Source organism: Pseudonaja textilis, chromosome 5, assembly GCF_049901715.1.
Source record: "Pseudonaja textilis isolate UNSWEBS1 chromosome 5, rPseTex1.2, whole genome shotgun sequence".
In the NCBI taxonomy this organism is placed as follows: Eukaryota; Metazoa; Chordata; class Lepidosauria; order Squamata; family Elapidae; genus Pseudonaja; species Pseudonaja textilis.
In genome coordinates this window covers 20,151,205-20,259,451 of record NC_141994.1, presented here as the reverse complement: position 1 = coordinate 20,259,451, position 108,247 = coordinate 20,151,205, and the positions used below count along the sequence as shown (strand labels likewise).

At 44.5% G+C, this 108,247-nt stretch overlaps 1 protein-coding gene across 3 annotated transcripts; it reads right to left on the bottom strand.

The window, feature by feature from the left end:
- Positions 1-34,601: 34,601 nt before the first annotated feature.
- LOC113437152 (fatty acyl-CoA reductase 2-like) lies at positions 34,602-102,516 on the bottom strand. 3 transcript variants are annotated; one of them, XM_087934243.1, is made up of 13 exons: positions 92,388-92,430; positions 92,208-92,294; positions 59,291-59,514; positions 56,560-56,735; positions 53,395-53,574; positions 51,057-51,234; positions 48,743-48,787; positions 47,612-47,730; positions 45,050-45,117; positions 42,847-43,018; positions 41,427-41,556; positions 37,405-37,532; positions 34,602-34,895 (listed from the first exon to the last, which is right to left on the bottom strand). In XM_087934243.1, exons 3-13 carry the CDS (start codon positions 59,489-59,491, stop codon positions 34,733-34,735), a joined length of 1,560 nt encoding a protein of 519 aa, XP_087790369.1. In that variant the 5' UTR covers positions 59,492-59,514; positions 92,208-92,294; positions 92,388-92,430; the 3' UTR covers positions 34,602-34,732. The 3 variants fall into 3 exon arrangements, with proteins under 3 accessions (XP_087790369.1, XP_026557808.2, XP_026557817.2); XM_026702023.2 differs by lacking the exons at positions 92,208-92,294; positions 92,388-92,430 and adding an exon at positions 102,399-102,516; XM_026702032.2 differs by lacking the exons at positions 92,208-92,294; positions 92,388-92,430 and adding an exon at positions 74,456-74,546.
- Between the last annotated feature and the right edge of the window lie 5,731 nt (positions 102,517-108,247).

Sequence of the window (108,247 nt, the reverse complement as noted above, 5' to 3'; positions counted from 1 at the left end):
GAACCCTTAAATATTGGAACACTGCTAGGTGTTCACTCCCCCAGGTGAACCAAGGGGGAAAGGGCAGCAGGGGAAGATTCTGTATTTTCATTGGGAAGGGGTGAATACAGAGATTCATCATCCATTCCTAGCCTCCACAAATGGTTGTGTGTGCACCTTCTGGACAGTGTTGGTTCCTGGCAGTTGGTGGGAGCAGTGTGCATCTTGCTTCATGCCTTCTATGGGTACATAGACTTGTGCCTCTTATTTGAGTATTGTCTATTGTTACCCTAATTTGAGCTGGTTGCTATTAAGAACCCCTTGAAATCCCAGAGCTGCATCTGAAAGTCGGAAATGGGTAAAGTGTCTCTAAATTAGATAACTGTAAGCTCCATCTGTCTGGGTTCAAGGAAGTGAAATGGATGCGTCACCATGCACCAAGTGGTTTCAGGCTAGATTAGCAAGCACAAACCTTGCACAACTAATTCATTGATGATGAACTGAAACTATATGTTTGATTGTAGTTGCTATAGACCAGTGGTGGCTAACCTTTTTGGGCTCCTGTGCCAAAAATTGTGCACGCACTTGCACGCTCGTGCTCGTGTACCAGCACCCAGAAGGCAATGCACCTCCCACGCCCCCTATGCATGCGTGCGCAATCCCCACTCACCCCCACTGCCCCCTTACCTGCACTGCATCTCACAGCTGATTTTTGGCGTCCCAGAGGCTTCAGAAAGGCTTCTGCAGGCTTCTGCAAGCTTTGTAGGCCGAAAGCTAGCCCCATTTTGTCACTTCTGGTATTTTCTGAAAAATAGGAAGTGATGAAACGGGGCTGGTTTTTGGCCTGCAAAGCCTGCAGAAGCCTGCAGAAGCCTCCCTCAAGCCTTTGGGAAGCCAAAAAAGGCCTCAAACCGGCCAAAAATCAGCTGTGAGGCACACACATGAGCAGTGAGGTAAGTTTGCCTGTAGCTTGCATGCCGGCACAAATGTCTTTGCGTGCCACCTGTGGCACGCATACCATAGGTTCATCATCACAGCTATGGACCATAAATCATATAGTATGTATGTTCACTTCCTCTTCATACCATGCACTGTCTCCTGGCAGCATCTTGATATAATTTGATTGTTTGATTATATACCATCAACCTAGAAATAATGTTAGCATATTGAAATATGTTGATTGATTATATGTCATTAACTCATTGTGGACTCTTTGTCAGAGTATATTCCTGAACCGGGATAGAGCTTGGTAACAAGGTCAGCCGATGAGAGCTGAATTGAGGGCTGAAACTTAAAGAGAGAATCTGGGTGTGGTTTATCTCTGTTCTGTGCTCAGCTCTAAGGTGAAAGAGAAACTAACTTGATTGCCATCTAAACGGAAAGTATTCTGTTCTGAGCCTTCTGACCTGTTGCTTGTTTTTTTTGCACATGTTACATTGAGTGGTGGAATTCAAAACTTTTTACTACCAGTTCTGTGGACGTGGCTTGGTGGGTGTGGCAGGGGAAAGTTACTGCAACATCCCCATTCTCTCCCCACCCCACTAACCTGCTTTCCAGCTCTGTTCTCCTCTGCAGGACAACAGAAGAAGATCCAGCCGATCAGCTGGGACTCAGGATGTTGTAGAGCGATGGAACAGATGAGGCTTAGACCAGAGCATACAAGTAACAGACTTTATTCAGGGGAATAAAGGGTTGTCGCGTCTGCCAGCTAACAAGGCAGACTGCAAGCGAACAACGGCTGGCTCTGCTCGACAGCCGGCTTTTATAGCCGACTGTCAAACGGAGCCAACCAATGGGAGCTGCTGCTGCTCCCGCTCAAACAACGGACCAGGTTGGGGACTTCAACCAGTCCTAAAGACATAACACCCCTCCCCCCTAGCTGTGAACATGCATAGTCCTTGAGATACGAGGGTGGACTGCGCTGGCGACCGGAACGTCGTAGTTCAGGGAGACTGCTGGTGTGCATCGAGTCCATGGAACGAGGCTCGGAGGTCGCAGGGGCATCCACTCAGCTCGGTGTGGGATCTCGGGAAAAGGACGACTCCCCTCGTTCGGGCTGGCTCGGGAGACCGTCTCGGTCTGGATGATTGGTGACCCTGCTGGGTGGATGTGGTGGAGATTCTGGTTGGCAGTCCGGGTCCCTTCTCGGTTCACTCTGTTCGATTGGAGCTGTCAGGTCTCTCAGGGAGCTTCCTTCTGGGATCTGGACGGGAATTCGAGGGCTGGCCGGTGGATTCGGTTCAGTGTCGGTCAGGCCGTTCTGCCACCTCCTTAGTTGGTCCAGGTGTCTCCGCCACACGCGACCATCCTCCAACTGGACCCGGTAGGATCTTGGACCCGTGACAGCCACGATCTGCCCTGGCACCCACAACGGATCCCCTGCGTAGTTCCTCGCAAAAACTGGGTCCTGCAGGGCGAAGTCTCTGACCTGGCTGTCAGATCCTAAAGGAGTGGCAGGGCAGTAATGGGGGTGCAATCTGTCTAGGGTAGTCCTTAAACGTCTCCCATTAAGAGTTCAGCCAGGGATTTGTTAGTGCTCGTGTCATATGCTGGCTAAGGAGAAAACGAGACAACTTGGAATGCCAGTTTTCCTGACCGAATCGGGCTAGCGCCTCCTTAGCTGTCCTTACTGCTCTCTCTGCCATCCCATTGCTGGCTGGGTGAAAGGGGGCCGTGAGGACGTGTTGGATGCCCAGATTCGCGACATACATACTAAATTCACAGGACGTGAACTGTGGCCCGTTGTCGGAGACTAGCGTGTCTGGAAGCCCATGAGTTACGAAAAGCCGGGTTAGGGCTTTAACGACTGCCTGTGTGGTGATTGTGGGAAGTAAGGCCACATCTATCCACTTAGAATAAGAATCCACAACCACCAAGAAGGTTTTGCCATGCACAGGCCCGGCTAGGTCGATGTGTACCCGCGACCATGGGTCATTGGCGCTCTCCCACTTGGTGGGTGAGGCGGTTGGTGGGGCTGCCCTGGATTCTTGACAGGGTTGGCACGAGCTTACCCACTTGGTGATCTGATTGTCCATCCCGGGCCACCATACGTAACTGCGAGCCAGTGCCTTCATTCACACGATCCCCGGATGGCCCTCGTGCAGCACCTTCAATATGGGTACGCGAAGAGAGGTTGGGATGATGACTCTGGTACCCCACAGCAGACAACCCTGGAGCTTGGATAATTCCTGTTGACGTGTTTTAAATGGGGTAAAGTCAACTGAACACTTTGTTTCCGGCCACCCCCTCCCCACCCAGTCCAGAACCTGGGCAATTATTTTATCTTTCTTGGAGTGGGCCGTGATGTCATCTGCAGTCACTGGTAATTTGAGTTCGTTGACTTCGAAGATTGCGTGCACCGGAGCTGGGTCCCCGACTGGGGTTGGCAAGGGGCAACGGCTGAGGGCATCTGCGTGGCTTAAAGTCTTACCGGGGCGATAGACCAATTTGAACGAGTAGGCCGCCAGGAACAGGGTCCATCTCGTCATCCTGGGGGACAGTATCTGTGGAGTTTGCCTGTCCCCCGATAAAAGTCCCAAAAGCGGCTTGTGATCAGTAATGAGTTCGAAATGGTGGCCGAAGAGAAATTCGTGGAATTTTTTAACTGCCGCTACTGCAGCCAGGGCCTCCTTATCAATCTGGCTGTAGTTTCTTTCAGTCATGGATAAAGTCCTGGAGAAGAAGGCAATTGGTGCCTCGGAGCCATTGGGGAGTCTGTGACTTAGAACAGCTCCTATCCCAAAAGGGGATGTGTCAGCGGCTAAGACCAACGGAAGGTGTTGGTTGAACTGAATTAAAACGGCTTCAGAGGTGAGTAGAGATTTGACCGCTTTAAATGCATGGGATTCTTTGGGTCCCCAGTGCCATGGAGTGTCTTTGTCTAATAACCTGTGCAGGGGTTCAGCGACTGAAGCTTTGTGTGGTAAGAATGAAGCGTAGAAATTTAATAAGCCCAGGAAGGCTTGTAGTTCCGTTTTATTGGTAGGTGTGGGTGCCTCGTGGATAGCTTTTACTTTTGACTCCACTGGGTGGATGCCTGAGGCGTCTAACGTATATCCTAGAAAGTCCACCTGTCTAGTGGCGATGGTGCATTTCTCCCGTTTGAGTCTGAGACCATGCTGTCTAAACTTCTCTAAAACTGCCCTGACCCTCTGGAGGAGCTGGGGCCTGTCCATAGCGGAGACCAAAATATCGTCAAAATAGGGAACTACTCCCGGAAGACCTTGGAGAATTCTCTCCATTAATGACTGAAAAATACCTGGGGCTACGCTAACGCCAAATTGGAGGCGTTTACACCTGAATGCCCCTCTATGTGTTACTATGGTTTGTAAGTCTGCTGTGTGGCTGTCGACAGGAAACTGTTGATATGCCTGTGACATGTCAAGTTTGGCGAAAATGGTGCCGGGTTCGAATGTGTGCAAAAGGTGCTGGATGACTGGAACAGGGTATGCGCTAACCTGAAGATAATGGTTGAGGGTCATCTTATAGTCAGCACAAATTCTCAGACTAGTCTATGGAGAAAGAGATGGGTGTGCCATTGTAGCAACCCAGCTCGCTACTGAAAACGTCGGAATAGTCCGAGAATAGTGTGTCTACATCAGAAGTTGATACAGCATGAATCCCTGTTAAGCTAAGGCCGAGAGAGGGGAACCAATCTAACCCCAAAAGAGTAGGGAGGGCACCATTAACCACCACTAGAGGCAGATGGCCTTTGAAGGTTTGGAATTTAACAAGGAACTTGCCTTTTCCAAGGACTGGGATGTTCCTCCCTTGGTAGTCCCTCAGGGTGAGGTGGCACCTTTGAAGCTGCTCCCTTGTCAGACTGGGCTGGATCTTCTTTAATGTCTCCCAGGAGATAATTGAGAGCGCTGACCCCGTGTCTACTTCCATGCGGCAAGGTTTACCTTCTAAAGAGACAGAAAGTGTAATTTTATTGGGGGTATGACAGGTGTGGTTAGCGTGGTAGCACGTGTAACAATCTTCTACTTGCCTTTGGAGACTGGGCGATGAAGAAGACTTCTGAGGAAAAACGCGTGCTGCCTGGCAAACTCTTGCAAGGTGACCTTTCTTGTGACAATTCAGGCAGCTGGCGTTTCTGAACCTACAAGATGCCCGGGAGTGGGAACCTCCACAGGTTAGGCACAAGGGAATTTGTTTTGGGCCACTGATGTTTCCCTGCCTCGCTCCTACCTGTGGCTGTTTCATCGGCTTGAGACGATGGATGTCAGAGACTTCTGCGGGGTCATCTTCGCCCATCACCTCTTCTGAGTGGATTGTGGAAGTACCCGGCTTGGGTATGGTACCCTGGATCTCAGCTGCCGAGTGGGTGGAGAGTTCAGCAGCCAGGGCTTCCTCCACGGCCTGGGAAAGATTTAAGTCTTTCCTGGCCAGTAAACGTCTCTGGAGCCTTAGATCTCTTACCCCGCAGACGAGTTGGTCGAGCAGCATGTCATCTACATAGTTCTTAAATTCACATTGTAGAGCTGCTGTCCTCAGGGCGGCCGTGTACTGGTTGATAGACTCCCCCTCGGCTTGCTTCCTCATCCTGAACGCGAAACGCCTTGCGATCTGTGAAGGTTTTGGGGAATAATGGTTAGAGAGTGTTTCCTGTATTTCGTTCCACGGAACGTTTCTGATCTCACGTGGTGCGAAGAGTGCCGTGGCGGTGTCAAAGACCTCAGCCCCACAGTAGCTTAGGAAGTATGACTTCTTCCTATGTTCCGCAGCATCAGCCAGACCAATGGCATCTAGGAAGTGATTGAAGCGGTTCTTATAGGAGTCCCATTTTTCCTCATTGGGTTTGAAAGGTGGGAATGCCGGATTGGCATTCATTTTGGGATCCTCAGTCTCTCAGCAGACTAGGCTGTCTCTCTGGGTGGTCGTGGCCCTTTGGATTTGCGCTTATTTCGAGCGCTGGCGGCTGCGGCTGCAGCGCCCAAGACTCACTCTGTGAGTATCAGCCTCATGAAGGCAGTTTAAATTTCGCGCTCTCTGCGCGCATTGGCGGCGGTGGCTAACAGTGCCGTACTAGCTTCAGTGATTTCAGCTCAGTGGCAACAGTTGAAATTCGTGCTCTCTGGGAGCGTTGGCGACTGTGGCTACAGCGCCGTGCTTCGCTTGAGTGATTTGAATTCAAACGACAGCGGTTTGAATTACGTGCTCTTCTGCGAGTGAGGCGGCTGAGGCTTTCAGCACCGTGACTTCCAGCTCAGATCGCAGTGGTTTGAGCTCAAGCTCTCTGTGAGCGAGGCGGCTACGATTCAGCGCCGTGGTTTTAGCTCTTTTGAATGTGGGTGCTTCTGGCTAGCCTGCAGACATATCCCACCCTCGTTGCCAGTGTTGTAGAGCGATGGAACAGATGAGGCTTAGACCAGAGCATACAAGTAACAGACTTTATTCAGGGGAATAAAGGGTTGTCGCGTCTGCCAGCTAACAAGGCAGACTGCAAGCGAACAACGGCTGGTTCTGCTCGACAGCCGGCTTTTATAGCCGACTGTCAAACGGAGCCAACCAATGGGAGCTGCTGCTGCTCCCGCTCAAACAACGGACCAGGTTGGGGACTTCAACCAGTCCTAAAGACATAACACAGGAGGCAGTGAATAGATGGGGATGGGCAGGGGTGGGATTCTACCGGTTCTGTCCACTTCTGTAGAACTGGTTGCTCTGAAAAGCAGCAAACAGAGAGCAGACATAGAATCGGTTCTAGGTCTGCTGCTGTTTTGGCCCACCCGCCTGCCTAGGCTCTTACCTGACCTTTATTTCCTGCTTTTTCAACTGCAGCTGCTTTGCGTGACACTGCTGCGGTTGAACAAGCAGGAAAAAAAGGGGCTTTTCCAGCCTCTGTGCACTCGCACGCAGCACTGCTCAGCTGTCCGGCCAGCTCAGCAGGTCGTAAATTGCACTTGCGCGATTTGCGTGCGCGACGCAGAGCAACAGAATAGGTAGTTATACCTGTTGGATCCCGTCCCTGGGGGTGGAGCCAGTCAGAGGTGGTATTTGCCAGTCTCTGAAGTACTCAAAATTTCCCTACCGGTTCTCCAGAACTGCTGAATACCAACTCTGCCAGGGATCTACATCCTTACTACATTCCAGCCACTGCAGAATCACCAAGGCAAGCTTTGCATATGGCAGACTACTGATCAACGTGTGGGACTGCCATGGAATAAGCCTTGTTACAAAGCTCGGAGTCTACCGAGAAGTAGTGCTAACTACCCGGATGTATGCCAGTGAGACTTGGACTGTATATAGGAGGCATGCTAAGCAACTGAACCACTTCCACATGACCTGCCTCCAAAGACTTCTGAGGATCCAGTGGCAGTACAAGGTGCTAGACGCATATGTCCTCTCCAGAGCAGGCCTGCCATCAGTCCACACCCTGGTGATGAAAGCCCAGACACTCTGGGCAGGCCATGTTGTAAGGATGCCAGACCACTGCCTCCGCAAACAGCTCCTTTATGGTTGTTGTGGTTCGCCGGCAGCAGCTGCGTATGGGTGAGGTCTCGGAGAGCGAGGACTCAGGTGAGGGCCCTGTGTGTGAGGCAGGGATGGGGCCAGGACCATTAGGGAGTGGAGTGCTGCCTTCAGAGATTGTGGAGGCTGGCAGCAGCGATGAAGAGATCCCCGAGGAGCCTGGGCCCAGCGCGCATGTGCGCAGGGCGGCTCGAAGGAAAGAGCAGCTGCAGCAGCACAGGTGACTCAGGAGTAAGGCTGCAAGGTAATGGCCCCTCCGTGAAGAGATAAAAGCCAGCTGAGAAACTGCAGTTCTTTTTTTTTTTTGCGAATGTTTTATTCAATTTTCAACTATTACAGGAAAATAAAATATTTTTTCAGTGAACAGCATGATTCCAGGTTAACAAATTTCCATTACAAACATGACTTTCATTTCCTATTCATCTTTCACATTTAATAACTTATCTTAATCTTACTTTATATATTTTATTTAATTTTAAATAAAATAATAAAATTATTTTATAATTGTAAAATATATAAAATTATTTTATAATTTTTCCAATACATTGCTTAATCTATTTCTTTAAATCCTTAATGCATCATTATATATCTTCATATACATTGTATTTTATCTTCTTTTCTGTCAGGTCTGCAATTTACTCATCTATATTTAATTCATCATTCCAAAAATTCACACATTTCCAACATAGAAAAAATAACAACAAAGCAACACTCCTATTATTGCCAATTTCAAGGTGCCGCCCCTGTGGTTAACATATCACATAATTAATCTCCCCTAAGATTCCTATAATTTAACTTTGAGTTGGCATGTTAAAGAAGAAGAAAAAAGATATAATAATAACTTTCTAATAGTTACTACATCACATATATCTCTTTTAAGCCTTGGTCTGCAAATTCCCTTTCATATTACATAAAAGATATATCTAAATTAAGAAAATTATAAATAAAATAGACATAATTAATCCCATCATTTCATAAGAAGTAATATTGTTTTCTCTTTAACATTACTCCTGCTCTGTTTGCCCTAGCTTATTAATTCATTTAATATTATTAATATCTTTATTCTGGTTAACTCTCTTAATTTCATATCATAAAGAAGAAAAAACAATCACTATAATAATAAAACAATATCAGTCCCCATCTCCTGTTTTAATAATCTATATTCCATGTGGGATCTATGATTCTTTGTTCTTTGTGTACGTGCTAGGACAACGGAGCCTTCTGGTGGTTGGCTGGAACACGGAGCAAGGAGCAAGGACAAATTGTTGACATTTCTGGCAACTGTAGCAAACTGTAGCAAACTTAAACTTTGCAGCCTTGTATGCTTTATGCGAATGATCAGTGCATGTTGTGTGATGTAATGCGTTTGTGATAGGACGTTAACAAAAATTGCTACGTTAACAAAGATTGCTTCTAATAAAAGAGGGTTTCAGAGTTTGCTCTGAGCTCTCATCCTGGGACAACCTTGTGTTGTGTCTTTTTTCCATGAGAGACCACCACAAGTGGTGACCCCGACGTGATCTGCTGCGAGCAGATACGGGTTCTGCTCTCCTGTACTTATCGCCTGGAAGAGGCAAAGGTGCGCACCATAATCAATAACTGTCGCAGGCGACGATTATCTTCGTAAGTATGGGAGGAAAACTGTCACAGCATCAGGAGAAGCATATTACAGAGTTGTTGAAGTTAGTCAGAACCAATTTCTTTATCTTTAGTTGTTCTGGTAGGGAAAAAAACTGTTTGTCACGATCTAATGTTAAATTGTTAATGCATACTGTATGGATGCAGTGTCCATGGTACCCTGAACGAGGTTCCTTAAAATTGGAAACGTGGAGACAGATTGGCAATGTTCTCCACAATGAGCCTCGGGCTGATTCAGAAGTTTTAACTTATTGGAAGATGGTTATTACTGCTTTAGAAGCCCAGGAACAACCATTATTGAAACCATTATTGGACCCACCTCCATATCAAAATAAGGTAGTCTTGCGTCCGCCTGTCTCGAGATTGGAAGATGTGGTATCTCCCCCGACAGCTCCTCAAAATCCATCAGGAGATGTCAAGGTGGGAACTCCTAAAATAAATACACCCCATGCTGGGAGAGTTCAAGCAGCTATGCAAACGGCTTTTCAAGCAGGACAGAGAGGGAGGAGATTGACTCCATGCAATTGTTTCCCCTTCAGAGGCAAGTTGATAATGCAGGAAATTTACAGGCTGTCTGGAATCCACTGCCTTTATCTCTTTTACGGGAGGTAAAGAAATCTGTGAAGGAGTTTGGCATACAAAGTCCGTATGTTCAGGGTTTGCTTCACAGTTTGGGGCAAGCTCAAAAGATGATTCTGCAAGATTGGAAAGACTTAATGAGAATGATTCTGAACGGGACACAATACGTGGTATTTGATGCAGAATATCAAAGAGAAGCAATTAACAAAGGAAATAATTCAGGGGGTTTGTATATTCCTGATAAAATCTATGGGGCTGGGCAATTTGCAACCGTGGAGCAACAGGCAACAAATCTGCCGGATCATTGCTTCCCCATTGTTATGGTCGCTGTTATGGGAGCGCTAAGGCGAGTGGAGGAGGCAGGAGTGCCTACTAAATCCTTTTCACAAATCAAACAAGCAGCTACAGAGCCATACGCAGATTTCCTTGAGAAGCTCCAAAATGCCATTCAGCGACAAATTTCTAATCCGGAAGCTGCGAAAGAACTCTTGATGAAATTGGCAGTGGAAAATATAAATACAGATTGTAAGCGGGTTTTGCAGCCTTTGGTCGCGCGGGGGGAGGCAACCTTGGCAGATTTGATTAAAGCTTGTGCAGTAGTAGGTTCGCAATCTTATAACATGGAGACCTTGGCTGTAGCTTTGCAAGAGGGTCTTAAACCTACTGGGAATTGTTTCAACTGCGGGAAGCCTGGGCATTTCAAAGCCCAATGCCGGGCCCCAGGGGGAGGTGCTGCTCTTTTTCGGAAGAAACTTCCACAGCAGAACTCAAATCCTGGGGCAAGTCCAAAAACAGTATGTCCCAAGTGTAAAAAGGGTTTCCACTGGGCGAATCAGTGCCGCTCTCAGGCTGCACCTTCGGGAAACCGATAAGGGGGTACGCAGCTAACCCTGCTCCAAAGGTTGCACCTGTGCTCAATGCATCATCAGCGACTACAGGAAGTGCTGGTCTGGACTTACGAATGTTAAAAGATATCATTATAACTTTTCCAAATCAAGTTTATATTGAGGACACCCATTTAAAGGGGCTCCCTTCCTCCGCAAACGGTAGGATTGGTCTTGCCTCGTTCCTCAGCTTCTAAGAAAGGGTTTTTTGTGATTCCAGGGGTTATTGATCAGGATTATACAGATATTATAAAAATTCAATTTTATTCAGATGTACCTGCTTAATCTTGCAGCTGGAGACTCCATTGCACAATTGATAGTGTTACCCTATACTCCAATTAATCCGTTGGTAGGGAAGCCTCAGATAGGGGGTTTTGGCTCTACGGAATGTTGTTCAGAGCTATTGGCCTTAGTGAAAAACATTAAGCCATCTCAGCCCAAGTTGAATTTTCTTATAGAAGGGAAATTGTTTTCTGGTGTTGTAGATTCCGGAGCAGATGTTTCGGTAATTCGGCAAGAAGAATGGCCCAAAGAGTGGCCTATGGAAGATTCTCCGGCTGTAAGCGGGGTAGGAGGTATGCAATTTGCTAAAAGTAGCGTTAAATGGCTTGTGGTTACCCATGAATACAGGGGCAATTCAGGCTGTAATTCAGCCACTGGTAATGCCTTTGCATGTCAATTTATGGGGCCGTGATTTGCTTTCTCAATTTGGAGCTACCATAACTTTGCAGGATTGAGATGCTAAAATTAACTTTATTGTCCGAGGTTCCTGTGTGGGTGGACCAATGGCCTTTAACCACTGAGAAATTGTCTGCTTTGCATGAATTAATACAGGAGCAGCTGGGTCTGGGTCGTATTGAGCCTACCACGCCCTTATCAAACAGTTTCGCCTTCCTGGGGAGGAGGCTGCAGCTATTATACAACAATGTCCTACATGCAGCTTACAAGCAGCTGCTCTCCCTCAGGGTGTCAACCCTAGAGGGACGCAATGCTGCCAGTTGTGGCAAATGGATGTCACCCAGTATCCTGGGTTTCCCCCCTGGAAATATTTACATGTCTCAATTGACACTTATTCAGGTTTCATAATGGCTACCCCTCAAAGGGGCGAAGCCACAAAGCATGCTATTAACCACTGTTTGCGTACCTTTAACTATTTTGGGCTCCCCTCAGGAGCTGAAGACTGATAATGGGTCTGCATACACTAGTTCGGCTTTTGCCACCTTTCGTTCCACCTGGAACATAGTGCATAAATTTGACATTCCTTACAATTCCACAGGTCAATAGCGCGCTAATCAGACTCTCAAGCGCGCATTGGACAATCAAAAAACAAAAATAGGGGACATGGGGCACGGATTGCCAGGGTTACAAAATACCTTAAATATTGCAATATATACTTTAACTTTTCTCAACTTGACTGGTACACCAGCCACTATGGCGGCCAGCAGGCATTTTTCTTCTTTTCCCTTCTGCAGGAGGCGCAAGGCCGCTGGTGTTATACAGAAAACTACCTGACCCCACTTGGAGGGGGCCAGCTTCCTTGATAACGTGGGGTCATGGCTATGCAGCAGTTGAAGACAAGAATGAAGTCGTTTGGGTTCCTGGTCGTCATGTCCGCCCTTATCACAAGCCAGAGGTGTAAAGGGAAGAACCATGGGATGTGGGGAAAAAAAGTCTTATATTAAGGATGTGTCTCGAATTGCTCAATTGGAGAACAAAACTGATTGCTGGGTATGTATGCATATGCCTACACATAAAACCGCAGGATTACCCTTGGTAGCTGTTCCTTTGAACGAGTTGCAATGGAAGAACATTGATTTTTCTAGTTATCATGTGTTACAAGCTGCGGGTGAGAACATGACCATGATTCCATTGGGCAGCCGTATACAAGAAACTGCTGGGGTATGTTGGACTCATAACATCAGCCATGGAAATTTAACAGATCTTGGTCGTTATATCCCCATTGTAATTACACATTGACAATACAGAATACAACACGCAATAACACATTTTTAAATAACACTCTTAATGTATTTGCGCACAACTTTACTGGATATGACTGTGCTGCGCTAGTTACTGGGAATTGCCCTCGGATACAGAATGACTCTCCGACAAGTGTAACCACGGGAGGCAAACCGTTTCTTTGCAACATGATTTCGGGACTTGCTCAGCTTATTTTCTCCCAGGACAACAAGACTGTAAATATCATCGGTCAGGATTTGTGGCTGCTGTGCGGGAGGAGGGCATATAATAGGCTTCAACCGCGATGGAAGGGGGTATGTACATTTGGATATGTAATTCCTTCTCACATCACCACGACATCTCTCGGAAAAGCTCGCATACGGAATGCTAGAGCTGCCGACCCGGTAATTTCACCATTAAATCATAACTATTGGACTATGATTTCTCGGGGAATAATTCCTCCCTTGGGAGTTATGATGAATTATAGGGATCTACATAACCTAAATAATTGGACAATTTCAATGTTTAATAATACAATAGAAGCCTTGAAACTTTTGGAAGCTGAACAGGCCAATATCAGGGAATTTGTGTTACAAACCCGGCATGCGGTGGATGTGGTTCTGGCTGTGCAAGGAGGGGTTTGTGCTGTGATACATGCGCACTGCTGCATGTATATTACTGATTCATCCCCTTAGCATCACGGCCACTGTACAACACATGGAGGAACCCATTAGAGAAAATCCTTTGCTGAATTATGGGGTCCCTTCTGATTTTGGGTCATTCTTTTGGTCCTGGCTTCCTAACTCTGCTTGGCTTCGATCTATGATTATAGGCATTATAATTGTTGCTGTATGTTTCATTTTCCTTTGTTGCTGTATTCAGTGTCTCCCTGGACTGCTAACGACATGTAGAAACGTGACAAAAGCCCTCAAGGGATCAGTTCCTATTGTCTGCAAAAACCTACCGAGGACTGCGTCGGTATGAAAAAACACAAACAGGGGAGATGTGGGATCTATGATTCTTTGTTCTTTGTGTACGTGCTAGGACAACGGAGCCTTCTGGTGGTTGGCTGGAACAGGGAGCAAGGAGCAAGGACAAATTGTTGCCATTTCTAACCAGAACTGTAGCGAACTTAAACTTTGCAGCCTTGTATGCTTTATGCGAATGATCAGTGCATGTTGTGTGATGTAATGCGTTTGTGATAGGACGTTAACAAAAATTGCTACGTTAACAAAGATTGCTTCTAATAAAAGAGGGTTTCGGAGTTTGCTCTGAGCTCTCATCCCGGGACAACCTTGCGTTGTGTCTTTTTTCCATGAGAGACCACCACAATTCCACTATTTTCTAGACAAACTTATCATTTCTTATTTATTTAAACTAGTCCTTATACACTTGCAGAATTTCCTTCTTTTAAATCTCAATCAACCGTTATCTCTGTGCCTTTTAATTAAGCAATTCCATTTCATTTTTGTGTGCTTGCCATATTCCTTTCTTTCTATGTCCTCTTTCATTCTTACCCTCTTTTTCTTCAATTTCTATCCCCCTTCTTTTCCATTACTCCCTTCTGAAATTTCCTTTCCTGCTGTTTTCTCTTGTTTTGTTGGTTTTTAAAATAAACCCCCTTTTAGTTACAATGTTAAACCTCTTATCATTAGTTCTCTTTCTATTCCTTCTTTGCTTAAGTTTCTGTTGAGAAACTGCAGTTCTTTGCAGGAAGCAAAGAAGTTTTTGCACTCAAGCCTTGTGGACGTTCGGACTCTCTTAGTTTGTGTTTGGAGACTCTTTGTGTTTGAAATAGTTCTTGGCAACTTTAGTGTTCTGGGCAGCCTTGCACAACCTTGGCAAGGCTCATTCTTATCAGAGACAATTAGCTTGAAACAGCCTTTGAACCGGGAAGGAACTGAATTTGTAAAGAATCATTAAAAGATTTTGCTGTTACCTCTGTTTAGTGTTTGTTTCCTTGGAACAAGGCTTGGGTCAGAACAATGGTGACTTGTATCAAGGAAAGCAATGGCATGGGGGACAAAGGAAGTGATACAAAGACACGTTGAAAGCCTCCTTCAAGTTCCTGGTCATCAACACCACCTCCTGGGAAACCTTGGTGCAAGATTGATCGACATGGCGCCCGCTAATCCACCAAGGCTGCCAGACATTTGAAGACAAAAGCACAAAAGAAGTGAGCACTCCGCAAATCCAGAGCTAAAGCAAATTCTGCAGCAATGGTGCCCATACATGTCTGCCTGACATGCGGTAGAACATTCCATGCCGATATACGCCTTACCAGCCACCTGCAAACACACTGTGGACAGCCCACAACCCATTAGATGTCAAGGTCTTCTTCGAACACGATGGACAAACATCCATCACATTCCATCAGATTTTTTTATATATATATAAAAACAAAATCTCTAGCCCTGTTGGATAAATACATATACATAATACAAATTGGTTCGTATTCAGTACTTCTAGGGTAGAAGATATCCAGTGCCAATTGTCATCCTTCAGCTGGGCACTGGGATTAAACAAAGCTGGAATTGAAGAATGTTACAGTGAAAAAGGCAGCTTCGTAGAGATGATGTGATGGATGTGGCCACAAAAGTCATTAGAGCAGTATTTCTTAGTAGCAGCAGCAGTAATTAGACAAGGCCTCTTGTGAGATTTGTTGAATGCTATAGTAGTTGTTTAAATTCAGGCACTAGTGGTTCCTTTGTGTAAGGGAAGGTTATTCCAGGATACAATGAACAATCCCCAAAAGTATAATCAATGCTGAAGGGGCTGAAAACGCTAAAACAGAAATGTCGAACTCGATTTCATTGAGGGCCAAATCAGTGTTGTGTTCAGGGGTGGGATCCAAAAATCCCAACAACTGGTTCTCTGCCTGGGTGCTCGGTGGGCTGGGTGTGGCCTACCAGAACTTCCAGGAGGGCTGTTTTCTGCCTTCCCCAGAGTCTGGAGACTTCTCTGGGGCCTCTGGGAGGGCAAAAATGGCCTCCCTCAGGGCTCCAAAGGCCCCCTGGAAGCCGGAAGCAGGCTTGTTTCCAGATTTCTGGAACTTCCCAGAGGGCCATTTTTCACCCTCCCAGAGCCCCCCTCTGGACCCTGCACTTACCTGCATCCAAAATGGGCTGTGTGGAGACTCCTGGGAGGAGAGGGGTGGGGAGGATGGGACCAGCTGGTCAGTTCAACTACTGGTTCAGCGAACCAGATGTAAAGGTAACTTCTGGTTCACCTGAACTGGCCTGAACCGGAAGGATCCCACCCCTAGTTGTGTTTGACTTTGGGGGGCTGGGGGGTTGGGTGTGGCCAGGCTGGGCATGCCAGGGCAGGTGTGGCCAATTCAAAGTCACTCATGTTGCGGGCACCTGTGGGGGTTGTGGTGGGCTTGGGGGGGAGTCCTCCTGCAGCTCTCTGCCTGCAAAAACAGAGCCCAGGAGGGCTGCACACATTTTTACTGGCAGAGGCGCCACGGGCCAGTCTTTCGCTATTTCCAGGATGGCCCCATGGGCCAAATCTAAGCACCCTGTGGGTTGAATCCAGCCCACGGGCCTCGAGTTTGACACCCCTGCTCTAAAGTAATTAAGAAACTGGGTAGCGCAGGTTTCCTACAAAATATACATTACAATGTGGCATCTTTGATGCTTTCTGAGCTGGCTTGTCTTCTTGCAGATGTTTCATTACCCTAACTAGGTAACATCATCAGTACACTGGAAGAAAACAAGCCATCTTGGAGAGCACCTAGGACCCCACATTTTAAGTCTTAGCTACAAATATTTGCCTTTGTTGATACATTGCAACGAATATACAGCAGATAAGCATCACCAGAATGGTCTTCACCATAAAGTGAAGGCAAATATACGTGCCCCAGGGCAGGATGTTGCAAGATCCAATCTGGATCAGTCCCTGGGACCAGTCTTCTCAGCTTTTGGACTTGTGCTGGAGTCCACCCTCAGGGAACTTCTCTCTGTGTGCTCTGGGCTAGTCTCTGTGTGTGATGGTTATATGGTGCCTGGTTGTGTGTGTGGCTTTTTAGTTGTTGATTTGGTCTTTGATGGAGGGCTGTTAAGCTGTTGGATATGGTTTCCTTGCATTGCCAAGTCCTCACCTGCTGAGTACTTAAAATCAGCAGTCCCAATAACTGACAAAGGGCCAGGCTTCAATCATATCAATCTGGCTGCTTTTGTGCCAAGCTAGAATTAACTGATTAACAGAGTTGGAAGAGTCCTTGTAGGTCATCTAGTCCAACCTCCCTGCCCAAGTGGGAGACCCTACACCATTTCTGACAGATGACAATCCAGTCTCTTCTTGAAAGCCTCCAGTGATGAAGCTCCCACAACTTCCGAGGCCAACTTCTGTTCCATCGGTTGATTGTTCTCACTGTCAGAAAGTTTCTCCTTATTTCCAAGTTGAATCTCCCCTTGATCAGTTTCCATCCATTGTTCCTTGTCTGGCCTTCAGGTGCTTTGGGAAATAGTTTGCCCCACTGTGGCAGCCCCTCAAATATTGGAAGACTGCTATCATGTCTCCCCTGGTCCTTCTCTTCCATAGAGTAGCCATGCTCAGTTCCTGCAACCGTTCATTGTATGTTTTAGCCTCCAGTCCCCTAATCATCCTGGTTGCTCTTCTCTGCATTTTTTTTTTTAGACTCTCTCTCTCAACATCTTTTTTTATCATGAGGTGACCAAAACGGGATGAAGTATTCTAGGTGTGGTCTTACTAAGGATTTATGGAGTCATATTAGTACTTCACTTGATCTGTAGCCTGACAAAACAGAGAAGTGGAGGGGAAGGATGTTAAATATAAGTGCCAGATGATTCACAACACAAAACAGAACAACCATCATTTGGAATTTGTAGAGTGGGATGAAATAGCCATCATACTGATAAGTAATTCCTTCTGTCCCATTTTGGACCCACAATGAAATAGTTCCATCCGTATCATCCCAGTCATTTAGGGAAATAGGAAATAGGAGGGTGGAGGACAGGGATAGGAGAGCCCGATACTTGGTGACCCAAATCTTAATCTTTCTTACAGGGATTCCTCATCCAATTTAAATAAGAGGCTTGCGAAGTCTAGCTCCAGATATCAATTTCTGTTTCCATCTGCTAGTTCCTGGTAACATTCAAACTGTGGTAAAACTGAATATGGTCAGAAGGTAAACCACGCCCATCCAACAGAACCAAACGTGATAAACGTAGCCTAAAAAGGGTTGTATTAGTCCCCAATACAACATTCCAAGCTATATGTGACTTTCAGACCAAAAGCATTTGACACCCCTGCTTTGGGTTGACCAAACACAATTTCATCCACTGAAAGCATCCCACTCCTAAGTGATAAAAGGTGACATAAAGGATTGTATATGCCTTATTTTCTGATATGCTAGTGTGTTTCCCCCCAAATAAGACCCTGTCCTATTTTATTTTTTTTTGCCACCAAAAAAGGCACCAGGTCTTATTTTCGGGGGATGTCATCCACTGACTAACCTCACTTGCGTGTGTCGGCCCCGGTCTCCTTTTTGCTGTCAGAGGCCTTCAGGAATTTCTTCTTCTGCGGCCGGCAAGGTTTTCCTGAAGGCCTCTGCAGCTGATAATAGAGATCCGGATTGATCCAGAGCTTTGTTATCAGAGGCCTTCAGGAAAGCCTTGCCAGCCTGGCTGGCTGCAGAAGAAATGGGCCAGCAAGGCAGGTGTTGGAGTGTAAAAGGCCTGGCTACAACTATCCAAAGGTAGGGCAATAGGGCAGCTCCAACCCACCCTAGCTTAATTTTTATCTGTGCACTTAAGAGGCCACAATCTTAATTAGGGCTTATTTTGAGAGAAGGGCTTATATTGGGTACACATGTAAAAACCAAGCTCGGACTTACTTTCAGGGTAGGTCGTATTTTCGGGGAAACAGGGTATCTGGCGGCAGAAGTTCCAGCTATGTCTTCTTTCATCAGCTACTCCTTAGCTACTAACAGTAATTTTTTCATGTGTTCTGACCAAATCAGTGGAATGACATTAAAATAGAATAGCCGGAATCAAATGGAGAGAAGAATGTTAAAGTTTGGCAGAGGGATTATTCCAGGATTATTTAATTCTTGATGTTACCTTGACTATTACACAAAATGGCTTCTGAATAATAAATGTAGCTTTGGAAGAAAATTCCTCATTCGACTAGGTGATTCCCCATTAACCAGAGCAGTTTTCTGGGTTTCTGAGAAACCTGTTCGTATCTGAGACTACTGATGTATTTGTCAAGTGAAGAATGGTCAGATGGACACTAAGAAGTCCGGTTCATGAATTATTTTCTTGACTTTCTTCTTTTAGACAATGAATTCTCTCAGGCAGGAGGGGCTGTAGATGGCTGTCACTTTCCTTAAACTGGCATTGCTTGTCCCCAAATCCTATCACCAATTCCCCAATTCCTGGAGAGCCCACAGAGAGTCCTGTTGTTCAAATGGGAAATAACTGTGTTTTATTTTGGAAGAAAATTCAGGGGCACCTTAAAACTTGGCCTGCATTCACTTAGCTGGGTCCTTTTGATGTACTTGTCTAAAAAAATATTGCATTCCTGCTTGCGTGCCTATGGAAAGCCTATGGAAAGCTATGGAAAGTCTGTTGGAGGGAAATAGTTGAGCACAGGTAGTCCTCAGCTTACGACCAGAGCCCAAAATTTATGTTGTTAAGTGAAACATTTGTTCAATGAGTTTTGCCCTGTTGTATCAACCTTTTTTGCCACAGCTGTTAAGCGAAACACTGCAGTGGATGAGTTAGAAAGACGGTTGTTAAGTGAATCTGGCTTCCCCATTGATTTTGCTTGTCAAAAGGTTGCAAAAGGGGATCATGTCACCTTGGGACGCAGCAACGGTCATAAGTATGAATCAGTTGCTAAGTGTCTGAATTTTGATTGCATGATCACGGGGATGCTGCAAAGGTAGTACATGTGAAAAACAGCCATAAGCCATTTTTTTCACTGCCATTGAAAGTTTGAATGGTCACTAAACGAACCATCATAAGTAGAGGACCACCTGTATGTGTTCCTCCCCTCCCTCTGAGGAACTAAAACAAATTCAAAATTCACCATCTTTATTTGTTCTTCTTCTTCCTTCTTCCTTCTTCCTTCTTCCTTCTTCCTCTTCCTCTTCCTCTTCCTCCTCCTCTTCCTCCCTCCCTCCCTCCTTTCCTTCCTTCCTTCCTTCCTTCCTTCCATATCCATCATCGGATGTTGGCGATCATGTTAGCAATTCTATTTTTATCAACAGCCGCACGAAAAAAGTGCTGCTGAGTTTTGTCCAAACCGTTCCCTTAGATTTTGAAGCCACAATGTTCTTCTTCTGCCTGAACCTCATTGGCCTTCAGTCTTTCCCTGGAGGATTAAATGAAGTAGGCCGTAATGCTTCCTTGCTAATTAATCAATCATTCAGAATAGAGCTGGAAGGGACCTTGGAGGTCTTCTAATCCAACTCCTTGTTGTATACTGCATGATTCAAAAAGAGGACTGTGAAAATATCTACAGATCCCTCACATCCCGGACACAAACTGTTTCAACTCCTTCCCTCAAAATGACGCTATAGAGCCCAACACACCAGAACTAGACACAAGGACAGTTTTTTCCTGAACGCCATCACTCTGCTAAACAAATAATTCCCTCAACCACTGTCCCACTATTACAAAGTCTGCACTACTATTACTGTTAAATCTTGTCATCACTCCTTCTCACCCATCCCCTCCCACTTGTGACTGTATGACTGTAGCTGTGTCGCTTGTATCCTTATGATTTATATTGACTGTTTCCTAGTATGATTTGATTGCTTATTGTACCCTATGACTATCATTAAGTGTTGTACCTTATGACTCTTGACAAATGTATCTTTTCTTTTATGTACACTGAGAGTATTTACACCAAGACAAATTCCTTGTGTGTCCAATCACACTTGGCCAATAAAGAATTCTATTCTATTCTATTCTATTCTATTCTATTCTATTCTATTCTATTCTAGCAGGAGATCCTGCACCATTTCAGAAAAGTATCTGTCCAGTCTCTTCTTAAAAACCTCCAGAGATGAAGCACCCACAACGTTAGTTGCTGAGTGCCACTGAAGTGGTGACCTGGGAGAACTGAAGGCCATCCCAATATTCATAAGGGAGAGCTTCCCAGTTACAAAAGAACAGTGTGGATTTCTCAAGTGGAAATCTTGTGAAGCCAATCTGATCTCATATGTCTTGGGATCCTGTTTTTACTAGTAGGTGTGCTGATACCACATTTGTAACCTGCCTTGATCTGAGCCAAACACCCTGCAATAAAATGATTAGCTAGTATGACATGGATGGAAGAACAATTATATGGGATTCCAGCTGGGTCAGAAATATTGGGGCTAGATTCATCTAGCAAAAGATTCTTAAAATGAATATAAATGAATATAAAATTGAAGCCAGTGGCTTTTCTTTTAAGACTATTAAAGAAGGGGCTTTGAAAATAAATCTGGTGGTGAAAATGGTGGAAAACTGATACTGTACCCATCATGCATTTTCAATTAGAACCATTAGAATCAGACAGGAGGTTGTACAACTTGCCTCATGGTGTAACCGGAACTGGAACTGAACACACTCAAAACTGTAGAAATGATGGTAGACTTTAGAAGAAACCCTTGTTGAGGTAATTCCCCGTTAGAAGAAATGGAGCAATGGCAATACTTTCCAACAGAAGGAAACAGAGATACTCACTCAGACACACTCTCTTCTGAGACTAAGACTAAGACAAACCAGGTTTCTGGCTCCATCTTATGGCTATTTGAAAAACCACACCCAATTGCAGTTTTTGCAATCTCTTAAAGACATAGTACTAAAATGTTTATCCTGGTTTATATATTTCTAACCCAAATACCTGTTAGGTGACTTATATTCCTAACAACCCTCCCATACTACCACCTCTTACAATACTAGACAACACGGTATCAACAGTAGAGACCTTCAAATTTCTAGGTTCTATCATATCACAAGACCTAAAATGGACACCTAACATCAAAAACATCATCAAAAAAGCACAACAAATAATGTTCTTTCTGCACCAACTCAGAAAGCTCAAACTGCCCAAGGAGTTGCTGATCCAGTTCTACAGAGGAATTATTGAGTCTGTCATCTGTACCCCTATAACTGTCTGGTTTGGCTCTGCAACCCAACAGGGCAGACACAGACTTCAGAGGATAATTAGGACTGCAGAAAAAACAATTGCTACTAACCTGCCTTCCATCGAGGATCTGTATATGGCACGAGTCAAAAAGAGGGCTGTGAAAATATTTACAGACCCCTCACATCCCGGACATAAACTGTTTCAACTCCTACCCTCAAATCGATGCTATAGAGCCCTGCACACCAGAACAACTTGACACAAGGACAGTTTTCCCCCGAACGCCATCACTCTGCTAAACAAATAATTCCCTCAACACTGTCCAACTATTTACAAAGTCTGCACTACTATTACTATTAATCTTCTCATCACTCCTTATCACCCATCCCCTCCCACTTGTGACTGTAAGATTGTAACTTTGTCGCTTGTATCCTTACAATTTTTATTGACTGTTTCCTAGTATGATTTGATTGCTTATTGTACCCTACGACTATTATTAAGTGTTGTACCTTATGATTCTGGACTCTTGACGAATGTATTTTATGTACCCCAAGAGCATTTGCACCCAGACAAATTCCTTGTGTGTCCAATCACACTTGGCCAATAAAGAATTCTATTCTATTCTATTCTATTCTATTCTATTCTATTCTATTCTATAATATTCTATTCTATTCTATTCTATTTCCATTGTCTGTAAGCTGTTGGGAGGATAATTATCTTGAAATATGTGGAGGAGTTTGTGGTATATAGGTATACAACAATGCTCAAAGCTACCAGTCAATCTGATTCTTTTCCTAATGAATCCCTGAAAATATCAAATGGATGAAAATGTTGGTCCTTCTCGGAAAAAAGGTTCTTCTGTATTCTTCAGAGTGCTTTTCCTAAAACTCCTATCTTGACTTTTTTGACTGCTTCTCACCAAGGCTTCTTTCTAATCAGTTTGTCAATACAGGTCACAGATCAGTGATGGAGAAACTTTTTGGCACCAAATGCCCAAACCAGAACACACGTGTGTGCTAGAAACCCAAAGACTAGCTGGCCGGTGTGCATGCATGCAGCCACCGCTAGCCTTCGGGTTTCCTTCTGTGGGCACATGCACTGTCGCCAGTTACTCTTTTGGTTTCCGGTGCATGCATGCATACTGGCCAGCTGGTTTTTGTACACACCAGAGTGCTGGAAACCTGAAGACTAGCTGGCTGGTGCAGATGCATGTGCTGGCCAGCTGGTCATTGGGTTTCTAGCGTATGTGAAGACCAGCTGGCTGGAGTGTGTACGACGGTGGAAACCTGAACAGTAGCTGGCAATGGCTCACGTGCCCACAGAGCGGGCTCTGTGTGCCACCTCTGGCATGCATGCCATAGGTTCATCATTACAGTCATAGACAAATACAGCAATAGCACTTAGACTTATATACCGCTTCACAGTGCTTTACAGCCCTCTGTGCTTTACAGAGGAATCTTCAGTGCTGATGGACAAAGTAGTTCAGGGTTATGGTGGCTTCAGGCTTCACCACTGGATATTTTTAGAAGGTATCTCTTACATACATTTCTTCACAATGGTGGGAAACCAAATACTGCATTCATTGAGAGAATCGCATGAAAAAGGGACAATTATTGGGAGAATTCCACACGGCGCTCTCTTAGCCGCAGTGGGAATATAGGGAATCAACCCTCAACGGACGATTTAAAGACCTTATGCAAGCTGTGAGAAATCACTTCCAACTTCCCCCGTCCTCCCCACATCTGGTGGGATTTTCTCATTGCCTTGCAAGAAAGGGCCAAATTGATTCCAGAATATTAAAAGCAGGTGCCAGGCCTGAGCATAGCCCAATCTGTGAGGACAATCAGCCACTAACTCCTGACACACTTTCCTGAAGTTATGCAGCCTGACTGTGTCTGACTCAACTCTTCCCATTCATACATATCCTCTCCCAAATTCTCTCCGCAGTAGGAAGTCTATTTTAGTGCCAGCAGAGTCCATCAAAGGTGTTTTTTTTTTCATGCTTTGAAATGCAAACTGAATCAAAGAAGAAGAATTAGCCCTTGTCTTTCTCTCCCCAGTAAAGATTTCTGCTCTTGACATTATTCATGGGTGTTGTAATGAGGGGGACCATGAGCTCTGTTCAGGTCCTCCACACAACATCGTGCAAAATGACAACGTTCAACTCTGTGGTGGGATTCAGCTGGTTCGGACCGGTTCACATGAACCGGTAGTTACAATTTTACACAGTTCAGAGAACTAGCAATTCCCACCACTGGCTGGCTCTGCCCTGCCCAGTCACTCCTCATCTCATCCGCTTGCCTGGCATCACTGCTGCTGCTCTCTGTCCAGCTCCCTTGCTTGCCTCAACCACACGGTCTCTGACGGCCAGCCACAATTCAATCTTCAAAGCTGATGGGGCAACCTTTGAAACTGTCCCTTTTGGACCTCAGGGACCACCAAACTCATAATTTTAAATTGCACGGACCAAGAGACCCTGGGAAAATCCCCCCAAAAAGTCTGCAGGAAAATTCCCCATCCTGTTTTCCTACCGATCGATCATTCTTTATTTGGGATCGCAGGATACCATCTCCAGCTGCGTTCTCAGGGGGAGAAAGAGAGAGAGAGACTTTTGGCTTCATGCAAGGAAAGCAGCAGAAGCAGCAGAAGTCTTTTTTTCTCTCCCCCAAACTCTGCCACAAACAAGTCTTTGTGAAACTTGTTGCACCAGTGCAGCCTCTTGGAGCAGGAGGCCTTGCAAGGTCCCATAGACTCATTTCTGGCAGAGTTTGGGGGAGAGAAAGAAAAACTTTTGCTGTTTTCCTTGTATGCAGCCAAAAGCAGAAGGAGTGCAAAGAAGCAGCCCAGTGGCCAGGCCAGGCATGTGGGGCTAATGGGGCAAGTTTCTCCCTCCACCCTTCCCCCTCTCCCCTCACTACCTCATATTGTTCACAATGCAAGCGATGGAAGTCTTGTGTTCCCACAGGCCATGTGGGCAACACAGCCTTGTGTTCCTGCACAGCCTGGATTAATTGCTTTGGGGGTGATATTTCTCTGAGGACCACCAAAATTTTCTTACAGACCACCAGTCGCCCACTGGTTGGCGACCACTGCTATGGACTGTAGTGCATCTGTATGCTCACGTTACTAAATTGAATGTGAAACAAAGGCCTAGTCTTTAGGGGCCTAACTTGTGTTCATCAGTTGTGCTTAACCCTTCTTGAACATCTACACCAGGGGTGTCAAATTCAATTTCATTGAGGGCTGCATCCAGGTTGTGTTTGACCTCGGAAGGCTGGGGTGGGCGTGGCCAGGTTGAGTGTGGCCATCTTGACATTACTCATGCTTTCCCAGCAAAATCGGGCTCCCGAGCTCTGTTTCTGGCTGCAGGGGACTCGTCAAACCCTCTGCCAAGGAAAACAGAGCCTGGGAGTGCCACACACAGCCCTCCCAAGCTCCATTTTCACTGCCTGAGGCACTGTGGGCCAGTCCTTCACTATTTCCAGGATGGCCCCTGCAGGCCAGATCTTAGCAGCCCATCGGCCATGAGTTTGACACCCCTGCTATACACATATATAAGGAGAGAGTCCTATCAGGTATCTAGTCAATCCTTTTCACGTAGATTGAAATAGCTAAGATTCTAAGCTCTTGGAGAACTGGGTTAGCCTTTTGTGCAAAGCGGCAGGCATGAATGCCTAACCACCACAGCCAGGAGGCCCCTTCACTTGTCAGACTACCTCCCACAATAGGATAAACTTACTGAATGGGGTAACAAAAGGATAAACTGCACTCACGTATTTGTTCATTGTGTGGATTATGTGCCTTTGATGACTTCTGAATCTGATTACGACTTTTTAAGGCAGGCCTCTTTTGCTGTAACCATCTTAGCCATGAAACTGCTCTGAAATGTAGCACAGGGAAAAAAAAACAGCCTTGCAAAAAACCCTCTTCATTGGCCTTCTTCCTGTTCATAACCCAGGAGGCGGCTGATTGCGTGAGTAGCACCCAATATCAATAACAAAAAAGGGAGCAGGGTTTGAAAAGAAAGGATGAAATGTAAAATAAATAAAAAAACTTCCTAGGTAAAAAGTGTATTCAGCCAGATTAATAGTGGGCCATCCAGTAGTTAACTACAGCCAGAAGATTGCACAGACTGTGATGAACCGGGGTATGGCACAAAAGCAACAAAGTCACAAAAGTAGGTAAAGTCCCTTTAATTCCTCCAACTTGGCCCCCAATGTCCAGTTATCATCGGCTGGAGAAAAATCTCTCCCAAGAACAGTTTTTAAAGGGAAGAAATTCAGTCAGAACCCAAAGTACGTATAAATTATAAATAAAAACCAACACAAACCACGCTGCAGCAATTAACAAGACAAGGCAGGATAAGGAATTAAAGACCACAAAAGATAATGAAACACTTGGTGGGAGGATGTCAGAACCCAGATATGCCTTGACAAATAAATATAATGCACGCTTTGCTTCCAGCAACTTTGCTATGCGTAGTTTGCCTTTTTAAACAGTTTTCCCAGCTGCAGCTAATGAAGGAGATCAGGGCCCTTGCCTCCCCCATAATCCACGTAACTCACATTGCTCCCTTCTCCATTCCTCCCTGTACCCTCTAGGATGAAGAGGGGGGTGGGCCTGGATCTTCCTCTGAATGCCCAGCCAGACTGTGCCCTTCTCCAGTTTCTTCCCTAGGCACCGGAGCCACACTCCCACTCCCTGTCAGCTGCTCAACCTCCCCCTCGGAATCAGATTCCAACAGAGGCATGACACAGACTGACTACAAACAGCGGCATGATAAAGAAACAGCAAGGGTGCATTGAAATATCTGCAATACTTTTAACACCATCTTCAGTGATGGGTTTCCAAATTTTTTCTTAACAGTTCTCAGAGCTCATGTCACATGTGTGTGCAGGATTCAAAGACTGCCCTCTGTATTAATGCTAGTTTTTTTTTTTTTTTTTTAGCATGGCAATCCACTCTGCTGTGCGTATAAGCTGAGGTAAAACACAAGGGAATAAAGGAGAGGTAATGGCAGAGGCAGATGGGCAGCCCAGTCAGAGGTGGTATTTGCTGGTTCTCCGAACTACTAAAAATTTCCACTACCGGCATGCCAGAATCAGTCTGAACCAGCTGAATACCACCTCTGACCATCTTTTACCTTTAATACCATCCCGATGTACTTTTAAAATGTATACTTTGAACACCATCAAACAATAACTTCTGCCCAGCCCAGATCCTTGGGAAGGACTGAATACAGAGGTTGTATTCAGCCAGTTCTGACAGATTCTGGAGAACTGGTGGTGGAAATTTTGAGTCATTTGGAGAACCGGCCAATCCCACCTCTGACTGGCCCTGCCCCCATCTCTTCTCTGCCTCCCATTGAGTCCCAGCTGATCGGCTGGCTCTTCTTTGGTTGCCCTGCACAGGAGAACGGAGCTGCAAAGCAGGTTAATGGGGTGGGGAGGGAATGGAGATTTTGCAGTATCCTTCCCCTGCTATACACACCAAGCCACATCACGTCCACCAAGCCACGCCCACAGAACTGGTAGCAAAAAATTTTGAATCCCACCACTGACTGAATAGGTGGATAAAAATTCAAATCTGGTCTAAACATTTGACTCACAGTGTGACCAAGCATAATGATAACAGTTCTCATTTGGTGATTGCTTCATACAGCATTTGTTTGCTGTTTCGACGGTAATGAAAAGGTAATTGCAACTAATAATTGCCTTGATGTCCTTCCTAGGTCTGTAAAGGATAGGAAAGCTGAAGTCAGATTGTAAGTAGAGTCTCATTTCACTTACCAAACACTTTGCTTAACAACCAAGTTATCTAGGGTGTGAACCACTCCTTTCCAGAAACTAAACTCATTCTTCACACCTCCAGTTCATAATGCTGATAGCCCAGATTCAATGGCCATTTGACGTTCTGCTGGTGAAAATTCCAAGTCAAACAAATACACAGCGGGGAGTCAGGGGAGTCTTTGGATCAGCTGGTATAAACAGACAGACAACATACAATGGTACACACATTGAACATGGGTGGAAACTCAAGCACACCATTGCAACTGCCATCTTTTAAAGGCATATATACTGCAGATGGCCTTGCTGTCAACTAAAAGTTAGGCATTCAGCTGTCTCCCCAGCAAGCCAAAGACTCGATCTCTTATACCCTTCTGCCTTTCAAGAAGGCAATGTCAAGCCATCCTGGTTTATTGATGTACAGCATTCTTCCTCATCTACCCAGCCTTCAAGACCAATGAAAGTTCCTTGCCCATTTAAACCCAAGAGGAAGGGCCTTTTCCCAGCCCTTTCATAGTGAAGCAATCCATACGTGTTTATTTCTTGGGCTGTTTCCATTTTCAGACCTCCTGATTCCTTAATGACTCAGTGTCTTACAAATAAAAGGAGAGAGAAAAAACCAAGACATATGAAAAATCACAACCAACTGGAAGATTAACTTAATAACTATTTTTTTAAAAAAAAAAACCCCAGCAACAACCATTACTTATTAGATATAAGTGAATCCCCTTAAGCTTATAGTATTACAATAAATCTTGCAAGACTGAGAGAGAATCTATAATGTGCTCTCCGCAATTCAATTTCAAAATCCTCATTTATATAGTAGGTGTGGCCAGAACAAGATCACCATGGGTACTATTAATCCAGTATTCTTGGTTATACAATCTTTGACATTTCAAAATGTAGAAGGCAAATAAAGCTGCTTTAATAGGCTAATTAATTGTGCCAGAAACGTTCATCAGCTATTTTCTCAAAGGCTACAACATTATTCTGAAGTGTCATCAGATCTCTATCATCCTAACAAGGACTGTTAGTAGGTCAAAGGAATCTTGCCACACTACTATGACCTTATAGTACATGATGAGTATGTGACAAGAATAGAAAACAAAAAAAAATAATAGAAAATAGAATAGAATAGAATAACAAAGTTGGAAGGGACCTTGGAGGTCTTCTAGTCCAACCCTCTGCTTAGGCAAGAAACCCTACACCACTTCAGACAAACGGTTATCCACATCTTTTTAAAAACTTCCAGTGTTGGAGCATTTACAACTTCTGGTGTCAAGTTGTTCCACTGGTTAATTATTCTCACTGTCAGGAAATTTCTCCTTAGTTCTAGGTTGCTTCTCTCCTTGATGAGTTTCCACCTGTTGCTTCTTGTCCTGCCCTCAGGTGCTTTGGAGAATAGCTGGACTCTCTCTTCTTTGGGGCAACCTCTGAGATATCAGAACACTGCTATCATATCACCCCTAGTCCTCCTTTTCATTAGACTAGACATACCCAATTCCTGCACCCATTCTTTATATGTTTTGGCTTCCAGTCCCCTAATCATCTTTGTTGCTCTTCTCTGCACTCTTTCTAGAGTCTTCTTTTTAAAAAATCATGGTGACCAAACCTGTAATGTCTTTTAGGAGATGAGCGCAGTCGTGGTCTCAACACAATACACTAAAAGCAATAATGAGGTCCATTCCATTTGTTTACAGTTTGAGATCTTTCATTAAAAATATATCAAATATAGTGACATATATGCCTCTCTCCCTGTGTATATAAGTGGGTGATAAAATTAAAAAGTTGCAAAACAGATCTGATTTTGTAAAGACATTTTAAAGACTTCTGTAAGTGAGAGCTATTGATTAAAATTGCAATCCATGAAGATTTCTGGAGGTCTATCTCATGGAATAAGAGTAGTGATCTGATGATCATCAGAGCCTGATGATCTATTAGCTGCTGAGTATATAATGGGCATTTTAGCAGTACATGTGATATGGATTCAATTTCTGTAGCCCAACATACACGAGTGTGATTTATTGCCCGTTAACATTGTATTGGGTAGTCCCAAAAGTGCTTTTCCAAAAGGCCACTGGACTTTCTTGAAAGAGAAAGAAAGAAGGAAGGAAGGAAGGAAGGAAGGAAGGAAGGAAGGAAGGAAGGAAGGAAGGAAGGAAGGAAGGAAGGAAGGAAGGAAGGAAGGAAGGAAGAGGGAGGGAGGGAAGAAGGAAGGAAGGATGGAAAGAAGGAAGGAAGGACTTAGTGTCTAAATAGATACATTTTGATTATTGGAATCTCTCCTCAGCCTGATACTTCAGGTCTTCTAACATTGCACCCATCTCCACCATAACTAAGTTCATCCATCTTGATTGTGGTCATCCTCTTCTCTTTCCTTCCACCTACAGTCTTTTCCAGAGAGATTTCACCTAATGTGTTCAAGGTATGGGTCATTTGAGCTTAGTTATTATGCCTCAAGGGAGGTTGATTTGTTTGATGTTCCATCAGCTTGTTTTCTTGGTTTCTACAATGTTCTCAGAAATCTTCTCCAACACAAAAGTTCAAGGGCATCAATACTTTCCCCCTCCTGCTTCTTTTCTTTTCTTCTTTCTTTCTTTCTTTCTTTCTTTCTTTCTTTCTTTCTTTCTTTCTTTCTTTCTTTCTTTCTTTCTTTCTTTCTTTCTTTCTTTCTTCCTTCCTTCCTTCCTTCCTTCCTTCCTTCCTTCCTTCCTTCCTTCCTTTCCCTCCTTCCTCTTTCTCTTCCTTCCTTTTATTTTTCTTTCTTCCTTCCTTCCTTCCTTCCTTCCTTCCTTCCTTCCTTCCTTCCTTCCTTCCTTCCTTCCTTCCTTCCTTCCTTCCTTCCTTCCTTCCCTCCTTCCTCTTTCTCTTCCTTCCTTTTATTTTTCTTTCTCTCTCCCCCCCTCATTTATTTATATATCACTTTTATTGTTTTTACAAATAATTCAAGGCGGAGAATGTAGTCAACACGCTTTGACTGGGAGGAGGTTTTGAAGTATTTATAGCAGGACAGCTAGATTTGTTCCTTCTGCCATCTGTCTTGTAAATTCACAGGATTCCTTCCCCCGCCCCCACCAGGTATATGTATACATTCAGACTAGACTCTGATGTTTCTCTGTGTCATAATTATGTAGGTGTGATATATGCATAAATGGTTATCTTTCAAGAACTGAATGCAACAAAATTTCATTTATTTCATTTATTTCGATTATTATACATTTAATGTGACAATAAAGTTTTATTCTACTCTACTCCTATTTCTATTTCTATTCTACTCTACTCTATTCCACTCCACTCCACTCTATTCTTTTCCCCTCATATTTTCTATTCTATTTTCCATTCCATTCCATTCTATTCCATTCCACTCCGCTCCATATTTTCTATTCTATTCTATTCTATTCTATTCTATTCTATTCTATTCTATTCTATTCTAGTCTAGTCTAGTCTAGTCTAGTCTAGTCTAGACTATAGTCTAGTCCTACTCTACTCTACTCTACTCTCTATTCTATTCTACTCTACTCCATTCTACTCTACTCTCATTCTTTTCCTCTCATATTTTCTATTCTATTTTCCATTCCATTCCATTCTATTCCATTCCACTCCACTCCATATTTTCTATTCTATTCTATTCTATTCTATTCTATTCTATTCTATTCTATTCTATTCTATTCTATTCTATTCTATTCTAGTCTAGTCTAGTCTAGTCTAGTCTAGTCTAGACTATAGTCTAGTCCTACTCTACTCTACTCTACTCTCTATTCTATTCTACTCTACTCCATTCTACTCTACTCTATTCTTTTCCTCTCATATTTTCTATTCTATTTTCTATTCCATTCCATTCTATTCCATTCCACTCCGCTCCATATTTTCTATTCTATTCTATTCTATTCTATTCTATTCTATTCTATTCTATTCTAGTCTAGTCTAGTCTAGTCTAGTCTAGACTATAGTCTAGTCCTACTCTACTCTACTCTACTCTACTCTCTATTCTATTCTACTCTACTCCATTCTACTCTACTCTATTCTTTTCCTCTCATATTTTCTATTCTATTTTCTATTCCATTCCATTCTATTCCATTCCACTCGCCTCCATATTTTCTATTCTATTCTATTCTATTCTATTCTATTCTATTCTATTCTATTCTATTCTATTCTATTCTATTCTATTCTAGTCTAGTCTAGTCTAGTTCAGTCTAGTCTAGACTATAGTCAGTCCTACTCTACTCTACTCTACTCTCTATTCTATTCTACTCTACTCCATTCTACTCTACTCTATTCTTTTTCTCTCATATTTTCTATTCTATTTTCCATTCCATTCCATTCTATTCCATTCCACTCCGCTCCATATTTTCTATTCTATTCTATTCTATTCTATTCTATTCTATTCTATTCTATTCTATTCTAGTCTAGACTATAGTCTAGTCCTACTCTACTCTACTCTACTCTCTATTCTATTCTACTCTACTCCATTCTACTCTACTCTATTCTTTTCCTCTCATATTTTCTATTCTATTTTCTATTCCATTCCATTCTATTCCATTCCACTCCACTCTGCTCCATATTTTCTATTGTATTGTATTGTATTGCATTGCATTGTATTGTATTGTACTGTACTGTACTGTACTGTACTGTACTGTACTCTATTCTATTCTATTCTATTCCGCCATGTTGTTCCTAATAAATCTTTTGGATTCTTTTGAAGCTTGGCTTGAGGCTCATGATTTAATTAGGGCAATGAACTGTTGTAAGTCGGGGACTATCTGTAATTGCCATGATATTTTGCAATCTCAGATATTTACAGTTGTCTTCTTCCAAATGCAGTGTTTGCCACTATAGGAATTTCGACCACAAGACACCAATAGCTTTTCAATTGTTGGGTTTTGTAAGTAGAGAATGATATCTAACGTCATGGTCTCAAACATCTGGAAGGTTTCCTGAAGTTTGGATATGTCCAATAATCCATTCACTTTATAAAATGAATATTGAAATGACGTCACTAAGAAATGGTTTTTGAAAAATCTTTTATTGAGAGTCAAGAAGATGACGGGTATTATCAAAGCAATAAAAATGAAACACATGTTAGTCCATAAGAGGCAGATAATATTTGAAAGAGTGCAGATAGAAATCTCCCTAATAAGCAGGAGCATTAGTGGAAGGAGGAAGTATAACACAACACAATCAGCTTGGGAATTCACTAGGGTCAGCCTCACTCTACCAAGACAAGGACTCCACAGGCAGGCTAATACTATATTTCATTCTGCTATTTTACAATAGCAGAATCTGGCAAGACTGATTCTTTACATCTGCTCCTTCTACTTAACAGTTTGGTGAACTGGAGAGATGTACATCTGAACCTAATTTTATTTGCCCACTGTGGGCTTCAGATACATTTCATCCTGCTTTGGTAACAAAGCTTGTGTTTCAATGTCTTTCTCTAGGAACAAAATTCACATCCACTCAGAAAAAAATATTGGAGGCAGCAAAATGGAATTGTAAATAACATACGCAATGACCAAGCAGATCTGAAAAGTTTGACCCTTATGTTCTTGGCAGTCCTTCTAACATTAGGGTGTCTGTAGGTAAAAGAGGTGTGGTCAGGTATATCCTTGTGGGCCCTCTGGAAGGCTGTGAAAACCAGTTCTTCTCCCAAGCACAGATGTTCATGGAGTTTGGATGTGAATGTGCTTTAATTTATTGCATGTGATCATGTGATTTTAGAGACCATGACCCAGGAATAGGATAATTTGGTTCATGTTTTTATTTCCATTTGTCAGTATTCCCTGGGTAGATGGGCAGCTAAATGAATGTGTTAAGTATGTAATAAGTATCATTTTCCCAGAAACTTTCCATTGCAGCTTGAGTTCTGGGAAAATAAATTGTTTTTCACCTAAAGAGCAACCACTGCGATTAACTGTCCTGGTTGTTGGATGCAGGACGGAGTGGTGTGGTGGCCTAGAAATGGCGCTCTCGCCTCACAGTCAGGAGGCTGGGAGTTCGATCGTAGGTAGAGGCAGATATTTCTCTCTCTGGACACACTGGGAATATATGTGCTGAACAAAACTCCATATTAGCAACAGGAAGGGCATCCGGCCATTAAAATACTCTGGTAGCTCCATTCGGTTGCTCAGACTTCACTCCACAAGGGATTATGGGAGTCGTTAAAAGATGATGATGGTTGTGGATGCAGGACAGGCCTGTCGTAGCATTCCCTTTAAGCCAACACAGCCTCTGCCCAAGATTCGTGGGAATGCTGTTTAAGGGTTTGGGGTCCTGTATAGTGAGGAAGTCCTTGAAGGGTCTCCTGCAAACAGGGCACAAGTATAAAGCCAATTTACATTGTGTGAACTGTATTTAAAGCTGCATTTCATCTCTGGAGGTTCAAAGTATTATATCATGAAAAGAATGGAAGAGAGGGGATATCCCAGGCCCCAAATCAGCTGCCCAAGCTTGGTTGATTTCACATTGGTTTCCATCTTCAATACGAGTGAAGGAGATCTCCGAACCTTAATTATACAAACTAAATATTTAACTGTCTTGGTTCGATGCAGTAGGAGTACATTGATTGATATACCGTACAAAGCAACTGTAAATTGATTCAGAGTGAATGGATTCATGTACAGTATGAAGTGCCTGAAAGTTACACCATTTAGTATTCCTGGGTAGAAGATAAAGGTAAAGATAAACGTTTCCAGCTTTAGAGGGTAGTGCTCATCTCCGTTACAAAGCCGTAGAGCCAGTGCTGTCTGAAGACGTCTCTGTGGTCATGTGGCCGGCATAACTAAACACTGAAGGAGCCCGGAACCTGTTACCTTCCCACCAAAGGGGTCCCTATCTTTTTCTACTTGCATTTTTACATGCTTTCAAACTGATAGGTTGGCAGAAGCTGGGACAAGTAACGGGAGCTCAATCCGTTAGGTGGTGCTAGGGATTCGAACCTCAGAACTGCTGACTTTTCTGATCGACAAGCTCAGCACCTTAGTCTCTGAGCCACCGCATCCCTCTGGGTAGAAGATATGAAGTGCCAATTTTCATGCTTCTGCTGGGCCACTGGGATGAAACCAAACTGGTAGATGTCATAGTGAAAAATGCAGCTTCATAGAGATGATGTAATGGATGTAGAAACAGGAAGTTGGCACTCACTGCAGCAGCAATATTTTAACTGTAGCAGTAGTAGCGGTAGGCGTAATTAGAGGAAGCCTCTTGTGATTTCTGCTGAACGCTTAAATAGTTGAATGGTATCTCCTTACTGTTGAAGCAGACAGATACCAGGAGTTGATTTAAGGACATGAAGGTTATTCCAGGACATAGGGAACAATCCCCAGAAAGCCACAGTCAAGGTCTAAGGGTGCTGGAAGCTCTAACGTAGCTAAGAAACTTGTAGCAGAGACTTAGTACAAAATACCAGACATTACGAGCCATCTGGGACCTTGCAATGAATACGCGCCAGACGATCACAAGCAGAGTGGCCTTCAGTGCACACTGGATGGTCTTTAGCCTGACGAAAAGAGAGAGAAGAAAAAAGAAGAAGAGCTGAACTTTCAGGGCCTGGGATGGTTCACAACACAGACCAGTTCGACCACCAGCTGCAGTGGTGGGATTCAGCCAGTTTGCACCAGTTCAGGAGGGCCAGTTGTTAATTTTCTGAGCAGTTAGGTGAACTGGTTGTTGGAATAAATCACTAGGGCAGAGAACTGGTTGTTAAATTGTTTGAATCCCACCACTGACCAGCTGGGAGAGTGAGATGCAGAGGTGGTATTCAGCGGGTTCTGACAAGTTCTGGAGAACTGATAGCGGAAATTTTGAGTAGTTCAGAGAACCGGCAAATCCCACCTCTGACCGGCCCCACCCCCATCTATTCTCCACCTCCCGAGTCTCAGCTGATTGGCTGGGTCTTCTTTGGTTGCCCTGCACAGAAGAACAGAGCTGGAAAGCAGGTTAGTGGGATGGGGAGGGAATGTGGATTTTGCACTTTCCTTTCCCCTGCCATGCCCACCAAGCCACGCCCACCAAGCCACGCCCACAGAACAAGTAGTAAAAAAATTTGAATCCCACCACTGGTGAGATGAACTCATCGTATTAAAAAAAAAAAAAAGGGATTTCCTTCTGTGCCGTCTTGGGCCAAAACGAAATCATAATTCCATCCGTCTGATCCCAGTCATTTAAGGAAACGGGAGGGAGGAGAGGGGACGTGATCAGAAGACTTGGTGACCCAGATCTCAAAGACTCCTGTTACGGGGTTTCCTTATCCAACTTAGATAGGAGATTTGAGCAGTCCAGCTTGAGATAGCAACGTCAGTTTCCAACCACCATTAACCACTCAGAAGGTTAACACCACATTTCATGGGAGCAGCAATCAGATTTAGGTCATTATGTAAGGATCAGACATGATATATGCGCCTGGACTACCTAACCTAAATAACTATTGCTATTGTTAAGTCTTCCTATTCAGGCCTTGGGAAACCTCCTCCAAGTTTCATGCTTATTCTGATAGGAATGAGAAATGCTTAAGTACAGAGAAGAATAGTGCCCAAGGAGCACTAAATTAACTTTACTTTTAGAATAACATAGAACCATGATGGCAAACCTATGGCACATGTGACACAGGTGACACGCAGAGCCATTTGTGCAGGCACGTGAGCCCCAGGCAAACTTACCTCAAGCACACGCCTCCCAGCTGATTTTCGGGCCTTTTTTGGCCTGCCAGAGGCTTGAGGGATGCCTCTGCAGGCTTCGAAGGCCAAAAAATAGGCTCATTTCATCACTTCCTGTATTTCTGGAAATACCGGAAGTGATGAAACAGGTCCATTTTTCGGCCTGCAAAGCCTGCAGAGGCCACCCTCAAGTCACTGGCAGGCCGAAAAAGGCCTCAAATGGGCCAAAAATCAGCTGGGAGGCGCAGTGCAGATAAGGGGGTGGTGGTGGGGATTGTGTGTGCATGCGTAGGGGGCGTGGTGATGCTGGGTACACTGCCTCCTGGGTGCTGGCACACACACACAATTTTTGGCACAGAAGCCCCAAAAGGTTAGTCACCACTGATATAGACCAACAAAGTTTGAAGGGATCTTGGAGGCCATCTATCCAAGCCTCTGCTCAAGCCGGAGACCCTATACACTTTCAGACAAATGTCTGTCCAATCTCTTCTTGAAAGTTTCCAGTATTTGGAGCACTCACAACAGTGGTGGGATTCAAAAAAATGTACTACCTGTTCTGTGGGTGTGGCTTGGTGAGTGTGGTGTGGCTTGGTGGGCATGGCAGGGAAAGTATACTGCAAAATTCCCATTCCCTCCCTACCCCACTAACCTGCTTTCCAGCTCCGTTCTCCTGTGCAGGGCAACCAAAGAAGAGTCAGCTGATCAGCTGGGACCCAATGTGAGGCAGAGAATAGATGGGGGTGGGGCCAGTCAGAGCTGGTATTTGCCGGTTACTCAAAATTTCCACTACTGGTTCTCCCGAACTGCTGAATACCACCTCTGACTCACAACTTCTAGTAGCAAGTTGTTCCACTGATTAATTGTTCTAATGGTCAAGAAATTTCTTCTTAGTTCTAGGTTGTTCCTCCCCTTGATTAGTTTCCATCCATTGGTTCTTGTCTCACCTTCAGGTGCTTTGGAGAATAGCTTGACCCCAGAATCAATCAATCAATCAATCAATCAATCAGAATAGAGCTGGAAGGGACCTTGGCGATCTTCTATACCCTATACAATTTGAGACAATTTGAAAGCTCCTCTTTTTTGTGGCAGTTTTAATTGTGTATACTTTCATATAGATACATTAATTATATATACCTATCAATCAGATCCAGTTCTTTTTCTCATGCTACCTACTTCTTTGATCTACTCTTTCTTTCTTGGAGGTAATATACCATTCCAGATATATGTGGCATTCAATCCAAACCCTGATTTGTGGTGACCAAACAATTTCATTCACCGAAAGCATTCTGCTCTCAGGCTGTGAAAGTTAACATAAAAGATTGTAACTTAACACAAAAGATAGCATGCTCTTACTTTCTGATGTGCTGTCGGGTTGCAGGAATTCCAGCCATGTCTTCTTTCAACAGATACTTCTTAGTTCCTAAGCAGTAATTTTTCACATATTCTGACCAAGTCAATTGGCAAATATCAAAGTAGAACAACTGGAATCAAGCAGAAAGAAGACTACTTAAAATGGAGGAAAAGGACTATTCCACTCTTGATTTTATGGTCAACATTATAAGAAATGTCTTTTTCTGGACAATACCTGTATTGATATACTGATGTACCATTCAAGCAATGGCAAAAGGATATTTCTAAATTTGTTTGGCAAGGCAAGGAACATAGAATTAAATACAAACTCCTGCAGGATGCTAAAGAAAAGGAGAAGGTTCAAATTACCAAATTTGAAATTGTATTTTGCAGCTTGTTATTTAGTTTGGATTAAGGAGTAGGTTGGCTTTAAGAATTAGGATTTTATTAGAATTGGATTCAAGATTTGGATGCCATGGTTATTTGTGGAATGACAAAGGTGAAATACAGATATCAAAAATCATTTTATTAGATGTACCATAGTAAAAATTAGGAATAGGCATACAACAAAATTGTCTCCTAAAATTCCATGCCATCGAAATCTTAAATCATGTGCTTCCAATTCTAATAAGATCCCAATTCTTAAAGTCACCTACTCTTTAATCCAAACTAAATAGCAAGCTGCAAAATACAATTTCAAATTTGGTAGTTTGAACCCTCTCCCTTTTCTTTAGCATCCTGCTGTATGGTTGCCACCCCAACAAGCCTTTTTTTTAGAAGGGAAATGATAGTTAAACAAAAATAATAATAATAACTAATTTGGCTAATTTGCCAAATCTTTCCCAAAATTTAACTTAATAACAAGACAAATGAGCTGTATACAAATGATGAACATAGAATTGTTAAGATGTAAACACTTTTATGGAAACCAGTTAGACAAGTTAATGATTATGTGATAAAATGGCCAAATTTTTTAGATATAACATACACCTGGATCAATGGAAGACTATGTGGAAGAAAGGGTTGAAATTTCAATTGAATTCTAACCTTAACGGGAATTTCTATAAAGTGATATATCCTTGGTAATAACAACAGATAATTTGTCAAAAAAAGTATAATATTCAAATATTGCTTGGAAATGCAATCAAACTGAGGGAAGATTTTTCATCTTTGGTAGACATGCAACAAAATGAGAAAATTTTGAGCTCAGGTATGTATTTTGATGCAGAAGATTTTAAGTGAACATATAATTGAAACCTGGGTTTTTCTCCTGGACTTGATCAGCAAACAAATAGAAAGATCTGATATAACTTTGAACAGTACAGAACATATTCTTATAGAATCGTATATTCAGTATAACAGCATATTCTTATAGAATAGTGTATTCAGTATATATTCTTATAGGAGACCTTCACATTTCTAGGGTCTATCATATCTCAAGACCTAAAATGGACACCTAACATCAAAAAAGTCATCCAAAAAGCACAACAAAGAATGTTCTTTCTGCACCAACTCAGAAAGCTCAAACTGCCCAAGGAGCTGCTGATCCAGTTCTACAGAGGAATGATTGAGTCTGTCATCTGCACCTCTATAACTGTTCTGACCCAAGCCTTGTTCCAAACAAACGAACACCAAACAGAGATAAAAGCAAAACCTTTTTAATGCTTCTTTGTGAATTCCGTTCATTCACAGTAAAATGCAATTAAAACTAATTGTCTTTGATAAGAACAAGCCTTGCCAAGGTTGTGCAAGGCTGCCAAGAACACTAGATTAAATTGCAAGGAAATATTCAAAACCAAAAGTCTCCAAACACAAACCAAGATAGTCCGGACTTCCACAAGGCTTGAAGTGCAAGAACTTCTTTGCTTCCTGCAAAGAATCTCAGTCTCTCAAGCTGGCTTTTATCTCTTAAGGGAGGAGCCATTACCTTGCAGCCTTACTCCTGAGTCGCCTGTGCTGCTGCAGCTGCTCTTTCCTTTGAGCAGCCCTGTGCGTACGCACATTGGACACAGGTTCCTCAGGGACCTCTTCCTCACTGCTGCCAGCCTCCACAATCTCCAAAGGCAACACTCCACTCTCTGACAGTCCTGGCCCCATCCCTGCATCACACGCAAGCCGAGGCCTCACTCTCTGAGGTCTCAGCCATCTGCATCTGCTGCCGGTGAACCACAACAATAACTGTCTGGTTTGGTTCTGCAACCAAACAAGGCAGACACAGACATCAACTGGGCAGTGGCACGCCAGAAAATGAGCCCCATCCGCGGGGTGTCCCATCCATGGAATGCAGGCAGCACACAAAATCATGCCCCTTCCGATCTGTGGAGAAGCCTCTCTCCACAGAACCAGTCCCGGGTTCCCAAAAGTTTGGGAGCCACTGCTATAGATAGTTGTCCATTTCCTTAAACCGGCATTGCTTGTTCCATGGTCCCATCACCAATTCTTGGGGAGCCCTTGAAAAATCCTGCTGTTCAGAGGGGAAAGAGTTGTGTTTTTATTCTGGAAGAAAATTCAGGGTCCTCTTGAAACTTTGACTGTAAATAGCCAGATTTTTATGCATTGAAAAGCTTGGGTAGGTTTCTAAACTGGCTGATCAAATTGCAAGTGATAAGACCTGTTCTTTGGACCCTTTTCATGAATGTGGTTTTCCAGGTTGAGATGGCAACCAAGATAAAGCCTGCTCTAAGAGCACTCCAGGTATCCTTAGAAGGAAAATTCATTAGTCAGCATTAGAAGGACTAGAAAAAGATATAACAGAGGGGGCAAAGCCTCCTGTAGCCCACCTGATGAGGTTTGTGAGAGAAACCTCCTTCTAGCCCTAAAATTCCCTGTTGTGTCATTGGTCCTGGTCTCTGCTAAAGGCAGGAATGGACCTGGGTGTAGGCTTGAACCCTTGATCTTGGCCTTGGTAATACCTGGATTCTGAAATCTGCATTGGAGAAGAAGCATGCTCTAGAGAAAGAGAGAAACCTAGACACCTGCCAGAGGTGTCACAGAGAGCCGTCACCCCAGCTCGGCTCTGCCACGCATGCGCACATATCTCCTGCCAGCTGGTGTTTGGGTCTCTGCCGTGCATGCTCGAAGGGTGGGGCTTGTGGGGGACATATGCGCATGTGCGGGGGTGGGGCGCATGCATGGAGAACACACACGGATGCACAGAGGCTGGGGCAGGTGCATTGGGGACAGGGCACGTGCATGGGGGCTGCATGTGCATATGCAGGGACACAAACACAGGTGTGCATGGTGGGGCACGTGCACATAGCATTTGGGGGGTTTACATGCGTGCCTTGGGCACTCGGTGCCGAAAAGGTTAGCCATCACTGACCTAGGCCCTTTATGGTGGGATCTGTTATTGGCTTGAGAGTTCTATAATTGGCAGAGAAACTAAAGAGGGTCCATTCTAAGCCTCTTGGCTCACCCACTTTCTAGGCTGCCTTTCGTCAGATCATTCCCTAAGCAACATCTCTTCAGCCCCGTCTCCCAAGGTCTTTCCCACACATCATTACAGGGACTGACCACTTGCATAGGGCCAGTGGTGGGATTAAAATAATTTAACAAGTGGTTGGCCCAGGGTCAGGTTGGCTGTCGTGGGAGGTGTGGCCATCTCTGCCCTCCAGCTCTGCTGCACTTGCAGGATGAGCTTCTTGATCCTGAGGGAACCAGTTGCTATAACCCACCCCATACAGTATCCAAGTGGATCCTGGCCCCTGCACTGTAATGGAGAAATGGGAAGCGGAGCGGCCAGCATGAGGGAAGGAGGAGGATTATGGAGAAGAAAGAGTAAAAGCGGCCTTCTCCTTCCCTTGCGCCAGCTGCGCCATTTGCCCGTTTTTCCAGTGCCTTTGATAGCAGGGGTGGATGGGTAATTTAACAACCGGTTCGCATGAACCGTTGCGAACCGTCTGAATCTCACTACTATGTAGGCCTCCGAGGAAGGAATCTGTCCTTTTCGAAATCGTTTGCACTCTAGCCCGAATACACTTTTTAATTATTTAATTTTGACTGATGGGGTTCAATAGGATGCTTACAGTTTTGTCTTTTGGACTGAGCTCTTTCAGTAACATGCTTGTATTTTCATAGCTCCAGTCCCAGGAATTGCTGGTAAAATATTCAAGAAGATTCAAAGTCTTGTCCAAGCGGGTGACAAGCTTCATCATCCTGAAAGACAGAATAGAAACATATCTATCTATGGATAGATAGGACTGTAGCATCTCTCCTCAAAAAGACTGAGCAGAGGGTGCTTTCCAAATCATCTTGGTGACACAATCCCCAAATATCTAAGGTGGGCTATTGTCAAGGCCTTTCCCAGAGACATCTACAGACACCTTTCTGATGGAAAGGCTGGGAAACCAAGGGAGTTGTGCATTTAAAGGCTGCCACAACCACTATTGGCTGTTACTGATTAATTTTGTTGATTGCATTTTTAATTAAAATCATTTCCATTGTCTGTAAGCTGTTGGGAGAATTATTACCCTGAAAGATATGGATGTTGTGGTCTGCCAGCAGAGCTGGCGGCAGACTTGGACAGTGAGGAGGTTGGGGAGGAACATGGGCCAGGCCTGGAGTCTGGGGAAGGCTCTGATAAGGGCTCTGCATCAGAGGCAGAGATGGGCCAGGCCTGGAGTCTGGGGAAGGCTCCGATAAGGGCTCTGCATCAGAGGCAGAGATGGGCCAGGCCTGGAGTCTGGGGAAGGCTCTGATAAGGGCTCTGCATTAGAGGCAGAGATGGAGCCAAGGCCATCTGACAGTTATCAGCTGCCTTTGGAGTCAGAGATCAGTGGGGTAGAAGAACAGCTGGAGCCTGTTCCCAGTGTACGCATGCACAGAGCTGCCAGGAGAAGGGAACAGTTAAGGAACAAAGGTTGATTTGGGAATAAAGGCACAGGTGGACAGTGAATGGCCCCTTCCATAAGGAATAAAGAGAAGCAAAAGAGGAGTGGTGTTTGCAGGAGACAATTAGTTCATTTAATTAGGGGGGAGATTTGTTCCTGATTCCTTGCCAAGTATTTTCTGCTTTAGCATTGCGTTTGGAATCTAATGGCCTGGCAACTTTCCAAGCCTGATAAGGTCTGTGGTTGTAAATCACCCTTGAAAGACTGTTTGCCGGGACTTTGCTGGATGTGAATGAGAGGAATTCACATTAGCTTAAATAAAAGGTGTTTTGTCAGGACGAGGAGTTTGCTTTGTGATTTTGTGAAGGCTAGGTCAGAACAATAGAAGAGTTGTTATTGTTGTTAGTGTATGTATGTGTGCGTTTGCGTGAACACACACGAACACATAATAACAATAAGCAAAGCCGCAAGTCAATCAGATCGTTTTTCTGATAAATCCTCCAATGCTGTGAAATTGGTGGAGAAATTCATCCTCCTTCGAAAAATGTCTTCTGTATTCTTAGGGGTGCTTTTTGGAACTGCCCCCTGCACCCCGCCAATGTAGATCCAATCTCACCATGGCTTCTTTCCTAGCAGCCGCAGATACCCATCACAGATAAAAGCAGGGATGGTGTGATAAACAAACGTCCAGTACTGATGGAGGACGTAGCTTGAGGTCATAGTGGCCTTTGGTACTCTGAAGGGTTTCTCCAGTGGAATTTTTTCATATACAGTTGCTGCATTCATTTCTGCAGAATGGTAGAAAAGAGATACTGCACCCATGGTGGTAATTGCATGAAAAAGAGACAATTATTGGAAATGTCCATTTAAGAAGGCAAAGTGGGACATAATATACAGCTGGGCCTGGGAAAATATCTGGAAAAAAATTATACAATAACAAAATCAGCGGCATATAAAGAAAACCAATATAAAATGTGCTACTAGTGGTATCTAGCCCCTCAAGATTGGCTAAAACGTATCCTAATTTAAGCCCAAATCGTTCGAAATGTAAGCAATCACAGGTTACGTTCTATCACATTTGGTGGCTGTGTCTGAAAATTAAGAAATATTGGACTAAAATACAAAAATTAAAGGAAATTAAAGGTTAAAGGAAATTGTGAAAGTCCCAATAGAATTTAAAGCAGAAATACTTGTGGGAATTATCAAAGGGAATTATACAAAAGAGATAAAATATCTAATCCTTCATATAATTACAGCAGCAAGATTAGCACTCACATAGTGTTGGAAAAGAGATTCGAGGCTGAAAGAAGATTCTAATTAAGATAGCTTAATTATCCAAAAAAAAAATTGATTGCGCTGAAATGGACAAACTTACATTAGAATTAAAAGAGAAGGAAGACTCAGATTATTATACAGTTTGGGAAAATTGGTATCATTAGATAAATAATAGAAACAAGCAATCAAATAAATAAGGAATGTATAGTTAGAAAAATAGAGGTATATATTGTATATAAGAACAATTAGGAGTATAAAATATACATTGGAATAACAATTGAAATGTAAGTATTGTCAAAATGGATTGTAATATACACAACATTTTCATTTTAAATATCTGTATTGTATTTTGTATTTTAATGTTTTAAATTTTCAATAAAGATTATTTATTTATTTAATAGTAAAAGTAAAAAGTAAAAACATAATTATGAATACATGGATACATGTAAGAAAAATAAAAGAAACAATAGGACAGGGATGGTAGGCACGTTGGTGCGCTTATGCATGCCCCCTACAGACCTCTTAGGAAAGGGGTGAGGTCAATAGTAGACAGTCTAAGATTAAAGTTTTGGGGGTTTGGGGAAGAAACCACAGAGTCAGGTAGAGTATTCCAGACATTGACCACTCTGTTGCTGAAGTCGTATTTCCTGCAATCAAGTTTGGTGTGATTAACCTTGAGTTTGTATCTATTGTTTGCTCTTGTATTGTTATGGTTGAAGCTGAAGTATTCATTGACAGGTAGGACATTGCAATGTATGATTTTATATACTATACTTTGAACATCAAAGAAAACAGATGTAATTTCCAATCATATGATCAGAGGTAGTATTCAACCGGTTCAGACCAGTTCTGGCATACCGATAGCAGAAATTTTAACTGGTTCTGAGAAATGGCAAATACCACCTCTGGCTGGCCACGCTGATTTGCGTGGCAGAGCAGATTGCCACGCCTCAACTGAGGTAAAAAACTGAGGTAAAAAATTGAGGCAAAAAACAGCACAGCTCATCAGCGTTGATACAGCGTTGAGCTCTTCACGCACACACACAGTGCTCTCTCTGAACCAGTAGAAAAAAATTGGAAACGCATCACTGCACATGAGGTAGATGAGCTGAAGAAAGAGGAATAATTCCCTGTCAGAAAAGAAAATGGCTCTTCCCCCAACCACCGGTCTTGTTAATTATTATTGTTATTATGATGTTACGAAAAATGTTTTGCCTCCCTTATTTTACTTGGTCGATGTCTAAGGCCACTGCTTTCCTATTAGGAAGAAAGTAGCCTTAGAGATTTACAAATAAAAATAAAATAAATCACTGGGCTACTTGCAAGGTATTTCTACACAGATAGACATTGTAACTTCACTGTAAGCTTATATTAACTGAATCTTGGGAAGAACACCACCCTGTGTTCTTTTATCCACAATGAGAATGGTGGCCCTTGAAATCTCAACGGTGAGACAAGCGGTTAAAGGATGACTTCCAACCAAAATAATCCGGTGGAATTTTCTTAATTCTTAATTCTTAAAATAAAATAAAAAAAATACTCACGCAATTCTCCCCATGACAATGGGTTGAGGCTACCTGAGGTACAGTTGTAAATCAATGGCGATTTGGGCCTGAAAAGGATAGAAATAAAAGGCCAAGAATTCACAAAATGCACCAAATGTATGAATACTCTATTTATTATAAGGATATATAAACGGGAGGATAGACATACAAAGTTATAGCAAAATGAGAGGTGTTTGAAAAGCATGTCAGAAAGGTCAGGATGAGGCTGTTGATTGAAGCTGCATTATACTATCTCTGGCAATCTCAATACTCAAAAAAAGGGGACAATTTTTTGATCTCAACCACTTGTGATTATTATTATTATTGTTGTTGTTGTTGTTGTTTAATCTTTAGTGAGATTCACAGCCTTTGGGGCTCAAGAGCTCGAGTCCTAACCAAGGACCTAGGAACTGTTCACGTAGCGTCGGAGGATATAAGCTGTTCCAAATAGGATGGTCTTTTTGTAGAATCAGGGTATTCAAGTCTGATAAATTTCCAAATAGCGAGGTAGCCCTTTAGGCATTGCTCCAAAGGCTCCAATTACAATTGGGATAACACAGGATTTCTTTTTCCAAAGTCGCTCAACTTCCATTTGTAAGTCCTGATACTTTGTGATTTTTTCTTGCTGTGTGTCTTCAATTCATGTACCACCAGGTATCACAATGTCAATGAACCAAACATCATCATCTTCATCATCATTATTATCATTGTTGTTGTTGTTGTTGTTGTTGTTGTTGTTGTTGTCTTTGAACCACAGGGCCCATTCCAAGGTGCTTTTTCAAAAGGTAGCTGGAAGGTCAGGTACTGATAGTTGAGACTGGATGGTGAGGAGATGTGGACACTGCCGTCTTCAAAAAGTGAAGAGTACTTTAGATACAGAGGATCATTGGTTTGTGAAACGAGGGGGAAAAGAGTCCATCTATGTTAGAACTGTGAGCTTAAATAAACTCCAGAGGATGGTAGAGGACAGGAAGGCCTGGAGGAATGTTGTCCATGGGGTCGCAATGGGTTGGACATGACTTTGCAACTAACAACAACATGTTAGAACTGAACAGCCCTCCCTCAATAGCTGAGGAGGAATATGGCAGCATCTATCTCTTGCCCACAATGCATTCCTTTCCAGCAGTTCCAGGAAGATTCCCCAACCATTTGCACTCTGATTCAGGTGACCCTGAGGGTACACATAAGCCCCCAAGTGGCCTCAACAGATCTCAGGCAGAGTGCTAATGACCAGATGGTTGCAAAGAAATACAATATTTACACACACACATACATACACACACACACCAATTTTATCAGAACCTATTCTTCTATCCCCACTACCATCCAGTTGTTGTTGCTCTTCTTCTTCTTCTTCTTCTTCTTCTTCTTCTTCTTCTTCTTCTTCTTCTTCTTCTTCTTCTTCTTCTTCTTCTTCTTCTTCTTCTTCTTCTTCTTCTTCTCCTCCTCCTCCTCCTCCTCCTCTTCTTTGTTCTCCTCCTTCCTCTTTCCTTTTCCTCTTCCTTCCTCCTCCTCCTCCACCACTTCTCCTTCTCTTCCTCCTACTTCTCCTCCTTTCACTTCCTCCTCCATCTCCTCCTCCCCCCTTTCCCTCCTCCTCCTTCTTCCTCAAGGGGGAAAAAACAGTCCAGTTGCCTTTTGAACAAAAACCATTGAGACATCCATGACCTGGATGACTAAGAACCTCCACAGACTCCCACTGTCCAATGTTCAGTCTATTATGAGTCATTTGTAGGTAAAATTGAAAGGCAGGTTAGGAGCAGGGAGGACTTTTATCATTAGATTCAGCTATAGAATTTTTAGTTTGGGTTACAATGGCTTGAACATTTTTGGACCAGAACTCTCTTCCCTGCAAGTCTCTTATAAAGCCATTAGAATCGACAAAAAGTGAGTTTGTTTGTTTGTTTTGCAGGCTTCAATATGCAGGCTTCAACATACAAACTAAGCCAAATCTTGTCTAGTGGTGATTTCTGCCCTTGACAGTATTACTGAGTTGTTGTAATGATGCTGTCTATGAGCTGTGTTTGAGTGCTCCCTATAACATTGTACAAAATGGCAGCATTCACCTGTTCCCAGGAAAGAAACCCCAGCAATGAAGATTGTGCCGGCTTCTCTCACAAGGCAGTGGCCAGAAGCCAACAATATGGATCTTGTGATGGAACGTATGGTTAGAGTGCGGTACTGCAGGCTACTTCTGCTGCCTGCTGCCTGCCTGCAATTTGGCAGTTCAAAGCTCACTGGGCTCAAGGTTGACTCAGCCTTTTGTCCTTCAGATGTCACTAAAATGATGACTCAGATTGTTGGGGCAATAGGCTGACTCTGTAAACCACTTAGAGAGGGCTGTAAAGCACTGCAAAGCAATATATAAGTCTAACTGCTATAGCTATTGCTTGTGAATGCACTACTGCCTGTAGGAGGCACTGTTGGGCTTTCAGAAAGCTTTAAAGACCTGGATGACAATATGGGGAATTGCAATTTTGGCAGCTCCTTACAGCCTGCAACCTTGAAAAAAAAAATATTCTACTTCAATGGCCTATCTCTTGATCAACAAAGAGGCCCCACCTGTGAACTGCAGTGTACCAGCCAGCGGCAATGGTTAAGTTGATAGCGAGATCTACTGGGATAATGTCAGCTATGGCAGCTGGATTGCATTTTACACTCCGTAAAATCCCTTTGCCACCCTAGAAATAAAGAAGTTCATTAACCTAGATAACTCGAATTCCTTGTTTAGTATAGAATTTAGGTAGTCTGGGAGCTGAATTCTGTAACTGTGGGATAAGTTCTCCTGAGCTAAACTGGGAAGAAAACTTTAGGGGCTTGTACAACACTTTCCACCTCTGCTGTCCCCAGAATCTGGCCATCCACAGCTGCGGTGTAACAATTCCAGAGCTTTTACTCTCATAAATGTCAGGAAAGCCAAAAGCTCTTAAATTCAGTCAGAAACACCAGGCCTGGTGAACCTCCTTCTTGATCAGCTAAGGCTAGGGATGTTAAATTATAGGCCTGTAGGCAGGATCCAGCCTGCAGGGTGCTTAAATCTGGCCCATGGGGCCGGCCTGGAAATATCAAAGGACTGGCTTGTGGCGCCTCTGCCGGCCAAAACAGGCTGTGTGGAGGTTTCACGAGGCCCTCACAAGACCCTTTTCAGCTGCCCTGGCCTCTAGAGGCACTCTGCTGGCCAAAAATGGGCCATGAGTAGGCCCTGTGAGCCCCACAAAGTCTGTTTTCAGCCTCCAGCAGCATTCTTTTGGCAAAAAAACGGCTGGGAGAGTACTGCAGGAGGCCATGGGGGCTGAAAACTAGGTGTGGGGAGATGCATGTGGCGCCCCATGCCCCGTTTTGGTTGGCAAATTGCTTCAGAAGTCTGTCCAGGCTGAAAACGGGATGCAGTGGAGCAGCTCATAGCTGCCCCATGCCCCATTTTGTCTGGCAGGGTGTTACAGTAGGCACCTGTCCCATCTCCCCGACTCCCTGCTCCCTCCCCCATGCCGGCCCACGGAGGAAAACTACAATGCTGATCTGGCCTTCGGAGAAATCCAGTTTGACACCCCTGGACTAGGCTATGCAGTGTCAGAATCACTAGATTCTGCCTTTATCTCTTTGGATAAGCTTCATGGTTTGGTTCTCATGGTTTCTTCTGGGCCTGTTTCACTGCTCCTAAGATTTAGAAGTCCTATTTTCATCTCTACTTACCGCGACAAGGAGGCCACTTGTACCGTTGAAGTTGTCAATCCAGCCCTGTAAAAATGAAACATAGAAAAAGTGGTTGTTGTGGAGTCTGCATGTTCATTAAGATTGTCCACAGGTCGGCAGTTCAGCAGTTCGAATCCCTAGCAGCATGTAATGGAGTGAGCTCCTGTTACTTGTCTCAGCTTCTGCTAACCTAGCAGTTTGAAAGCATGTAAAAATGGAAGTAGAAAAACAGGGACCACTTTGGTGGGAAGGTAACAGCGTTCCGTGCACCTTCGGTGTTTAGTCATGCCGGCCACATGACCATGGGGACATCTTCAGATAGTGCTGGCTCTTCGGCTTTGTAATAGTGATGAGAACCATCCCCTAGAGCCAGAAATGACTAGCACACATGTGCGAGGGGAACCTTTACCATTAACAGAGTCAAGCACCTTCAAGACCGAAAATTGAGACTCTCCTGCAGAGTTTTGCTCTTCACAGCTGCATTGAACAAATATTGTAAACAATACTAAACGCTTGCTCAGGCCTAGCCAGCAAGAAATAATGTAAAAGGGTAATAATAGCAAGATTTGAATACTACCCAAAATTTGAAAACTTTATATGGAAGTTACCAGTTTTATTTCTCTTTGAATTTTGACGAAGAGACACAAATCTGAAGCAAACTGCCGCAGAAGAGAAAAACAAACGCTTCGCGGTCAAAATCTGGATTTCTCAGACATTCAACCTGTTTATCCAGCATAAATTGTTCTGAGAAGCTGTTGATAGTCAGACTGGAAGATGGGAGAGTTATTTTGTCCTACTTCCCTGAATGAGGCTGCTCAAGGTCTTGCACAAGAATGTGTGGGCAGAGTTGCCTACCTATTTAAGCCTACCTATGACAGGAACTGGTTTACCAGACCTGAATGATTATATCATGCTTTGTTCTTGTTGATGAGAATGCTGGTGTTAATTAATCATCTTTTAGGTTGAGCGGTTGTGAACAAATATTTGGTTCAATCCAGGCCTGGTCTGCAACGATTTTAGCAACCGGTTCTCTGCCTGGTTCCTGGGTGGGCGTGGCCATGGTGGGCATGGCCTAGTCAGCCTCCTGCACTATGGTGTGGGGGAGGGCGTTTTTGCCCTCCCCAGACTCCAGAGGCTTTCCTCAAGCCTTCAGGATGGCGAAAACGGCCTCCCCGGTTTCCAGAGGCCCTCTGGAGGCTGGAAATGAGCTCGTTTCCGGCCTTCCGGAGCCTCTGGGAGGCCTGTTTTTTGCCCTCCCTGAGCTTCCATGTGGGCCCTGTACTTACCTGGCATTCAAAATGGGCCACAAGGAGACTCCTGGGAGGGACAGGGTGGGATGGGCGGGGCCAGCCAGGGGTGGGATTTACCGGTTCGCTGAACCGGTAATTAAAAATGATAAAATTAGCTACTGGTTCACCCGAACCTGCAAGAACTGGTAGCAGCCCACCCGTGATTCCATCTGAAGTCCATGAAATGGAAATACATTTGGTTGATATGGCTCCCTGTGTGTCAGAGTACCTTTAGCCATAAGCCATAAGCTGTAAATACTTTCTCTTCTGTATTTATTATTCATGTAATAGTCCATTTCTCTACTTAACAAAGTCCTTGAGGTACCTAACCAAATACTGTAGATCAGTGGTAGTCAACCTAGTCCCTACTGCCCACTAATAGGTATACAAGCTTTCATGGTGGGCGGTAGGGGTTTTGTCCCCTACTTTATAAATCACCATTACTGTGGAACCGGTGAGCGGTTAGAGAAAATTTTACTACTAACAGAGATACAAAAGTGGGAGGTAGGTATAAAAAGGTTGACTACCCCTGCTGTAGATCATTCTGGGAAATCTGTCTTTAGTTTGGGAAGTACAGTTTGAGAGGTGCTCAATATGGAGCCCCCGGTGTCAGTTATAATTAATTTAAAGGGCTTGGCTCTAAACAATGTTCCTTGTTCATCATGTTTTCTGGATGGAGATTAGACTCATCCCTTTGGGTTGTATGTTGGTTTTTCAATGTTATGGTTGTGTCCCTAAAATTAAGCCCTGAAAGTGAAGTCTATTTTGCTGGCATTCTTTTGGACATATCTCTCCTCCTGAGCTTCTGACCCTGAGATTCCATGAGAAATCCCATCCATGAATCCAGGTTCCACTCTCAGGAGGAAAGCCATAGTTTTAAAGCTCATGGATGATGGCTTCCCTCTCCTTCACCAAGAGCATGAGAAGGGCATTCATATTTAGAGCCATTAGGGAATGGCTCTACATCAACATTTTTTGCCAGACGTAGCATGTGAACCCAGCAACGGAAGAGCACGCATGCTTACCGGGAAGGGCTCCTGCCAACTAGCTCCCACGATGGAAGGTCGAACGATGGCAACATTTAAGTCTCCTTTCTCCTGCTGGATCAGATGTTCAGTCAGAGCTTTGGAGAAGGTGTAGGTGTTAGGCCAGTCTCCAATCAAAGTTGGGGTGATCGCGTCAATGAGGGACTCATCCATCCACCTAGCAGGATATTTTTTAAAAATAGAAATGAAATAAAATATCAATGGGAGAAAATTAAAGTTGAAGCATTGTCCTTATATATATTCATATACACGGCAGGTCTTCCTATAAGATAGCAACAGCAATAGCACCTAAGACTAATATACCCTTCACAGTGCTGTACAGCAAAACTTTAACCTGTTTACAGAGTTAGCATATTTCCCCCAACAATCTGAGTCTTCAATCCTTCCTTCTTTCCTTCTTTCCTTCCTTCTCTCTTTCTTTCCTTCCTCCCTCCCTTCCCTCCTTCCTCATGTGTCTTGCTCATCTCATTATTGTTTACCAAGAGGAAGCCAGATCTTGGGTCAAAAAGGATCACAAGATAGATTCTTCCCATGGTACATCTACTTTAGACAAGCCTTGCACATTTCTGGACCTTTCCTACCACTAATCCTCCCCCCTCTCCCTCCTCCCTCCCTCCCTCCTCCCTCCCTCTCTCTCTCTCTCTCTTGGAAGAAAGTGCATAGGACAAGGCCATAAGTATTCCTTCAAGCATTTTATTTGTTTATTTTATTTATTTAGTTTAGTTTGTCAAGCATGTATGAGAAAACAAGTATAGGAACAACATATAAACATATAAGTATAAATTGGTATAAATATATACATAATAAATGAGTATGAATAAATGGGAACCATAGGATAGGGACAGTAGGCACGCTGGTGTGCTTATGCACACCCCCTTTAAGGACCTCTTAGGAATGGAGTGAGGTCCACGGTAGACAGTTTAAGATTAAAAGTTTTGGGGGTTTGAGGATGTAACTACAGAGTCAGGTAGTGGGTTCCAGGCATTGACATACTTGGAAATACATTGCAACAGAGGAAGGATTGCTTTCATTACCTACAGCAGGGGTCCCCAACAGAGGTGGGTTTCAAATTTTTAACAACCGGTTCTGTGGGTGTGGCTTAGGTGGTGGGCGTAGCTTGGTGGTCATGTGACTGCGTGGACATGGCTTGGTGGTCATGTTATTGACTGGGCGTGGCCAGCTCAATATCACTCACATCGAGGCACCATCTCATCGCCTGGTTTCTCATGACTGTGGGGATGCTGCAACAGTCATAAGTGTGAAAAAGGGTCATAAGTCACTTTTTTCAGTGCCATTGTAACTTTGAATGGTCACTCCACACAAGCAAAGTACCAGCAAAGGAGGGGAAAAAATCTCCAGAGAAGTTCCTGAGACAGGAAGTCTGGTCTTGCTAAGAATGTAATAAGGGTTAACGGAGAGGCAGTTTCTCTAAGCAACACCAGAATGTTTCCTTCCTGCCTTCCTTACAGGATTAGGCCAGTAATTTCTTCTAACAACCGGTTCTCCGAACTGCTTAGAATGTTAACAACCAGTTCTAGCAAATAGGTGCGAACTGGTGGAATCCCAGCCCTGGTGCCCAACCCCGAGTCTGTGTACTGGCACCAGTCTGTTGCATGCCAGCAACCAGGCCACGCAAACAAGCAAAGCCCCATCCATAGAATACATGCAGCACAGGAAACCATTAGCGCTCCGGTCCATGGAAAAACCTCTCTCCACAGAACTGGTCCCTGGTACCCAAAAGATTGGAGGCCATTGACTTATGTCACCAAGTCCAAAGGCTTCTTTGTTCTTTGTCCTTCTCCGCAGGAACAATGATGGTTGATGTTCTTTTGTCAGAGTACGTGTGTTTCCTCCTTCTCCATTACTATTTACCAGGGCAAAGTTCATTATATAATATAACCATTATATTTATGGTTATGATCACGATTTATCACTTGTTGCTCACATGTGCACTGAGAGTTTATGCACCGGAGATAAATTCCTTGGGTGTCCAATCACTTTTGGCCAGTAAAGAATTCTATTCTACATTGTAACAATACTCTTTGCATGAAGCATCTACATAAATCTTGTCCATTTCTGGAACTTCATTACCACAAATCCTCTCTCTGTTTTTACTTCAGCTGAGGTGTGGCAATCCACTCTGCAGAGCAGATCAGCTGAGCTAAAAAAACAAGGGAATATAGGACAGGAAATGGCAGGGGTGGGTGCGTGGGGCCAGTCAGAGATGATATTTGCCAGTTCTCCAAACTACTCAAAATGTTTACTACCAGCATGCCAGAACTGGTCTGAACTGGCTGAATACACCTCCATTACTTACCCCACCAGGTCCAAGAGCTTCTTTGGTTCTATAGGAACAGGATAGAAGACCTCCTCTATGTTCTTCCGATTACAGTTTGAGTAGGCCGTTGAAACGTGGATGAGGGCTTCAAGATTCTTCATCTGGTGGGCCAGCCCCAGGAGCTGCTGGGTGCCCATGACATTCAGGAGAAGGGCATCCCTGCTCAGGAAAGCACAAAAAGATAAGATGAGGTCCACCTGGTTGGATACCAGGTCCAAACCAATCCTCTTGGCTCTTCTGAGAGACGCCTCAGGAGCTTCAGGACATCTTGATGGCAAGATATCTCAGGTAGTGTGGAGAAGACCACAAGTGTAGTCTACATCACCTTATGAGAGGTCTCTGCTAGTAGTGGAAATGACTTGGTACAAAATAGTTGACCAACACCAGGGGTGGGATTCAAATTTTTTAACAACCGGTTCTGTGGGCACGGCTTAGTTGGTGGGCGTGGCTTGGTGGTCATGTGACTGGGTGGACATGGCTTGGTGGTCATGTTATTGACTGGGCGTGGCCAACTCAACATCATTCACATTGAAGCACGCATCTCCTCACATGGCCTCTCGTGACTGTAGCGATGATGCAACAGTTGTGTGAAAAAGGGTCATAAGTCACTTTTTTCAGTGCCATTGTAACTTTGAATGGTCACTCCACACAAGCAAAGTACCAGCAAAGAAGGGGGAAAAAAAACTCCAGAGACGTTCCTGAGACAGGAAGTCTAGTCCTGCTAAGGATGTAATAAGGGTTAACAGAGAGGCAGTTTCTCTAAGCAACACCAGAATGTTTCCTCCCTGCCTTCCTTACAGGATTGGGCCAGTAATTCCTTCTAACAACCGGTTCTCCAAACTGCTTAGAATGTTAACAACCGGTTCTAGTGAATAGGTGCGAACTGATAGAATCCCACCCCTGACCAATAACGCCCCCCACCAATAAAGATAACAGCATAACAGCATCATCTACAGTAGAGACAAACTCCACCCAGTTCCTGGACCCTGATTTTTAAGGCCATTTGCTTTTTTGGCAATGGGAAAATCAGAGCCTCTCTCTCAGTTCCCAAAGAGCATATCTTTTATTTCTGTTTATTTGGAGGCTGCCTATGTATGAGCAAAACCCTTTGAGCTCCCAGTGTTGTGTCCATTCGCTAACTAGGTTTGAAGAACGAAAGAATAAAATATTGGCAATGTACTTTTTTTTCATGATCTCCAAAGCAGGGGTCTCCGACCTTGGCAACTTTAAGACTTGTGCACTTTAACTCCCAGAATTCTCCAGCCAGCTTTGCTGGGAGTTGAAGTCCACAAGTCTTAAAGTTGCCAAGGTCGGAGACTCCGGCTCTAAAGGGTATCAGAGAGAAACAGTTTTCAGATAAAATGTTTTAATTTAAAACAAAAACAAAAACAGCATGTCTCGGGGAAAGTTCTAAGGATTGATGCCAAGCAGCAATAGGCAAGCAATGGCCAGCAAATTGCAGATTATAATTTTACTAATTTCCCAAGAATGTAGGTGCCTCATTTTTGATGGAATAATAAATAAATAAATAAATAAATAAGTTTGGAAAGAAAGTGGCAATTTTCTGGTGGCATTCATACCTTATCCAGATGCCCGGAACAATTTCAAATCAGATTGTCAAAGTTGAACATTTCCAAATTTTGCCAACATAAGTTTAGATAATTTTGATTCTAAGTTTTAAAGGATGGAAATGAATTTGGTTTGCCTCCCAGGTGCTTCCTGCTCCTCTCCATCACTTTGGTGGGAAATAGCACTCTTCATTAAATAGCACTCTTCAAACCAAACCAAACCAAACCAAACCAAACCAAACCAAACCAAACCAAACGAATAAGCCAAAGAAATATTTCATTCTTCTAATATTTAAGGTGTATTAAATATTTCATTATTTCTCCATTATTGGCCTCTCACTAACTAGTCTTTTGAAATCAGAAATGATTTCCAAAGGTGTTAAGCACACCTTTGCTTGAAGAAGCCAAGGGAAGTGTTCTGACCTAGGCTTCACAAAATCCTGTAGCAGACTCCTCGTCCTGCCAAAACCCCTTTTATTTAGGCTTCCTCTCATTCACAAAAAGCAAAGTCCTGGCAAACAGTCTTTCAAGAGAGATTTACAACAACAGATCTTACCGGGCTTGGAGAGCTGTCAGGTCAATCATTGCAAAGCTGTAGCAGAAAATACTTGGCAAGGAGTCACAAACAAATCTTCACCCTAATTAAATGAACTAATTGCCTCCTCTAAACACCACTCCCCTTTTGCTCCTCTTTCTTCCCTATGGGTGGAGCCATTCACCGTCCACCTGTGTCTTTACTCCTGAGTCGACACTTGTGCCTTAGCTGTTCCCTTCTCCTGGCAGCTCTGCACATGTGCACACTGGGAACAGGCTCCAGCTGTTCTTCTGCCCCACTGATGTCCAACTCCAAAGGCAGCTGATAACTGTTGGATGGCCCTGGCCCCATCTCTGCTTCCGACGCAGAGCCCTCGTCCAAGCCTCTCCCAGACTCCAGGACTGGCCCATGTTCCTCCCCAACTTACTCACTGCCCGAGTCTGGCGGGCCACAAAAGGAGGATCTTATACAAAGCCTGGTTCACTAAAGAAGCAAGGTTCTTTGGTTCTGTCAGGCAAACAAGTAAACTTGATGGATTTCTTCATCACCTTTTTACACATAGTCCTCAATTTATAACTAGTCATTTAATGAAGTCTGTAGGGATTCTCAGTCATCCAGGTCATGGTTGTCCCAAAAGTGCTTTTCCAGGAGGCAACTGGACTTTCTTGCTTTTTTTTTCTTTTGAAGACATTTTACTTCTCATGCAAACAACCAGCTGCCTGCTAGGAGTCTAATTCCTTCTATTCCCCACTATCCTGTCAGAGCTGAAGAAGCTTCTTGAATGAGAAGTGAAATGTCTTCAAAGAAAAAATCCAGGTCCAGTCATGTGGATGCCTTGACTTGTGACCATCATGACTTAACCCAGAAATTCCAGGCTCCATTATGGTTGTAAGTCGAGGACTATCTCAGTGGTGGGATATCAATTTTTTTCCTACCGGCTCTATGACAGTGCGCTTGCTGTATTTAGTTATATCTCCTTTCAAGAAAATATAATTGGGGCTGGATGGCAAGAAACCCAAGGAGAGAGCAAGGAGAACCTACTTCAGGGGCTCGTCGAATCGAACCGTTGCAGCACAATGGAAGATGATGTTGACCTCAGAGACCAGCTCCTCCATGTCTTTGGAAGGAATGGCCAAGTTTGGCTGGGTGAGCTCAGCGCTGATGGGCTTAATCTTCTCGTGGAAATTGGGCCACTCTTCCCGGACTCTGTCAAACACCTAGAGTGGAACAGACAATATTCACTTAACAAAGGAGGAAAATGCTCCAGGGTCCTAAGATTGAAATCCACCAGGAATTAACTCAAAGGTGCCTTTTCAAGAGGCAGCTGGACTTTCTGGTTTCTCTTTGAAGACATTTCCCTTCTCATCCAAGAAGCTTCTTCACTCTGAACTGAGGAAGGATTCTTGGATGAGAAGTGAACCGCTCCAAAGAAAAAGCAAAAAGTCCAGTCGCCTCTTGAAAAAGCATCTTTGGGACAACTGTGACCTGGATGACTGAGAATCTCCACAGACACCAGGAATTAATTTAATTTCATTAATTAATTTGATACGATTTTATTTGCTATTTACTTGATATTATTAATAACAGCATTAAAATGCTAGCAGATAGAGCCACAATGACTGCTGAGCAGACTTTTCAAAAATATGGATCAACCCAAGAAAATACAAACTTTCGGTATACTTTTTTTTTAAATCTTTTTTACTCCCTTAATTTTTTATTTTTCCTATGATTACTCAAGTAGTTAGTCAGGTTTGACAGCTGCATCTCTTTCAGCCAACTTTGATAATTAATATCTGATTATTTGTGTTTCTTTTCAAAGATTTCAGCCATATTCCCTCAAAAGAATATCAAAACCAGAGGACAAATTTAATTCAATGGGAAGAGTAAGACGATTTGCATAGTGATTGCTTTCCATAATTATCAGAGAGAGATGCAGCTGTCAAACATGATTAATTACTTGACTAATCATAGGGAAAGTCAGATTCTGTATTCCACCTGGGTTGGCCAAGGAGGAGGAGATAGGAAAGGAGGAGGCAAACTTTCTGCTTGCTGATGGAGAAGAAGGAAAAGCTTTGACGGAACCAAAGAGACAAGGAAATCAGAAGGAGGAAGGAACAAAGTCTGTTCTTCTCTCTCTCTCTTTTTTTTTATTGCTTTACAGGTAGTCCTCAATGTACGACCACAAGTGAGTCCAAAGGTTCTCTTGCCAAGTGAAACATTTTGTTGTGGCCTGTCAGCAGCCAGTGGACCTGGTGGCAGACTTGGACAGTGAGGAGGTTGGGGAGGAACATGGGCCAGTCCTGGAGTCTGGGGAAGGCTCTGACGAGGGCTCTGCATTGGAGGCAGAGATGGAGCCAGGGCTGCCCGACAGTTTCAGCTGCCTTCAGAGATCAGTGGGGCAAAAGAATAGCTGGAGCCTGTTCCCGATGTGTTCATGTGCAGAACTGCCAGGAGAAGGGAACAGTTAAGGAACAAGGGTTGATTTGGGAGTAAAGGCACAGGTGGACGGTGAATGGCCCCTCCCAAAGGGAATAAAGAAGAGCAGAAGGGGAGTGGTGTTTGCAGGAGACAATTAGTTCATTTAATTAGTGTGAAGATTTGTTCCTGACTTCTTGCCAACTATTTTCTGCTAGTGTTGCGCTTGGAAGCTATCGGCCTGGCAAACCCCCAAGCCTGATAAGGACTGTGGTTGCAATTCACCCTTGAAAGACTGTTTGCCGGGACTTTGCTGGATGTGAATGAGAGGAATTCACATTAACCTAAATAAAAGGGGTTTTGTCGGGACGAGGAGTCTGCTTTGGGATTTTGGCAAGCCTAGAGCAGAATACATTTGTTAAATGAGGTTTGCCCTCTTTTGCCCCCTTTCTTGCCACTGTTGTTAAGTGAATCACTGTGGTTGTTGAGTTAGTAACATGGTTGTTAAGTGAATCTGATTTTCCTATTGACTCTGCTTGTCAGACAGTCACAAAAGGGGAACACGTGACCCAGGGACACAGCAACCGTCATAAATATGAACCAGTTGCCAAGCAGCCCAATTTTGATCACGTGACTACGAGGGTGTTGCAATGGTCATAAGTCTGAATGTCATACTCTTGGTGGAGACTGACTCTGAGGAAGAGGAGGAACAGCCAACAGGGAGTGGAAGTGTGGCTCCGGAGGTGGTGGAGGAGGCTGGGGAGGGGCAGAGGCTGGCTGAGCAGTCAGAAGAGGACCCAGGCCCATCCCCTCTCCCTCCTAGGGCACACAGGGAAGAGAGGATAAGGGAGAGACATGAATGTCATGGTCTACGGGGCAGGAAAGGGCCTTGATCCTCTTCATGGGCTGCAGCTGTGAGAACTGGCTTAAAAGGATGAAAAAAAAGTCTCTGTGGTCATGTGGCCGGCATGACTAAATGCCAAAGGCTCATGAATCACTGTTACCAAAGGGGCCTCTATTTTTCGACTTGCATTTTTACATGCTTTCGAACTGCTAGGTTGGTAGAAGCTGGGACAAGTAGCGTGAGTTCACTCCGTTATGCAGCGCTAGGGATTCAAACCGCCGAACTGCCGACCTTTCTGATCAACAAGCTCAGCGTCTTAGCCACTCAGCCACCGCATCCCATCTTATTAACTGGATCAACATGGACTTGATTAACATGGCTAAAATGTGTTTAATAAATAAAATGCACAAATCTCATAGTTGCCTCTTTGGGATTAAGACCAGACGTGCTTCCCTACCATAGCAGTGAACCTATGGCAAAGCCCTACCAGCGTCTACCCTGGGAATTCCTTACCTTGCATTTCAGCAGATTCTCCACTCGGGTTTGCATGGAACGTCCACCTTTGGGCCGCACACACACGTAGATGGCTTTCACGTCGTGGCAAGACCGGAGAAGCTTCTCAACCAGGACTTTCCCCATAAACCCAGTGGCTCCTGTAACAAGAATTGACTTCCCGCTATAGTAAGTGCCAACCAAAGACACGGTGTCCTTCATTTCCAAGCTCTTGGTGGCAGGATCTAGAAGGAAAACACATGGAATCACACTGTGATGACCCATAGTCTGTCAAAATAACCCAAAACCCCAAACTTATATTAAAGTCCGGTAAGGCCTTCAACTTAACTTCACTGTTTTATTAGGCACAGTTTAAAGTCACAAAAGTAATTAAGGAGGCAAACAGAAAACCAAAACAAACCGCATTGATGAGAGTTCTGAAGCAAGCCGAGAAAACTAATTATAAACTCCAGGAAAATAACTGAGAAAAGTCCATGGGAAGAACGCCAGCAAAGATAAACCTCTTTCAAGGTAAACGCTAATTGACTCCAGCAATTCTAACTGCGCAGTTGCAAACTTATATACATAGCTCCCACCTGCAAGCCATGAGGAGGATCATGGTAATCTCCTCTTGAGTAGAACTCGCTTTTCCCTGATCCTCTCCTCCCTGTGTGACCTAGGATGGATAGGGGATGGGCCTGGATCCTCCTCTGACTGCTCAGCTGGCCTCTGCCCTTCCCCAGCCTTCTCCACTACCTCTGGAGCCACACTCCCACTCCCTGTTGGCTGTTCCTCCTCTTCCTCAGAGTCAGACTCCACCAGGGGCATGACACACACACAATTCGATCTGCACAGCATATGGAACAACCTTTGAAGCTGTCCAGTGGTCTACAGCAGTGGCCCCCAACCTTTTTTGTGCCACGGCCCGGTATCGGCATCACAAAATGATCTGCGGCCCAGTACCGGCATCAGCACGCATGACAAGGCAAGGTGACCAGCCAGCCAGCCATCCCCTGCTTCTCCCCACCACCTTCAACTCCTCCTTTGTACCTTTGTTGATGGGCTTCGCTTCGGGATGGCTTCGGGACGGTCGCTCGGCTCGCCTTGCCTTGGGTGCTGAAAGAATCCTCGCACCTTAGTTTTGTTCGAAGCCCACCCCTTTGATGAAACTAAGGCAGGAGGATTCCTTCAGGACCCAAACACCGCTTTCCAACCAGAAAAGCTCACCCGGAAGCACTTTCTCATCAAACAAGATGGCGGCGCCCAGCAAACCAGTGGCCCTGTAGGAAATGTTCCACGGACCGGTACTGGTCCGCGGCCCGGTGGTTGGGGACCCCTGGTCTACAGTACATCTGTTGAAAGTGTTTGAAGTAGTGGTGGGATTCAAAAAGTTTTACCACCGGTTCGCTGGGCATGGCTTGGTGGGCACACTTTGCACATACGCACACACTTTGCGTGTGTGCGTGCCAAATGCACACTTTGCGCAGGTGCAGAGGCATTCCGACTCACTTCCTGCAAGCCTGCACGATCCCGGTCACTTCAGCAGCTGTCACGCAGCACTTTGCTGTGCCGTGCAAAGCAACTGCACTTCAAAAAACAGAAGATGAAAGTGAGTATGGGAGCCTGGGTGTTATGTTCTGAGAACCCTAGGAGTTCTCACTCAGGTCCATTCACTTTGCGGGGGCTTTTTCCCCTTCACTCATTGGTTGGTTCTCCCCAGCAGCCAGCTATAAAAGCAGGCTGCGGGGTCCAACCAGTCGCTGATCGCTGCGAGCCAGTTCCCGGCTTGGCAAGCACGGTCAGCCCTTTATTGTTATAATAAAGTATTGTTGCACTCATGCTCTGGTTCAGCCTCTCCTTTCCCAAACTTAACACTGGCGACGAGGGTGGGATGGCTACCAGAAGCACCATGCAACCGCTGAGTCACTAGCCACCGATCCGCAGCCAGAGAGAGAGAGCGATCGGCCGGCGATAAGAGCAATGCTGATCCGCAGCCAGATAGAGCGGTCAGCAAGCAAAAGAGCGAACGCTGATCCGCTGACAGAGAGAGCGGTCAGAATCGAAAGTTAGAAGCGCCTGTAGCCGCTTGTTAGCCCAGCTACAGGGAAAGTGAAGCGCTGCGAGCCGCAGCCGCTCGTTTGTTTAGGCGCGAAATTCAAACGGCTGTCATTTGAATTTCAAACCTAAAAGGTACAGCGCGGTGCTGTAGTCAAGTCACTGACGCCCACACAGGCGCGAATTCAAACGCTGCCAACGGCTGATAGCCAAACCGTGTGCTAGCCCAGAGAGAGAGAGGATTGCAAAAGCCTCTCCAGAGCTGAAATCACTTGCCTGCCACAGGCACTAGAACCTTTGCCGCTGCCCCAGAGAGATTTTGTCCACAGGTTGTTCCACCGGTCCCATCACCATGAATTCCAATCCAGTCTTCCCAGCGTTCAAACCGGATGAGGAGAAGTGGGAATCATACAAGAACCGCTTCAACCATTATATCGATGCAATCGGGCTGGCTGATGCTGGGGAGCATCGAAAAAATCGTATTTCTGATCTACTGTGGAGCCATCGCTTTCGATACTGCCACAGCCCTCATGGCTCCACGTGAGTTGAAAAACGTTCCTTGGTCTGAACTACTTGAAATCCTCACTAACCACTATTCTCCCAGACCCTCACAGATTGCCAGGAGATTCACCTTCCGTATGAGGAAGCAATCGGACAAGGAGTCCATCAATCAATACATGGCCGCCCTCAGAACAGCAGCACTGCATTGTGGGTTTGGAACCTACCTGGAGGACATGCTCCTCGGTCAACTAGTCTGCGGGGTCAAGGACCTCCACCTTCAGAGGCGCCTTCTCGCTAAAAAGGACCTCACCCTAGCGCAAGCCGTCGAGGAGGCCTTGGCAGCAGAACTGGCAGCGCACTCCAGCCACCGAAATCCATGGCCCGACTGCAAAGCTAACGACAGTTCCAGTCCACTCCGAGGAGGTGGTAGCAGAGGAAGCCCCTAGTGATGAAAACGACGTCCACCGCTCTCTCCAACGCCAGACGGCCGCAGGTAGGAGCCAAACAAGAAAACATCGGTCCGCCCAGGCACATCACCCTGTGCCTAGCCTGTGGTGGATCTCATCTGAGGCCACCTGCAAGTTCAAAGGAGCCACCTGCAATAACTGCCATAAAAGGGGCACATCGCGAGAGTCTGCCAAGCCCCTCAAAACTCAGCACAAAGGCACCCCCCTTCTCACACTCTGGACCGCAGAGGCAAGTATTGAACTGTCGCACTCACCACCATACCAAGCACACTTGCCACACTGTTAGTAAAATCTCTCTCCGTTTACTTAGAAGGTAAACCGTGCCGCATGGAGGTTGACACAGGGTCAGCGCTCTCAATTATCTCGTGGAACACCCTCAAGAGGCTCCAGCCCAGCCTATCAACTAGACGGCTCCAGAAGTGCCAGTTTAGCCTGAAGGACTACCAGGGGAGGACCATTCCTGTAATCGGCAGAGGCAAGTTCCTTGTCAATTTTAGAGCTTTTAAAGGTCACCTACCTCTAGTGGTAGTTAACGGCAATCTCCCTACTTTATTGGGGCTCGATTGGTTTCCCCATCTCGGCCTAGGGCTAACAGGAGTCCATGCTGTCTCAACCTCTGACACTGACTCCTTATTCGCTGATTACTCAGATGTATTCAGCGATGAGCTGGGGTGTTACAACGGTACCCCTATCTCATTCTCAGTCGAACCCCAGGCAGTCCCAATCAGACTAAAACCGCGGAGGGTCCCATTCGCGATTCGGCCAAAACTAGATGCGGAATTGGATAAACTGTTAAAACAAGGGGTTATTGAGCCAACAGATTTCGCCAAATGGGAGACGCCCATTGTCACACCCTCAAAAAGACGGTAGCCTGAGAATTTGCTCGGACTACAAGACCACAATCAATAAGTTTCTTCAAGTCAGCGCTTACCCAGTGCCCGTCATTCAGCATTTATTACACACTTTTGAACCCGGCAGCATTTTTGCCAAATTGGACATGTCTCAAGCGTATCAACAGTTCCCTGTTGACAACCAAACAGCGGCACTCCAGACCATTGTCACTCACAGGGGTGCTTTCCGATGCAAGCATCTCCAATTTGGCGTAAGTGTTGCCCCAGGTATTTTTCAATCCCTCATGGAGCGGATTTTGCAGGGCCTCCTGGTGTAGTACCCTACTTCGACGACATCTTAGTCTCGGCCAGGGACAGACCCCAACTCTTCCAGAGAGTCAGAGCAGTGTTAGAGAGGTTCAGACAGCATGGCCTCAAATTGAAAAAAAGAAAATGCGCCATTGCCACTAGACAGGTGGACTTTCTGGGTTATAAAATTGACGCCTCAGGCATTCACCCCTGGAGTCCAAGGTTAAGGCAATTCATGAGGCACCCACTCCAACCTCCAAAACTGAACTACAGGCCTTCTTGGGCTATTGAACTTTTACGCCTCCTTCTTGCCCCATAAAGCATCAGTAGCTGAACCCCTACACAGATTACTGGATAAAAATCACCTTGGCACTGGGGGCACAAATAAGACGCTGCTTTTCACGCCGTCAAATCACTACTCACGTCAGAGGCGGTACTTATTCAATTCGACCCCAACCTTCCATTAGTGCTGGCAGCAGACGCATCTCCATTTGGAATCGGGGCAGTATTAAGTCACAGGCTTCCCAATGGCGCCGAGGCTCCCATTGCTTTTTTCTCCAGGACGCTCTCTACAACAGAGTGCAATTACAGCCAGATCGATAAGGAAGCTCTAGCAGCTGTTGCAGCAGTGAAAAAATTTCACGAGTTTCTCTTTGGCCATTTTTTCGAGCTGGTCACGGACCACAAGCCCTCCTGGGTCTACTAGCTGGGACAAACAGACCCCTCAGGTCCTTTCTCCTAGAATGACGAGATGGACCCTCTTCCTTGCAGCCTACTCCTACAGACTCATACACCGCCCAGGTAAAACATTGTCCCACGCTGACGCTCTCAGCCGCTGTCCCTTGCCGGCTCCAGCTGAAGACCCTGCTCCTGTCCACGCTATTTTTGAGGTCACCCAACTGGACCTCCCCATCACTGCCCTTGACATTGCTGCTAAAACCAAGGCAGACAAAACGCCGCCCAGGTGCTCGACTGGGTGAGGAGGGGGTGGCCGGGTGGCAATGTTGAAAACAAATTCGCACCTTTCAAGACCCGCATGCAGGAATTGTCCAGTTTGCAGGGCTGTCTACTGTGGGGCACTCGAGTGGTCATCCCGACCTCCCTGCGTACCCGAGTTCTGGAGGCATTGCACGAGGGACACCCTGGCATCGTTAGAATGAAGGCATTAGCACGCAGCCACGTATGGTGGCCGGGCCTCGACGAGGACGCCGCAAGATGGGTAAGCTCCTGCAACCCTGCCAGGAATCCCGTCCAGCTCCTCCTATTGCCACCCCTACTAAATGGGAGAGCGCCAGCGCCTCGTGGTCCAGAATTCACATCGACCTGGCTGGCCCTTTGCATGGGAAAATGTTCCTAGTGGTCGTGGACTCCTATTCTAAATGGATTGACGTAGCACAGCTATCCACCACCACCACACAAGCAATTACCAAAGTATTAACTCGCCTGTTTGTAACACACGGGCTATCCGACTCCATTGTCTCCGACAATGGCCCACAGTTCGCATCAACCGAGTTCAGCCGTTTTGCTGCTAACCTGGGTATCCGCCACATTTTCACAGCCCCATTTCATCCTGCCAGTAACGGATTGGCTGAAAAGGCCGTCAGGACCACTAAAGAAGCCCTGGCAAGGTTCAGTAAGGATGATTGGCACCACAAACTCGCGCGTTTCCTGATGAGCCAGCACTCAACTCCATGTTCAGTCACCAATAAGTCCCCAGCTGAGCTCCTGATGGGCAGGCGCCTGAGGACTGTACTGGACAGACTGCACCCACAATACTGCCCTGACTCTCCCCTCGCTTCCACATCGGGGTTAGACATTTTATCTTACAGGAGCCAGTATTCGCGAGGAACTTCGCTGGAGACCCCCTGTGGATCCCGGGCGAGATCGTGGCCATCACCGGACCCAGGTCGTATCGAGTCAGACTGGAGGACGGTCGTGTCTGGAGAAGGCACCTGGACCAGCTGCGTAGGCGTCTCAGCACCTCGCTAGCAGGGACCCAGAATTACAAAACGAAGGGAGGCCTCAACATCAACCCCACATCCACATCCTTCCCGGCGACCAGTTTACACCGGCAGCCATTCCAGAAAGCCCGAACACGGACAGCGGCGCCCAGACGGCTGACCAGTCCGATCCAGTCTACGGAGCACGTCCCAGTGACCAACCCTACGAGTCCCGGACCTGCCCGAACCGAGGGGCACGTTGGTGACACTTTACCAGCTCTGCCTTCCCAGGCAGACCCTGAACGGACTGACAGCGTTCCAGAGCTGCGCCGTTCCCGGGCGCCAGCATAAACCTCCTGCCTACCTCAAAGACTATGCGTGTTCGCATCTGGGGGAAGGGGTGTTATGTTCTGAGAACCCTAGGAGTTCTCACCAGGTCCATTCACTTTGCGGGGCGTTTCCCTTCACTCATTGGTTGGTTCTCCCCAGCAGCCAGCTATAAAAGCAGGCTGCGGGTCCAACCAGTCGCTGATCGCTGCGAGCCAGTTCCCGGCTTGGCAAGCACGGTCAGCCCTTTATTGTTATAATAAAGTATTGTTGCACTCATGCTCTGGTTCAGCCTCTCCTTTCCCAAACTTAACCTGGGCAGGCGGGTGGGCCCAACAGTAGAGCGGCAGAGAGAACTGGTTTGGCCTCCACTTCTCATTGCTGCTACTGGCTCGGCAGAACCGGGCCAAACTAGTAGAATACCACCGCTGGTTAGAAACTTATCGTTGTTCAATGTGGCAAAGAACTGGAGGGAGGGAAGGGTGAGAAAGAATGCAGAGACTCCAGGGATAAACCATGAGAGCCAAGAACCCACCAAGGTCATGGCTGCTGGTGTCCAACGAAGAAGCGAACCGTTCTCAAAATAAAAGGACAATTCCTCATTGGACTGTGCAAACATCTGTTGGCAGTCAAAACCCACCCCTCTCCCACATGGCTAATTATGTTCAGCAGGAAAAACGGTGGCCTCGGCTGATTAATTTTAATTCAAGACTAGCACTCTTTGCTTCAATCAAATACTTATCCTCTTGCCATGTGGGGATGCTTTCCCCCAGCCCAAACCCAGATCCATTCATCAGGCCAAGCTTCGTGTGACTGCAAAGAGAAAGGAAGGTGTCATTCGCACTTGAAGACTCACCCAGGTGCAATCTAAAAGCAGCCCCGATTGCTGCCAAGCAGCAAAAAGAGGATCTGGAGATTTCCTTCCAATCTCTTTACCGTCCTTCCCCCCACCCCACCCTAACACATCTCTCTTTCCTCCTGCTTGGGAATCGCCATCTCTGGGATGCCATCCTACATCAGCATAAACCATAGCTAAGGATGTTTACAGTTCATTCCCTTTTTTGCCGCTCAGTCGGACAACTGACTGCAAAGAGAAAGAAAGCTATCACCAGCAGAAAAAAAACAAAAATAAAAGAGCCTCGGTGACGCAGTGGTTAGAGTGCAGTACTGCAGGCTACTTCTGCTGACTGCCAGCTGCCTGCAATTTGGCAGTTCGAATCCCGCCAGGCTCAGGGTTGACTCATCCTTCCATCCTTCCAAGGTGGGTAAAAAATGAGGACCCCGATTGTTGGGGGCAACATGCTGACTCTGTGAACTGCTTAGAGAGGGCTGTAAAAGCAGTATAAAGTGGTATATAAGTCTAAGTGCTATTGCTATAAACTCTTGACAACTCCTTCTTCTACTCAGTTTCTGCTAAGTATGTCATATTATTAAAAAAAAAAAAAGATCTAGTCATGATGGTTGAGGGAATGGTGCCTCCATCCCACCCTCCAATATCTGGTTAAGAGTTCAAATGTCACCCCAGCAAGTTCAGGATTCAGTGCTTTATACCCCTCGGCCTATCAAGAGGGCAATGAGAAGCCATGCTATGCAGTGGTGGGATTCAAATTTTTTTACTACCAGTTCTGTGGGCGTAGCTTGGTGGGTGTGGCATGTTGGGCATGGCATGTTGGGCATGGCAGAGGAAGGTTACTGCAAAATCCCCATTCCCTCCCCAGCCCACTAACCTGCTTTCCAGCTCCGTTCTCCTCTGCAGGGCAACCAAAGGAGACCCAGCCAATCAGCTTGTACTCGGGAGGCATAGAAGAGATGGGGTGGGGCCAGTCAGAGGTGAGATTTGCCAATTTTCTGAACTACTCAAAATTCCCGCGACCGGTTCTCCAGAACTGGTCAGAACTGGTTGAATACCATTTCTGATCCTAGGTGATTGCACAGCATTCTTTTTCACAGACCTGGCCTTGAAGATCAAGGAAAGTTCCTTGCCCACAGAAAAAAAAGTCTTAAGTGAGGGAAGGCCTTCTTCTCACCCAGGTTAGAAAAACTTGCCAGCCTTTTCCCAGGAAAGCATTATGTACACCTTTGTTCATTGAGCCATTTCCATTTCCATACCTCCTGATTCCTTAATGATTCAGTGGCTTACAAATAAAAGGAGAAAGACAATGTGTGCAGAAAAAGTCAAAGCAACCAAAAGATTATCATAATCTTCAAATCCTTCTTTCTGCACAAGGTGTACTGGCTTAACATGCAACAGGCCAAGCTTTGTCAAAATCATAATTGGTGTTATTACTCTGATAACTCTTAATTAAAAATATCTCTGGAGTTATTATTTAAAACAAAATAAACAAGTTTGCTAGGGGTAGTGACAAGCTTTTGTAAGCAAAAGTCAGTTCTCCGTTACATCATTAGACAAAAATAGTTTCAGTTTTCAGCAGTCCAATTCCCAGATTTGCCAAGTCACACTTCTGAGGTTGTGGAAGACAGAATACGGACAAGTGGAGTCATTTAGAGGATTAATGTAGGCCTGGTTCCCAAAGGCAGAGTGCAACAGAGACATTAATGAAATAGAGTGAGCTATCTTCTGCGTGATCCTTGGTGCACTCTGAGCTTGGTGATTTTCTTGCAGACGTTTCATTACCAGCCTAGGTAATATCATCAGTGATTTTTAAAAAATGGTAAAAGTTACCCTATCAGTCTGACTCTGGGGCCTCCAAGGCAGTGGTGGGATTCAAAACTTTTGTCTACCGGTTCTGTGGGTGTGGCTTGGTGGGCGTGGCAGGGGAAGGATACTGTAAAATCCCCATTCCCTCCCCACCCCATTAACCCGCTTTCCAGCTCCGTTCTCCTGTACAGGGCAACCAAAGAAGACCCAGCCAATCAGCTGAGGCAGAGAAGAGATGGCGGCGAGGCCAGTCAGAGGTGGGATTTGCCGGTTCTTCAAACTACTCAAAATTCCTGCTACCGATTTTCCAGAACTGTTCAGAACCTGTTGAATACCATCTCTGCTCCAAGGTCCCTTCCAGCTCTGTTATTCTGTATTGCTTGATTATCGTTTTATTTACTGGTGTCGTTGTTCGGAGCTGCCCAGAGTTGCTTAAGTAGGCAGCCATATAAACCTGCAGGAAGCCACACACAGAAGAATGAAATATTTTGAGGATGTTGGAAGTTAAAACTCACCCCTCTCCTAGAAAAATGAAATATTTTATGATATATTAAAAAGGCAGAATATTTCCCCTAAAAGAGAAGTAGAAACTCAGAGAGGCAGAAACTCAGCACCCCACCACCACCTTTGTTAATGGGCCATTAAGGCCTGGGCCAGTCTATTCTACACAACGAAGATCTACCTTCTTCAAGCAGAGCCATTTAATTGCCCTTCCTTGTACCACCCACCAAATTTCAACCAAACTTAGCACACAAGACAATCTACAAAGCTAGCTATGACCTCTGACAGCAACCAATCAGGATACTCTTCCTGTGGCCCAGGAAGTTCAAAACCAGAGAGAGCATAAAACCCTTTTCTTCGCCCAAGAGCTCCAAGGCATGTGATCCTGTCCACCATTAAACCATCTTTCCAAACAGCCTCCCATATTTCCTCTTGGAACTGAACCCAGAAGGATATTTCTTCCAACAAGGAATATTGGGGGGGGGGGGGGGGAGGCAGAATATTATATTTCCCTAAAGGAGAAATGGAGGAACATGCTCTTGGAGATAGAAAACAGCCCCCCGCCCCCCAAGTCTTTCTTAACAGCCCCAACAGATACTGAGGCCAGCTTTTAGAAATGTAGATTTGGTCATCTATTCAAGAAAAGACGTTCTGGAACAAAGACACAATGGTAGGATTAGAGAGTAGTCCCTCACCGAAGATCCAACACAGGAAAAAGCTATTAAGCCACCATAGGAATTGCCCAACACACCCTTTCAGAACACAAGCCCCTTCATCACCCTCAAAAACTTCAACCAAAGTTAGCTCAGACATAAACATCTAGGATTTTTAATTTGCCTATAGAGCCAGCTATGACCCCTACATAACCCCTACATGGGAGTCTGATAACAGCCAATAGAATGTTCTTGCCGAAATTACACAGTGCTGAAGAAAATTAAGTTACTCCACTCAAGTTGGCCAACAGCATCAGGACTTCAGCTGGAATCACTAGAGTTTCCAATCCTTGGAAACAATCAAAGAAGAGAAGAAAACCTCTATAACTGTCTGGTTTGATTCAGCAACCCAACAGGACAGACACAGATTTCAGAGAGTAATTAGGACCACAGAAAAAACAATTGCTACCAACCTGCCTTCAATCGAGGACCTGTATACTGTATGAGCCAAAAAGAGGACTGTGAAAATATTTACAGACCCCTCACATCCCGGACATAAACTGTTTTAACTCCTACCCCTAAAACGACGCTATAGAGCATTGCACACCAGAACAACTAGACACAAGGACAGTTTTTTTCCCGAAAGCCATCACTCTGCTAAACAAATGATTCCCACAACACTGTCCAACTATTTATTAAGTCTGCATTACTATCACTATTAATCTTCTCATCATTCCTTACCACCCGTCCCTTCCTACTTGTGACTGTATGGCTGTAACTTTGTCTCTTGTATCCTTAGAATTTTTATTGACTGTTTCCTAGTATGATTTTGATTGTTTATTGTACCCTATGACTATTATTAAGTGCTGTATTTTATGATTCTTGACTCTTGACGAATGTTTCTTACACTGAGAGCATTTGCACGAAGACAAATTCCTTGTGTGTCCAATCACACTTGGCCAATAAAGAATTCTATTCTATTCTATTCTATTCTATTCTATTCTATTCTATTCTATTCTAGCAGGAGCAGGAAAGAGAAAGTAGGTGAAAAACAAGTCGGACTATTCCAACGTTGTTTTGAAATACATGCACTCTTGCTAAAAGCCGTGTGAATATTTGCAAGGACAGTTTGCAACATCCAATAGGTTTTTCAGCTAAGCAGAATGTAAGTGAGGGTGGAACAGAGCATTAATTGGGTTAAAGGACACGCCCTTGTCTACTTGCTGGCCTCTTTTCATCCTCATTCTCAAAACGAGTCAAAATCCAGGATTAAAGTTCCCTGACCTAGAAGTCATATTAAAAACCTAATTCAATTACAACACGCTTCTGCAATCCAAATGGGAAGGATATTTCCACGATGCCAGAAAAACACAAAACATTTCTCAATCCAGGGCAATGTTTCTTTGGATTAGCTGCAGCTGTGAAAACCCACAACTCATGTTGCAATCTGGCATCTCCAAACCACCATGGAATAAGGCTTAACTGCTGGCAACAAGGATGCCTCCAGGTCTTTCAGCAATACACATACACAAAAAGCTCCAATGGTGGGATTCAATTTTTTTTAATAGCAGTTCTGTGGGCGTGGCTTGGTAGGCATGGCACGGGAAGGATACTGCAAAATCTCCATTCCCTCCCGACCCCACTAACCTGCTTTCCAGGTCCATTCTCCTGTGCAGGGCAACAAAAGAAGAGCCAGCTAATCAGCTGGGACTCGGGAGAATAGATGGGGGCAGGGCCAGTCAGAGGTGGTATTTGCTGGTTCTCTGAACTACTCAAAATTTCCACTACCGGAACTCCAGAATTGGTCAGAACCTGCTGAATACCACCTCTGGGCATAGGGCTGTCCATTTAACAGATTTAACATAGTTGGAAGAGCCCTTGTAGGTCATCTAGTTCAACCCACCCAAGTGGGAGACCCTACACCATTTCTGACAAATGGCACTTCTTGAAAGCCTCCAGTGATGAAGCTCCCACAACTTCCGAAGGCAACTTTTGTGCCATGAGTTGATTGCTCTCACTGTCAGAAAGTTTCTCCTTATTTCCAGATTGAATTTCTCCTTGATCAGTTTCCATCGATTATTCCTTGTCTGGCCTTCAGGTGCCTTGGAAAATAGCTTGATCCCTTCCTCTCTGTGGCAGCCCTTCAAATATTGGAAAACTACTATCATGTCTCCCCTGGTCCTTCTCTTCACTAGACTAGCCATGGCCAGTTCCTGCAACTGTTCATCATATGTTTTAGTCTCCAGTCCCCTGATCATCCTGGTTGCTCTTTTCTATCTTTTTTCTAGAGTCTCAACATCTTTTTTATAGTGTGGTGACCAAAACTGGATGCAGTTTCTAGGTGTGATCTTACTAACGCTTTACAGAGTGGTAGTAATACCTCAGTTGATCTTGATTGTATCCCTCTGTTAATGCAACTTAGGATTGCATTAGCTTTTTGGGCGGCTGCTGCACACTGCTGGCTCATATTTAGCTGGTTGTCCACTAAGACTCCAAGATCCCTCTCACAGTTACTGCTATTAAGCCTTGTTTCACCCAGTCTACATGTGTACTTTTGGTTTTTCTTGCCTAAGTGATCCATATCTAACTTTGAGTCAGTAAGATGCCTTTAATTGCCAAGGCCTGTTGTAAGATCATGCCAAGAAAACCTTACATATATAATAATAAGAATATACAGAATTTGAACAGACAGCCACCTCCACATAACATGCCAGGCTTAATCATTGCTGATAAGGCAAAAAGTCGGAATAGTGGCTGTGATTTTGGCAGCACCTGGAGACAGCAGAAGAGGAAGAGAAAGAATTGGAAAAGATAACCAAATATCAAGTTCTGCAAATAGAAATAGAATGATTGCAGCAAAAGAAAGCAATGGTAGTACCAATTGGTGCATTGGGTGCAATCCCAAAATAACGGCTTGAAGACTATTGGCATTGACAAATTCACCATCAGTCAATTGCAAAAGATAGCTTTGCTTGGAAAGGCTTACAGCCTGTGGTGATACCTTTAAGATCATTAAACGCCCACATATAAAACATACGAAGAACGGTTACAGGAACTGGGCTTGGCTAGTCTAGTGAAGAGAAGGACCAGGGGAGACAGGATAGCAGTCTTCCAATATTTGAGGGGCTGCCACAGAAAGGACAGGGTCAAGCTACTTTCCAAAGCACCCGAAGGCCAGACAAGGAATAATGGATGGAAACTTGAACAAGGAGAGATTCAACCTGGAAATAAGGAGAAATTTTCTGACTGTGAGAACAATCAGCCAATGGAACAGAAGTTGCCTTCAGAAATTGGGGGAGCTTCATCACCGGAAGCTTTCAAGGAGAGACTGGACTGCCATTTGTCAGAAATGGTGTAGGGTCTCCTCCTTGGGCAGGGGTTTGGACTAGGTGACCTACAAGGCCTGTTAATCTGTTATTATCTGTGGTTGTTATTATTATCAGTCTATCCCAGGTCCTTGGGAAGGACTCAATAGCTGGATAAAAATGACAAATCCAGTCTGGCTGATGATGAATGAAGCAGTATGGCAATAATATAATAGAGTCACTCCATCATCCCAGCAGCCCAGTTAAAGCAAGTAGGCATCCCTACTGGAAGATGCTGAAGGCGATTGACTACTTAGCAATAACGAATGCAAAGGCATTCATTCATACTGAGCTGGAGAAGGCAATGAGAAACCATTCCTGGTGTAAAAGGCAAACACCCAGCTCTCTAATGTTGGGGAAGGTGAAAGGAAAGAGAAAAGGCAAGAAGCAAAATAGATGGATTCAATTACAACGATGATGGGTGCACCACTATTACATCTGCAGAACCAGATTGAAGAGAGATCATCATGGGAAAAAGATCTATTTATGCCGTCACTAAGAATCAACACCAATTTATTAGATTAATCAGTCAATGTCTAATTGTTCTTCATTGCAAATTTTTTCAGGAGGCAACTGGACTTTCTTGGAGTTTTTTTCCTCCCTTTTGAAGAGGTTTTGTTTCTCCTCCAAGAAGCGTCTTCAGCTCTGGATTTCAACTGTCCAATCAGAGCCGAAGAAGCTTCTTGGATGAGAAGCAAAACGTCTTCAAAAGAAAAAAACAAGGAAGTCCAGTTGCCACATGAAAAGGCACTTTTGGGACAACCATGACCTGGATGACTGAGAATCTCTACAAACTTTTAGCCGTACAATTTGGGATGAGCACCCTTTGAATGGTGTGAGAGTAGGAATGGATTTTCAGAGGAAAAATTGCAGACTTACAGGAACCATTTGCACTACTCAGGTGCTCCTGAGGACACAGATAAACCTCCAAGTGGCCTCAATGACCCTCTAAAAGGATGCAAATGACCAGCTGTCTGCTAGGAGTGTTAATCCTTCCATTCCCCTACTATCCGGTCAGAGCTAAAGAAGCTTCTTGGATGAGAAGCGAAATGTCTTCAAAAGAAAGAACAAGAAAGTCCACTTGCCCCCTGAAAAAAAAAGCACCTTTGGAACAACCATGAGCTGGATGACAGAGAATCTCTTCAGACATTCCCACAGTTGCTCCCTTGGTCAGGGCAACCAGGGACCATCTGGGGTTTTCACCAACTCAGTTAGAGCTCCAGGGTCAATGACAATTCACCGCAACTAATTCACCTATGGCCAACTCGCTGCAGCCAACTTCCCATGGACAACTTGCCCCAGGACAATTATTTGATAGTATCAAAGAAATGGAACAGAATAGAATCATTAAATGGCAGGATGAAATAGGAATGGCAAAAAAAAAATTAAAAAATATTTTTAAATATTTTAAATAATTAAATAGAATTGTTAAATTGTCCCATGGCAAGTTGACCATGGTGAGTCGTCCCATTCCACAGTTTCCATGGGTCAATTATGCCGAGAGCTTTCCAGGCAGGCTTCCCTCTGGCTAGTGTGTCCTGAAAAATTCTTCTTTCTTATCTACTCCAAATTCACTCACCTTTGTAAACAAGAGAAAAACTCTAGACCTTGGAAAGATCTTCCCAGGAACTCTCTCACAATGGGAGCTGGGACGAATGCCAGTGTCTGGCTGGAGCTTAATATGGTGTTCTGATTCCTTAAAAGAGTACTACTCTACCCCGCCTCTAATCCTCTTCATGAAGCGGATTAGCCTTAATGCCATTGTTGCCTTGGAATGATTGATGGCCCTATGAAACCGGAACAGGGTGTTGAGTTAGGGAGTTCTGATGCTATAGATCTGGATTCCTTCCTTTCTTTGGCTTAGAGCAGAGATCATTCTCCAAAGGATTTATGACACCACGCGCCAAACAACATGGAAACAATACAGTGCATGACGAATGCTAGCTGTTCCTGAAACAAACATGATCAAAGAGGCTACAAAAAAAAAAAATAAGTGTGAATTGATTGATTGCATTGCCATCATGTCGGAGGCAACTCTCAGCGATCACACAGGTAGATCTACTCTATGAGAACCTGTCCTTAGCCTGATCTTTGAGATAGCTATAGCAATAGTGTATTCCCCCCAAAATAAGGTCAGGTCTTATATTAATCTTTTGCTCCAAAAAGACACATTAGGGCTTATTTTGCAGTTAGGTGATGAACATTCAGAGGCTTGGCAACTGTTCATCATATATTTTAGTCTCCAGGCTTTTAATCATCTTAGTTGCTCTTCTCTGTACTCTTTCTAGAATCTCAACATCTTTTTTTCTAATGTGGTGACCAAAACTGGATGCCGTTTTCCAGATGTAGGCCTTACTAAGGCTTTATAAAGTGGTACAAATACTTCACATTATTGATGATAAATGGTAAAACATAGATGATACAGACAGAACATAGATGACAGAGAGGAAGAGAGGGATGGAGGGAGGCATCCCACAACTTCCGAGGGCAAAGCTGTTCCATTGGTTGATTGTTCTCACTGTCAGAAAGTTTCTCCTTGTTTCCAGGTTAAATCTCTCCTTGTTCAGTTTCCATCCATTATTCCTTGTCTGGCCTTCAGGAAAATGGCTTGACCCCTTCCTCCTCTCTGTGGCAGCCCCTCAAATATTGGAAGATGCTATCCTGTCTCCCCTGGTTCTTCTCTTTACTAGACTAGCCAAGTCCAGTTCCTGCAACCGTTCATTGTATGTTTTAGTTTCCAGTCCCCTAATCATCCTGGTTGCTCTTCTCTGTACTTTTTCTAGAGCCTCAACATCTTTTTTATAGTGTGGTGACCAAAACTGGATGCAGTATTCTAGGTGTGATCTTACTAAGGCTTTACAGAGTGGTAGTAATACCTCACTTGATCTTGATTGTATCCCTCTGTTAATGCAACTTAGGGTTGCATTAGCTTTTTTGGCTGCCATTGCACACTGTTGGCTCCTATTTAGCTGGTTGTCCACTAAGACTCCAAGATCCCTCTCACAGTTACTGCTATTGAGCCTGGTTTCACCCAGTCTATTTGTGTACTTTTGGTTATTCTTGCCTAAGTGTAGGACTTTACTTTTCTCTATATTGAATTTCATTTTATTAGATAGGGCCCAGTGTTCTAGTCTGTCAAGATCCATCTGGCTCTTGAGCCTATCTTCTTGGGTGTTAGCTATTCCTGCCAGCTTAATATCATCTGCAAATTTGGTAAGTTCTCCTTCTATTCCCTCATCTAAGTCGTTAATGAAGATATTGAAGACAGGCCTAAGATGGATCCTTGTGGCACCCCACTGCTTTCTTCCCTGCATTCAGGATTACTCGTTGTAAGTATAGTTTGCCAGCCAGTTGTGAATCCATTTAGTGGTGGGGCTATCTATTCCACTTTTTTCTAGCTTACTAAGAAGTAGGTTGTGGTCTACTTTATCGAATGCCTTGCTGAAATCTAAATATATTATGTCCACAGTATTTTGCTGGTCTACTAATTTAGTCACTGTGTTGAAGAATGAAATAAGATTGGTTTGGCATGATCTGTTTTTAACAAACCCGTGCTGACTGCTAGTTATTACTTTACTTGTTTCTAGATGTTGGCAGATCTGTTTTTTTATTATCTTTTCCAGTATCTTCCCGGCTATTGGTGTTAGGCTGATTGGTCTATAGTTTCCTGGGTCTGTTTTTTTTCCTTTTTTGAAGATGGGAACCACATCAGCTCTTTTCCAGTCCTCTGGTAGTTCCCTGGTGCTCCAGGATTTTTGAAAGATATGGTGCAGTGGTTCTGAGATGACCACTGCCAGCTCCTTTAAAACTCTGGGATGTAATCCATCAGGCCCCGGTGATTTGTTTTCATCAGGATCAGACAGGTGTTCTCTTACTATTGTTTTGCTTATTTTAACTTTTATTTCTGGTCTGTCTTTTACAGTTATGTTTTTGATGGGTTGAGTTATAGTTTCTTTTTGCGTGAAGACAAAGGCAAAGAATGAGTTAAGCAGTTCTGCTTTCTCTCCATTGCCTGTTACTTCCTTGCCATCTACTCTCTTTAGTGGACCGACTGTTTCCTTGATTTTTTTCTTGTTATTTATATGTTGGAAGAAACTTTTTTTTATTATCTTTGACTTTTGTTGCAAGTCTTTGCTCGTTCTGAGCCTTTGCTATCCTGACTTCGTCTTTGCAGATTCTGGCTATCTGCTGATATTCTGCCTTAGTGGTATGTCTTTCTTTCCATTTTTTGTACTTGTCCTTTTTTTCTTTCAATTTGCCAGAGAGATCTTTGTGTAGTCATGCTGGTTTCTTCTTGGATTTCTTGTTTTTCTTTCTCACTGGTATTGTGCTGGTCTGGGCTTCTATGATCATACTTTTTAGAGTTTCCCAAGATTCTTGAGTTGTTTTCCCCTTTAGGATTTTCATTCATGGAATCTTTCCCAAGTTCTCTCTGAGTTTATTGAAATCAACTCTTTTAAAATCCAAGACTCTGGTGTCATTATGTTCTGTTGCTTGTGTTTGTGTTATGTTGAATTGGTCACTCTCACCCAAGGTTCCTGCAGTTTCAACTCCCTCTATCACTTCTTCTCTGTTTGTAAGAATTAAGTCCAGTATGGCTGTCCCTCTAGTTTCACGCTCTACCTTTTGGACAACAAAGTTGTCAGCTAGGTTGGTTAGGAACTTATTTGATTTCTCACTTGGTGCAGAATTAGTTTTCCATTTGAGATCAGGATAATTGAAGTCTCCCATTACTATTGTTGTGTGTTTCCTGCATATAAAGCTTGGGTATTATATTTTATAACCACATTGTCATGCCCCTGTCAGAATCTGAGTCGGAGGAGGAAGCCAAACAGCTGACAAGGAGTGGAAGTGTGGCTCCGTTAGCTGTGGAAGAAACTGGGGAAGGGCAAAGTACAGATGGGCAGAGCCGGGGAGAGGTAGAACAAGGGAAAGGGAATTCAGAGGAAGACCCAGGCCCATCCCCTCTTCATCCTATGGCACATAGGGAGGAACAGAGAAGAGAGCAATGTGGGTTGTGTGGCTTACAGGGGAGGAAAGGGCCCTGATTCCCTCCATTAGCTGCAGCTGGGAACATAGTGTATAAAAAAGGCAAGCTGCATGCAGCAAGCTGTTGGGAGCAAATATGACTTTATCTTGTATCATTGTGGCCTATCTGTGTTTCTGTGTGAGTTTTGCCATGCTTTCAAGTCTGAAATTCCAGCTCCTGCCCTGCCAAAATAATTACTTCAGTTTGGTTTGTTTGGATTTTAAATTACTGTTTGTGTGTACCTTGTTTTGGACTGAATTTTCTACAGTCAAAGGCTGTTCCTGGGACGGTTTTTCTCCAGCTGAAGGTAACCTGGACACTGGGGGCAAAGTTGGAGATAATAAAGGGACTCTTTTTTGCTTATCTGACTGTGTTGCCTTTGTGCCATGTCCCAGATCATCTCTCACACACACCCTGCGGATGATATGTTTCTTTCACTAGATTCAACTTGTTTTTCCTCTAAATGGCAGCACAGTCACTCAGCAGATAAGACATCGTTTGAGACCCAAGCGGCACATGATAGGATGAGCTACAGTCCTTCAGCTCCTGCCAACCTAGCAGTTTGAAAGCATGCAAATGCGAGTAGATAAACAGCTACCATTTTAATGGGAAGGTAACAGCATTCAATGATGTCATGCTGACCACATGACTGTCAGCATTGGCTCAATGGTCATCTTCAGTCAGCATTGGCTCAATGGTCTTGAAACACAGTTGGCAATGACTACCAGAGTAAAATCTGCAGGAACTCCTTCACATGTCTTACCTTTTCCTCCAGAAGTTGAGAATGGTACATATTTGGCCTCTTTCTTCCTAGTGAGCTAAGGATTGGTCCCAAATCATCTAATGACACGAGGACTGTTGAGGTTAGTTTTCAACCTGGATTTCCCCAGCTTCTAGCCCAGATTCCTCTTTCAGTTCGCAAAACACCAGGCAGCTCCAGCAAGAGTTCAACATGCTATGAGCAGGTCCCTATTTCAGACGTTTGAAAGCTATCAGTTAAAAGAAGATATTCCCGTATGTTAAGAAATAATTTCTCTTCTCTTTCTTTTCTCACCTCTCCCCGTTTATAAAAGTTAGCTTATATTATTAAGTTCTCTCTTAGTTTGAAAAAAATGATAGAAGAAAAGGAATTCAATTCCTTCTTCCCTGTGCTGGATTTCATCCCCTCAGCCAGGGCTCTGCAATTGGCCAATATATTTTGTATCAGTCCAAGATTCTGGGCATGTATCTAGTGGGTTATGTTCTAGGATACCAGATGAAATTAGCCTTGCAACCAGAAAGTTGGCTTATTAATAAAATATCAGGAAATATTTGCAGTGTGGACATCTGTATACACTAATTAAAATAGAAAACATCCTACCACAACAACAATAACAACAACAAAGAACACCTGATTATTTCAGGACAGCCAGTTAGGTCTAGCGGTTAAGGCATTACCACACAATAAAGTGGAAGACCATGAGTTCAAGTCCCGCCTTCGCCATGAAAACCAGTTGGGTAACTTTGGGTTGGTCCCTCTCAGCCCCAGCCCACCTCAAAAGTGTTGTTGTGGTGGGGGAAATAGGAGGAGGAAGGTGTGTTTGGATATGTTCTCAGTCTGGAGTTATTTGTAAAAATAACAAGGATGAGAAATAAATAAATAAACAAATAAATAAATACACGTGGGTTCATGAAGGAGAAATAAAAGCACACGTAGAAAAGAATGAGAGTGTGTAAGAGATGTGGATCAGAGGTGGTATTCAGCCAGTTTGGACTGGTTCTGGTGTACTGGTAGCAGAAATTTTGAGTAGTTTGGAGAACCTGCAAATATCACCTCTGGCTGGCCCCACCTACCCACCCTCGCCTTTACCTCTCTTATATTCCCTTGTTTTTTAGTTCAGAGATTCGCTTGGCAGAGCAGATTGCCATGACTCAGCTGAGCTAAAAAACAGCTCACCTCACTAGCGCTGACAGAGGGCGTTTTTTGGTTGCTGCACATGCATGCGTGAAGGACGCTCTCACAGAACTGGTAGGGAAAAAATGGAATCCCACCACTGATGTGGATTATGAAAGTTTATTGGCCTTGTGAACGAAGACCACGTGAAACCAATGACGTATGGACAACTTCACTGGTCCAAATTAAAATGGAAACCTTACAAATACAGTACTCGAAGCTGAATCTGAATGGATAGCTCTGCCCATTCAGCTAAATTTTTGCAAAGCACGAGAGTCTAACAAACAGTTGCTATGATTAATGACACCCAGGTAGATTTAGGGAAGGAGTGCCAAAATAAAATGACGGTTGCTATGATTTAGTTCATTTGGATAATTGGAATTAAGAAGGAAATTATATGCACTGCTACAATCTTCCTCTTCCTTTCTTCTTCTCCAATTTACTCTCTTGGGTACAGTAATTGTAGAACACTTACGTACATATAGTAAGTATTGTCCCATGATTCAGAGGTCAATTTTTAACCACACATCCTGATACTTAAAAAAATATTAGCCATTTTTGAAGAGCTGGTGTTTATTTTCCTGCCGTTCCTCAACTCACAAAAGTGCTCATATAGTCCTGAGAAATTTTTTTAAAAAGTCAACTCTAGTTACAGTACAAGGAACAAACTTTATTTCAGAGAATTAATTCCTCCAGGCTGCCCCAGTGTAAATCAGAATTTGACATGCAGTATGGAATGGCCTAGCCATCAAGAGGGTACCTTAATGCAGGGGTCTTCAAACTTGGCAAGTTTAAGACTTGTGGACTTCAATTCCCAGAATTCCTCAGCCAGCTGGGAGTTGAAGGCCAGCTCTATGATTCTATTTCTATTCCTAATGACCATCTGCCACCTGAATTGTGTTTAGAACTTAGAAGATGGTCTATTCCAGAGGTGTCAAACTTATGGCTCACTCCTGCCTGATTTAGTGAAGGGGGGAAATGTCCCGATACACCATGCGATGCCGCCATGACAATGCAACTTTGGTCTATTCAAAATCCTAAATCAAACCAGATCAACCGGATTGTGTAATGTCTGGGGTGAGATTCAGCCGGTTTGGGCTGGTTCAGGTGAACCGGATGTTAAATTTACATCTGGTTTGCAGAACCGGTAGTTGAACCGACCAGCTGACCTCGCCCACCCCTCCCTGCCGCTCCCAGGAGTCTCCACGCAGCCAATTTTGGGTGCAGGGTCAGCGTGGGGAGGCTCTGGGAGGGCAAAACATGGTCCTCCTGGAAGTTCCAGAAGTCTGGAAATGGGCCTGTTTGTGGCTTCTTGAAGGCCTCCGGAACACAGGGGAGGCCATTTTCACCTTCCCAGAGGCCTGAGGGAAGCCTCTAGGCTCTGGGGAAGGCAAAAAACGGCCCTCCTGGAATTTTTGGTAGGCCACGCCCACCCTGGCCACAACCCCACCCAGCAACCTGGCAGAGAACTGGTTGTTGGGATTTTCAAATCCCACACCTGGTGATGTCCATCCCATCCCATCCCATCCCAATGGGACACCCAGGAAAGGCATGGGCCAAACAGGAGTTCAGTGGTGTTGTGTTCAGATTTAGACATGGTTGCATTTTATTTTAATTTGTTAGTACCTACTGAATAATTCAGTAGAACCATAATATGCAGATCACTCAATCATAGGAATGCTGGGAGCCTCTGGATGGAAGAAATTCCTAAAGGTTGAATCATGTAAGGAAGGACAGATGGATCTCCAGCCTAATTACATGGTGGCCTCATACCAAGTTAATTCATAATTTATTAATACCTCCACCTTCCTTCCTTCCCTAACTCCCTCCTTCCCTCCCACCCACATCTTCCTTCTATCCTCCCTCTCTCATCTTCTTCCTCCCTCCCTCCCTTCCCTCCCCCTCCCTCCCTTCCTCCTCTCTCCCTCCCTCCCTCCCTCCCTCCCTTCCTATATATATATATAGGGCCTGTCCCCAATTTCAAGGGATATCACATCACAAAGGAAACTTGACAAATGAATGGAGAAGAGAGGAGACAACATGTATTGACAGAAGGTTAAAGTAAAGAAGAGTAAAATATGGAGATGACTGGGAAAATTTGCCTCCAGGTAAGAACCCATGCTTTAGCCTGAGGGAAAAAAAACAGGGTACTCTCAGAGTCAATTTGGTATCACAACTGAAGGATTTCCTTCTTCTTCCTCTCCTTCCTCCACCTTCCTTCCTTCCTACCTTCCTTCCTTCCTTCCCTCCCACCCACTCCCTTCTTTCCTCCCACCCTCATCTTCTTCCTCCCTCCCTCCCTCCATCCATCCTTCCCTTCAAGCTCAACCAAACAACCAAGCTCAGGGAATAACTAGAACATAGAAGAACTGATTAAATTACATGGTTTTGTCTACAGATTAAGGATTTATCTAAACCTAATACCACACGAGCATGTTCCACATTGCTCTTTTTTCTCATAATGGTAAAAATCTTTACCATAAGTCAAAGGCTACATAAAAATCCCAAGCTGTTAGGTACACACCAACTACAAACTTTCTTGTTATCAGTTAGAAGACCCATTTTGTTCCTAAATCACAGGAAAGTTACAAGAAAGGCAAATCAGAAAGACTGATATACAGGTGCGTATATCAGTTCTAAGCTGACAGGGGTTCAATTGTTGGAATTTTTATAACCCCCATCCCATCCATCTCAAAAAAAATCTTGTTAAAGAAAATTGAAAAAGAAAAAGAAAACCTCATGTCTAACCCTTTAAATTAAATTATAGATCTAATCTTGTTGAAACAATGCTAGCATTTCAAAAACAGTAAGGATTTTCATACTGCAATTGTTTTAATGTTTCCCAGCTGATTGGGGATTCTTAAATTACAAGTTGTCAAGAGGAGAGCAATGCCACAAAATTGTAACCTTGGTTTGCTGTCCTCAGGTGATGGAACCTTTTTGTCCAAAACCATCACTGTTTCGTGTTAAACAGGTAACTCAAATAATCCTTCCAGTCACTAAAACTGAAGCTTAATTGATCAGGTAATAGGAAAAACGACTCACAATGAAGAATTATTTCTGCTAAGCAATTTGGAAATGTAGGATAATCTGTGATCTGAAATTGTGAGCCAAGTTGTATGCCTGACAGTTAAGACATCACCAATGTCAGTTCTGAAGATGAATAGTATTGTATTTTGAAGTCTAACATTGAGAATCAACATATTAGTGGAAGTAACAATGAACAATCAGCAACTGTTAGGAATATTTGTCTTCAGAGAGATATTCACCTTCCTTTTCCAGAATACTTCCTTGTATGTGCATGTATAAAAAAATCAACATAGCAAACCCGAACAGGTGATTTTTTTTTTTAAGTGCACTATGTTCAGAAGGCAAAGTTGGAATGAAAGAAAAAAAGAGGAAGAACAGTAGCAAGGTGGATGGACGTAAGAGTAGTGATGGGGACACTGCTGTAAGATCTGAAGGATCAGTTTCAATATTTGAGGGGCTGCCTCAAAAAAGACGTCAATCTTTTCTCTAAAGCACCTGAAGGCAGGACAAGAAGAAACAGATGGAAACTCATCAAGGAGAGAAGCAACCTAGAACTCAGGAGGAATTTCCTGACAGAACAATTAATCAGAGGAACTATTCCAGAAGTTGTGGGTGCTCCAACACTGGAGGTTTTTAAAAAGAGACTGGACAACCATTTGTCTGAAATAGTATAGGGTTTCCTGCCTGAGCAGAGGGCTGAACTAGATGACCTCCAAGTTCCCTTCCAACTCTGTTATTCTTTTATCATACCTAGTCTTTTGAAGGCCAGGTTTTCCTCCTCCTCCTTCATTCTCAAAAAGAGAAGCAGCCTAGAACTAAGGATAAATTTTCTGTCAGTGAGAACAATTAACCAATTAAATGCCTTAAAAAGTATAGGTGCTCCAACACTGGAGGTTTTCCAGAAGAAATTGGACAGCCATCTGGGGTCTCCTACTTGTCCAGGAGGTTGGACTAGAAGACCTCCAAGGTCCCTTCCAACTCTGTTATTTTGAAAATCTATCTGTGTGGCTACAAAGAGTCAACCAAACATGATGGCACTCAGTCAGTCAGTCAGTCAGTCATTATGTCAGTCAATTGATCAATCAATTAGTTCAGAAATCAGGCTGGAGTGTAACCAATGTAAGCTACGAGAATATGATTTAAACTTTAACCAGGAAAAGATTTCTCATCTTTGATTTCCTGTGCATACAAGTGTACGTCTATTCCAAGCAAGTTTGATTCCTGGATCAGTTGGTATGAGACTGCTACCTGACGGACATTCATGGAATCGATATTTTGGAGCTTCTAAACTCCACATGAATCTTAAACTTCCATCTGCAGAGTCCTAGAAATGTCAGTTCTTTCACTACTAAAATTAGGGCAGCCCCCAAATGTCTTGTCTGCATCTCACACAGGGAAGCTGAAGTCTCAGAAGGCAAAATGCTCAAGTAGGTTCCCCAAAATCCCTTGCTTTCTGGCTCCTTTAGCAGCATGTCTCCTTTTTCTCCCTTCTTTTCTCACATTCTTTTCTTTGTTTTGACTCTTCTGAGTCTTGTGTTCCCTCTAAGGTGTGCCCACATATGCACGTGCATCTGTGACTGCTCGCCCGTAATATACTCGCACACATCAAAAGTCTCGAGTACCCACAAAATTAAGTGTCCCAAAAATAATAATAGGTTTAGGCACCATCAAAATCCAGCCTCAAAACTGGCAAGGAGTCCTACTAAGATTTGTTCTCTTGTTTTCATCACAGCAACGAAAGGTGCTTGGCATCACCCGGATGCAGTTGGAGGCGAATTCCTGGGGAGTTGCCTTGTGGCCAGGCAAATTGTCTTATCGCCAGCAGGTGGGCAGGCCATTCGCAGAAGGACTGCTTTGGATTGGGCCAAGTTAGAGGTATGTATACCTGGCATGATCCCAGAGCCTATGTAGATGAAGAAGCACCTCCCTGCTCCCAAGGGTGAGTTTCAGCCGGTTCAGACTGGTTCAGGCGAACCGGTTGTTCCGGCGATTAGTTGGCCCCACCTACCCACCCCTGCCCTAGTCTGTCCTATATTTTCATGTTTTGCAGCCCACCCGATTGCCGTAGCTCAGCTGTTTTACTCACCGGGGCTGAAAAGTTTAGAGTTGAAAATGGGCAGTTTTCAAATGCTGCGTGTGCACCCAAAGTGCACATTTGGCATGTGTGCGCACACTCACCGAACCGGTTGTTACACCAGTTGAATCCCACCACTGCCTGCTCCCCACAAAAAAAAAAAAAAAAGGTTTAGTGTTTATTTCTTTATTAAATCAATTGATATGGCTGCCTGACTCACACACAGGTGACAAGTGATGGCTTACAACAAGCTTTGTGAATTAACAACAATTAAAGGGTTTAAGGACTGCCTCTTGAGCCATACAAGGTCCACGATAGTTTTAATGCTATAGGTGTTTCAATTTTTAAAATTAATTAGTTTAAATGAGTCAAAATACATATCCAAAAGAGAAGAAAGAATAGGGGAAAAAAATGAAGGAGGTATTTAAATGCTTTTAGTATTTTCTTCCTCTCTCCCTCCTTTCTTTCTTTCTTTCTTTCTTTCTTTCTTTCTTTCTTTCTTTCTTTCTTTCTTTCTTTCTTTCTTTCTTTCTTTCTTTCTTTCTTTCTTTCTTTCTTTCTTTCTTTCTTTCTTGTCTATTCCCTTCTGTCTCTAACTTGAAATTAACAGCTAACTGCCAAAAAAACAAAAACAAAATAAGAGCTACCAAAAAAAAAGTCAAACAGAGTTTTAGGCTACCTCAATAGAAGGATGGCATCATGATCACGAGAAGTGACAGTACCGCTTTATACCGCATTAGTGAGACCACATTTGGAATATTGCAGTTCTGATTGTCACGGTATCTGAAAAAGAAGCCAAGACCCTAGAAAGAGTGCAAAGAAGAACAAGCAAAAGGATAAGAGGTTTGGAGGCTAAACTATATGAGGAACATATATTAAAGGTCCAGCCTAATGAAGAGAAGGATTACAGGTGACATGATAGTTATCTTCCAGTACTTAAAGGGCTGTCTCAGAGATTAGGAGGTTGACTTATTCTCCAAAGCAGCTGGAGGCAGGAGAGGAAGTAATGGGTGCTTCTGGAAGAGAGAACCAACCTAGAACCCAAGGAGAAATTTCCTGACCGTGAGAGAAATTAACCAATGTAAAAACTTGCCTTCGTCGCTGGGTGCTCATCACTGGAGGTCTTCAAAAAAAGATTGGACATCCATTTGTCTGGGATGGAAAAAGGTTTCCTGCCTCGGGCAGGGGGTTGGACTAGAAGTCCTTCAAGATCCCTTCCAGCTCTGTGATTCTGTGATTCTGTTTCACACATGGCCAAGGACAATTTCCATACATGTTCTAAAACCATCTTCAGAGCTAGAAGTGGGGGAAGATTCTTTAGACCAGAAATGCCCTGGTCTCTTGCATTTCTTAGCTTACACTTTTCTGAGAAGAAGTATCAGGAGGCACCAAGGTAAGCATATATGATGGGATTTCAAACTTCAAAGCAGTGGTGCCATGAAATGTGAAGGAGGGGGCTAGTCTTGCACCAGAAGGGGTCAAATGAAAAACTGAGATTTGGCATTCTCTCTTTGGATCAGGGGTGTCAAACTCGAGACCTGTGGGAACTGGATCTGGCCTGCAGGATGCTTAGATCTGGCCCATGGGGCTGCTCTGGAAACAGGGAAGGACAAGCCCATGGTGCCTCTGCCAGTGAAAATGGAGCTTGGGAGGGCTGTGGGCAGCTCTCCTGAGCTCCATTTTCACCAGCAGAGGGTTGCAGGAGGCCATCTGTCATGCCCCTGTCAGAGTCTGAATCCGTGGAGGAAGACGAACAGCTGACAGGGGGTGGAGGAAACTGGAGAAGGGCAAAGGGCGGCTGAGCAGAGCAGGGAAGAGGTAGAACAAGGGACAGGGAGTTCCGAGGAAGACCCAGGCCGACCCTCCTCTTCATCCTAAAGGCATGCAGGGAGGAACAGAGGAGAGAGCAACATGGGTTGTGGCTTACAGGGGAGGAAAGGGCCCTGATTCCCTTAATTAGCCACACCTGGGAATGAAAGTTTAAAAGAACTGAATGCTGACTGTGGCAACTGGTGGGAGCAAATATGACTTTATTCTGTGTTGTCTTTACTTATCTGTGTTCCTGGCATCTTCCCAACCGTGTGAGTTTTGCTGTGCCTTCACATCTGGAATTCTTACTCCTGCCCTACCAAACTAATTACCTCAGTTTGGCTTGATTGGACTTAAAGTTACAGTTTTTGTTGACCACGTTTTGGACTTCATTCCCTGCAGTTAAAGGCTGTTCCTGGGAGAGTTTTTCCTCCAGCCAGAAGGTAACCTGGACATTGGGGACAAAGTTGGATCTATTAAAGGGACTCTTATTGCTTATCTGACTGTGTTGCCTTTGTGCTGGGGCAGGGGGGAGGGGGTTGGGGGGGGGGGGGGGGGGTGGGTGTAGAAAGGGGGGGGGGGGGGGAAATTAATAGGGCCAAACAGTTTGCCCCAGGTCATCACACCATCGCAACTGAAAATGGAGCATGCGAGGGCTGTAGGAGGACCTCCTGAGTTCTGTTTTCTCTGACAGAGGGTTGCAGAAGGCTGTCAGAGCCAAAAATGGAGCTCGGGAGCCCATTTTTGCCACCACAAGCCCTCTGGACATGAGTGAAGCCAAGCTGGCCATGTTCCCCCAGCTCTCTCCCCCCACACACACACCGAGGTCAAACACAACCCTGATGCAGCCCTCAATGAAATGGAGTTTGCCATCCCTGCTGTAGATGTGCTGGGCAGAGGGAGCCATACTGAAGATAAGGAGGAAGAACCGCTACCAAGGTAGCAATCAGATAAGAGAAATTGGAACCCAGGCCAGATGTGTAACCTGACTTAAGCACCCTGGATTAGATCTTCCCTAGTTTTCATGAAGATAAAGAGGAGGAATGGAAGAGCATTCAGATTCACAAGATTATATTACTGTAACATTATAATAAAAGTAGCATTAACATTCATGACCTTGATTTATGGAAGGCTGACAGTAGCAAGTCTTTCATGACAGATCCCTAAGTTCAGAAAGAAAGAGGTGGCAACCATGCAGGAAGGAAGTGAGAATTGGGCCATCCCTCAAGAGCCTAGATCTCTTTAAGTGTTCACATTGTTGCTTGTGGACCAGGGGGTTATTCACAGCTGTTGAGCAGCCAGGCAGGAAGAACATGGGGCGAGGCAGCAGGAAGCCAATAGGCATGTCGGCAGAGGTGGGATTCTACCGGTTTCGCCCGGTTACGCCAAACCACTAACTCCAAAGATCGACTGAGAGAGAACTGGTTTGCCCATCTGGCCTCTAAGCTGTCCTTTGTTTCCTGCCTTTTCAACGACAGCTGCTTTGCGCGGCAGGAGACACTCACTGAACTGGTTATTACACCGGTTGAATCCCACCCCTGTCATGTTGGGAAAACAAAAGAGGGTGATGGGAAAAGAAGATTTGTCAGATGTTCTACAAGCAGCTCATCTCAGAGCATACAGCCCTTGTACAAGATGGCTTGAAAAATATCTGTCATGCCAGGGCTGTGTTTCTCAACCTCAGGAAATTTAAAATGAATTCTGGAACGTCGGCTTCCAAAATTCTAGGCGTCAAAGTCCACCCATCGTCAAGTTCCTGAAACACTGTCCTAGAGAGACAAAGCAAGACTTTGGGGTCAAGGTGGAAGAGCCAGTTGAAAGCCACCTTATCACAAGTGTTTATTTATGCATATCAATCAGCCCTTGGGGTGATGTACAATGTAACACACAATTAAAAACTTGCAAGGCAGTCCAAATAAGAAGAGCACACAGAAATATTAGCTCTATATCAGGTTATGTTAATAGAATCTTGCATGCTTGAAAGTTCACCACTCTCCCTCCTCTCCAATCATATTTACAGCCCAAGAAACTAGGGAGATTCCCTTCTAAGATGTTTGCCTTGCCCATGTTCCTTTTGTAGGCTCAGCTCTGATCATTGCCTAGTCTTCGCTCTTCCTCTTTTCTCCCAAGGCCATTCCCACATATCATTACACAAGACTACCAGTCAATAATCCCTACAGCTTTCACAAATTGGTCACAAATCTTATTATTATCAGCTGAGGATAAACCCCAACACAAACTCCATTTTTGCTAGCAAAAGGCTGCATGATGCTGTTGCGGCCAAAAATGGGGCCCCATCCTATGTTTTCACTGGCAGAGGGCTGCAGGAGGCCGTCACAGCTGAAATCGGGGCCTGGGAGACTGCATGCAGCCCTTTCTTTTCTTTTTTTTAAATTTTATTAGTTTTTAAAGACAAACAAAACATAAAACATAAGAACATAAAACCTCTTTTCTGAAAGCTACTTGTAAATTTTAACAAGGCAAATAAAACATTGTTTTATGCAGCATTAACACATTTCCATATGAACACATACGTATCTTTTTCAAATTTCTCCTTATTTCCCCCTTTACTTTTATTCAATTGTATTTCTTTTCTATATTTGTCTATTTTATATGTTTTTATTCATTATACTTATATTTTCATCTGACTTGTTTACAATTATTCTCTTCTAACATTCCTCCAAGGTTTTATTAATTCTCAATCAAACCTAAACACACAAAACACAAAACATAGAAACATAAAACTTCTTTTGGGAAAGTGGCTTAACCCCGGGTTACATCTTTTTCTCCAGACCTAAATCAAATTCATGCTCATCTTGTATACCATTACTTATCTTATTTAACATTCTATATTTTCTATATAACTACTCCCCTCTTTTCACTCTCTTAATTCTATTTTATTTATTTCATCTTAATTTAAATCATTATTCTTGTTCTTTTGTCTGTTCTTTTCCAATTATCTATTTGTCTCTTCTCTTTAACACAAAATTTCTCCTGTAATCACTAATTGAAGTATGATGCCTTTCTATCTTTCCCCAAAATTTAACACTTAAAATAATACATAATTTCCATTCTGATTCTGCTTAGTACACTCTACATACTACATTTTAAAATAAGAAAACAACAAACTTATAATATAGTTAAATATATAATTTCCATTCTAATTCTGCTTAATACATTTTAGATACTACCTTTTAAAATAGGAAAATAAGAAAATGACAAGTTTATAATGACATTAAAACAATAGCAAATTAAACTCTATCATTAAATCTTAGACATTTTACACATTCCCTTTAATATTTTATTAAATATTAAAATCTATCATTAAATCTTAAGCATTTTAATATTTTAACATTTTATTAAATCTTATAATATTCCAATTTTCTATTTCAAATACAAATACTACAATACAATCTTGTGTATTTTTGCAGAATCTCTTTTTAATTGTACTTTACCCTTTGTCTCTAAAAAAATCTGCTTTTTCCCATCTTGTTTCAAGCCTTTATGACTTCTTTTCCCTTTTTCCCTTCCTTTCTTATCCAGTCTGGCCTTTTTATACCCCCCTCTCTTAACCTCCGGCTTTTTAACCTCCCCTCTCTGTTGTATTCCCCTTTTCTGTTGCTTTCTGACATTGTATCGATTTTTCACTTTATTTTTCTCTTTCTGGGTTGTTTTTTTGAGTCTTAAATTCTCCATTTTCCTTCCCCTCTTCCTCCCTTCTTTCTTTGCTAAAGTTATTTGTCCAGTAAAGATGGCTTGTTGTTGTTGTTGTATTTGCTGGTAGGTAGAAATCGCCATTTCTAAGAAATGAAAAACAGGTCCAAAAGAGCCCTTGCCTTCTTGTTCCTCTTCTTTTAATTTTTCAAATTCCATTTTTAATTCATCCACAGATAATGCCATTGTAAGGTTTTTTTTTCTTCTTTTTTTTTAAAAAAACAACTCAAATGTTTTTACTCTTAGACTAATTTCCAAAAGTCCCAAAGTCATCAAGCAATCCAAACAAACACAAAATGTTTCATTTAGCACCTTCTTCTCTTTACACTTTCTCCTCCTGGGGCAATATCAATTACAAAGTTCCAAAATATATTTTTGAAGTCTTATTGCAATTAATTTCTAATCTTATAAATTCCAAGCCGTCTCTTCCAGCAAGATCTTAATATAAGTGTTTTCTTTTTTACCTCTCCCTTCCCACTTATAGCAAAAAACTTTTGATTTTTACTTTCTGTGCCAAAGCAGGTTTTTCAATATCCATTTGCTATCTCCGTAAGGAAGGAGAGTGAACTTTGCCTTTTAACACTTTCATTCGCCGCTTTCACAGTCTCCTTTGGAAACAATATATCATTCAAAAAAAATTTTTTTTTAATTCCAGGGTATTTAGATGTATCTTAGAGTCCTGGTTCAGCCAAAGAACTTTCACTTTCTGACACTTCCTCCTGCACGATCTTGTCCGGCTGAAGGTTTCTTTGTGGCGGCCATTGCTGATTGCTGCTCCACCGCCTTAGGAAAAAGGAGTCTAGCCGGCTGGGGAAAGGGGTTGCGATATCCTCAGACCCCTGCCCGGATCTCCTCTGTCTTCCATTACCTCTATGGAGTAACGACAGCCTCCAAACCCGGCTGGATCGGAGGCACTTCAGCAGCGAGCACAGCAGGAACCGCGCACAATCGCGGATTCCTGCCGCTGCCAAAGCCTGCAACCGGAAGTTTTTCCCAACCTCTATTTTTTTCTGACAGAGGGCTGCAGGAGGCCATCACCGCTGAAAACGGGGCCTGGGAGACTGCACGCAGCCCCCCCGACCTCTATTTTTTTCTGACAGAGGGCTGCAGGAGGCCGTCACAGCTGAAAACGGGGCCTGGGAGACTGCACGCAGTCCCCTGGCCTCCGTTTTTTTTCTGACAGAGGGCTGCAGGAGGCCATCATGGCTGGCCACACATAGCCCTGCCTGGCCCCCCACCCCAAGTTCAAACATGAGGGCCTCAATGAAATCGAGTTTGACACTCCTGGCTTAGATCATGTACCAGCCCAGTGGGCTATTGACTTTTTGACCCTATCTTGCACTGAACAATCATCTAACTATTGAATTGTTCAACCCTTCTTAAAAGCCAGATCCATCCTGAGCATATTCCTCCTGGCTCATAAAAGCAGTAGCAAACCCAGTGGCTCACAACAGCCGGATCCCTCCTCCATAAACTGTACTACAACAACCCGATACACCATGTTCCTTCGTGGTTAAAAGGCAGCCAAGGGCAGCCAGAACAATATTAAGTAAAACTGAGGCGAAGGCAGGCGAATTTAACAAAATAATAGGCAGACTGTAATAAATGAGGTCTACGATGAGATCTAGAAATCTCTGGCTTTATAAGCCTGGAAAAGAAGGTGGGTATTTTTCGTACCCAGCCAAGAGGCAAGAGGCAAAATGCAAGAAAGAGTTATTTCAATGCAGAACTGCAAAACTCACTTTTAGAGACCACTTTCAAAGCCTCTTCTCTTCTCTTCTCTTCTCCTCCTCTCCTCTCCTCTTCTTCAATGTAACCTAGAGAAGGAGCTTGGAAGAGACAGATATCCTTATGAATAAAAACTCATTCCTCCCTGCCTCTCATTAACACCAGAAATCTTGCCAAATTCTGAAGCAACCTACCACAAATAGCTCTCAAAGCTGGAAGATTGGTGGGGTGGAGGCACTCTTCTCTTACCTGGTCAGCATTTTTCTTTCAAAATTGCCTTTACCACTTTAAATTCTCATGAAAAGTAATTGCTTGTTAAGTATTATTTAACTACATTGAATATTCAGGCATGGAGAAGGCACTGCCTAGCAAAACTTGACCAATCCACAGAAGTGAAGTAAAGTGGGAGAGTACTAAATAAAAAATGTGGCTGCATAAACTAGATGGGGAGGAGATTTCAAATTTGTTGTAACTCTCTCCGCTCTGAAAGGAGATCATCTTGCCTTTTAACAGATTAACAGAGCTGGAAGGGACCTTGTAGGTCATAGTCCAATCCCCCATCAAGCAGAAAATCATTCCGCCATTTCTGATAGATGGCAGTCCAGTCACTTCTTGAAAGCTCCACAACTTTCAAAGGCAACTTCTGTTCCATTGGTTTGATTGCTCTCACTGTCAGAAAATTTCTCCTGGTTTCCAGGTTAATTGACCTTGCCTCCTGTTTGTGGTGCCTGCAGTAAGGTATGTCAGTCAAACACCTCTGAGAGCAGTGGCCTCTGCGTGGGAAGCACAATAAAAATAAAACATAAAAGTCAAAGAGAGACCACACTAAAACCAGTACTCAAAAAAGTAGATAGCAACAAGCCATTTCCACATGGTTTTTCCAAGAAAGCCAAACAAACTCATTAGCTGCTGGGCGTGACTCAAAGGAAGCTTCACAGCCAACGAGGTGGCAATATCTACCAATCTTTGGTTGGCCTTGAAAAACAAAATGGACATGGCTTTTGGGATGGCAGATGTTTAGGAAAGCCCAGGCTAAGCTGGGAAGTCAAAACAACACCCCACAAAAAGAAAGCAAAGTCAAATCATCTCCACACTGTTGCCAAAGAACCACCCAGGTGCTTCCATGAAATCTCAAGGAGTTGAGCGTGACCTGAGGCTTTCATTTATCCTCAACTTCAAACCATTCTGTCAACGTTCTGGCTGATGAACCCAACCAAATCAAGCACGGCTGAGACAATCCAATCTCTTAATGCAAAACTTTATTGAGTACATCATATCGGCAAAGATGAGGGCAAAACAATGTTCTAAATCAGCGGTGTCAAACTCAAGGCCCGTGGGCTGCATCCCACCCATGGAGTGCTTAGATCTGGCCTATAAGGTTGCCCTGGAAACAGCAAAGGACCAGCCCGTGGTGCCTCTGCCAGTGAAAATGGAGCTTAGGAGGGCATCCTGGCCAAAAATGGGGCTGGGGAGGGCATGCATACCCACCCCTGGGCTCTGTTTTCGCTAGCAGAGGGTTAGCAAAACAAGCAAAACAAAAGGAAAAATGTTCCCTGTTATATCTGGGAGGACGGTTCAAGAACGGAGGCAAGACTCATAGCAACAACAGCTCTTTAATTGTGACTTCAGATCTGAGCAACTAACCCCAGCCGCAGCAGCCCCTTATATAGGGCTGGCTGCGGCTAGGCAGCCAATGAAGGCGATTTGAGTTTGCCGCTCTTGGCAGGGCCAATCGCGGCAGCCCGTTTACTGGCCAATCGCATCAGTCTATGGCGACCAATCACGATCGGCTTTCAGCGGGCCAATCAGATTTGCAGGCTACGAGCCTGCTAGTCCGGAACACCCCTCCCCTCTCGGTTCCGTTTAAGGGGTGGAGTAATATAGTCTCGCAGGTAAGCAGGTCTTCGCACCTGTCTGCCTGACTTACGCAGTTCCGCTTCACCCTGTTCAAACCCGGGTTCAGATGGACTGCTTGCTGGATCAAACAGGAACGGTGAACCGGTGTCTTGGTCAGGGCTCTCCTCTGGTGCCTCCGGGGTGATGAAGTCCTCAACCTTGCTGTTACTGTTCTGGCTCCCGGGGCTCGCTGAACCTGCCTGGTTGCTGCTTCCTGGTGAAGCGTTCGACTGTCCAGTCTCAGTTGCAGCTGGTAAGTGTTGCCAACCATGGTGCGGTGATCTCGGTGATAGCTCGGAATAGACAGGTGTTGGTTCTAATTCTGAGTTCACTGCTTCCCCTCCCCCCCTAGTGTCAAAGTTAGGGTCAGGGTTGGAAGATGTGGTTAGTCTGGAGCGCAGTTGGTCAATATGGCGTTTCCATGGTCTGCCATCAGTGGTGAGTAGACGGTAGGAGCGGGGGCCTGTAACTTGAGTTACCTGGGCAGGAATCCAAAGGGGATCCCCAGAATTTTTTTTTGCGAAAACAAGGTCTCCTACCTTGAAAACACAGTGCTTGCTGCTGGAACTCAGGGGCTTTTCCGGGGTGTAGGCAGAGTGCAAACGATCTAGAGGCGATCTGAGTTTCCTGGCCATCAGGAGTTCAGCTGGGCACTTGTTGGTCGTGCTGTTTGGTGTGATGTGTTGTAGGAGCAGCATTCTAGTGACTTTGTCGTGGATGTTGCCTTGATCCATTTTCTGTAGGGTTTTTTTTCATAAACTGAACCATTCGTTCAGCCCGGCCATTCGCCGCAGGATGAGCCGGTGATGTGAGTGCGTGTCGGATGCCCCGTTCCGCTAAATACTGTTCAAAGGCTAAGGCAGTAAATTGGGGCCCATTGTCAGAGACCAGGACATCTGGTAACCCGTGTGTGGCGAAGAGTCTGTTCAGTTTTTAATGACCGCCTCAGTAGTGGTTGCTTTCATTTTATTGACCTCAAGCCAGTTTGAGTAGGCATCAACAGTTATTAAGAAGGTGTGGCCTCTCGTAGGTCCCGCAAGGTCAATATGAATGCGAGACCAAGGACCCCTGGGTGTTTCCCATTCTGTTGGTGGGGCTTTAGGTGGAGCTGAGTGGTTTTTCTGGCATTTGTTACAAGAGGTGACCCAGGTTTCGATTTGTTTATCTATACCTGGCCACCAGGCGTAACTTCCTGCCAGCGCTTTCATACGTACGATGCCCGGGTGTCCATTGTGTAGCATTTGCAAGACCCTTTTTTGTAACTTAGTTGGTACAACTCGGTCTCCCCACAAAATGCACCCTTTTTGTGAAAAAAGTTCCGTTTGTCTGTTTTTAAACGGCTTAAACATTTCCTTAGTGTCGTAATCTGGCCATCCCCTCTCCACCCAGCCAAGAACTCGTGCCAAACAAGAGTCTCTTTTGGTTTCAAAAGCGATGTCTTGAGCCGTTAGTGGAGGCGATGGTATTGTCTCTATTTGCAGTACGGGGAGTGTGGGAGCTGGGTCTTCCTGTGGCTCGGGTAGCAGTGAGCGGCTCAAGGCATCTGCGTGGGGAATAGATTTCCCTGGGCGGTACTTTAATTGATAGTCGTAGACAGCGAGAAATTCCGACCATCGCGTCATTCTGGGGGAGAGAATGTGTGGAGTAGGTTTGTCGCCCGCCAGGATCCCAAGTAGTGGCTTATGATCCGTTATAATAGAAAACGGTCTCCCATAAACATATTCATGAAATCGTTTTATTGCAGAGACAATAGCAAGGGCTTCCTTATCTAATTGGCTATAGTTTCTTTCTGTTTTTGATAGAGTTCGTGAAAAAAATGCAATTGGTGCTTCTGAGCCATTTGGTAGGACGTGGCTCAGGATGGCCCCTACCCCAAATGGTGAGGCGTCACACGTGACAGTCAAAGGTAGTGTCTCGTTATACTGAATTAGTACTGCCTTTGAGGTAAGGAGGTCTTTTACTTGCTGGAAGGCGTGTTCCTCCCGACGTCCCCAATTCCAGGATGCCCTTTTATCGAGTAGTCTATGAAGGGGCTCAGCAACAGTCACCTTCTGGGGCAGGAAGATGTTATAAAAGTTAATAAGTCCCAGGAAGGCTTGGAGGTCGGTTTTGTTTTTAGGTCTTGGGGTGTTTTTGATAGCTGCCAATTTTTTTTCTGTGGGGTGGATTCCTTACTTGTCAAGGAGGTAGCCAAGAAACTCCACCCTTTCTGTGCAAAGCTGGCACTTTTCCTTCTTAACCTTGAGGCCAGCGTTTTTGAACCTCTGTAGGACTGTTCTGAGACGTTTTTCTAATTGGTTTTTTCTGGGTGCTGCTATTCAAAATAGGGCATGACCCCTTTTATCCCTTGTAATAGTCTCTCCATCAGGCTTTGAAAGATGCCTGGGGCTACGCTTACACCAAACTGGAGCCTGTTGCATTTGAATGCACCACAATGTGTGACTATAGTTTGGGCTTCTGCAGTCTCGGGATCAACTGGTAGCTGTTGATGCGCTTGGGCCAGATCTAATTTTGCGAATATTTTGCCACCCCCAAGTGAATGCAGGAGATGTTGAACAACTGGCACTGGGTAGGCGCTCTGCTGTAGCGCGTGATTGAGGGTGGCCTTGTAGTCACCGCAGATTCTTATGGACCCGTCAGGTTTTATGGGAGTGACGATTGGTATCTCCCATCGGGTGTGGTCAATAGGTTCTAACACGCCTTGCGCAATTAATTTGTCCAGTTGCTCGTCAATTTTGGATTTAAGAGCAAAGGGAACTCGGCGTGGCTTTAGACGAATGGTTGCTATGTAGGGGCGAAGATTAAATGAAATGGGGGACCCCTTGTACTTGCCTAGGCTTTCGTTGAACACTTCTCGGAAATCGTGGACGAGAGCCGCCTCCCAGTCATTGTCTTCAGTATGATGCATGCCAGCCACTCCGATTCCTAGTGGCGCGAACCACTGGAGACCCAATAGTCTTGGCCGGTCTCGGTCTACGACGGTGAGTGGTAGAATTGCCTTATGTCCCTTGAACGAGACCTGCACATGGTGGGTACCTGCGACTGGAATCTGGTTGCCTTGATAGTCTTTTAGTATGAGTCTCTGACTGCTGAGGTCTTGGCGTCAGATGTTGGGGACTAGCTGCTTGAGTGTTCTCCAGGATACCATGGATAGTGATGACCCAGAGTCGACTTCCATGTTGCACGGTTTGTTTTCAATCGTGACCTCTACTCGGATCTTTTTAGCGTCAAGTGATGAAGCGTGGCTGATGGTGATGGTTTGATGAGCCTCCTCTCGTCTGGGGGCGTCGTTAAACCTTCGGGGTCTGCTGTACCAGTTCCACTGGTTGCTAGGGCGGTCCCTCTGCATGGTGGCGTTGCCATCGTTTCTCTTTGGGCTGCTCCCTCTCCGTCTGGGGCTGGAATTTCTCTTGTTTCTGCATACCTTCGTGATGTGTCCCCGTTTCTCGCAAAAACGGCATATGGCATCTAAGAATCTGCATTCGGATCGGGGATGGTTTCCCTCGCATCCGGCACATTGGTAGTTGGCTTTGCGGCCCCGCTGGTCCCGTTGCTCACGTTCTGACCGGAGCCTGTGGACATCTTCCTCGCTGTCTGAGGATGACTTGACGTCCTCGTGATGGGAGGTTGATGTGTACTTGTCTGAAAGTTTCCCAGCATCGTTGGTGAGTTGGCGGTTGGTCCCGCTGGTTCGACGCATTCGTGCTGCCAATTTACGAGTGGCTTTGGCTGCTGTGGTGTCTGCTATGGCATCTGCAAGCGAGATGTCTCCCTTGGCCATGATCTTGCTCTGGACGGTTGGGTCTCTGAGGCCAAGGACGATGCAATCTCTCATGGCTTCTTCGAGGTTGGCGAAGCCACACAAACCACCCAGGTTCCTCAGGTCTGCCACAAAATCCCCAACACTCTCACCCTCACGTTGGTCCCTCTGGTAGAACTCATGCCTGCGAATGAGAGTTGGCACGGCTGGGGCGTAATGGTTGCGCAGGATGGGAGCCAATCCATGGTTTTAACTTCAGCTGGCTTGGCTAAGGCTTTAGCCATCTTAAAAACGGCTGGTCCACAATGGGTTAGAAAAACGGCTCGTTTCTTGCTGGGCGTGGCATCTTTGAGGTTGTTGGACTCCAGGAACATTTGAAATCTGTCCATGTATGAGTCCCAATCTTCGGTAGCTGGATCGAATGGTGCGGGTGGTATAGCGCTGCTGGCCATGTCACCGTCGTGGGTGCTCTGTCAGCCACGTGCTCCTTCGGCTAGCTCAATTCAATAGCTTCTGTTGCCTCCGCATCCCATCCTCATCGCCAGTGTTATATCTGGGAGGATGGTTCAAGAACAGAGGCAAGACTCAGATGGCAACAACAGCTCTTTATTTGTGACTTCAGATCTGAGCAACTAACCCCAGCCGCAGCAGCCCCTTATATAGGGCTGGCTGCGGCTAGGCAGCCAATGAAGGCGATTTGAGTTTGCCGCTCTTGGCAGGGCCAATCGCGGCAGCCCGTTTACTGGCCAATCGCATCAGTTTATGGCGACCAATCACGATTGGCTTTCAGCGGGCCAATCAGATTTGCAGGCTACGAGCCTGCTAGTCCGGAACATTCCCCCTTTTGCTTTTAAGCATGGAAGAAGGGACAGGAAAGGAGAAAGGGAAACAGGAAAGACAAAGAAAAAGAAGGAAAGGTGGGAAGAGAGCAAGGAAGGAAAAAAAGAAGGAAAGAGGGGAAAGAAGAGGAAAGGAGAAGGAAGAGGGAAGGAGAAGGAAGGAAGGAAGGAAGGAAGGAAGGAAGGAAGGAAGGAAGGAAGGAAGGAAGGAAATTATAATGAGAGTGAGGGAGAGTCCCAGGAAAGTCCTGCCTTAGTACTTGGCCACCACAGGTGCCCCTGATACAAGTGACACCCACCAGAGGTGGTCTTCAGCAGGTTCTGACCAGTTCTGGAGAACCGGTGGCGGAAATTTTGAGTTGTTTGGAGAACCGGCAAATGCCACCTCTGACTGGCCCCGCCCCCATCTGTTCTCTGCCTCCCATTGAGTCCCAGCTGATCGGCTGGGTCTTCTTTTGTTGCTCTGCACAGGAGAACGGAGCTGGAAAGCAGGTTAATGGGGTGGGGAGGGAATAGGGATTTTGCAGTAACCTTCCCCTGCCATGCCCACCAAGCCACGCCCACCAAGCCACGCTCAAGAGAACTGGTAGTAAAATATTTTTAATCCCACCACTGATGCCCACCCCTGCCACACCCATCCCAGCCACTCCAACCCTGCTCCCCGCAAGGTCAAACATAACCCTGATGCGGCCCTCAATGAAATTAAGTTTGACACCCCTGATCTAAATGATCTTTACCATTTTCCACACAAACCCACATAGTTAAAGTTCAGGTTCTCCCTCCCCACAATTAGGCCAAGTCACGTTGTCCAATGGAGTCCCCTGATATTGTTGTGTGAGAGATCTTTTAAAGGCCTGGTAAAAGCCTGCCAAAATGTCTTTGATTCTCACGGCGGACATTTTGATGTCTATCTCTCCCTTCCCAAAGTGCCATTTGAAGCTTGGCCCATTCATTTCGTGATCATTTAAAACTCAAGCAGCACTGAAAAACAAAATGACTTAGAATCAGCCTTCACAATTATGACTGTGCCAGCATCCTATATAGGCACACGACCAAAACTGGGGTCATCTGAAAATTGCGACATCCTGGGATCACACGATCGCCATGCGTGACCTTTCCAGCTGCCTTCCAACAAAACCAAGTCAATGGGAGAAGCCAACCTCATTTAACGACTCCATTCACTTAACAATTGCAGTGATTCGCTTAACAAACTTGATATTTAAAAAAGGGTCATAAAATCAGGCACAACACACCTAACAATCACCCTGCTTAATAAAGCAAATTCCGGTCATCTGGCCATCCATGATGGTGCCAGAGATGTTCAAAGTGAGAGGATCAAAAACAGTCGAGATGACAACCACAACCACAATGAAATGAAATTAAAACCTTGCCCCTTTGTTGGGTGCATCGTGATACACACAAAAATACAAACATACTGTCAGGGTTTTTAAGTGAATCACTGGACCTGTTAAAATTATTAACACAAGTGGTTAAGTAAATCTGGCTTCCCCACTGACTTTGCTTGTCAGAAGATCACAAAAGGAGATCACATGAACCCAAGATATGGCAACCATCATAAATATGAGTCAGCCATCCAAATTTTGATCACATGACCATTCGGATGCTGCAATGGTCGTAAGTGTGAAAAAAAAGTCATAAGTCATTTTTTTTCATTTCCATTGTAACTTTGAACAGTCACTAAACGAACTATTGTAAGTCAAAGGCTACTCATATAAGAGAAAAATGTCCATGTCCATGGATCTTGTCCATATTGTCTAGAAAAAGTGCAGAGAAGAGCATCAAAGTTGATTAGGGGACTGGAGGCTAAAACATATAAAGAACAATTGCTGGAATTGGGTAAGATAAAGATAAAAGTTCCCCTCACACATATGTGCTAGTCATTTCTGGCTCTAGGGGGTGGTGCTCATCTCCGTTACAAAGCCGAAGAGCCAGCGCTGTCCGAAGACGTCTCCGTGGTCATGTGGCTGGCATGACTGAATGCCCCAAAGCTCATGGAACGCTGTTGCCTTCCCACCAAAGGGGTCCTTATTTTTCTACTTGCATTTTTACATGCTATCAAACTGCTAGGTTGGCAGAAGTTGGGACAAGTAACAGGAGCTCACTCCGTTACGCTGGGCTAGGGATTCGACCTTTCTGATCGACAAGGTCAGCCTCTTATCCACTGAGCCACGGCGTCCCTACTGGAATTGGGTATGTCTAGTTTCATGAAAAGAAAGACTAGGGGTGACATAATAGCAATGTTCCAATAATTGAAGGGCTACCACAAGGAAGATGGGGGTCAATTTATTTTCCAAAGCACCTGAGGGCAGGACAAGAAGCAATGGATGGAAACTAATCAAGGAGAGAAGGAACCTAGAACCTAAGGAGAAATTTCCTTGACAGTTAGAATAATTAATCATTGGAACCCCTTCCCTTGAGAAGTTGTGGGTGCTCCATCATTGGATGCTTTTAAGAAGAGACTGGACAGCCATTTGTCTGAAATGGTATAGGGCAGGGGTAGGGAAACGTGACTCTTCTATCACTTAAGGACTTCAACTCCCAGAATTCCTGAGTGAGCCATAAAAGTTTCCCCACCCCTGGCCTACTGGTTTTTCAGTTGTGAGGGAAATCAATTTTTTACTTGAATGGGACTGTTTAATATACAAATGTAGGACATATAAAGAATAATAATATAAAGAATATGTCCTACATTTGTATATTAAACAGTCCCATTCAAGTCAAAAATTGATTTCCCCCACAACTGAAAAACCAGTAGGCCAGGGATGGGGAACCTATTATGGCTTACTCAGGAATTCTGGGAGTTGAAGTCCATAAGTGATAGAAGAGCCAAGTTTCCCTACCCCTGGTATAGGGTTTCATGCCTGAGCATGAAAGGGGGAATTTGACTAGAAGACCTCTGAGGCAGGGGTGGTATTCCACTGGTTTGGTCTGGTTCGGGAGAACCGGATGTTAATTGTACATCCAGTTCGGCAAACCAGTAGTTCCAAAGACCAGCTGGCCCCGCCCACCCCTCCCCGAAGTCACCATGCGCCTGGTTCTGGCTCCCAAGTAAAGTGTAGGGAGGCTTTCAAAGCCAAAAACAGGGCAGCGGGTGGACGTGGACTCCACACTGTTTCGGGTCTTCTAAGGCTCCAGGGAGGATTGCTATGCTTAAAAACGGCCTTTTTTTTTTTTTTGCTTTGGGGGGCGTGCAGGAGGAGTGCTGCCTGTCATGCACCTCTGGCCATGCCCACCCAGCCAGTGATTAGGGCAGTGAACGGGCTGCTCAATTAGGTGATTAGTTTTCCTCTTTCACCTGAGGGCTGCCTGCTCTCCCTCCCACCGGGCCGGCCTGTAAGGGCTTCATTCTGTTTGTTCCTGCCTTCAAACAGGAAAGGTTCTCCGGCAGCTGGGCCTGCAATTGGCTTGCAACAGTTGACTTCCAGGTCCTTCCTCCTCCTGCTCCTTTTGCTATGCCTGCTTCTGCCTCCTCCTCCTCCTCCTCCCTTGTTTCTCCTGCTACCTCTTCTTCCTTCCTCTTCTTCTTCTCCACTTTTCTCCTCTCCTTCTCCCAGCATTGCAAGTGGGCTTGCATTCCCTTCCTGCACCTCTCCAAGTTTGAAAGACAAACACGCTGCAGCCCAACTTGCAACCAAGTGCTTTCCTTGTTGGGGGGAAAACAAGGTGTGTGTGTGTGTGGGGAATGTCACCTTAAGTGCTGGGTCTCCAAAGGAATCCCTCTCTCGTTTGCACCAAGATTTCTGACCGAGTCTCTCTCTCTCTCTCTGCCTCTCCCCTGCCTTCTCTCCTTTGAGCGGTTTTGTCAGCACTTCCTCAATGTGCTGGATCTTCTGTTTGTTTTGCTAAGAATTGTTTCTTCTCCCTTCCCCCCCTTCTTCCCACTTTCTTCGAAGAAAGTCACAGGTCTAACCTGGAAGAGAATCACTGTGCTGAACCATTGAAAAGTGCAGGTGGTGGTCACTTATCCTCTTTCTGCTTTCCGGGGTCTTTGATTGGGGGTTTCCTCTGGAGCAAAAGCAGAGAGCTTCCCCCAGTGAAGATTTCACTGTGTCTTCTAATTTTCTTCCAGAGCAGAACAAAAAAGCCTCTTCCTGTGAAGGCTGGATATGATTTTCTCCAGAAGCAAAATAAAGCCCTTTCTAGTGAAGTCTTCCCTGTGTGTTTATTCTGATTTTCCCCTGGACTGGAGCAAAATCATCTGGTGGCAGGCTTTAAGTAACAATCCCACACTTACTTTACTCCATGCGTGGCCCACCCACTATTTAATTTACTACTTCTGTTTGTGCTTCTTTCCTGAACTGTATACTTTTCTCTCTTCCCCTCTTCTCTCTCTCTCTCTCTCACACACACACACACAGTAAAATTGTCTTCCATGAAACCAGGCCCTGGTGCCAGAAAGGCTGGGGGCCTCTGAATTAGACCATGCAGGAGAGCCCTTTTAAGGATTATACCGTATATTAATAGAAAAGTAACTTAGCTCTGATCCTAAACCTGGGGTCCCCAAACTTGGCAACTTTAAGACTTGTGGACTTCAACTCCCAGAATTCCTCCTCCAGTCATGTTAGCTCAGGAATTCTGGGAGTTGAGGTCCACAAGTCTTAAAGTTGCCAAGTTTGAAGACCTCTGTCCTAAATGCTAAAGCTGCTGCATATAAAAAACAGAGGAGATCTGATCAACTATCACAGCCACATTTTGTATCTGAGTGGAGGTCCTGGGAAACGTGTCAGAATAACACTTAGAAGGGACTTTGTGGGGAACCCTAAACCATTTCAGAGAAATGGCTGTCCAGTCTTTTCTTAAAAACCTCCAGTGTTGGAGCATCCAGAACTTCTGGAGACAAGCAGGTCCACTGGTTAATTGTTCTCATGGTCAGGAAATTTCTTCTTAGTTTTAGGTTGCTTCTCTCTTTATTCAGTTTCCATCCATTGGTTCTTGTTTTGCCTTCTGCTTCTTTGGACAATACATTGCCCCCGCTTCCTTCTGGCTGCCCCTTAAAAGCCTGTTGCCTATCACCCTCTTGGGCAAAGCATGTGAGCCATTTCCTCCTTTCAGTGGTGCATGTAAGTATATCGATAGCACATAGATAATAAAGTCAAAAAAAGGTGAACAATATTTTTACAGGAGTTTAGTTAAGTTGAGGCTTGGTGTGACAAGGCATGGCTGGGAGGGGAGAGGCCAGGCGAGGCACCCCTTGATGTGAGTGACATTGAGTTGATCATGTCCAGCCAGTCGTGTGACCACCAAGCCAGACCCACAAATTAAGCCACGCCCACAGAACCGGTTAAGAAATTTGAATCTCAGCCCTGCTGTGAGGTCCCTTCCAACTCTGTTATTCTGTTATATGTCTGAAGAAGGAGAGTCTCTACATGTTTGGCAAATCTGTATCTAACATATCATTATGTTTTTGGAGGTCCATCTGCATATAAAAAATAATCACTCCTAACTTCTTTCCATTCTTCCATTTTGTTTCACTGGCCATCTTACTGTTGCAACTCCTTCCCTCAAAATGACGCTATAGAGCGCTGCACACCAGAAAAACTAGACACAAGAACAGTTTTTTTCCGAAAGCCGTCGCTCTGCTAAAAAAATAATTCCCTCAACCCTGTTCAACTATTACAAAGTCTGCACTACTATTACTGTTAATTTTGTTATCACTCCTTGCCACCCATCCCCTCCCACTTGTGACTGTAACTTTGTCACTTGTATCCTTACGATTTATATTGACTGTTTCCTAGTATGATTTGATTGCTTATTGTACCTAATGACTATCATTAAGTGTCATACCTTATGATTCTCAACTCCTGATGAATGTATCTTTTCTTTTATGTATACTGAGAATATTTACACCAAGACAAGTTCCTTGTGTGTCCAATCACACTGGGCCAATAAAGTATTCTATTCTATTCTATTCTATTCTATTCTATTCTATTCTATTCTTAGTTCCCTTCTAGAAATCATAACTCTCATCATTTGCTTTCCTGCACACGTCCGTAAAGTTTGGGTTCTAAACATTTACCAATGTCATAAAAATAATTCAGTAAAAGAGGAACACAGACAAACTACAAACAATAAATCCTACTTTAAGATCAGAGGTTTATTTCATGAGCAATTTAGAACATGAACAGCCATTGTAACACAACTTATATCAAATAACTTATTGCAATGAGGCCCACTGATATGGCTGAGTCCGGCAAGGAGTACCCATTGCCAGTGGCCCTGAAAACAACCCAAGACATTCTTTTTATATTTTTCTGCATGCATTTCACAACTTACTTCCTTGTTTTTTCTTACTGACAGTCTCCACACATACCTGTGTACATCTCAAACCTCTATCCATCAGTTACTTTCTGTTCCCTATTTCTCATGGTTTTCAAAACCACATACTTTGCAAAATCACATTCCATGACAACAGCTCAGCAGGATTACAAATAGTTCTGGTACATTTTGAAATCATTCTGTCTAAAACTTTGGTTCATGTCTCTTTTATTCTGGGGTCTGCTATCATCCAAAGGCCTTGTTGAATCTGATAGATCAGTAGCCTATTTTTTTTATTCCCTCACCAAGACGATCTCCCACACTTGCCTTGGTTTAAGGCTGGCTGGAGGAATTCTGGGAGTTGAAGTCCATCCATCTGAGAATTGCTGAGGCTGAGAGACATTAATCTGAGGCAAGAAGATCCAAACTTGGCAACTTTAAGACTTGTGAACTTCAAGAATTCCTCAGCTAGGAATAGCTATGCTGGCTCAGGAATTCTTCAAGTTCACAAGTCTTAGAGTTGCCAAGTTTGGAGACTCCCTTGTGCAAGGCAAAGAGGAACAAAACAGGGTAGAGTCTGAGTGGAAAGGCACTTCAGCCCACGTTTGCAGTGGGGCACATTCTGTGGAGTCTTCATAGATCAGAGACATAGTCTTTTCATGAGCTTCGAGGATGAGGAGACTCTATCATTAACTTCCAGACAATTTTGCAAGCCGTAAGCACGGAAGTAGCATATATTTCCATCCTATACAAAAGAAAACTAATGAAACCGCAAGTCAGTGAGCAATTCTGGAACCTTAATAAGAGTCAACGATTCATTGGCAGCCCAGCGATACTTGCCTCACATTCTACAACCAGCCTGCAAACTGGATTGAGCAGTTTCAGGGCAGAAGTGTCTCCTTGCATACACTCAACTTCCAGGGTTCCTTGAAGGAGATTTCTGCTCCGTGATGTGTCCCACAGTGCACAGTGGGTTTTTCTTTTCCCACTCTTTGGCATCCCTCCATCAGAATAAACAGAATATCAGAATTGGAAGGGACCTTGGAGGTTTTCTAATCCAACTCTGCGGTCAAGTGAGAAACTCCATATCATTTCAGAGAAATGGTTTTTCAGTCCCTTCTTTAAAAACCTCCAGTACTGAAGCACCCATAACTTCTGGAAACAAGTCCTGAATGCAGGGGTGGGATTCAGCTGGTATGGACCAGTTCAGGCGAACCGATAGTTCCGGCAATCGTTTGGTCCTGCCTGCCCATCCCTGCTCTATTCTGTGCTATATTTCCTTTGTTTGAAGCCCAGCTGATCAACGTGGCAGCCCGAATTGCCGCATTTCAGCTGTTTTTATTCACCTTGTCTGCAATAAATGGTAATTTTTCCTTCTATTTTCAAAAGCACTGTATGTGCACAGTCCGCATTTGGTGCATATGCCCACTGAATTGGTTGTTACACCGGTTGAAGCCCATCACTGCCTGAATGTACTTGTTGTGGTTCGCCGGCAGCCTGTGCAGACGGCAGCGGAATCGGACAGTGGGGAAGAACAGGGATCAGTCCGGGAGTCTGGAGAGGACTCGGATGAGGGTCCTGCATCTGATGCAGAGATGGGGCCAGGACCATCTGGGAGTAGGGTGCTGACTTTGGAGCCTTCGGAGTCTGGCAGCAGCGAGGAAGAGGAACAAGGGGAGCCTGTTCCCAGTGCGTGTGTGCACAGAGCTGCTAGAAGGTGAGAGCAGCTAGAAAAAAAAGGGTGACTGGGGAGTAAGGTTGAGAGGTGATAGCCCCTCCCATCAGGTATAAAAGACATGCAAAGGTAGAGAAACCTTTGCAGGAAGCAAAGTCATTCACTGTGTTCAGATTAAACCTTGAAGCTCTGTGTGGACTTTTTACAGTTAATTTGGCACTTTAGTTGTTGGCAGCAACTCAAAGGAGATAAAGGTGGGTGCTTATCTCAACTGTTTGAGACTCATTGCTGGCTGGGAGTGAACATAATTCCCAGTGTTGAAATAAAACAAGAATTGTTTGGACTAAGCGTGTGCTTAATTACAGTCTCAGGAAGCCTTAGTCAGAACAGGCACACAGAGGTTGCTGAAACCAATGGATGACCCAATGGAATCTAAAAAAAAGGCATCTGGAAACAAAAATGAAAGTAATGACAGCACCAACATTAGCATTATTATTAAGTCACTCTTCAATCAAATCAAAATCAAATATATTTATTGCGGTCTCTGACCAGCCTTTACAATTAAAAAAAATACATACAGTAAAAGAAAGAATGGTTTAATACTGGGGTGTCAAACTCAAGGCCTGCAGGCCGCATCTGGCCCACAGAGTGCTTAGATCTGGCCCATGAGGCTGCCTTGGAAACAGTGAAGGACCAGCCCAGAGTGCCTTTGCCAGAGAAAATGGAGGTCGGGGAGGCCTGCCTGAGCTCTGTTTTCACTGGCAGAGGGCTGTAGGAGGCCATTGCATCTGAAAACAGAGCTGCAATGAGTGATGTGGAGCTGGCCTTGCCCACCCTGGCCATGCCCTCACAGCCACCCAGGTCAAACACAGCCCTGGTGTGGCCAGCAATGAAATCGACATCCCTGGTTTATTTAATAGAAATTTTATTAAATTTTCACCTTAAACAACAAATTCTATATACATTTTTTTTGCAGTTGTTTGTGACATCAGTTATTCCATTCTCCTATAGCAATGGTGGTATTCATCTGGTTCACACCGGTTCAACCGAACCGGTAGCAAGGATTTGACACGGGTTGCCAAATCGGTAGCAAGTTCTGGCTGGCCACACCCCTGACCTGGTCTCTGGCTCGCTCACCCTGCCTGCTGCTCACTCACCCCACCCTCCTGACACTGGCCCCTTAGGGTATTTTTTTTCTTTTTTTTTTTCCTTCCCGACAATCAACTGTTCATGGGATCAGCTGTGCCGGGATTCCCTTTGCTGAGGCCCAGGAAGGCAAAAAATGGAGGGAGGGGTTCAGCTCCCCCCTCCATTTTTTGCCTTTCTGAGCCTCAGAGGAACCTTCTGGGAGCAAACACCCCCCCCCGAGGCTCCTCTAGCCCCAGAAGGCCCAAAAATGGGTGGAGGGCAACCGCAAAAAAGCCAAAAAAAAAAAAAAAAGCCACACCCACCCAGTCACATGGCCATGCCCACCTAGCCACACCCACCAAGCTACGCCCACAGAACTGGTAGTAAAAAAATTTGAATCCCACCCCCTGTAATAATACTACATATATATATATACACTATTTACAATTACACTTTAATGCTTCTACTTTTGTGTTAAAT

What these genes read in the sequence shown, in the direction of transcription:
- LOC113437152 (XM_026702023.2), bottom strand. Translation starts at nt 59,491, where the DNA reads ATGAAGGACACCGTGTCTTTGGTTGGCACTTACTATAGCGGGAAGTCA. An exon ending in GTTGGCAGGAGCCCTTCCCG is followed by an intron (nt 48,788 to 51,056) that starts GTAAGCATGCGT and finishes TCATTTTTACAG; the next exon opens with GGCTGGATTGACAACTTCAA. An exon ending in CTGCTAGGAAAGAAGCCATG is followed by an intron (nt 41,557 to 42,846) that starts GTGAGATTGGAT and finishes TCTGTCTTTCAG; the next exon opens with GATGATGAAGCTTGTCACCC.